At 44.1% G+C, this 144,179-nt stretch overlaps 2 protein-coding genes, 2 non-coding genes and 1 pseudogene across 4 annotated transcripts; 1 reads left to right on the top strand and 4 right to left on the bottom strand.

Annotated features, from left to right (window-relative positions):
• Window positions 1-56,330: 56,330 nt before the first annotated feature.
• Window positions 56,331-84,667, bottom strand: COPS7B (COP9 signalosome subunit 7B). Its single transcript, XM_027516291.1, has 9 exons — window positions 84,530-84,667; window positions 80,876-81,031; window positions 79,703-79,967; window positions 77,826-78,003; window positions 73,936-74,011; window positions 70,342-70,430; window positions 68,209-68,411; window positions 65,038-65,143; window positions 56,331-58,071 (listed from the first exon to the last, which is right to left on the bottom strand). Exons 4-9 carry the CDS (start codon window positions 77,985-77,987, stop codon window positions 57,913-57,915), a joined length of 795 nt encoding a protein of 264 aa, XP_027372092.1. The 5' UTR covers window positions 77,988-78,003; window positions 79,703-79,967; window positions 80,876-81,031; window positions 84,530-84,667; the 3' UTR covers window positions 56,331-57,912.
• A 383-nt stretch (window positions 84,668-85,050) lies between these two features.
• On the top strand, window positions 85,051-140,181 carry PDE6D (phosphodiesterase 6D). Its single transcript, XM_027516277.1, has 5 exons — window positions 85,051-85,290; window positions 135,600-135,688; window positions 136,220-136,345; window positions 137,293-137,398; window positions 139,579-140,181. Exons 1-5 carry the CDS (start codon window positions 85,241-85,243, stop codon window positions 139,658-139,660), a joined length of 453 nt encoding a protein of 150 aa, XP_027372078.1. The 5' UTR covers window positions 85,051-85,240; the 3' UTR covers window positions 139,661-140,181.
• On the bottom strand, window positions 93,143-93,213 carry TRNAR-CCU. The gene has a single exon. It is a non-coding gene; the product is annotated as a tRNA-Arg (tRNA).
• On the bottom strand, window positions 108,487-108,559 carry TRNAK-UUU. The gene has a single exon. It is a non-coding gene; the product is annotated as a tRNA-Lys (tRNA).
• Window positions 111,326-112,668, bottom strand: LOC113876724 (annotated as a pseudogene).
• Window positions 140,182-144,179: the final 3,998 nt, after the last annotated feature.

Here is a 144,179-nt window from a genome sequence, read left to right as displayed (position 1 = left end):
TGGACAGCTGAGAAGTCAGATGTGGTGAATTAAATTAAAATTAAATTTAGCTAACAGAGGGCCCTCTAATTCTACTCCATCTTCTCTCTGTTATCAGAGGAAACAAATGACTGAAATTTTCCTTTCTGCTTTGGAGACTCAGAAGGCTCCTGTGTAACTTGCGGAGTGGGTCCGGTTACCTTACGAATCTCAGTTCAGGGAATTATGGGGTGGGTGGCTTTCTCCAGGCTTGGCGGGGTAAGGCCAAGGATCTCAGAAAGAACACATTCTGTGGTTGGTTTCCTATTTGCATCGTGTGATGTGCTTTTGTGTGTGTGTGTGTGTGATGTGCTTTTTGAGGGGGATGTGGGTTTTCTTTTCACCTGAAGCTGTTCACAATTTTGGCTCATACGCCCCATGGAGCCTTGCATGAGAAATTATGAATATTTAGAACCTCTTCTCCTGAAGCCATCAGGAAATTTAAATCATTTCAAGCTAATCTTACTCTATCCTTGATATGTGCCTCTCCTGGACAGCTCCCCCGTCTGCCTTCTGTCCCTAGTTTGGTGAAAACAAGGACAAATAGAGCCTCTTGGGCTGGTTCTACCAGGCGGGCATGACTCCTCTCAGAGGGATCCAGAGTGGTTGTGGCCCCAAGATCATGGGGTCAGCGGGCCTGTCCAAGTGTCTCCAGAGGAAAATTGGCTGGGGATGGGGGTAGCAAAGTGGCCAGTGGAGCCAGGATCCTCTGTCCCTGGAATTCTCCAGGCAAAAAGATTGGAGTGGGTTGCCAGTCCCTTCTCCAGGAAATCTTCCTGACCCAGGGATCGAACTCAGGTATCCCGCATTGCAGGCAGATTCTTTACTGTCTGAGCCACCCAAGAAGCCCCATGCTGCTGCTACTGAGGGTAGGGAAGTGACCTGTGGCACCTGGCTTTTCTGCGGACATCGGAGCCCCTGACCTCTCTTCCCTGAGCCGTGGGTTCTCAGGTGGGCGGACGGCCAACACAGTGACCTCACCTAGGTAAGGAAACAGCTCTGAAGTCATGTTCCAGCTGGGGACACAAGGGACCTTCTTCCCACCCCTTGATTTCCACCACTGTCGGGGGCCCTTCTTTGAGCCGAGTTCACTAGGAGCTGTCTCTCTTACTCGGTCTCACCGAGCTTCCGTAGCTCAGAACTCAGATGCCAGGTCAATGAGGGTGAGGGGCTGCTGTACCCAGGGCTCGCCAGTGCTTCAGTTTGCTGGGCTGCCTACCGACCCCTTGCCAGAGGATGCTTAGGGGTGCTGCCAGAGTAGGAGGAGCAGGAAGGCGGCGGGTCCACTGTGGGCTTCACTGGTAGGGAAGCGGGCATATCTTCCAAAGCCCAGATACAAGGAATGGAGAATTCTGGGATTCAAGGAGCTGCCACCGAAAGAAAAAAAATTTTCTCCGTGGACGGTATCCGGACACCCAGGATCCTGGGGCCCAAGCACCACAGAGTCTCCTCCTAAGTAGCTCTCATCCCTGAATCAGCTGCAAACAACATGTATGATGGATTTCTCCTGGTGGCTCAGACTGCAAAGAATCTGCCTGCAATGCAGAAGACCTGGGTTCTATTCCTGGGTTGGGAAGATCCCCTGGAGGAGGGAATGGCAGTATTCTGGTGGCTAAACCCACCAGAAGCCAGCCAGCAGGGGAGCCTGGGTCCTGCAGCCTGCAGGGTGGGTAGGATGGGAGGCAGACAGAATCACAAAGCACCAGAGGGATGTTGCTTGAGCCAGGGGTCCTGCATACACCTCCTTCCTGCAAGAATGAGTCCTGCAGGAGGTGTGGGGGTGATGTCACCTCCCCAGAGGCCACTGATTGTCTTGATTGTAGGAGACAGAGGATTGGGTCCAAAGTATGGGCACGGGGACCTTCCTGTGGGCTTAGCTAATCCAGTGGCTTAGATTCCGCACTCCCAATGCAGGGGGCCTGGGTTCAATCCCTGGTCGGGAAACTCGATCCCGCTTGACACAATTAAAGATCCTGCTTGCCTCAATGAAGATCAAAGATCCCACGGGCCACAGCTAAGACCTGGCACAGCCAAGCAAACAAATAAAAATATTTTAAAAAACTATAAAACGAAGTGTGGGTGCTGTGTGACCGGCAGTTTCCGTTCTAGGAATGGTCCCACATTCATGTCTTTACTGAACTTGTCTGGAGGCTCACTGGGGCTCCCGCCACACCATCTACACCCTTCACGGCCCTCCTGCCCCCTGAAGACTGATAATGGTGTTAGAAAAATTCACGTGATTTTTTTCTGTTTATCATTGTTTTTTCTTTTATTATTAATATTATCATTTATAATTGATTTACAAGGCGTTACAACATGCGAGTGAAAGTGTTAGTTGCTCGGTCATGTCTGACTCTTTGCCACCCCATGGCAAGAATACTGGAGTGGGTAGCCATACCCTTCTCCAGGGGAATCTTCCCAACTCAGGGATCAAACCTGGGTCTCCTACATTTCAGGCAGATTCTTTACTGTCTGAGTCATCACAGAAGCCCTGTACAACATAGCGTTTCAGTATTTTTATATATTACAAAATGATCACCACAATAAGTCTAGTTACGATCCGTCACTGTACAAAAGGATTACAATATCATTGACCATATTCCCTATGCTGTACGTCATATCCCTGTGAATTATTTATTCCATAACTGGAAGTTTGTACCTCCTTATCGCCCTCTCCTGTTTCATTCAGCACCCCTCACATCCTTCACTCAGCGCCCCTCAACCCCCGCCAACCAGGCTGTTCTCCATATCTATGAGTCTGTTTCTGTTTTGTTATATTTGTTTTATTTTTTTAGATTCCACATATAAGTGAAATGATACGGTGTTTATTTGTCCTTATATTTTAATAGTCATATAGGTGTTATTTATTCAGTACGTTAAGGTTCAATTTTAGTATTTATATTAGATAGGAAATGTGAGGTCTTGCTGTGGTAACAAACACAAAATTGCAGTGGGTTAAAATATTTATTTCCTGCTTGCACTGTCTGTCGTGGGGCTGGGCAACCCTCCAGGGCAGCTCCTTACCATTCAATGGCTCAGTGTGGCACCTCCAAACCAAGGAATTTTTCCTCAGTTGATGGGACATAGAAGAGAGCCTGCTGGGAGTTCAAGGAACCGAAGGCTTCTACCCAGGATGTGAGACTTACAGTCACATTTAACTGGCCAAAACAAGTCACGTGGCCCGTAACTTACTTTTCGGAGCTGAGGAAGCACAGTTCTCCCTTGTGCCCAGAATTGGAGGAGACCTGGACTTCAGGGAACAGGAGCGAGTGCCTGCACCCACATGTAGGCACCACTTAAATCCTTCCTTCGATGTGAGCTGTCCACTTCCTAGCAGATTCTACGTTATCTGGTGTGAATGTAACAGCCCTACTTAATTTTTATTTGTGCTTGATATCTTTGCCCAAGCTTTGATTCTTTCCCTTTCTGGTATTTTTTTTAAATTTAGGTGTGTTTATAATGTATTAGATTAAAAATATGTAATTCGAGACATTTTGCCTTTTAATAAGGAAACTAGATTGTTCACAGTTATTGTCATTATTGCTTATGCTTGGCCCAACTTTTTCATCTGAATTTTGACTTTGTGTTTTTAAGGTTCTTTAAAGTTTTTTGATCCTTTTAATTTAATTTTTTTTTCTTTTGTAGACTCTGGTGCTTACTTTTATCTTCTGCAATGATTTGGAAAGTAGATATCCTGTTTTTAATTCTGTTAGCAGTTCCATTTAGTTTTTCATGAAAATTATTAAACACACATTTATATTATTATCAAAATCAAAATCACAAACAAACACTGAGCTCCTTCACATGAGGGACAAGAATTCAGCCCATTTGCTCCTTCCCCTGCCTCCTCTGCCATCTCTGGGTCTCTATTAACATAATCTGAGGACAAGCTCCCTCACTGGATGTTACAGCTACCAAACACCCTCTCTCCAAAACACCTTCAGCTTTCTTTTTGTTCCCCCAGGTTCATCAAAGATTCTGATTTTTCCACCCAAACCCACTTCTCCAGACAGGGCCCCATTGCACACATCTTAGTCTGGGCTAGCTTCTCGCTCCACGGCCTGTTCTCCATGGCAGCCGGGCCCATCCCACGAGTGTGAGGTTTGAATTTCAGGTTCAGTATATGTATGGGGTGTTGTGAGCATGTGTGTGTGTGTGTGGGTGTGTGTGGGTGTGTGTGTGTGTGTGTGTGTGTGTGAGAGGTTTGATTTTCAGGTTCAGTATATAGGGTGAGTGTGTGTGTGTGAGAGAGAGAGAGAAAGGTTTGAATTTCAGGTTCAGTGTATGGGGTGTGTGTGTGTGTGTTGGAGGTTTGAATTTCAGGTTCAGTGTATGGGGTGTGAGAGTGTGTGTGTGTGTGAGTGTGTGTGTGTTGGAGGTTTGAATTTCAGGTTCAGTGTATGGGGTGTGAGTGTGTGTGTGTGTGTGTGTGTGTTGGAGGTTTGAATTTCAGGTTCAGTGTATGGGGTGTGTGTGTGTGTGTGTGTGTGTGTGTCAGAGGTTTGAATTTCAGGTTCAGTGTATGGAGTGTGAGAGTGTACATGTGTGTGCGTCTCAGGGCAGTACAAGTGCTGTGCGTTACACTGGGCAGCACAGGTGTGCTTCCCCACTAGAGTCAGCCAAACCTTTCATTTCTCCAGTGGCTGTTCAGACACAAGCTCTGCACTGCATTCCTGAGAGAAATTCACAGCTGCAGCGTGTCCTCCTCTGGCCCAAGAGTAGTGGGTCCGGAGCTGGAGAATGGACAGACCAGTCATCTCTGGGGCTGTCCGGCTCTCCAAGGCATCTCTTCTACCCGGGCTGGGGTAGGGGACCCCAGGTGGGCTTTGAGACCCAAGAAGCACTGCGGGGCTCCCTCTCCTGGCTTAGGGCTCAGGTCACTTGGGGGGTCTGTGGACACCAGGGCTGGTGTGAATTGTGAATGTGAGCAAAGAGAGGCAGGCAAGCTGTAGTGCCGCCAGGGCTCAGGCAGCTCGGAGAAGGACTGGGAGCCTTTGGACGGCCGTCTGCAGAAAGGCTGCCAAATCCACTCGAATCTACCTCTTTTTCATCACTGAACATACCCCATCAGTAAAAGGTTGAGTATAATTATTTATTTGAACATTAAGTGCAAGCATGTGCATGCTCAGTCACGTCTGACTCTTTGCAAACCTATGGACTGTAGCCCTCCAGGCTCCTCTGTGCGTGGGATTGTCCCAGCAAGAATACTGGAGTGGGTTGCCATTTCCTCCCCTAGGGGATCTTTCTGACCCAAGGCTCCAACCTGCATCCTGCATTGCAGGCAGATTCTTTACCACTGAGGGCTCAAATAAATACAAGCACTTCTGTGTTAATAAAAGTATGATAGTATTGTGTGTATACACACATACTTTCTTCCCAGGCCATGGGATGCACTCACACTCCTTTTGCAGAGCACTGACCCAAAGAACCTTCAGCAACTTTGCATCCATGGCCTGCTGGGGGGAAGGTGTCCCTCTCCTGTGTGATCCATGACCCATGAGCGGGGAGGAAGCAGGGCCCAAACTCAAAGAAACCTTTTAGATAATTTCTGAGACTAGAAATGGGATAACATCTGGTAGGATGTCTGCCAGTGATGACAGCTATTACCTCTAGGTGAGGGATTTCAGGTGGCTGCTTTTATTTCTTGTACTTTTTGGTTGTACTTGTTTGCAATTAAGATATATATATGTGTGTGTATGTGTGTGTGTGTGTATACATACACATATATATGTTATTTGTATGAACATGTATATAGGGGCTTCCTCGGTGGCTCAGTGGTAAAGAATCCGCCTGCAATGTAGGAGATGCGGGTTCAATTCCTGGGTCAAGAAAACTCCCTAGGGGAGGAAATAACAACCTACTCCAGTATTCTTCCCAGGATAATCCCATGGACAGAGGAATCTGGCGGGCTACAGTCCATAGGATCAAAAAGAGTCAGACACTACTGAGCACACACACAGACACAAGCATATAGACACACACAGGTGTTCACAGCCGCATTATTCATAATAACAACAACAAAAAAAATCTCAAATGAATTTCTTCAGTTTGTTCTGATATACTACTAGTGTTTTAAAAGCTTGTGAAAAATTTAATACTAAGAAATGAATCAAATTTAGCTCTAATACCAAGCTTAGCATCTTATCCACATATATGAATAATTACTATAATAAATACTATAATATATAATTATAGTATTAATATTAAATAATTAATAGTCTAGCTTCATAATGTTAATTTATAGTAAGAAAGCCATTATTATATTTTAAGTTTGCCATTTAGTAAAAACTATTTTGATTAATAGATCTTGGAACCACTCTATGAGTAAAAGGAAATGTTTTGATCTATCTAACATTTAATTATCAGAGTAATAAATAAATTAATAATTAAAAAAATTTTTAAAGTCCATCACAACCCAAATGTCCATCAATTAGTGGATAGATAAGTAAAATGTGGTCTAGCCACATGTGTGCGCTTGAGTGCTGAGTTGCTTCAATGCTGTCTGACTCTATGCAACCCTACAGACGGTATTCCGCCAGGCTCCTCTGTCCATTGGATTCCCCAAGAAAGAATACTGGAGTTGCCATTTCCTACTCCAGGGAATCTTCCCGACCCAGGTATCGAACCCATGTCTCTTACGTGTCCTGCATTGGCAGGTGGGTTCTTTACCACTAGCACCGCCTGGGAAGCCCCTGGTCTATTCCCACAGCAGGATGTTATTTGGAAATAAAACGAAATGGAGTTCTTATTCGTGCCACAACATAGATGAACCTTAGAAACATCATGTGAAAGAAGTCAGACACAAAGATCACGTATTGAATGGTTCCATATACACAAAAGGTCCAGAACAGGTGAATCTCTAGAAGCAGAAAGTACTGGGCTGGCCAAAAAGTTCGTTTGGGTCTTTCTACACCGTCTTATGGGAAAACCTAAAAGAACTTCTTGGCCAATCCAGTACAAGACGAGGTGCAGGCACACTCTACCACACGAGCGCCCAGGCTTCCCAAACTGCACACGAAAGCCAGGTCTCATCAACCTGAATTACCGCAGCCTGTAGGATTGTGCCTCCCCTCACAGTCACCCCAGTAATTTCAGGGAAATCTCCAAACACTTTCGTTCCCCATCCTCCAGATGGACCATCGATGGCTCACAGCCCTCAAAGGGGACACTGGCCACCTCACACTGTCGAAGCCCCCACCCCCAGGAATGCCACCTTTCTGGACACGGAAACTGCCCCCTGAGGCCACTCTGAGGCTTGCTGGGCGTTCCTGTTTGGAGCTGGGGTGTGGGAAGCTCTGATCCCTAAGCGGTGCTGCTGGGTCGGATCTCATGAACCCCTCCTTCAGCTGCCCCTACCAGCCGCTCTGGTCTTTGGGTCTTGAAGTCAATCCATAGGGGGAGGGGCAGGGGCGGAGGGTGGCCGGTGACCCCAGGTTCTCGCCTCTCTTCTCATCACACTGTTGTGTTCGTCCTTTGCTTTGTCCTTACAGGCCATCCAACACCTCCTAGCACTAATCCCCTCCCAGACTTCTTTCTCCTTCAGCCAAGCGGTAAAGGTCTTTGTGCCTATTGACACCGACTAACAGGTAGTCAGATGGCATCATTAGCTCCCAGTGAGAACAATCCCATTTGGGCAGAACCAAGATGCTCCCCCAGAGTGGCTGCAAGTTCTTCAAGGGCAAGGTTGAGGTCTTCTCATCCTGATGTTCCCAGCATCCAGCCCAGTGACTGGCACATCACAGGCGCTCACTGAAAGTTTGTGGCAACAAAGAGCAGGCTCAAGATTCCAGCGCTGATCCCTGCTGACGGGAAAATGAGTGACTCTCATGGGTGAAACCCCTGGGGTCTCACAGAAGGGTCAGGGAGCTGTGAGCAGATCACACTCTTATTTCCAGTAAGCGAAGCCAAAGTGGCTGGCCTGGGGATGTGAGCATCTGTCCCTTGAGATGGTCCCAGAATCAGAGTGCTCAGGACAGGTCGCATCCAAGTCACGTGGTAAAGGAGAGAGGCCTCTAGGAAAAGCCCCATTCAGAACTGGGCTTACTCCCTGCACATCGCCGCTCAAGAGCAACAGAAATGGCTGCTCAGTCTCCGTCCTTGCCACCACCAAAGTTTCAAGACTGCCTTTATGACCCCTGTTGTCGTTGTTCAGTCGCTCAGTCGTGTCCGGCTGTTTGTGACCCCATGGACTGCAGCACGCCAGGCTTCCCTGTCCTTCACTATTTCCCAGGGTTTGCTCAAACTCATGTCCATTGAGTCAGTGGTGTTATCTAACCATGTCATCCTGTCATCCCCTTCTCCTCCTGCCCTCAACCTTTCCCAGCATCAGGGTCTTTCCAGTGAGTCAGTTCTTCAGATCAGATGGCCAAAGTATTGGAGCTCCAGCTTCAGCATCAGTCCTTCCAGTGAATATTCAGGGCTAATTTGTGCAAAGCCCATTTTCCCTGGCTCATGGTTTCCATCTGTCTTCTGACAATGTTCCCAATCTGCTAAGTCTCTCTGATCCTTTGGACTTATGAATAACAACTTAGGAGACGTGTGGTCAAACAAATATCTTTGCCTGTTTGAGTCTCAGTTTCTTATTCTGTAAAACTGAGATAAGACCTAATTCAGAGCTCTGTGAGAGAGCTAGATGTCCGAATAATGTCTCAGCTATTGGCATGTGTATGAGTCTTAGTCATTCAGTTGTGTCTGACTCTTTGAGACCTCAGGGACTGGAGCACACCAGGCTCCCCTGTCCTGCACTATCTCCTGGACTTTGCTCAGATTCATGTCCATTGAGTCAATGGTGTTATCTAACCAGCTCATCCTCTGTCACTCCCCTCCTCCTCCTGATCTCAGTCTTTCCCAGCATTTGGTCTTTTCCAATGAGTTGGCTCTTTGAATCAGGTGGCCAAAATATAGGAGCTTCAGCCTTAGCATCAGTCCTTCCAATGAATACTCAGGGCTGATATTCTCTTGATAGATTCGCTTATTAATATTATTCAGGTCTTTGCTCAGATGCCAACGTCTTAGCCAGACCGTCCCAACTGTCTTATCTGTAATCTCCTGAACCATCTTATTTGAAATATCTTCCCATCTTACCACCCACACAGTGGTTATGCCCTCACCCTGCTTTATTTTTCTTCTGACACTATATTCTGTAAGTTCCAGATGAGTTCCAGAAAAACATCTATTTCTGCTTTATTGACTATGCTAAAGCCTTTGACTGTGTGGATCACAACAAACTGTGGAAAATTCTGAAAGAGATGGGAATACCAGACCACCTGACCTGCCTCTTGAGAAATCTGTATACAGGTCAGGAAGCAACAGTTAGAACTGACATGGAACAACAGACTGGTTCCAAACAGGAAAAGGAGTACGTCAAGGCTGTATATTGTCACCCTGCTTATTTAACTTATATGCAGAGTACATCATGAGAAACGCTGGGCTGGATGAATCACAAGCTGGAATCAAGATTGCCGGGAGAAATATCAACAACCTCAGATATGCAGATGACACCACCCTTATGGCAGAAAGTGAAGAGGAACTAAAAAGCCTCTTGATGAAGGTGAAAGAGGAGAGTGAAAAAGTTGGCTTAAAGCTCAACATTCAGAAAACGAAGATCATGGCATCCAGTCCCATCACTTCATGGCAAATAGATGGGGAAACAGTGGAAACAGTGGCATACTTTATTTTGGGGGGCTCCAAAATCACTGCAGATGGTAATTGCAGCCATGAAATTAAAAGATGATTACTCCTTGGAAGAAAAGTCATGACCAAACTAGACAGCATATTAAAAAGCAGAGACAGTACTTTGTCAACAAAAGTCCATCTAGTCAAGGCTATGGTTTTTCCAGTAATCATGTATGGATGTGAGAGTTGGAATATAAAGAAAGCTGAGCACTGAAGAATTGATGCTTTTGAACTGTGGTATTAGAGAAGACTCTTGAGAGTCTCTTGGACAGCAAGGAGATCCAACCAGTCCATCCTAAAGGAAATCATTCCTGAATATTCACTGGAAGGACTGATGTTGAAGCTGAAACTCCAATACTTTGGTCACCTGATGCAAAGAGCTGACTCATTGGAAAAGACCATGATGCTGGGAAAGATTGATGGCAGAAGAAGAAGGGAACGACAGAGGATGAGATGGTTGGATGGCATCATTGACTCAATGGACAGGAGTTTGAATAAACTCCAGGAGTTGGTGATGGACAGGGAGGCCAGGTGTTCTGCAGTCCATGGGGTCACAAACAGACAGACACGACTGAGAGACTGAACTGATTGATGATATTCTGTGCTTATTTATTGCTTGCCTTTCGCACTAAAATGTAAATTTTGTAGGGGCAGGATTTGTGTTTACACTGAAAGCCTAGCATCTAGAATATGATAAGTACTCAATAAATATTTGTCAAATGAGTACTTGACAGCTGAGTCCTAGATAAACATTCAGTTACAAGTAGGTTTAAAAAAATATGCAATTTGGGACTTCTTTGGTGGGCTAGTGATTAAGACTCCACGCTTCCACTACAGAGAACATGGGTTCAATCCCTGGTTGAGGAACTAAGATCCTGAATGCCATAAATAAATTAAAAAAATTTTTTTGAATACATAAAATTTATCCAGTTCTGAAAATCTAGACTTCTCTTTTACGTTTGTATCTTGTTCAAAACCCTGCAAAGCCCTGTGACCAGGAAGAGCACCTGGGTACCCGAGGGAGGTGTCTAGGGGCTTTGCAAACTACACAGAGAGACTGCTGAGGTCTGAATTGTTCTCAGAAAAAGGACGTCGGCAAACATATGAGGCAGAGAGCCAAACGCTCCTGCGAGGTGTCACCAAGTTGGACCCACCAAGTCACTGCTGGACCCTGTCCTTCTATTGGGACTTGCAAGAAGGGATTCCCTGCCCAGGGCCCACTGATCTGAGTTCTGAAGTGCACTTGGAGGCCCTCAGGTGCCTTGAAAGTGAAAGTCACTCAGTTGTATCTGACTCTTTGCAACCCCGTGGACTATAGAGTCCATGGAATTCTCCAGGCCAGAATACTGGAGTGGGTGGCCGCTCCTTTCTCCAAGGGATCTTCCCAACCCAGGAATCGAACTGGAGTCTCCTGCATTGCAGGCAGATTCTTTACCAACTGAGCTACCAGGGAAGCCCTGATATCACGGAAGACCTATCAGGTGATTTAATAGCCACCAAACACTGTGTTTGAAGGAAGATGGAGAGAGGGAAATAATTGGGTCCATCCTAAAGAAAATCAGTCCTGAATATTCATTGGAAGGACTGATACTGAAGCTGAAACTCCAATACTTTGGCCACCTGATCTGAAGAACTGACTCACTGGAAAGACCCTGATGCTGGGAAAGGTTGAAGGCAGGAGGAGAAGGGGACAACGGAGGATGAGATGGTTGGATGGCATCACCGACTCAATGGACATGAGTTTGAGTAAACTCCAGGAAGGTAATGGACAGGGAGGCCTGGCGTTCTGCAGTCCACAGGGTCCCAAAGAGTCGGACATGACTGAGCAACTGAACTGAACTGAACTGTAAGTTTCACTTTTAAAAAAATCCATGGGGGCAGTGACTACATTTTTCAAAGTGTATTGAATTTAATTCATTGTACACTTCCAGTGGGTACACTCACCATATGTAAATTACACCTCAGTGCAATTGATTGGAAAATAACAACAAGGGAAAAAAGAGGCAACCAGAGGGAGGAAGGGACACTGATGAGAGCCAGGCTCTCGGCCCAGGGTGCACTCCCCCAGCCATGGTTATAGAAAGTCAGGAAATGCAGAGAAACAAAAAGGAAGAGCTGTCTCCTGCTTTTTATAGAATACAAACATTTCTTAAGCGATCATCTTTTTTTTTTAACATAGTGAAAACTTTTATATTTGGAATTAGCCACTTGGACTCAGCTTAGGTGATCCCAATTTTGTTGGTAATATCCAAAGCATCATGCTGCTGCTGCTGCTAAGTGACTTCAGTCGTGTCCGACTCTGTGTGACCCCATAGATGGAAACCCACCAGGCTCCCCCGTCCCTGGGATTCTCCAGGCAAGAACACTGGAGTGGGTTGCCATTTCCTTCTCCAATTCATGAAAGTGAAAAGTGAAAGGGAAGTCGCTCAGTCGTGTCCGACTCCTATCGACCCCATGGACTACAGCCTACCAGGCTCCTCCATGCATGGGATTTTCCAGGCAAGAGTACTGGAGTGAAGTGCCGTTGCCTTCTCCCCAAAGCATCATAGTCGGGAGCCAATCGAACATATGCCTTCTTCTCTCCATCAGGCCTGATCAGAGTACTGACCTTAGCCACAACAATGTCATAGAGCTTCTTCACAGCCTGTTTCATCTGGTGCTTGTTGGCCCTGACATCCACAGTGAGTACCAGTGTGTTGTCTTCTATTCTTTTCACGGCTGACTTGATGGTGATGATGGCATAGTGGTCAAGTTTGTTTCTCCTAGGGGTGCTCTTCCAAGGATATTTGGGCTGCCTCCTGAGTTGCAGTGTTTTGGGCCACCGGCAGGTTGGTGACGTCTGGATCTTATTTTTTGTGTGAGGCTGTGGACACTGCTTCCTTGGCCTTCAAAGCCTTTGCTTTGGCTTCGACTTTAGGAGGGGCAGGGGCTTCCTTCTTCGCCTTCGGCGCCATCTTCATGAAAAGCTTAAGTGATCGTCTTTACTACTGACCCATAATGCTTCTGCATTTCTTGATGCTCCAAACAAAACGAGTGCTGTCAAGTATGTTCTACCACTGCCGAAACACTGGGTCCACGGTCGAGCAAGGACCAGAATGACAGCTCAGTTTGGCCCAAACACGGTGGCATTTAAAGTTTGTCGATAATTACCGAAATGTCATCAGGCAATCTTTATTCCAATTTTTAAAAAGGAAGAAAGTGTTGCAAGGTCTCTGTTGCAGGTCCTTAGAGAATGAAAAAGTTGGCAAGGCAGGGGAAAATCACAGCCTGCTGGTGCCCTCTGGTGGTAACGTAGAAGGGCTGCGTTGGGATCACAAAGGTGCCAACCAACGGTTTCCCAACTGTTGTTGTTCAGTGCGGCTAAGTCGTGTCGGACTCTTTGCCACCCCATGGACTGCAGCACGCCCAGCGCCCCTGTCTTTCACTATCTCCTGGAGTTTTCTCAAACCCATGGTTCCCCAATTGGAGTTCATCAAATCTATTCAAGCAGAGCTGGCTGGGCCCCACCCCGGTTTCTATTTTGGAAGGCGAGGCCTGAGACTCAGCATTTCTGACAAGTCCCCAGCTGACACTGCCACTGCTGCTGCCGTTCCTGAGGCCACACTTTGAGAACCACTGGTGTAGGTTTATCCATCCCAGCACCTTGTTTGTGTCATACTAAACTGCGTGCTAAGAAACGGGGCTTCACTGGTGGCTCAGTGGTAAAGAAGTTGTTTGCAATGCTGGAGACGCAGGTTCCATCCCTGGGTTGGGAAGATCCCCTGGAGAAGGATATGGCAACCCACTCCAGTATTCTTGCCTGGAGAATCCCATGGACAGAGGAGCCTGGAGGGCTACAGTCCATGGTGTCACAGAAGAGTCGGACACGATTTAGTGACTAAAGAACGCTAGGAAATTCATTAAAACAGCAGTTTTCAACATGTCAGTAGTAGTTTATGGGTGACGCTTTTGTTGATTTTTCTAAATTTTGTACCATGGCCATGACTCTAAAAAAAAAATTTTAGCAAAACCAAGAAGACCCGAAGTCCATTACTCTTGTTGAAGAATTGTTACGATAGTGCCCTCCCAAGAGATGAGCACAGACTACTTTTGTGAAGATGGACTGGGCACTTCAGTCTGGCCCTTCTTGGCCACTCTAAGCCTTCTGTCTAAGGCGCTGTGCTTGCAAAGGCCCAACGGGTAGATGAGGGCTGTACCCCAATGCTGTGGGGCTGACACCCCAAATGAGGGCTGGGCCCCCGGAGGAGCCACCTCTTCCTCTGAGCCATCTCTCACCTTCTTCCAGGACTCCAGATGCCTTTCCTCCCACCACCCCCAGTCCCCGTCCCACTTGTTTGCTGATGTCAGGCTTGAGCTACACTTAGCCCTACCATGAGCACTGATGTTCCCACACCTTCCCCCTCCCAGGTCTACCATCACAGAGGGTCTGGGGGCTTGGGCAGGGGTCACTCTGGAAAGAAAAGTCCAAGAGTTGGACCCCAACTGGCCTAGCAGGGGTCAAATACCTACCTGGGGCCAATTAACTGTAGCCAGAGTTCAGAGGTCTCATGAGAGCCACCTCTGCCCATGAGGACAATTTGGCTTGGGACAAGATTCACCCTCCTGAGGAACAGGGCAGACAAAGCAAAGGTCCCAGCAGCTTGGTGGGGGCATACACTATTCCCCAGGCTCCCAGGGGTTGGAGTTCAAGTCCAGTGCCAAGGCAGCGCCCCTGCCAAGACATAAGCTCCCTCCCTCCGTGGCTGCTCTCCTCCCAGCTGGGCTCTGCACAAGGCTGTGCTGCCCCTTTCTGAAGCAGGTGGGTGCTCAAGAATGTAGTGCCTCCAGGGGGCTCTATGCCACCTCATCAGAGTGGAGTGGCCCCTCCATCTGTGGTGCCAGAGCAAGTGAACGATCCCCCAGGAGTACAGAGCTCTTGGAGGGCCTCAGGTCCTTCTTCACCAGGAGCCATCCCAGAATTAAAGATCTTTTTGTAACAGTTTTATTGAGCTATCGTACAATTTGCCTTTTAAAGTGTACAATTCATCATAGAATGTTAAAGGTTACCTTACCACCTCTGGACACAGCCTCCACCTTTTGTTTGTTTTTTGGCCACACCGCATTGCACGTGGGATCTTAGTTCCGGGACCAGGGATCGAACCCATGCCCCCTGCAGCAGAAGTTCAGAGTCTTAACCATTGGACCACCTAGGAAGTCCCTGGCATGCACCTTTTAACCTCCGAAATATCCATCATTAACAAACTCCAAGTATATCGCCAGAGGCTTACATAAAATATTTTCATAACTATAGCTGGTTTTTAAATTAACAGTTGATACCAAACAGCTCATCCTTGTCCAGTCGTGCTTCCTGATTCAGAGGTTCAATGTCAGGTGAAAGGAAGTAAACTTGTTCTCAGTTTAACAGCTGGCAGCAGAGACCCCATGGGAGAGGCGCTGTCTTTGTAGAGAAAAACACCTTGATATTTTGAGAGAAAGGTGAGATTTCAGAACATAGAAGGTGACAGGCGTCTGGGAGGCTGAGCTGCCTGAGTTGTTCCGTTTGTGGTGGTTGGGGGCGGGGGAGGGGCGTGATGAGGAAGGACACTGATGCAAAACCTTTGAAGATGTTTTGCTGAGACATAAATCCACCTCCCATGGCTCAGCTTTTGAGGGGACGAGGGATGAAGGCCTGAGCCCCAGCCATGAACTTTGCTTGCAATGCAGGGTCACTTCACAGTGACCTGGGGAAAGCAGGCCCCACCGGGCGCTGCAGGAATCTAGCGCAGTCTCTTGGGAGAGTGCTCAACATGTGTGGTGGGCCCCAGGCTGAGCTTCTGTCAAATCCAAGGCGCAAAGGACACCGCCAGCTGACACGCACACCAGCCGAGCTCACAGGCACACAGTTGGGAAAGGACCGCAATATTCTAGATGCATCATACGCTCTTTAGCTTTCTTGAGCCAATGTGTCCATGTCAAAATAGTCAGTGTTTTGAATCACCAAGTAACCAGTGTCCTCCTGGCTCCCTTCTGTGTTTCTGTCCCATGGACAGATGTCCGGGTACCTGCACCCCTAACATTTGTTCCCCTCCATGTGGCCCCTGAGACTGTCAAGCTCTGGGGTGTGACTGGGGTTGACCACCACTGCTCCAGGAGCCTGCAGGGCATCATGTCTTTCAGCAACGACCAGGTGTACAGAGGCTCGGGCTGCCGGTGGCACTGGGCACATAGGGGTCTGGAGCTTTGGCTGGCATCACCTCCAGCCAGCAGAGCACCACCAGGTGGACCTCAGTCTGGGGCACATACCTGACCACACCCCCAGGACGAGCTGGTTCAGGATGCCCAGAGTTTTTCCAAAGCCAGTTTCCCAGAAGCCCTACAACTAAGGTCCTCTGTCTCTCAGGGATTCTCCAAGAGGTTAGTCAGAGTTTTTTCTTTTAAACCTTTGAAACAAGAGGGTCTGGTTACCTCCCCTTTGCACAGGCCATTGTTATGTTCCTTCTCTAGGACTGGAGTCATCTTGCCTGACCCCTCTTCTCCTGCAAACTCAGTATAGGGACCCACGTGTCCTTTCCTGCTCTAATGGGGGTGAGGACTGCCCTCGAATCCAAGGAGGCTTTCTGATACCTTCTCAAGGAGAAGAGGAACAAAATGCAAACATAACCCCTAACAAGGAACACTGAACATAACAAAAATGGTGAACATTTTTGTATACTTTACACTACAATTCATGTTTATTAAATTATCTGCTTTTTATACTACTTAGATTATTTAAGACATTGCAGTCATCATGTGTTTTATAAACTAACACAAACATTGCTTTGTAATATGTGAAAAGTAAATGTAGAACCTCAGCTCCACGCAGGCAGGGATTTTTGCCTATCTTGTTCATCTCTGCTTCCCCAAGTGTCCGGAAAAGAGCCCTGTCACAGAGCAGGTGTGCAATATGTATTCGCTGAAGGAGGGGATTATCCAATTAATCAATTTCACAAATTTAAAATACCTTTGGCACTATAACTCATAGCTTCTTTGCCATACTACAGAAGTAATACAAGACGGTCATCCTCACATTCTTCTTAAGATGTTTAATCTGCCCGTTGTGTCTTACAGTAAATGGATGCAATGTTTTATTAAGAAACAAGATTGGAGCTTCCCTAGTGGTTCAGGGGTAAAGAATCTGCCTTCCAATGCAGGAGACAAGGGTTCGATCCCTGATCTGGCAAGATCCCACATGCCAAGGAACAACTAAGCCTGAACACTACAACTATTGAACCTGTGCTCTAGAGCCAGAGAGCCACAACTACCGAGCCCACGTGATGCAACTATGGAAACCCGTGCACCTAGAGCCTGTGCTCTGCAACCAGAGAAGCCAGAGCAATACGAAGCCCAGGCACTACCACTAGAGAAAGCCCACGCAGCAGCAAAGACCAGCACAGCCATAAATAAATAAATAAAGTTATTTTTAAAAAGAAACAAGCTTGGAAATTCTTACGGCATCAAATTTATTTTCCTTGAAATGAGAGCATCGTATATTAGCATTAATAATTCTGAAACGTATGAACTGATGGAAATTCACTGAAGAAAGATTTAGCCAGCTTGGCTCTGAGAAACTGAAAGTGAAAGTCGCTCAGTCATGTCTGACTCTTTGTGACCCCATGGACTGTACAGTCCATGGAATTTTCCAGGCCAGAATACTGGAGTGAGTAGCCTTTCCTGTCTCCAGGAGACCTTCCCAACACAGGGATCAAACCCAGGTCTCCCACATTGCAGGCAGATTCTTTACCACCTGAGCCACAAGGGAAGCCCAAGAATACTGGAGTGGATAGCCTATCCCTTCTCCAACCCAGGAATTGAACTGGAGTCTCCAGCATTTCAGGAGGATTCTTTACCAACTAAGATATCCAGGAAGAAGCCATGATCTAATAAACATTCAGAGAACTACAAATGAACCCCTGACTACTTACTATCTCTGTGACATCAGGAAAGTAACTTCACTTAACCTAGGGCTCTTTATTTGTAAAATAACATCAGACCTCACCTTCCTACTGTATGGAGCTGCTAAAGATCAAGTAGGGTCACACACAAGGGCATTTCATAAAATACCACTCAAAACTAAGGCTTCTGAAGAATATGTATGGATGTCTCAATCTGCATACCAAAAATGGATGTCTTTTATTTTTCTAAGATTTTTTTGATATGGGCCATTTTAAAAGTCTTTATTGAATTTGTTACAATATTGATTCTGCTTTATGCTTTGGTTTTTTGGTCATGAAGCCTGTGGGATCCTAGCTCCCCAGTCAGGGATGGAACCCACACCCCCTGCACTGGAAGGCGAAGTCCTGACCACTGGATCGGCGGTGAAATCTTTGAAACATTTCTGAAGTCAATCAGATAGTTAAAAAATAATAATTAGGTACTAAACAACTGCTATCATTTGTGTTTCTTTGAACCTCACTGCTTGTTTATTGGCCACTTGGATTTCTTCCTCAGTGAAGGACTTGTTCTTATCCTTTGCCTATTTTCCTCTTGGGTGCTGCTGCTGCTGCTGCTAAGTCACTTCAGTCGTATCCGACTCTGTGCGACTCCATAGATGGCAGCCCACCAGGCTCCCCTGTCCCTGGGATTCTGCAGGCAAGAACACTGGAGTGGGTTGCCATTTCCTTCTCCAATGCGTGAAAGTGAAAAGTGAAAGTGAAGTCGCTCAGTCGTTTCCGATTCTTCAAGACCTCATGGATGGCAGCCTACCAGGCTCCTCCACCCATGGGATTTTCCAGGCAAGAGTACTGGAGTAGGGTGCCATTGCCTTCTCCGTTCCTCTTGGGTATTTGCCTCCTAATTGATTTCAGTAGCTCTTAAGCTGTTTAGCATATTTACTCCTTATCTGTCATATATGTAGCAATTACATTCCCCAGATGATTTAATTTGCCAGATAAATCTTACAATGAATCTTTATCAGTCTTACATATATATTTATAGGCTTTAGATCAATGCTTAAAGAAATGTCTCCAACTTCAAGGCTATAAAGTATTTTACTTATATTTTTTTTCTTTGACAGATTTGTTTTTATTTAAATATTTAATCCATCTGTCATTTATTTCAGCATAAGATGAACAGTGCATGCATGCTAAGTGGCTTCAGTCATGTCCGACTCTGCAGCTCTCAACTCTGACTCTTTGAGACCCTGTGGACTGCAGCCTGCCAGGCTCCTCTGTCCATGGGACTCTCCAGGCAAGGATACTGGAGTGGGTTGCCATTCCCTCCTCCAGGGGATCTTCCCGACCCAGAGATCGAACCTGCATCTCTTACATCTCCTGCTTTGGCAGGCAGGTTCTTAACCACTAGAGCCACCTGGAAAGCCTGAGAAGAAAAGTGAAGTGAAGTGAAGTCACTCAGTCGTGTCCGGACCAGGCTCCTCCCTCCATGGGATTCTCCAGGTAAGAATACTGGAGTGGGTTGCCATTTCCTTCTCCAGGGGATCTTCCCAACCCAGGGATCAAACCCAGGTCTCCCGCATTGCAGGCAGATGCTTTAATCTCTGAGCCACCTGGAAAGCCCAAGAGGAAAGGAGGGAATCTAATCTCATTTCCCCCAGTGATGAGCCAAGGCCATTTACTGACTCACCTATACTTTCCAGACTAATCTGAATTGCCATCTTTTTATCTGCTGAATTCCCACTGTAACTTAGAGTCAGATCTGGATTCTCTTCTATTCTGTGGATCAATCTGTTTATTCCTATGCTAACCTGACACTGTTTTGATTTCTATTCAGTTCAGTTCAGTTGCCCAGTCTTGTCTGACTCTTTGCAACCCCATGGACTACAGCACTCCAGGCCTCCCTGTCCATCACGAACTCCTGGAGTTTACTCAAACTCATGTCCATTGAGTCGGTGATGCCATCCAACCATCTCATCCTCTGTCATCCCCTTTTGTTCCTGCCTTCAATCTTTCCCAGCATCAAGGTCTTTTCAAATGAGTCAGTTCTTTGATTTCTATAGGTTCAATAAATTTTTATATCTGATAGTGTATGAATCTCACAGACATCAATCACACTGAGGGAAAGAAACTAGATGCAAAAGAGAACATTCCGTAAGTTCCTAGTCAGATGATATTCCAGAGCAGGTGAAACTAAACTCACCTATAATGTCAGATCAGTGGTCACCTGAGTCAAGTTTAGTGTTGGGACCAGGGGGGATTGGACGAAGGTTAACCTAAAGGGGCACACGGGAGCCTTCTGGGGAAATGGAAATGTTCTATATTTTGACTGGGTTGGTGTATACATTTGTCAAAACTCATTCAATTGTACACTTAAAATGTGTTCATTATAGCGTATGTAAATTATCTCAATTAAAAATACATGACAAGGTAAGCCTTCTTATTTCATTGCTGTTTCCAAAAAAATGCTTTTCTATTCTCAGTCCTGAATATTCATTGGAGGGACTGATGCTGAAGCTGAAACTCTAATACTTTGGTCACCTGATTTGAAGAACTGACTGGAAAAGACCCTGGAACTCATTGGAAAAGACCCTGATGCTGGGAAACATTGAAGGCGGGAGGAAAAGGGGACCACAGAGGATGAGATGGTTTGATGGCATCACCGACTCAATGGACATGAGTTTGAGTAAATTCCGGGAGTTGGTGATGGACAGGGAGGCCTGGAGTGCTGCAGTCCATGGGGTTGCAAAGAGTCGGACATGACTGAGCGACTGAACTGAACTGATAATTATTATTCTTCCAGATGAATTTTACAATACCTATATAAAGTTAAATTTTTCTCATGGCTCTTCATAGGAATTGTGTTAAATGTGTTTATTCATTTGGGGTAGAACTAACATCCACAAAGACTTTCCATCCTGAAAGAGAATACATCTCTTCATTTATTCAATTCTTCTTTGGTAACTTTCTGCCATCTTGGTAAAAGTTTGTTTTTTCAGGTTTTGGTATCAAAGCTGCCTCAGGGACTGGGTCTCCACATTCATTTCTAATTCTGAGGACTTTTCCTCTGTAAGACTGGCCAGCAAATTTCATCATTTGTTGATATTTTCAAAAAATGATTCTCTTTTCCCCTTTATTTTGTATTGACATCATTCTCAAACTAAAGTCTATTGTGAAAAAAAAACCAAAACTGATCTGTTGGAACTGGCTCATTTTTTAAAATCATTTCACACTATTTTAACTTTTATAACTCTACAAAGTATTTTAGTGTCTCTTACCCAGATATTTGGTAAATCCGTTGAGCATTTTAAAACTCCTCTTTTCTAACTGCCCTGCTCCCTCCAGGCATCTGGTAGAAGGTCAGGAGAGAATGACCTCATTTCGGAAAGGCTTCTCCACGTGCCATTCAGCTTGTTGGCAGCTGTTGCTGTGTAGACATGTGGGCCCCCAGACTGTCAGGCCTGAAACACATGTGCACATTAATAAATCCGCTCTACCACACGCTGAGGAGTCCTGAAGAGGAGCCTGGACTCGGACCAACGCAGCCAAGAACACTGTCCCATCTTCCATTTTAATGCCTGCTAAAGGAGGCACAATTTAAGTATATTGTTTAAAAAGACCTTCCACTGGTTAAATTTTGGTTCCTGCAATAAAACTCTCTTCAGGCACATTCTCCAGCTTTGGGCCCTGGAGGGCTGAAGGTTCTCTAGACTGCACTGCAGACAGGGGTCTCAAGGGGTCAGGTTTCCCGGTGGTGGTTTCAACTCTCTGAGTCAGGGCATCAGGAGCTGCCCTGACCTCCAGAGGACTTCCTCTGTGATCCGAGTGATCCACCTCTAGAGTACTCTGGCCAGTTAGGAAAAAGTTTACTCAGTAAAATATTTCCAGTGAAACAGTGGGCTGTTTTCCTTTGCCATGATCAGGCAGGTCCTCCCTCCCACTCTGCTCTGAATGCACTGAAGTCCTGATGCTCACCTGCCAGGAAGAGAAGGGCCTTCGTGAGCTCTAAGTCACCTCCCAGTGTCAAGGTTGGGCTTCCCCGGGTCCCCACCAGCAGGCTCTCCAGGTTCAGGTGGCAGGAAAGGCCTGGCATCCAGGTTCAGCCTGGTCAAAGCCCCCAGCGGCTTTGTCTTGTTCGCCACTTTGAGGGCTTTTCCCCTGAGCTTCCAACATCCTCTCCTCCATTCAAGGAGTCACCTGGGTCCTGCTAACATGAGGATGGACCAGGACACAGAGTGGCAGAGGGGTGACGCAAGGCAGCCAGGACTATGCAACAGGGGAATCTGGGTGAGAGGCAGGCAGGGCTGTGCCAGACCCTGCTTCTAACACAGAAGGATGGAGGGGCCAGGGCAGGGCACTGGGGTGAGAGAGAGTGTGAGAATTCGACTGCATGGCTGAGTGACCTGCTGTCTGACAACCTGTGTTCAGGGGAAGGAGGGATGAATGGGACTGGGTTGGTTGTCTTCATGAGGTCTGGGGCTGAATTAGGTGGAGTAGAGAGGCTGGGCTTGGGGAGGAATGTTCAGGTGGCTTAGGTATTGGCAGAGAAAAGAAGAGATCAGATTGAAAAATTGGTTGCATTTCAGGTGAGAGGAGCCTTCGCCAAGGACAGTGGATTTCACTCCACAGACCCTGGCAACGCCTGCAGCCAGAACTCTGCTATTGACACTACTCAACCTTTGAGGTTGAGAACATTGTTATCAGACAGGTTCCTGCTGAGTCCTGCTGGTAACAAACATACTCAAAAATCTCAGTGACTGAGAGCGGCAGCCATCGAGTTCACATTCACAGGTCTGCAGGTTGGCTGTAGCAGCTCTACCTCAGGCTCTTGATGGTGTTTAGTTCTCCATGTCTCACATTCTGGGACCAGTGGCCACCTGGAGTTTGTTCTTTCCATGATAAACATCAGAAAGTGCAAGAGGGGTGGGTGGCAACACAGATGCTCTTTGAACTGACCTCTGCCCATATTTTAATGCTCAAAGAAAATCACATGGCCAAACCCAAGAGCCACAGAGCAGAGAATCACACTGTGCCTACTCTAGTGGGGATGACTCAGCAGCCCCCCAAAAAGGGCGTGGGTCAGAGACTGGAAACAAAGGTTTGTTTACTGCCATCACCAACCTACCTTCTTCAACTTTACCTCCTGGTTCATGAGTGGCTGTGTAGTATAACAGAGTGCTGGGAGAGGTCTGGGGTCCTGGATTCTAACCCCAGCTTGCAAGTCATTTCATCAACAACCTCCATTCTCCTCCTCCACATACGATGGTTGTTTGGGTGGGTTCCCAAGATCTCCTCCAGCTCTGGCCATCATGAACCTTCAGTACTCAGAGAATTCCATCTGCTACCAGCCTGATGGCTTCAGGAGGCATAGAGACCAGAGGCAGGAGACCTGTGAGACGAATGTGCAGGAATGCAGTCAGGGAATGGAAAGAGGGGAGTGGATTTGCAAAGTGTCAGGAAGGAAGAATAAAGCTGGGTGTTAAGGAGATTCTTATACTTAGCCCTGTTTTATAGATGAGAAAAGCAAAGCATCACTAGGCTGAGGAGAATTTGAATGGGGATTCAAACCCAGATAGTCTTGGTTGAAATCACTTAATATTTCCATGAATATCATTTAATGTTTCTTCAGAGGTTGCCACAGGAACTCAGGACAAATACTCAAGAGGTCTGAATCAAGGGAAACAGGGACTATTTTGCAGGTGCCTGGAACAGGAAATAACCATGAGACCAAAGGAGACAGAGATTGGGAGAATGCAGTTTTTAAAATTCAGAAAATAAAAGGATGGAAAGCTTAAAAAAAAAAAAAAAAAAAAACCTTTGAGGATTTCTCTGAAGTGTTGAACTGTGGAGAGTTGAAAGAGCTGCTAATATCATTTCATTCCCACTTCAACTCCTACCTGGTGAGGGACTCTCGCTTCCTGTGGGTTCCCGAGCTGGTTTGTATTCTGCTCCTGACTCGTCTCTCACGCTGACAGACCCGTGTGTGGAGCCAGGTGTGGAGCTGAGCACAGCTGGCTCTAATTTGAGGGGCCTTCCACCATCTTAAGATGACTTCACCCCATTCCCTTAACTTTTCAATATGCAATTCACATCACTTTTCTAAAATTCAGGTAACAATTTATTGGCCTTTTTTTTTTTTTTTTTTTACTATTCTGCAGTGTGAGGTTTTTTGGTTTGTTTAATAACTGCCCTTGATAGGAGGGTTGTCAATGTATCTATTGGGTTGACCAAAACGTTCGTTCAGGTATGGAAAAACTCAAATGAACATTTTGGCCAACCCAATACTAAAGGAGAGAATCAAAAAAATACCACTTTCTTATTTCTACCTTTCTGGCTATTCTTCCTGTATCTCCCATATCTACGTCTGAAAGCCCAATGTAGACCAAGGGACTGAGTGGCTTTGGCATGAGCACGCTCAGATTTGCAGCTTGCCTCTAGCACTTGTAACTGTATGCGTAGGGGCTGTACTACAGTCAGTCCTGGGAGCAGCAGGGAACCCTGTTCTAAAGGGAACACACTCTACCCCTGGGTCCTTTCTGAAAGAAGCGGTTCCTAGTAAGGGAGCCCACGGGCAGTGTTACACTGACCACAGCCGATTGGCCAGAGTGGGCGTCTGACCCTTGAGTGCCTGGCATGAAAGGAGAACCAATCAGACTTCATTTCAGAAATCTTAACTGCGAAAAACAAGGAGCAAGTCATTCAGTTGGTCAAGGGGTGGGCTGGGGACCAGGCACCGGTGAGCAGCCAGAAAGCCTGGCCAGCTGCAACTCTTTTTAAAAAAAAAAAAACCTTTTATTTTGTACTAAGGTATAGCTGATTAACAATGTTGTGATATTTCAGGTGAACAGCAAAGGGACTCAGCCATATGTACACATGTATCCATTCTCCCCCAAACTCACCTCCCATCCAGGCTGCCACATGACACTGAGCAGAGTGCCCTGTGCTCTACAGTAGGTCCTTGTTGGTTATCCATTTTAAATATGGCAGTGTGTACATGACCTTCCCAAAGTCCCTAAGCATCCAATCCCCTGTGGTTCCCCCCAGCAACCGTAAGCTCTTTCCTGAAGTCTGTGAGTCTGTTTCCGTTTTGTAAGTAAGTTCATTTCTGTCATTTCTTTTTAGATTCCACCTATAAGGGATGCCATGATAGTTCTCCTTCTCCGTCTGACTTACTTCACTCAGCGTGACACTCTCAGGTCCATCCACGTTGTGAAGCTCCTCTTTGGAACAGATGACAGGATATCTGGTCCTGGAGTTGCCCTAAATCTACAACTGCTCATCTTCAAGCAGGGGTAGCCCAGGGTCCCTGTGCTTGGAGTGTGACAGGACACTTCTCTGTCCTGTTATATAAAGAAACCACCTTTTCCTGGGGTGGAGGAGGAGGTGATGGACACAACCTGCTTGTGGGGGAGGTAAAAAAAAAAAAAGTGGGAAGGGTAATGCCTCTGGCACTTCTTCGGTGCTTCCAAAATGTGGGCTAGGGGAGCTCTCTGTTTAGCAGAGAATATTATTGGGTTTGGGGTGCCCAGGGAGGCCCAGGACCCAGTGTGGGGGGAGTTAAACTGCTCAGCATAATGAGAAGGATCGAGTTTTAAGGGAGCAAAGTGGAATCCACTTAGGTTGGGGGCACCTCTCTGGCACTCTGGAGGCTACAGGCAGTTAAGAGGGATTCAGGGAAATTCCTTGTGATGGAGACAGAAAGCCTTCTTAAGACTATAAAAATATTCACAGTGAAGCAGTTTATGCCTTTCCACATCCAACACCTTCAGTAAAATAGTACAAAATGGCCATTTAAAAGATACTGCAGAAGACAGTACCTAGGAATTTCCAGATCGATCAAGGAGCACCCGCAGCCAACGGCAGCCAGAGTAAGCCTCTTGCTCCTGGAGCCAAGAGTCTGCAGCAGAACCTTGCCCACCACGGGCTGCATGGACCCAGGAAACAGTGTCCACTGAGTGCCCAACACAGCACCTGGCCCAGAGCAGGAGCCCAGCGCACATACCACACAGAGGTCAACCAGGACCATCTCCAGAGTATCCACTGGGAGGAACATGCAATGATCTTACTGAGATAAGCAAGAGCCTTGTTGACCTAGGGACTGAGAGGGCAGGTGCATTTGTCAGGAGAAAATTTAATGCCCCTAACGCATCTTCCTCAGATGTTAGATGCCTCAAAGGGACCACTGTGCCTCCTGAAACACCAATGTGCTCTGGATTTTGCATGGCCCATTTCCCCAGACCCCGTGGTAGTTACCTGGTGTCTCGCTGTTCCTCACTGTGCACACGGTTCGCTGAACCCGGGGTAGGCAAGGCGCAAGCGGGGAAGCTGGAAGAAAGTGCCATAGGAACTGCAGTCACGTTTATTCTCTGCAGGCTGGCACAGCAGCTGTAGCATTAGACATGCTGTATTCTCACCTCTCGTGGTTGATACAGCTGAAACAGCCACAAGGGCTTCTCAGGTGGTGTTCATATAGATCAAAAGTGGCCGGTGGTCAAGCAGGTCCATCATGACATGCATGTGCAGTAGTATAAGTGACCTCAGCTGTTACATGCCCTTGTATTTACAAAATGCAGGGCAAGAGAGCCTGACCACCGCCATCTTGGCTAATTTGCTCTTACCCCTTCAGGGTCTCTCGCCTCACAACCTACGCACAGTCCGTCTTTTGCAATATTCTCTTGGTGAGTAACACCGACCTTTGAACCCCCCTTCTGCAACAGCAGTAGATGCTACAACAACAAACAGTCACACCCCCAACACATAGCAAAACTCAATGCCAGGTATCACCTGGAACTCCTGTTGCAGTCCTTGCCCTCATGGGGCTAGAACAGCCCCACTGGGACTGGAGTCCCTTTATCTTCCATGGGCAAGGCCAGTCCACCATGTGTCCTTGTGAGATTGCAGGAAAGCCCCCACAAGGGCAACCCCGCCTTTCGTTTCTTTTCCCCCCAAGGACTGAAAAACCCCCCACAGGCAGGAGGCCCACCCCTCCAAGGAGGGGATTTTTGTGGTGTTCACAGCCCACCACGTGATTCCAAATGCTTTCACACTGTCCGAAATCTGCAAGAGAAATAGATGTTAGTAACACACCACACACAACCTTTACAGCACACTGTCTACTAAATCTACATCATCTGGCCACGAGAGCCAGCAATGTAGGCTCTAGGGCCAGGAAACTGCTTCAGCTTGCTGAAAGCACGGCCACGTTCAGCACCGGCGTCAACCAGGGCTGTTACTCTCTGTACATCAGCCGGTGACCAGTGAATTGCAAGTTCTACATGGGGCCTCCAGTCCCTGGCCTGGGCTCTTTGGGTGGGCACCATGGTCTGAGCCCTATTCAAAGCAGAAAAGGATATCTAAAGGAACATCCTTGGGAGCCACGTGATCTTCTAACTGAACCGCCTGTATCTCTTGCTGTGGCTGCTTCCCAAACTTGGTAAACTGCTGCTCCGGCCTCAGTTGCCTCCATAGCTCCAGGAGCAGAGCGTTGGGCTGTCTATCAGTTTTATTCCTGTCAACTCCCGCTGTCAGAAAATCTGTCCACATTTGCGATACCCGGATTGGGCCTTTACCAGCTCGGCCCTCTTCGGAGTGTATCTCACTCCTTATCCCCTTTGCCTGCTGCCGTCCCTCGACCTCTCCCCAAGCTTGCCACTATCGAGGTAGCAGTTAGGGAACCAAAAAGAGGTGGACAGGGCATCGTTCAAAATGACATCTCGTGTGATGTCTGTAAAACACCCGCCATCTGCTGGAGGCTCCTCCTCCTGCCCAGCCAGTGTAGAAGCTGAGAGGGTGGACCTCCAGCCAGCTCCAAGCATTGCAATAGTTTCCCCCATCGTCGTCCACCACCCTGAAGTCCAGGTCCTCACTGTATATTTTGAACTTCATTTGCCGTCCTGAGTGATGTTTCTGTCTGCAGACCCAGTGGACTCCTCTGGGCTCTGCAGGGATGGGCTCGGCAGGCCCTGATCCAGCTCTAAACTCTCCCCTGTGGTTTCCCTTCCCTTTTTCCTTTCTTCTCTCTCTCCAGTGGGATTGGTCCTTGCTCCTTGTCGGCCTTCCTGGACTTCCTCGTGGCTGCAGAGTCGGGCACTGGCCTCCTCAGTGCCCAAGGCCTCCCAGGGCTTCCATGCCTTCTTGGCCCCATCCTGCTGCAGAACAGGCCTCGCTAACCAGTGGGGACCCGCAGTCTCAAAACGTTCCATAATGTTTATCATCACTGTCCCTTACCGCCTCACTCTCAGAGACGCTGGGCTCTTCAGGGCCACAGGGTTCTTGCTCTAATGTCAGCGTACATTGCTCTAGTTCTTCCAAGCGTCTCTGCACATCACATGCCTGCATGGTTTCACACAGGACACTGTCCATATTTGCTTTCAGAGAAGTCTGGAAAATCTGCACCACAGTGTCAGCAGCAGTCCATGCCACTTTGTCTGGCAAATGGGAACTCACTGCCCGTAACACCTTTTCAATGTTCTCCAGTGACCCGTCCACTACCTCCCAGTCTTCCACTGGGCCCATGCCGAGAGGGCCACAGCCACTGGTACCACATGCCATGTGGTGGCCCTTGGCTTCCTCCATCCATTGGCGCCTCAGGCTTCTCCACCTGCTGGGAATCCTGCCGACCTATGCCAACTGTCTTGCTGTTCCTCACTGTGCACACCATTCACTGAACCGAGGGCAGACAGGGAATGAGCAGGGAAGTTGGAAGAAAACTCGAGGAGCCATAGGAACTGCAGACATGTTTATTCTCTCCTGGCTGGTGTGGCAGCCTTAGCAGCAGACATGCTGTATTCTCTCCTCTCGTGCATAACCCAGTGGACACAGCTGTAACGCAGCCACAAGGGCTTCTCAGGTGATGCTTATATAGAACACAGTGGCCCATGGTCAAGCAGGTCCACCATGATGCATGCACAGTAATATAAGTGATCTCAGCTGTTACATAATCTTGTATTTACAAAACGTGGGGCAAGAGAACCTGACCACCGTCATCTTAGCTAATTTACTCTTTCCCTACATCTGTATTCTGGGGGAATAACCCCCATCTACTCCCAAGAATGCTCCCCTTTGCAAAGTTCCCCACAGGCATGCTCTAGGAACCCCTGGAGGTTACATAGGAGCTCCTGGGGTGTGTGACAGCCACCCCATCTGTTCTAGGCAGGCACAGATGTCTCCCTTCGGCACAGCCTGCAATACTCTGGATGCCTCAAAGGGCCAGAGCTGCATCAGTGTCCCCTGGGCAGATGGCACTCAAAGGGCTATGAGGCATACCCAGAACAACGGTTCAGATGTGAGTCTTAAAGAATGTGTCATTCTAGGGACTTCCCTAATAGTCCAGAGGTAAAGACTTTGCCTCTAATGAAGGGGGTGTGGGTTCAATCCCTTGTCAAGGAACAAAGATCCCACAAGCCACATGGTGAGGTCAAAACAAAAAGAAGAATGTCATTCTGCTCCTTGACCCAAGCTATCAGAACCACCAACTGAAAAGGCGCTCAAGCCAGCTTCAACACCACAAGCGAGTTGGCTCCAGGGTCACGGTCATCAGCTCGTTCCTCTACAGAGCAATGGCTCACTTATTCATCCAACATACCTGTTCCAAGGGCTCCGCCAGGTTTACACTGAACCTGGCATTTCCAGTCCAGATTCTGTGAGGGGTGTTCTGGATGTCTTGTGATAATCAGTGTGCCATCTGGGGCACAAACTGTGATCTGTTCACCAAACAGTGTTCCCTTCCTCCTAGGCATCTCTCGTTGTCTCTGCCCAGTCTCCTCGTGGTGAGGTGCGGCCCTGCAGCTGAGTTCCAGTCTGTAGGTTGTGGGCAGAAATGACATGTCTTGCTCCCAGGCCTGGCCTGTGGAAAGCTTCCATGTATGGGTCTTCATACTCCTCACCCTCGGGACAAGCATGATGACCCCAGAAGCGACATGCTGCAGAGATCAGAATCCTGGGTGCAGGCATCAGTGCTTGGAAGAGAGCCAGCGAGCCAAGCACAATACCCACCTGGATTTCCTAGATGTTTCAGCCCTAGGTATTTTGATGTCTGTTTGTTATAGCCACTAGCATTATTTTAAAGTAAAAGCTGGAAGGAAAGCCAGCTGGAAGATATATTTGACCATTAGAGAAAATGTGGTTCTATTCTAAACTTTGAAACTTAGATGTGTTTGTGATAAACATCTGCTTCCTTCCTAAAAGCTGCTCAAACTAATTCGATTTTGCAAAATACTGAAAATTAGTCTATGGTGCTAAGTGTATGGGCTTCCCTCATGGCTCAGACAGTAAAGAATCCACCTGCAAGGTGGGAGACCTGGGTTTGATCCCTGGGTTGGGAAGATCCCCTGGAGGAGGGCCCACTCTAGTATTCTTGCCTGGAGAATCCCCATGGACAGAGGAGCCTGGAGGGCTACAATGCGTGGGATCACACAGAGTCAGACACGACTGAAGCAACTAAGTGTGCCGAGAGGAACAGTGGGACTTCACTCCACCAGCTTAGCATACAAAAAGGAGTCACATCTCTCTGAATTTCCAATCTCATGTCTACAGGCTTCTATTAGCAGGAAACTCAGTGCTTCCACCTGAGGCCTCTCTAACATGCCCCAGATGAGGGCAGCCAGATGCTGTCTTTGCCACCGATGCTATCACCCAGCATCACTGCTGAAAACTGGTCCCAAAGTCTGCAGGATGCTGAGGGCCACTGCAGTGATGCCGCTGTAGGTTCTGACCCAAGGGTACCCCTCTTTGGGGCTCCAAAGCCTCAGTTTCCTTAGGCCATCTTCACAAACCTCCACACCAGCAGGGTGGCTGGACTTCCGGGCTCAGCCCACACTGTGCCAGGAACTGCATAGCCCTGTCAGTCAAGCAACTTTGGCCAGAGTCCGTTACATGACTCTATAGGCCTCCCTAACTTCAAAATCTCAGGGAGAAGGGGCTGAGGTCTCAGGACGCCCTTGGTTTGCTTGTGCCAGATCCCTGCACACAGGGGAAGCCAGCACCTGCTAAGCATGTTCTGCACTGACCCCCACCTGGAAAATGAGAGATCACTCTCCTTCCGTCATAAAACAAAGGGGCCACCCAGTGACTCTCCACAGACCCAGCTCCAAGATGTCCTTCTGTCTTGGCTTCGTAAAAAAAAAAAAAAACAGCTGGCAGCTTTTTCTTCTCTATTAAAAAAAAAAAATTCTGCATATTACACTGAGCCGAGGGAATGGATGATGAGCCCCTGGGAAGAGATTAATTTCCATTTTGCTACAAAAACATGCAAGCAGGTTGCTGAGAATCTGATCCCCTCATTTTGTTTGTAAAACATGTTTTGTATTAGTTCCTTCCTTTTTCCAGAGTATATTAATTTGCATTTGCTCCTATTTAGAGTTTGGCTAATGACTTGTTAATTTTTTTTAAGGCTGACTGTAAGGGGAATGGCCCCTTCAGATAAACATAACGTTAAATCCTCAAAAGAACCAGTCCCCAAAGAACCTGTGAGCCCAGCATAACCAGTCTCCCCTCTCTGAGCCCACACTGGCTGACCTGTGCCCCAACTATACCCAGCACAGGGTATCTGACCCCCACCTGCTCTGGTTGGGGAGCAGGCAAAACCTTTTCTCCATCAGGGTGAAATTTTTTGGACTGTTACTAAAACCAAGGAGACAGAGGGAAAGGAAGACACAACAAGCAGCGTGAGGCTAGAGGGGCTTACCCAGGGCACACACCCTGCTCACCGCAAGCTCTGCACCTCGCTCTCCCTGCATACTGGGTCCACCGGGTGCTGTCCTGTGAGCATTCTCTAACCCACCCCACGAACTTCCAGGCTGGCTGGGGCAAGAACTCCAGTCAAGAGTTCATGGCCAGTGGGTGGCCACAAGGTCAACAGAACCCCCTAGCTCAAGCCCACCTGCCTCCCCGCCGCTCCCCACCAACCCCCGGCATCTGAGTAGAAGGAAGAGCCAGGTTGCCGGGTGGGACCCAAGTCTCTTCCTCCATCCTATCCCTCTTTGCCCCACTCGGCTGAAGGGCCATTTCTTCCCATGTGCTATTGATTAAATTTATCAATTCTCTCTCTTCTTCCCCCATTTTGCCTAAATTTATTACTTCCTTTTTCTCGTTTCTCTTGGTTTCTAACTTAAAGGGAACAAAGTTCATCAGGTATCGACTTGATTTATTGTTTCGCTCTTTTTTTTTCCCTCCCTAATATAAGCCCTGGGAACAATAAATCTCCCCTAAGTACTGCATTGGCAGTTTCCCAGAAATCGAGATATGTCACTTGCATGCTTTTATTCTTTAAATATTCTGTGGAGTCCTAAATGTCTTCCCTAATGAAAGGTTTATTTAAGAAAGGATCTGCTCTGCCAAACGCAATAAAAAACAGCTGAAAAAGAGGTTCAACTAGAGGAAGGGAAGGAAGGAGATAAAATTGTCATTTGTTGATAATGTGATTTTATTCCTAAGATAATCAAATGAAAAATTCTTAGGATTGATAAAACTTTAGTTAAAGTGAATGGATACAAAGTAAACATTCACAAATCAATTCCTTTCCTCCATACGAACAATTAGAAAATAAGAGTTGGGTGGAAGGGGGGCAGATACCGCCATAATAGCAACTGTGAGAGTAAAGTACCCTGAAAATGACTTTAACAGTAAATATGCAGGAACTATATGAAAACTGAGAGTCATAAAAGAAGACAAGGAAATATAGAGACTTGTGGTAAGACTCAACATTGTAACGATGTCATTTTTTTTTTTTCTAATTGATGTATATATTTAAACAATGTCCATCACAATCTCAGTGGAAGTTTTTGGGAACCATGCCCAAAAAATTCTGAAGCTCATCTGGAAAAATAAAGAGACAAGAGACTTACCTTTCCCTACCTCTCCTCCTGGGCTGCGTGAGGGGGCCTAATGGCAGGAGTGGGAGGGACAAATGGGGACAGAGGTCTAGCTGTCACTTGAGGTCTAGCTGTGCCTGAGCTTTCAAAGGAGACTTTGGGTTTTTCCCACTGAGGAGGGTGTGAGTTTATTTTAGTTGTTCAGCAAATATTCACTGAGCTTCAGGTATGACTGTAGGAACCAGGGATGGAGTGCTGAACAAGACAAAACCCTGCCCTGAGGAGTTGATGTTAGCTGGGGAGGCTGACCACAGACCAGGAACTTGTGTTAGCACATCAAGGTGCTGTAAGGACCTGAGTCAGAGCCAGTGGACAGGAAGGCACCCATGGGGGGTGGGATCATTGCTGCACGGTCATGCAGGGTGAGGGCATCGCCAGAACTGGACCCGTGAGAGCAAGGGGCAGGACCTGGGCAGGGGAGGGCTGGGTTGGCCATCCCCTCCCTCCTGCTTCACTCCCTTTTCACAGAAGCCTCGCTGCCTTGGAAGGTGTAGCCATGCCCAGTTAGAGAGACACCGGACCTGAGACAGCCAGGCAGTTTCTCTCAGGGAATTTTAAATCAGACACATTGACTGAACAGAATCCTTGAGTAAAGGGGCGCTGAGCAGTGGGGGGTGGGGAGTGAGGGGCAGTGGACAGGCTGGACCACCTGCCAGCTGAGGAGTGGGAGCTGAAGGCAGCTGAAGCTGTTTAAGGGAATGCAGGGACTTGGCTGTCCCCAGAAGAGAGAGACAGAGAAAAACACAGAGGGACAGAGAGAGAGGGGGACAGAGAAAGAGAGAGATGCAGATGGAGACAGAGGGACAAAAGAGAGACAGAAACAAGGAAACAGGGAAACCACCCATGACCTTCCAGGGCCCCCTGACTCTCAGTTTTGTGGGTCTCTCAATTCTTTTTTATCAATTGGTCCCCAAGTGATCACTTCACCAAACTTAGCATGTACATTGATTTTCAAAGCACTGTTTTAGGGAATATGCTTTTTAAATGTTTAATATTCTTTTTTAATATCTTACCATCATTTTAAGAAATGTTCAAATTGTTGAAAACTATCCCAAATTAACCTTTTGACTTCACTCTTTATATTAAGATACTCCAAATTTAAAACAATTCATATAGAAATTTTCAGTTTACACTGATTTCTCTTGAATTCTCTTGAGTTATCTTCTGTTTTGTCAATATTTAGCACTGTTAGAATTCTCATACCAATTTTTCTGAGTGACCAATCTTATAAGTTTAGCTGATGTACGGATGTACAGACTTGTGGCTTCTCACTGTGTATAAAGCTGACAATTTGTATTTCATGGAACATTTTACAAGATGCAAAAGCAGTTTTGATTTTGTTTTCTATGGTATTCTAAGGAATGTTCAGTGTGCCTCTACCTCAGAGCAACAGAGAGGAGAGAAAATAGAAAGGAGATCTGGGAGGCTGGGGCAGAGGGAGGGAGGAGAATTTGTAAGCAAGGGGGAAAGGGGTGGTGGATCTTAGGTGCACATGAAGGCTGTCAAGAGCAGCTGGGGGGTTAGGGCAGACACACAAGGAAAGTGGAGCAGACTGCAGGAAGCCCCAGAGGAAGGATGAGAGCCTGTCCCGAGCCCCTGGCCACCTTGCAACAAACCCCATGTGAGTCTCTTCCTTGCAGCTGGAAAAACCAAAGTAAAGTACAAGTAGATGAAATATTTACCTAACCCCATGCATATGTATAATGAGGCTGTTTCTGCTTTTTTCTATTATAATAACGTTATACTAGATATAGTTGGACATTGAGCTTTCACCATGTATAGAATTATTGTCTTAGGATTGAATGCCTGGAAATTAGTGGGTCAGAAAGTTAAAACACCAATGTTCATGCCAAAGGACTTCCCCACTTGAGGAAAGAAGGTTTTACCAGTTGATACCAGCAGTGTCTAACAGAGCCTATTGGCCTGTACCCTCTATGCCCAGTATGTGCTCCTTAAAATAGCCTACGGTTTCATGATCTACAGCTGCAAGGGGCTTCCCAGGTGGCGTTAATGGTAAAGAACTCACCTGCAATCCCTGGGTTGGGAAGATCCCCTGGAGAAGGAAATGGCCACCCACTCCAGTATTCTTACCCGAAAAATCCCATGGACAGAGGAGCCTGGGGGGGTAAGTCCATGGGGTCCCAAAGGGACAAACACAACTGAGCGACTAACACACACAGCTGCGAACCACGAAAGGGTAACTTCGGTTTTGCTTCTGAAACATAAATCAAGCCCGACTGCCAGCTCCTCATCTCTCCTGTCACACAAATCAGATTCTGAAGGAGTGAAGCAGTGGTGTCTTCTGGCTGTGTTACTGCATTCGAGGTGCCTCTCCTTCATGTTGAGTCCTGCCCCAAGGCCGCAGGTGCGAGGCCTTGCACCAAGGCCACAGAGGCAGAGCCCAGAATCAAGGACACCTCCAAAGCTGACTGAGCCCCTTTGCCAAAACCTCACTAACCATCACTAACAAGCTTCCTGATTCCCCATTTGGCAAAGATGCCCACTCCAGTAAACACCCTATAGCACCCCAACCAATCACCTAACGCCAACCTCCAGCAGAAATTTTCTTTGTTTTGAGGCTATAAAAATTGACTACTAACCCACAAAAACGGTCAACTTTCCCTGGTTTGTCAGGAGGTTGGCCCACTGTGTTCACAATGCCCACATTATCTCTGCTCTTTGTTCTTAATAAACTCCCTCCATTCTGAAATGCTCTGTGTCTGGAAATTCTTTTTCAACCCGTGCTTGGGCTGCCTCAACACTTCACATCCAATCTGCAAATGCTGAACCTGGAGCTCTGCATTCCCCAAACAAAGGCAGTGACTTTCATCACTGCGCACTGTTAACATTCTCGATAAGCTGACTGACCTGCAGAGGGAGTCCTGTCATGGAGGGAAAAGAAGTGGTGGAAAAAGTCCTTGGTAGAGCTCCAAAAGCAGAAAGTCTGGCAGGAACAACAACAAAATCTCATGCTCGCTTATTCTGAGAGTGAACAGAGTGGAGGGAGGACCTTCAAGTCAGCTGCCCTCACTGTTCTCTCTCCTGCAGGAAAAAGGGCTGATGACGGCAGAATGGTCAAGAGAGGGGCAAGGAGGGGGCCTCCACGTGGACCCTGATGTCTCAGTACAAGTGACTGTCCTCAGCAAACAATGGACAAGTTCAGAAATCATGCTACATCTCAATTTAAAACCTCACATTGGTTTCTGCTTTGAAATGCTCTTCATTTAGTGATCAGATGTGTGTGTGCTAAGTCACGTCAGTCATGTCCAACTCTGCAATCCCATGGACTGTAGCCCACCAGGCTCCTCTGTCCATGGGGATTCTCCAGGCAAGAATACTGGAGTGGGTCACCATGCCCTTCTCCAACTCAGGGGATCTTCCCAACCCAGGGGTTTAAGCTGCATGTCCTGCAGCTCCTGCATTGTAGGTGGATTCTTTACTGCTGAGCTACTGGGGAAGCCCTAGTGATCTCATATGAAGAGGCAGATTCTTACAGAAAAAAAATTTTTGTCTGGGTGTGTGTTAAGTCATTTCAGTCATGTCTGACTCTTTGCAGCCCTATGGACTGTAGCCCACCAGGTTCCTCTGTCCACAGGATTCTCCAGGAAGAACACTTGAGTAGGTTGCCATGCCCTCCTCCAGGGGATCTTCCCAACCCAGGGATCAAACCCTTGTCTCTTATGTCTTCTGCATTGGCAGGCAGGGTTTTTACCACTAGCACCACCTGGGAAGCCTTTTGTGTGGGAAAAGTATTAAAATGGTAGGTTTTTAATGGTTTATAGGAGAACTGCTGCCTCAAAATCCTGGATTTCACACCTACTGCCCCCTCTCAACAGATGAAGAAAATGCCCAGGGAACAGCTTTGGACTTTGTACTGGTCCAAAGGGAGAAACCAGTGTCAGCGCCTGTGTGGAAACTCCCAGCACCCTCCAGTTCCAAGCTAGTCCCTGTTGGAATCCTCGGGCTGGGGGCCATGGACTTTGTTCCTGGATCTGACTGGGCTGCCCACACACTGACAGCTACCTATTTGGATTTCCTTAGGCACCTATCCAGGAGACTCCAAGTGACTAGCAGGAGGACTCTCAGAAGCCAAGGACCTCAAAGAGGGGGTGACAGATTCTCTCGACTGGGCCCAGACCTAAGCTCCCAGATTTCACCAGGGTTCCCAGACCACTGCAGAGGCTTCACCCACCCAACCCAGACTCCCTACCCCAAAGGTTCTGCCTCCCCTGGTCTCACCTGCCTTCTGAGTCCCGGGGGAAAAGTCAGGAACAGTAGGTGGGGAGACAAGAGCTCTGGAGGCCAGGGGATTATCACCTTCCCCTAGAGAAGGATAACACCCAGAGCCAGAGCCAGGACTTCATTCCTGGAACCTGGAAAGCTCGGGACAAGTCTCACTCTCCAAAAGGAAGCAGTAGATCGTGTATTCATGCATTCATCAAGCACCTACTGTGTGCCATGTACTCTGCTGGGTGCTTCTGTAAGGTTAGATACAAATCTAATTTAAAATTAATTTTGATTTCCCTTGGTGCCAGTTGTGTCTGACTCTTTTTTGGACCCCATGGACTGCAGCCCACCAGGCTCTTTTGTCCATGGGATTCTCCAGGCCAGAATACCGGAGTGGGTAGCCATCCCTTTCTCCAGGGGATCTTCCCAACCCAGGAATCAAACTCAGGTCTCCTGCATTGCAGGCAGATTCTTTACCATCTGAGCCACCAGGAAAGGGAAATGTCCCTCCTCTTTAGCATCCCCTTTAGAAATGTGAAATTGGAATGCTTTCTATGTCTCTGAGATGTATGTAAATCTTTTTAAAAGCCAAATGAGTCTGTTGTTTTGCAGCCGCTGGAATGCCTTTCTTGGGGGTCTTGAAGCCATCTCTGAAATGTGACCATCAATAAAGGGGACCCCCTTCTGTTTGTCTCTATGGGAGTTTTAGCCTAGGTGCTTGACTCCAGATGCAACTTCCTGCTGATTGAGAAGATCTGAGCTGTTTTGCATGGAGAACAAACATATAGATACTAAGGGGAGAAGTGGGGGTGGGGTGGATTGGGATTGTCAATTATACACTACTATGTATAAAATAAATAACTAATAAGAACCAACTGTATCAGTTCAGTTCAGTTCAGTTGCTCAGTCGTGTCCGACTCTTTGCGACCCCATGAACTGCAGCACACCAGGCCTCCCTGTCCATCACCAACTCCTGGAATTCACTCAAACTCACGTCCATCGAGTCGGTGATGGCATCCAGCCACCTCATCCTCTGTCGTCCCCTTCTCCTCTTGCCCCCAATCCTTCCCAGCATCAGAGTCTTTTCCAATGAGTCAACTCTTCGCATGAGGTGGCCAAAGTACTGGAGTTTCAGCTTTAGCATCATTTCTTCCAAAGAAACCCCAGGGCTGATCTCCTTTAGAATGGACTGGTTGGATCTCCTTGCAGTCCAAGGGACTCTCAAGAGTCTTCTCCAACACCACAGTTCAAAAGCATCAATTCTTCGGCGCTCAGCCTTCTTCACCAACTGTATAGCACAGGGAATTCTAATTAGTGCTTTGTGTTGACCTAAATGGGAAGGAAATCCACAAAAGAGGGGATATATGTGTATGTATAGCTGATTCACTTTGCTGTACAGCAGAAACTAACACAACATTGGAAAGAAACTATACTCCCATTTAAAAAAAATAAGAAGAAGAAAGAAAGTAAAGGATCTGAGCTGTTTTACCTTTCCTTCAGATAAAGACCGTTAACATGTATGGGCTGGCTCTGCCTGGCTATATGAAAGGCTGAGATTTCTTTCTGTCTTTCCAATCTCTTTGGTGGATACCTGTAATGTTCATGCAGTCTTGTTCAGTGTTTATTCAATAGTAAAACTGTTTTCTTTCTCTTCCACCTTTGTGGAGAGTTTTTCTGAGTTGGCAGGTATCTTAGTCCATTTGGGCTATGATAACAAAATAACATAAATTTATAACATTTATCACAATTCTGGAGGAAAAATAGTTCAGAGTTCAGCATGGTCAGGTTCTAGTGAGAACCATTTTCCAGGTGGCAGACAGACGATCTCTGTGTCCCCACTGGTGGAAGGGATGAGCTAGTTAGACACCACCCTTGTGTGGGGTCTCACAAGGGCACTTACTCCAATCCTGAGGGCTCCACCTTCATGACCTAATCACTTCCCAAAGGCCTCACGTCCTATTACTATTACCTGGGGGTTAGGTTTCAATGTAGACATGAGTTTGAGCAAACTCCAGGAGACCGTGAAGGATAGAGAAGCCTGGTGTGCCATAGTCCATGGGGTCACAAAGAGTCAGACACAACTTAGCAACTGAACAACAACCATAGGTTTCAACATATGAATTTTTTTTTTCTTTTTGGAAGGGACACAGACATTAAAACCATATAGCAGAAGGAGCATTTATTTTTAGTTACTTTCCTAACAATTGGGATATAGCAGTGAACAAGGCAAAAATGGTCCTTGCTTTTAGGAGTCTCCAATCTATTGGTTTGAGGCAAGATACAGATGGCACCCCACTCCAGTACTCTTGCCTGGAAAATCCCATGGACGGAGGAGCCTGGTAGGCTGCAGTCCATGGAGTCGCTAAGAGTCAGACACGACTAAGCGACTTCACTTTTACTTTTCACTTTCCTGCACTGGAGAAGGAAATGGCAACCCACTCCAGTGTTCTTGCCTGGAGAATCCCAGGGATGGAGGAGCCTGGTGGGCTGCCGTCTATGGGGTCACACAGAGTCGGACACGACTGAAGTGACTTAGCAGCAGTAGCACAGAAACCTTTAAACACTGAGGGAGTAAAGACAAAGGGTTAGGAACAACCCTGAACAATAGGAGAGTCCCTCTTCTCAGGACCATCCAGGCCCCTTTTCCTGGGGGAGGACAGGGAGGCCTGTTACCCCCAGTTTCTCCTGGGTTATTAGCACATCAGCACTGGAAGTGTTACCCAGAATACAACTAGAACGAAGACCAAAAGAACCTGATCGACTGTCAAGTTAAACTCTGCTGACAGAAGGAATATACTGTACTCAGATGCAAAGAAAGAAATCACAAAGGAAAACATGAACAGATGTGATTATATAGGAATTTATAACTTCTGTATTTTTCCTCTTTTACCTTACCATAATCATAAGGCTTATCCAAGTACAGAAAATATTTACAACAAAATTATATAAAGAGTTCATAAAGACTGATAAAAACACTAAGCCCTTAAAAACAGATGGGCAAGGGGTGAAAACTGGTCCTTCTCAAAAAAGAAAGCACAGCATAGGAAATACATTCCAGCTGGAAATAAAAACATCCACAACTTAAACCAGCAACAAGAGATCATTTCTCACGTCTTGTAAATAGAGCACCTGGTGGCTCAGTAGTGAAGAATCTGCCTGCCGATGCAGGAGATACGGATTCAGTCCCTGATCCGGGAAGATCCTGCGTGCCACGGAACAACTAAGCCTGAGCAACACAACTCCTGAGCCTGGGCTCTGCCATGAGACGCCCGCGCAGCACAACTAGAGAGAAGCCCCCGCTCGCCGCAACTAGAGAAGAGCCCTGCAGCAGCGAAGACCCAGCACAGCCAAAACATTTAAAAATTAACTAATTCAGTTTTTTAAAAAAGAATTACAAACGGAGCACCCACTAAGGGCAGGGCTAGAGGTAACCCAAAGAGGAACGGAGTCCAGTGAGCCTCAGGGAGCCTCGCACCCACAGGTGGGTGAAGAAGGGATCAGGTAAGTGCTTTAAGAGAGGCCCCATGATGAGGTACAGAAGGAGAGAGGCGCTGGGTGGAGGCTACGTTTGGGGAGAAGTTTTCAGGGAGGACTTAGCCTTGAAGGAAGGTGATTCGTGGACAGGGACAACTAGCAGCAGGAGGGAGAACTAGATGACAGAAGAATATTCATGTGGGCTCAAGTGTTGTGAGAGAGAAAGCAGGAGAGAGAGGGGTGGCCATCCTGCAGCACATATATTCACACAGGGGGTGGGGCAGAGCATATGGGAGAGGGCGTCAAACTCACACCCAGGCTCCAGTTCCCTAAGAAACAATCCTGCCCTGTCCTGCAAAGGCACCTATGGGCCTCATACCAGCCACATGCCCACTGCCCCGAAGTAAGTCCCACCCTACCAAGGCCTCTACCTCGGGGGTCTGAGCACCAGGCCTCAGGGGACAGCTGATAAGAATCATGGTTTTGGAAGCGTATCATTTATAAAGGAATTTCGCTACGATGGGAGCTCATTCTTGGTGAAAGTTCGGCTGGTTTGTTTAACTCTCTTGTGTGTGTCGAAGGACCATACATCTTCAAAGAGCTATAAAAAGAAAGCTTCCGAGCCAGATAATAAACTTCCATTGTGCCATTTACTGACAAAGATAAGGAAGTTTTTCAATGACAGTGTTAAAGTATAAGTGGGGTGTTAAATGCCCATATAAATTATGGCTGAGGCCAGGTTAATTTTTTTCTAGGGTTACATATGGATGAGAAAAAGAGTGTTCGCATTTTTATGAGGTCACAGAATGTCAGAGCTGACTAATGTCTCTGGTGAACTATATCATGGATAGAATTTAATCTCCCAGATGCTTCTGAGAGGAAAGCCCAGATAGGGGGACAGCCACCTAGAGTCTGCCATTCTTGTGTTAGAGTACTTACTTTCCAATGTGGAGGCCCACGGACTCACTCTTCGTGGCAGAAAAGCACTGATGACCACCCTCCTGTTCCTTTGGGACGCTGGACCAAACAACAAGACGTGCATGTGCCTGTCACCATACCCACTGTCTTCATGGTTTGGAAGTCACATTTCAGGCCCCATACCCAGAGGCCCTGCAATACTGCCTGATTAGTTATGGATGAGTGCTTGACAGCACTCCTCGGGGCTTACAATAAGGCTTTTCCCACCTCCCCAGTAATGTAGAAGACAGAGGGGAAAGACTGTCCTCTAAGTGGTATCAAAAACAGCCTGGAAAGAACACTCAACCAGGAGTCCGCCTGATCCATCTTTGATCACCGCCTTTCAATTGAAAGAAGGGCTAACATTCATGTACAGGTTTCTGTGCAGACGTGTATTTTCAGTTTTCTTGGGTATATACCTAAGAGTGGAATTGCCATATCAAATGAGAGCTCTGGGTTAAACTTTTTGAGTGTTGCCATATTGTCCAGAGTGGTTGCACCATTTCACATCACCACCAGCAGTGTATGAAGCCTCCCATATCTTCACATTCTCACCAACACTTGGCATTAACTGCCTTTTTGATGATAGCTTATTCTAGTAAGTGTGGCATGCATGCTAAGTCGCTTCAGTTGTGTCCAACTCTTCGTGATGCCATGGACTGTAGCCCACAAGGCTCTTCTGTTCATGGCATTTTCTGGACAAGAATACTGGGGTGGGTTGCCATGCCCTCCTCCAAGTAAGTGTAGAGTGGTATCTATTTGTGGTCTTCATTTGCATTTCCCCAATAAAATATGTCGGGCACCTTTTCATGTGCTTATTGGCCATTCGTAGATCTTCTTTGAAGAAATGTCTATTCAGATCCTTTGCCCATTTTTCAATTAGTGAGTGGTTTTTTTTTTTTTCCTGACACAAACACACGGTATCTTTTCCAATCTCACTTTTCCAACTTTCCAACACCAACTGAAGGGAGTCCTACAATTTAACCCTACACTGACACTACCTGGAGTGAGCATCAGATTCCACAGGTTTAAGAACTCAGTCCTCTAAGACTGGCCCATTTCAGATACCAGCCACAAGGATCAAGTTCCCAGGTTACCTGTAATTCTGTCCAACTTGGCTTACAGTCAGAGGCTCCCACCTGCCCCAGGTTCAACAGTTTGCTAGAACAACTCACAGAACTCGGGAGAATGCCAGCGAATCCTGAGCACAGGGGCCTCTGTCCCTGTAGAGTCCCTGTGTACACCCTTCTGGCATATGGATATGTTCACCTACAAATCCGCTCTCCTAACAGCATCATTTAGGTGTTCTTATGAGAACTTAATGTGCCCATTGGTGGCTTTTTTTTTTTTAACACTTTCATTTTTTATTTTTGGGTCTCTTTTGCTGCTCACAGGGTACTCTCTAGTTGCAGTGTGTGAGCTTGTCACTGCAGCAGCTTCTCTTGTTGAGGAGCAGGGGCTCTAGACACTTAGGCTTCAGTAGTTGTAGCTCTCGGGCCCAGTAGTTGTGGCACACTGGCTTAGTTGCTCCATGGCATGTGGGATCTTCCTGGACTAGGGATTGAACCTGTGTCTCCTGCATTGGCAGGCAGATTCTTAACCACAGGGCCACTACAGAAGTCTCGACCATTGGTGATTAACTCTATCTCCAGCTCTTTCCTCCATGAAGGTTGGGGTATGGAGCTGAAAGTTCCAAGCTTACAATTGAGGCTTGGTCTTTCTGGGAACCAGTTCCCATCCTGAGCTACCTAGGGGTACACCCAAAATCACCTCAGTAGTAACAAAAGATGTTCCTATTACCCTTATCACTTGGGAAATTTCAAAGGTTTTAGGAGCTCTGTGCCAGGAACTAGGACCTAGACCGCAGTTGCACTGTCTTTTAATTATTGAGCTATAAAAGTACTTTATATAGTCCCCTAGCAGATATATGGAGAAGGCAATGGCACCCCACTCCAGTACTCTTGCCTGGAAAATCCCATGGACGGAGGAGCCTGGTGGGCTACAGTCCATGGAGTCGCTAAGAGTTGGACACGACTGAGCGACTTCACTTTCACTTTTCACTTTCATGCATTGGAGAAGGAAATGGCAACCCACTCCCATATTCTTGCCTGGAGAATCCCAGGGACGGGGGAGCCTAGTGGGCTGCCGTCTATGGGGTTGCACAGAGTCAGACACGACTGAAGCGACTTAGCAGCAGCAGCGGATACGTAATTTGTAAATTTTTTCTCTCATTCAGTGGGTTGTCTTTTAATTTTCTTGTTGGTGTCTTTTGAAGCACAAAAGCTTTTGCAGAAGTCCGATTTACCTTTTTTTTTTCTTGGTTTCTCATGCTTTTGGTGTCATATCTAAGAAGCCATTACCAATAAAGGTGATGAAATTTTATTCCTATGGATTTTTTCCTAAGAATTTTATAGTTTTAGCTCATATTTAAGCCCATGATTCATTTGGGGCTAATTTTGTATCTGGTGTGCTGAGGGTTTACAACTTCAACTTTTTTTTACTTCAATTTCCAGTTGTCCCAGCACCACTAGTTAAAGACACTGACTTGTCTTGGCAACCTTGTAAAAAATCAATTGACTGAAAATATGAGGTTTATCTGTGGACTTTAAATTCTCTTCCATTGATCTACATGTCTATTCTTAAGCCATTACCGCACCGTCTTAATCATTGTTCTTTTTATTAAATTTTGAAATCGATAAATCCCCCAACTTTCTTCTTTTTGAAGATTGTTTTGATGTTCTTGAGTTTTCATATGGATTTTAAGATAAGTTTGTCAGTCCCTGCAAAGAAGCCAGCTGGGATTATGACAGTATTGCATTGACTCTTTCATTGACTAGAGGGCTACTCCATTTCTTCAAAGGAATTCTTGCCCACAATAGTAGAGGTAATGGTCATCTGAATTAAATTCACCCATTCAGGTCCATTTTAGTTCACTGCTTTCTAAAATGTCGATGTTCACTCTTGCCATCTCCTGTTTGACCACTTCCAATTTACCATGATTCATGGACCTAACATGAATCTTTACAGCATCGGACTTTACTTCCATCACCAGTCACGTCCACAACTGGGCATTGTTTTCACTTTGACTCAGCCCCTTTGTTCCTTCTGGAGCTATTTCTCTGCTCTTCTCCAGTAGCATATTGGGCTCCTCCTGACCTGGGGAGTTCATCTTTCACTGTCATATCTTAGTAAATTTTAGTAAATTTACTGGATAGTAAAGGGGAAAAATCCTTTAGACAACTATGGAGAAAGGAATAAGTGACTTATGAGAAAATGAAAATTAGATTATCATCAGACTTTTCAACAACACTGCTTTGCACCAGAAGAAAAGGGTGTGACCTATCTAAGGGGGTGAAAGAGTAAGCCAAGGAAAACTGACTTTATATCCAGGAAAACTATCAAGTATAAAAGGTACAAACTGTTATCAGCATACAAGAACTCAGGGAACATTGTTCCTAAGAACCCTTCCTGAAGAATTTACTGGAAAACAAGCCTCAGGCTGCCAAAATTACTAGACACATCAGCATAAGAAAGCATAAAAACTAGTAGAGACCATTAAATACATTACTTGGAGTACCAAAACAATATGAGAAGTAAAAGGAAGAGAGTATAAATGTGGACTCTAAAAAACAAAACAAATAAGACAAAACAAAAACAGATTCTTGGACACAGAGAACAGGTGGTTGCCAGAAGAGAGGTGGGGGGAAAATAGACAACAGGGAATAAGAGATACAAACCTCCAATTAAACAATAAGTAAGTCAGTAAGTCACGGGGACGTAGTACACAGCATAAGGAATATGGTCAGTAATACTGTAATAACTGTATGGGGACAGATGGTTATCAGATTTACTGTGGTGATCATTTCAAAATGTATGCAAATGTCAAATCGTTATGTACACCTGACCTAACGTAATATTGTACGTCAGCTATGCATGCATGTCTGCTAAGTTGCTTCAGTCATGTCTAACTCTTTGTGACCTCATGGACTATAGCTCCGGAGAAGGCCCTGGCACCCCACTCCAGTACTCTTGCCTAGAAAATCCCATGGACGGAGGAGCCTGGTGGGCTACAGTCCATGGAGTCCCTAAGAGTTGGACACGACTGAGCGACTTCACTTTCACTTTTCACTTTCATGCATTGGAGAAGGAAATGGCAACCCACTCCAGTGTTCTTGCCTGGAGAATCCCAGGGACGGCAGAGCCTAGTAGGCTGCTGTCTATGGGGTCGCACAGAGTCGGACGCTACTGAAGTGACTTAGCAGTAGCAGCAGCAGGACTATAGCTCACTAGGCTCCTCTGTCCATGGGATTCTCCAAGCATGAATACTGGAGTGGGTCGCCATGCCCTCCTCCAGGGGATCTTCCCGACCCAGGGATCGAACCCTTGTCTCTTATGTCTCCTGCATTGGCAGGTGGGTTCTTTACCTACCTGTGTCACCTGGGAACCCCATACGCCAACTATGTTTCAATAAAAAACATAAGCTAAAAATAAGAGAATATGGTATAAGAGGCTATAGGCTCAATTGATGTAGATATTCAATAACTATAATGGGGGTGAGAACTTTAAAACTATTTTCACTTGTCATTCTGGTGGTGGTAGCATTAGTATTCCCTGTTGTGTGTGTAATGTTGCCTGAAACAAATGAGTAATTACGGGATATTTTAAATGTTATCCCCTGTGTCCTAAAACTAGGATTCTCAGTATGGAAGAAAAGAGATACAGCAGTAATTTTTTTTAAAGATTAAATATAAAATCTGTAGTCCTGAAACTTAATTGAAAATAACAGCACGACCTTATAAGGTATTTGATCTATCATTCTATCTGTATCTATTAGCTCTAACCACTGAAACGACCTAGGAACCATGACCCGCTGAGTACCACTGAGAATACCCAGAGTCCACACTGTGGTCAGGAAACATCATTTCCCACTAAAAGTCAGGGCTGTGTGGAGAAGTGACTGATTGCTGGTCTGAGGAAAAAATGTACAAAAGCAGCCTGGAGCATCTTGACATAAACGACAGCACACAAGCCACCACAGATAAGCCACATGCAGACTGGAGCAGTGCCAAAAGAAAACAGGAGGGCCTTTCTCTGTCTGTCCAGTGATTACAACTTCACCTTCTAATGCAGGGGGTATGGGCTTGACCCCTGGTTGGGGAGCTAAGATCCCACATGCCTCGTGGCCAAAAATCCAAAACATAAAACAGAAGCAATATTATAACAAATTCAATAAAGGTTTTTAAAATGGTCCACATAAAAAAAAAAAAAACAAAAAAACAAGCACCCACCAAGAATCTGCCTGACAAAAAAGAGACGTGGTTCAATCCCTGAGTTGAGAAGATCCTTTGGAGGAGGGCATGGCAACCCATTCCAGTATTCATGCACGGAGAATCCCAGGGACAGAGGAGCTTGGCAGGTGACAATCCACAGGGTCGCAAAGAATCGAACATGACTGATTTGACAACAACAAAAACTCACCAAATTTATTTAAATCCATGAGTTCATGGTGATATTGAAAAAATGAAATGGTCTCCACCAGATGATAATAAGGAACCAGTTTATTATTTTGCAAACTGGCAAATACAGGAAAAGAAGGGAGCATTTATCCTGCCTCTCTTCTGTGAGCTATACCACTGGGTAACCTCATGATAGACGAAAGAAAGCATCTGTTTATGAAGAATTCCAGCAAATAAATGAAAAAGAAATGATGGAATTAGAATAGCATCATCATTTTGCAGGGGTGGCAGCTGTAGTGCTTTTCATTACCTTATGTAAAACACGGGAACAGTCTCATCAACGTTGCCATCATCTGTTGAACTCAAGTATATTTTTCTCAAAGCCTATTTACTTACAAATTGTGTGCAATGACAAAATTAATAAGCAATAAAATGTGAACCACAGCACAGTGAAAAGAATGTGTCACCATGTTGGCCCCCCAGTGAAGTAATGGATCCAGGGCCTGAGCCTCCACGGCTAAGAACATCCAGCAGAGAGGCAGCTGGTGCAGGAACCCATAGAGCCTTGTCAAAAGGACAGAAGCTGGGTCTGGTGGAGCCTCTAGATCCAGCTGACTGTCCCAAGAGTGGGCAGCCAGCAAAATCCAGACTGTGGGAAAAACTGCAGTCAGATGGCCTGGTTTCCTCAAGCAGTAAAATGAAAGGAAAAGAAAGCAATGAAGGAAGAACTTGTGCATTATAAGAGGTAAAACGTTGGTTTTTTTAAAGGGGGCAAGACTGAACCATAGTTGAAAGATGCACACTTGGATGATGCAACTGTCAAGAAACAGGAGGAAGTGACTGCAATAAAAGTCAAATGGGGATGGTGGAGGAGTAGGTGGACGTGGAGTACGTCTCTCTCCATGGATACATCAGGAATACACCTTCAGACACGGAAGAGCTTGCAGAACACCAGGGGAGAGCAGACAGGAGTACCTGACCACGGGGGAAAAGCCAGGTGGTGGTTCCTCCGGCTGTGGCAGAGAGGGTCTACCACTGGAACAGGCAACATGGAGGAGCTGCTGGGGTGGCTGCAATGTTCCATCTCTTGGGTTACAAGAGCACTGCGGGTATTTGCCCTATTAAACTTTATTAAACTCTATGTTTATCTCATAGCTTTTTCTGTATTTTATTTCACAAAAAGATGTTCAAAATAAGGACTGTTTACAAATTAATGCGTATCTATAAAAATAAGTCACAAACTAGAATGGTATGAACAGCATGCCTGGAGAAATGCCGACCTTCTCCATAAACCTGAGTGACTCGGACCCTAGAAGCCACCTTGCCCACCTTCCCGTAGCCTTGGGAATGCATGGACTTCATGGAGGGGCAGAGCAGAAAACTGATGTCTACATTGGACAGCAGGAAGGTACAAAGGGCAGCCAGTGGGCATGGTGCGCTGTTGGGGAGTCCTACCTAAATACATCCCAAGCCCAACATATACAGTTGAAACCCAGGATCCTGCTTCAAACACAGCATCTCCTCTGCTGTTCCCTGGGCCCCTGAAGACCTACAGCAGGCCAGCGGGAGTGGCTAGAAATGCCATGACCAGGTTAACATCCTAAGGCGAGGGGAGATGGGCAGTAACACTGTTTTAGACACATAAACCCTGACTGTGGTAGAGACCTCCTGGGGCACCTGTCCAACACTCACTCCCCGGAAGCAAGAACTGACCCCTATCCCAGGAGACATGTCTGTACCACATGGTCCGGTCCTCCCGGTCACAGCTGATTTGATCAGGGAGGGACAGACTCCATGCCAAAGATGGGGGACACCTATGGTTTACTGCCAGCATCTATTCCCACTCTCTAGTAATATCACCCAAATTTATTTTCAGACACTTTCCCTGTCCCATGTGGTCAGGGTGGAATAAACCAACCTTCCGTCTGAGATTAGAGTAAACCAATAAATTATCCCAATCACCAGGTGTTCATGGAGGGGTTAGGAGTCCAGGCAAGAGCCAACTAGTGTAGCTCATTCTCCTGGTCCTGTGATTGGTTGAGGTGTGGGCACTGGATCCAAGCTAGTCCAATCAGAATGAATCCTACAACTTCTATAGGAATGATGAGACTCACCCCCCGAAACCCCACCCCACCAACCCCGCTTCCTCTGTGGTATGGGATGATGATGAAAAGTCTGGAATCATCACAGCCACAGCCACTGCTGGGACCTTGAGGGAGGATGTCTGAGAATAAAACCAGAACTGAGACATGCACAGAGAGGGGTCACTGCAGAAAAAAGGAGTGAGCTCTGGCATGACCTCCTGAACCACTGGCACCAGTTAGGTCATTCCTCTGGATTTCATTACATGAACCAATATTCCTCCCCCTTTCTTTTTTCTTTTCTTTTTAAATTGAGCCAGTTTACATGAGGTTTTCTGTACGTTATAATTAGATGTTATGGTTAGGAATGTTAAGGCTTCAAGTACAGAAAGCTCTACTAAAGCCCAAAAGATGGAGATCCAGAGCTTCTCACACAGCCCAGAAATGTCACGTGCACGCACGCACGCGCACACACACACACACACACACGTGCATGAATCGGAATAAGGCCTGAATTGAACCAAAGTCAATTTCCTGGTTAAAGTTACATGAGATGTTATCATTGGGGATAAGTGGGTGAAAGGTACACAGAGCCTCTCTACTGTTTTTGCAACTGTGTCTGAATCTAAAATTATTTAAAATTTAAATGTTTTTTACCAGGGCTTCCCTGGTGGTTCAGACAGTAAAGAACCCGCCTGTGGTGCAGGAGACTCGGGTTCCATCCCTGGGTCAGGAATATCCCCTGGAGAGGGAATGGCTACCCACTCCAATATTTTTGGCTGGAGAATTCCATGGACAGAGGAGCCTGATGGGCTACAGTCCATGGGGTCAGAGAGAGTCCAACACAACTAAGCAACAAGCACATAAATGTAAGTACATAGACAATTCTGCATATGATTTCAGGGGTTTTGCATCTCCCTGAGGCTCATCCAGCTTCCTCCAGGGAGAGGCAAAGAAGTACCCACCGGCTGGCCCCCTTCTAGGACCCGCCCCCCCCATGCCTACGTGACCACCCAGGCCCTGCCTATCAAGCCGCTTCAATTTCTCACTGAGACAGAGGAGGAGCCAGCTCAGACAGAGAGGATGGTATATATGAAGCTTATTCAGCTATCTTTCTGGAGGGTGGGTGTACATTTTTATTCACACACATATCCCATTATTCTGGCGATAACCTGAGTCTCCCATCAGATACTCTGGGACCTACCGGTTTATCCTCTTCTTGTTCCTAGCCCACCTATAGACTTTCAGACAAATAATTCAACTTGGAGAGGAAATTAACCACATTATTTGTTCTAAGTTTCCCTAGTCCACTGATGCCAAGGCCCCAGGGGCTAGGCTGTGTTTTTGTCCAAAATATACTATTAAGCTTCAGGTTCCAGCACCATCCCCTTGGTATCCTGATGCACTGCTGTCCTCTGCTGGTGACTTCTAGGTATTACTTAGAAATTCTTGGTCTTCCTGGTGGTTCAGAGGGTAAAGAAATCTGCCTGCAATGCAGAAAACCTGGATTCGATCCCTGGGTCAGGAAAATTCCCTGGAGAAAGGGATGGCAACCTGCTCTAGTATTCTTGCCTGGAGAATTCCATGGACAGATGAGCCTGGTGGGCTACAGTCTGTGGGGTTGCAGAGCTGGACACAACTGAGACTAACACTTTCATTTTCTTTTCATGATCCTGACCCCACTGGAATGCAAACATCTACAACCAAAATATGAAAGTCAGTTAACCAGCACTAACACCTGTGTTCATAGCAATCTGGCTTTGCTTCCTGTAATTCTCATGACTCTTTACAGAGGAAGGAAGAAGCCAGAGGGGCCAGCCACACTGCCTGCTGCAGAGTTTCTTCCCCAACCAGCAGGCCATATTGCCTCTCCATGGCCCTGTCCCACTCAAGACCTCAGGTGTTCGAGAAGCTTATGAGGTGAGTGAAGGTGCTCTTCCCGCCAGAACCATCAGCACCCGCCAGAACACTCCGATTCACAACTCCTTCTCAATGGCCAGCAGCACAGAAAGACCAGTGGTTTAGTGGGAAAATCCTGGCATATTTACTGAAATGACAATGTGGTCCCTGGACTTAATATATATGGTTCCTTATCATGTTAAGGAAGCATCCTTCTCTTAGATTCCTAAAAGGTTGTTTAGGATTGTATATCTAATTTTATAAAATTCTTTTCATCTACATTCATAAATGAAATGAGACCAAGAAAAATAAAAGCTATCTTAGATTTGGGTTAATAGGACTAACCTAGAAACTTTTGTTTTCAGTTCCTTTTTTTTAAACAAAAACCTGTTCAGCCTATAATGATGAAGGGCATCACTGAATCATTTAATAACAGGAATTCACCCAGTAAATAATATGAACCCAGAGCCTTGTGAAGCCTTGTTAGGGGCTTCCCTGACAGCTCAGTTGGTAAAGAATCCACCTGCAATGCAGGAGACCTCAGTTCAATTCCTGGGTCAGGAAGATCCACTGGAGAAGGGATAGTCTACCCACTCCAGTATTCTTGGGCTTCCCTGGTGGCTCAGCTGGTAAAGAATCCACCTGCAATGTGGGAGACCTGGGTCTGATCCCTGGGTTGGGAGATCCTCTGGAGAAGGGAAAGGCTACCCACTCCACTATTCTGGCCTGGAGAATTCCTAAATCCATGGGGTCACAAAGAGTCAGATACAACAGAGAAACTCACTTTCAGAGCCTTGTTAAAGATACATCTTCAGTAGCATTTAAGTTTCATTTCTTGGTTTTTAGCCAGTTCTAGCATTTTATTTCTTGAATTATGGTCACTCAATTTTCCAGAAAATTCTCTTTATCACTGAGTTTCAAATAGATTGATGTAACATCTTAGTTTTAAAATACTGTTCTCTTTATTCATTTATTGCCTTTTATTAATTAGATTTGCCAGGTATATATCTTTTTCATTATTTAGAAAGCCCTCTTAAACTAACTTTTGATCTGGCCAGTTAATTTATTTTTGCATTTATCTTTATAGTTTCCTTCCATATACTTTTCTTAATTTCATATTTTTTAACTTTTCTTTGGCTGCCTTCCTACTATTAACACATAGTGGATATCCACAGAGTACACTGAATGAATGAATTTTCAAAGAGGCAGAAAAATGGGAAAAAGATGGGTTCAAAAAACAATAAAAATAGAATAGTGAGGATGTGGTATATCAGATGTGAGGTAGGGAGGAATTAAGGATGAACCCCCAAGTTCTGGCTCAGGTAGCTGTGTTATGGGACTGAATTACGTTCTCCCCAAATTTATATATATTAAAGTTTTAACCCCAATATGACTGTACTAGTCCTTTAAAATAATTAAGGTTAAATGAAGTCATAAAGGTGGAGCCCTAATCTAATATGACTGATGTCTTTATGAGAAGAGGAAGAGACACCGGGGATGCATAGGCTCAGAAGAAAAGCAGTGTGAGGACACAGGGGAAGGTGGCTGTCTGCACATCATGGAGAGAAGCCTCAGGAGACACCAAACCTGCCAACACCTTGATTCCCTCCAGAACTGTGAGGGAATAAATTTCTGTTGTTTAAGCCAGCTAGTCTGTGCGCTTCATTATGACAGCCCTATAAAACAATACATTTGATGAACTGTGGGCATCATTTACTGTCTATGAGAGTAGACCTGGGAAGAAAACCACCAGCAGATGGCTGGCAATAGGAGCCATGTGGCCAAGGATTTAGGTGTGGATGAGGGAGAAAGTAGAAACAAAGTGTACACAACTCTCAAGAAACTTACTTGTTAAAGAGAAAGAGCAGTGGTGGTCAGAAAGAGACATCAGGCTCAGAGAGGGTCTCCATCACATACAGCCACTAGGAGAGGCCAAAGACACAAGTGAAAACTCTTGGGAGAAGAGGTGAGGCGGATCCCTACCACACAGGTGGACAAAGTACACTCCTGTGGAAGGAGGCTGCGTGTAAAGGGTAGATGTAGGCGATTCTGTAGATGAAAGACAAGAAACTGGGCATTTCCCCATCTGGTGAGATTTTCACTATTCTACTCTGAAGTAGAATAGTCTTCTGCTCAAAGTGAGGGGTAAGATGGAGTAAATGACTTTAAAAGAACAGTGAATCAACACAGTACTGTAAAGCAATTATCCTTCAATTAAAAAAAAAAATGAAACTTAGCTCTAGGGAATGAGTGAGAGCTGACAAGAGGCGTGTGATGGGATGGCCCCACAGCTCTGAGGAGCCTGTTTAGAGACAAGAGGCACCACCCCACAGCTGTGTGCCTTCTCCAGTGCCTGTATGAGATACTGTATGAGGCCCCATTCTCCTTAGATTCCATGGGTGCTCTGTTGTAACATTTCTTCAGGGATAGCACTTCCTTTAGAATCCACCAAAGCATCTTCTATGGTTCCACTGTGACTTCTTTTACTTGTATACATTCTCCACAGCTCATATGATCCACGCCCATGGTGACACTTCATTTCCTGTGACTCAAAAATTTGGAAAGGTAACCAACTGGATGAGACCTTAATAGGGTTTTGCTAGGAAAAAACAATGTAAGACAGGAACAAGTGACCCCAAAATTTGGGCTGCCTCTGAACTTTGCTCTCCCAGTTAACTTCATTGTGGGTTTCATCCTTAACCAAAGGAGAAAGTTCTCAACCCTAACAGATCAACCAGTCTGTTGTTCCATGTCATTCTAACTGTTGCTTCCTGACCTGCATACAGATTTCTCAAGAGGCAGGTCAAGTGATCTGGTATTCCCATCTTTAACAATTTTCCAGTTTGCTGTGATCCATACAGACTGGCTCCAAATATGGAGAGGAGTCCATCAAGGCTGTATATTGTCATCCTGCTTATTTAACTTATATGCAGAGTACATCATGAGAAACGCTGGGCTGGATGAAGCACAAGCTGGAATCAAGATTGCCAGGAGAAATATCAATAACCTCAGATATGCAGATGACACCACCCTTATGGCAGAAAGTGAAGAACTAAAGAACCTCTTGATGAAAGTGAGAGAGTGAAAAAGCTGGCTTAAAACTCAACATTCAGAAAACTAAGATCATGGCATCCAGTCCCATCACTTCATGGCAAATAGATGGGGAAACAGTGGCTGACTTTACTTTTGGGGGCTCCAAAATCACTGCAGATGGTAACTGAGGCCATGAAATTAAAAGACACTTGCTCCTTGGAAGAAAAGTTATGACCAACCTAGACAACATATTAAAAAGCAGAGACATTACTTTGCCAACAAAGGTCTGTCTAGTCAAGGCTATGGTTTTTCCAGTGGTCATGTATGGATGTGAGAGTTGGACTATAAGAAAGCTGAATGCTGAAGAAATCAATGTTTTTGAACTGTGGTGTTGGAAAAGACTCTTGAGAGTCCCTTGGACAGCAAGGAATCCAACCAGTCCATCCTAAAGGAAATCAGTCCTGAATACTCATTGGAAGGACTGATGCTGAAGCTGAAACTCCAATACTTTGGCCACCTGATGTGAACACACACTGGAAGACCCTGATGTTAGGGAAGATTGAAGGTGGGAAGAGAAGGGGACGACAGAGAATGAGATGGTTGGATGGCATTACAGAATCGATGGACATGAGTTTGAGCAAGTGCTGGGAGTTGGTGATGGACAGGGAGGCCTGGCGTACTGTAGTCCATAGGGTCGCAGAGTCGGACACAACTGAGCAACTGAACAGAACTGAATAGATCAACACTCCCTTCTTGTAATGACCATGTATTGTACCCACTTTTACAGTCCTAAGGTCATTATAAATAATCTAAATTCATTTTTTGGCTGCACGGGTGTTCCCGGCTATGCACAGGCTTTCTCCAGTTGCAGTGAGCAGGGGCTACTCTTTTCGGTGTGCGGGCTTCTTGCTGCAGTGGCTTCTCTTGTGGAGTGCAGGCTCTAGGTATGCGTGCTTCAGTAGTCGCAGCAAGAGGGCTCAGCAGTTGAGGCTCGCAGGCCCTAGAACACGGGCTCAGTTGTAGCACACAGACTTAGCTGCCTTGCAGCTTATGGAATCCTCCTGGAGCATGGATTAAACCAGTGTCCCCTGCACTGGCAGGCAGATTTTCAACCACTGGACCACCAGGGAAGTTCCAGACATAAGTTTAAAGGATCTACTTAATTCCCTATAGGTAATGTAAAGGAGACGTAAAATGAAATTTATAATAAAAAATTTACCTTAATCTGTAAATCTCAAGCATAACTATAAGAATAAAGACTTAGTGAAGCAGTCAGATGCTCATGGCTGTATACAGATCCCCAGGAAGACAGGATCACAGAATGAAAAGGGTATAATACACTTGGAAGCCAAACACATGAGTACTGAGACACTCCATCAGGTCCAGTAAAAATGAACCAACTGCTGCACTTCAAACAAATGTTTGGAGACTCAAGCTGTTAATGACTAAGTACAAAAACTTAAATGTGGTTTGGTTTCAGGCACCCCAGCACATGAGATACAGAAAACCGCCTTTATGTGAAACATCACAGGTTGTCATATCAGCTTCTTTGATGACCACCCTTTCCCATTACTCTCAAGTTTGGGGACGGAAATACTATCAGTGGTGGCCATCTGGATCTGGGGGACTTTGACCGCCTCCCTCATGTTATCAACATAATGCCTCTCATCCAGAAAGTAAAGACGACCAACGAGGCCTCTAGGAAGCGGATGGCTTAGGGGTCAAAGACGGGCGGGCGCTACTACCAAGCTAACTGCTTCATACTGCAGTGTCTCCTTCCCGAACTCAGAGGGTTCCCTGCTGCTGTGGACACCTCTTCTGAACATTCATTGTTTTGATATGGAAAATACTCAAGCAGATTTCAGACCCAAGCCTGGCTGACATAGCAGGCCAGGTGGGAAACTGCAGAGCTCGGAGGGCAGGCCTCCTAGAGTCCAGCAGAGCCAAGAACTTCCAGCTGTCCCCACGATGCCAGGTGCCCCACCCCACCTTCTGCTTCCTTACAAAGTGGCTGCGTGGGTCTGGGAAACAGGCTGTGATGCATTGGGTGTCAGTTAAGAGCAAGAGGGGCCCTCAGAGGAATAAGCAAGCAGAAGGGTACTGAGGGTGAGTTTGGGGACTACCTAGAGAAGACAGCTGGGCACTCAAGTCCAGAGATCCAGGAGTCTTCATTTCACCCCTGAACACCAGGGGACTCTGAATTTCTGAGCTTCCATTTTCTCACATGTAAAGTGAGGATGGCTCTAGCAATACTTACCTTACCAATCTCAGGAGACTGTTCAGTGGAGGGATTCGATGACTTACTGTAGATGAAGCCATTCTGTAGAGCACCTTGGGAGTGTTGTTCTTATGACTGTCACTACTATTCGTAAGAACAGCAGACCCGTGGAGAAGGTGAACCTCGAGCCCCTGAGGGCCTGGGGCAGTCAAACAACAAGCGGGTGCACACTTCCTACAGATGAGTCACGTTTCCTAACCTGCTCCCTGGCAGGAAACATAAGGATCGATGACCACTTGCAAGAGCAAGTGACTGTTTTGGATCTAGAAGGAATAGGTGGAAAAACCTATAAGGCTGGGAGGTGTTTTTGAGAAATACTATGTTTCCAAAAATATCCCCAAAATGTGTTCCACTAAAAATTACCAAAAAGGACTGGATGCTGAGATGAGTGTGGGAACCGACTTCCTCCCCCATGCCTTCTCTGAGATCTTAACAATGAACTTCCAGTGAGGATATGGGATGCAGGATGTGCCAGATTTATTTAACCACAGAACCTCCTTTCCACAGAGCATCTACCAAAGGGTTTCATGAAACATACTTTGGGAATTAAACCCTCCAGCTGGGCATGTAATATGGGGACATGGATTATAAGAAAGGAAACAAGAACACTTTGTTAACATTCAGTCAATGGTAGGCAGCTGCTGGACATTTTGGAAAAAGGAGAAATCTGTTTTTTACCATGGCACTGACACAGTATCACCTGTTCCCTGAACCCCCTAATTCCAGCCCCTCGAGATCCACCAGCTATGCAACCCCACATTTTACAGTCACATACATTAAATCTATGTTTATTTTTTGTTCTAAAATGTGCTTTTTCTCTCTTTAATATCAGCCCAGGACCTCCACCTCCCCTTAAAAAAAAAGCCAACAAACACCACCACACGCACACATACACACACACCACCCTCCAACCAGGTGAAAATCCCCGGCGATTAGTCTATAACAAATATTGACACGAGGGGGAAAAAAAGCATGTTGAAATGTATTAGAATCAGAACCTGTACAAAAAAAAAAAAAATTAAAATATAACCTGAAACTGTTCAAGTTCAGAAAGGCTACTAGTCAAGTCCTTTTCTCTTGCCAGGAGAATGCCATCATCAGAGGGCTCTGGGTCACCAGCCAGGGAGGGTGGGAAGAAAGAAACAGAAGCAGCAACAAATCCTTCACCAGAGGGACCACGACACACCATCCCCACCACAGATGCAGCCGGGAGGAATTAAAGACCTCGGGAGAGCGAATGTTGGCAGACAGCCTCTGTGGGCAGCCGGGGCCTTCACACCAAAGGCCAGTCTGAGTAGTCAAAAGGCAGCAGGGAGCGAAGCCAGCAGAGAACACCAAGCCAGAAGAGACTTCTGCCACCCAGCAGACCCATGGCAACCCAGCACTGGTGCTCAGATACCAGGGGTAAAGACAGCCCAGTGCTCCCAGCTAATGAGAGATTGGAGCTGGGCATTAAGAGGCTGAAAACCCGCAGGTTTAGTAAACACAGCCCAGCGTCGGCATCCCTCCATGGCCTGATTGGAGCTGCCAACAAGGAGTAAGGCAGGAGAGGGAAAAAGAAGCATTTTGATACCTGGCTACTAGAGAGCGCCCACACCTCTGTGGGTACTGTGTACAAGGGGCTGGAGAAGGAAGGCGCCCCCCTCACTCAGAGAGCACCCATCCCTGTGGGCCGGTTAAAGCTGCTTCTGGCTTATGAACAGCCTGACAAAATGACACGAAGCAAAAGGAAAACTGGGAGACAAGCCCTTAGACAGGAACGAGAACCTCCTGGAGGGAAGCTGGGCAGTGTCGGCCCTGTTGGGATGGCATCCGTGGAGCCCCTGAGTCTGAAGGGAGCAACTGGGGACAGGGGCGGTGGGCTGGTGGGGAGGGACTTAACGGTTCTTCTGGAACAGTACCAACGAGGGGGGAGGCGCTGGTGAGGGCACGGGCAGGTCTGGAACTCACGGAAGGTGGAGAGGGGAGGAAGAAGGCCCTCGGTGTCCCCTCCCCACCTGACCCAGGCCTGGTGAGTGCCAGCTGCCCCAGCCTGCCCTAGTGGCGGCTGGAGACCAGACCTTTCACTTTGGACATCTTCTTAGTGGGCTGCCTCTGCTCGGCGTGAGGGGGACACTCTCGTTCGGCCAACTGCTGTTCCATCTCCTGAGCCGAGGAGGACGCGGTAGCTTTGAGGGTCTTCTTAATGTTGGTAACCTGGAGGGAGACAGAGAATTGGCGTGCTCAGCCCGTACGTGCCAGAAACTCACAAGTTGCTCCTGCAACAACGGGGGCCACTCAGCGAAGAAACCAGAGCCCTCTGCAAGAAGACCTGAGATTATCTTCAGAAACCCACGCGAGGGGAAACCCTCAAGCAGGGGCTACTCAGAGAAGATTATGTGGAAGTGAGTGGAGCAGAAAAGCGGAACTAATGACGCTTTCTTGGTTGAAAATGGGAAACAAGCCAAGTGGTAGTGGACCATTTGGCAAAAAGGTACAACAGAGCAGGTGAGAGAAAGCACTGACTAAAATGGCCACAGAAAAAGAAAGGGGGACACGAGATGCTATACTCAGCTGACCGCTTTCAGGTATGAAACCGCAGACTACTTTCACAAGAACTTTGGAATACAATTGCATGAGCCTTTATTTCGGCTTCCCTGGTGGCTCTGATGGTAAAGAATCAGCCTGCAATGCAGGAGACCTGGGTTCAATTCCTGGGTTGGGAAGATCCCCTGGAGAAGGGAATGGCAACCCACTCCAGTATTCTTGCCTGGAGAATTCCATGGACACAGGAGCCTGGTGCGCTGCATTCCGTGGGGTCCAAAGAACACGACTGAGCAACTAATATTTTCTTCCTTGAATAAGCAACTAGAAGGTAAACTTCAGCCAACTAAGTGACCAATGGCAAAAAAGGTAGTCAAAGAAAAATGAAATCACAGTACTGTTTTCAGCAGACCTTTCTTAACGGATATTTAAGCACCTCCTCCTGAACATATCCTATACAGTAACATGGGTGTACTGTTCTATGAATGTTCTGCTAAGTCGCTTCAGTCGTGTCCAACTCTGTGCGACCCCGTAGACGGCAGCCCACCAGGCTCCCCGGTCCCTGGGATTCCCCAGGCAAGAACACTGGAGTGGGTTGCCATTTCCTTCTCCAATGAATGTTCTACCATTTCTTAATTAGTTCCTAGCTTGCTTTCCACTTATGTATGGTGCTTCAATGAACAGCCTTGGCATACTTTTGTGAACACCTGTGGAGCTTTCCAGATCAAAGGGTTTACACATTTTACTTTAGTAACTACTGCTATACTGCCTTCTGAAACATGACTGTACCAACTTGTCCTACAAACTATGAGCTCCTATGCCCATATTATACACATTTCCCAACGCCAGTTCTAAAGGATCATTCATACCTTTGACCTTCAGCTAGCTGAGAATAATAATAAAGGGAAGAAAAACAGAAGAGGAAATATCAACTTTTTCCCCCAATCATTAGAAGGAAGAAAGAGGAGAAAGCTGGTGCAGAGAAAGGTGTATGCCTGTTAGTAAGAGTAAGCAGCTTCCCCTGTTTGGTGGCTTCTGTGTTCTCTAGGAAGAAGCCCTGGTTTCTTATAGAACAAGAAGGGAGCTATTACTGTCAACACTTCTCAACAGGCAGAGTATCAGGAGCTTGAGTAAGAGACAGTCCAAATGCAGAAAGGAAAGCAACATAAAAATTAGGTTCCTGGAGGAGAGCTGTCATCTGTGGAATGGGCCTAGACTAGACTGCAGGTCATTTTGTTTTTTGTTGTTCTAAGATGTAGGAACAGCCACGCCTCAACACTGCTGTCCCCTCAGTCATCTCAATGGCATTTCTAAGAGGAGCATCAACAGAGGACTGTGGACGGGGACAGTGGACACAGAGGGCCACCGAATCCAAGGCTGGGTGCATCCGGTGTCAGCCAGGCCCAGACATGCCATCTCAGGACCCCGGGCACCCCACGTTCCCGGGCTCACTGCTGCTCTGTTATCTCCTGTTCAGGAGAGGTGAGGTAGTGAGCAAAGAATGTGAAGCAAGTGGACAGCCTGCCACTCTTTCTCTTACTTCAAGGCGTATTTGATGGCCGTGGAGGAGAGATTAAGAAATGTGACTTCTCAGTTATCACTGCTTTATAAAACAACACTCCAAGTGCCTATTTACCTCTTCAGTTTCTTATAGAAACTTATCTCCCAATAAGCTGATATTCTGGGTGCTCAGTGACACTGGCATGCCACATGAAGAAATGAGACCTACCTCAAGGACAAATCTGGCTTGTTCTCCATTTCTGACATGCCACTCAAGACCTTGTACCATCCTTCCCTTCGCAACACATGCCCCCCATTCGAGCCACACCAAGTCCCCAGCCACACACACAGGAGCAGTCATTTCCCTCTACCTGGCTACCTGTCCTGCACACCCTGTCATTCCAGCCTGGGCAAGCCTCCTCCTTCACTAGCCCCCTCCAACCCCACCTCTTCCACAAACCCACCCTGACCACTCGCCCACGCTGACCTGTCTCCCCTCAATTACACTGCCTGGCAGCGCCGCTCACTGTCAGATGGCGGCCTCCTACATGCTATGTCTCCTCTGTTTCAGGGGTTCACATCTAGCTTCCTACAGTGAGACTACACGCTGACAAAGCTGAGCCCTCCACAGTCGGGTAAACAAACCTAGGTGAAAAGAGGGCTTCCTGAAGAAATGAGGCCCTTTATCCTCACAAGGCCTCAGCTGGATGGGGTGGGGGTGGGAGTGGGTCATAACATGGCTCACAGTGGGTCGTTATGCATATACCATGCTCAATCAGTTTGACTGTTGGCATTTAAAACACACGGAACTTACAAAGGAGACTGCTGAGCCAGTTACAGACTCTCAGAGTTGAAGGGAGAGTCAACCAGCTTTCTGTAATAACTCCCCAGGTCTAACCATAGACACCTCCTTTTAGAACCCAAGACTGGCCACTCAGGCAGGTCCGTCAATTAAGCCTGTCTCAGCTCCATGGAACAATCCTGAGAAGTCTAACTCTGCCTTCACAGAGCCACTCTTGAAACAATGATTGCTATCCCACAGGCTGGACCTCTTTGGCCTCAATGCCGTGCTGCCTTCTAATTTTCTTCCTTGAGCAGTCTGGCTTGCAGGCCAGAACCATCCCATTACCCCAGATGACCTAGAGTTTGTCAGGTCCCTCAGATTATGAGCGCCGGATTCTCACATGGGACTGCATGTGCTGACACAATCACAGCCTAGCTCTACTAGAGACTTTAGATACTCAGGTGAAAGGGGAATCGAGACAGCTCAGGGCAGGAAGACACCTTTGAGCTGTGGGGCCGAGCAAAGGCAGACAACATGAGTAGAGCGCATAGTGGGGAAAGGGCCACACAGAAAAAGGAGACCAGGGAGACGGCAAGAAGCCTCTCAGGAGGCACGGGAAGTACACGCTAACAGCCAATGCGCTCTAGGTCTGTCACTAACTCAGCTTCTGGAGGATTTTCCATATTGAAAGAAAAGAGTGTACTTTGTCCAGTTATGCTGTATTACCTACCTGACTGGAAAATGGCTTATCTTGTAAACGCAGCAAGAGCTATATATTGACGTTCCACAGAACATCAGACTTATAAGCACATTCAAATATGAAGAAGAATACATTCCAAAATCAAATATAAGTGATGAGGTACTTTGTGGAGGTGACCAATACCTCCCTCCAGAGCATTTGCTCGGGGATGACAAACAGTTCGTGACATCACTGCTTTATCTCCTGCAGGTATGCTAGCATTGTGACTAATTAGTTTGTGTTATTTCTGTGAAAGACTAAAATGAGAGAATATTCTTAGGCAGTTTGCATGGGGCTGACTTCACTAAGAGGGAAAGCTCTTAAAGCTAATAGCCACCAGAAGTTTGCTGTTATAAGATTTGAGGGAAAAAAAAACATGGAAGTTTTCCCCTCTGAGAACACCAATCTAACTTAAAAATAAATAAAGATCAACTTAGTTGAGAAGATGACTAAAAAAGTTAAGAGTAACAGAAGCATAAATACAAGCAGAATAGAACAAAATTACAACTTGGTGGTAGATCTGTTTTCAAGTCAACAAATACTTAGTGAGCTACATGTAGCAGCCAGGTCATGCATTTAGAAAAACTGACAAGGCTCTGGGCTTTGACCACGCTCCTACTCTTCTCAGAGGTTTCTGCTCTAGATTTCCTAGAAGAGTATCAAATTAGTGAAAAGTGAAAGTGTTAGTTGCTCAGTCATGTCCAACTCTTTGCGACCCCATGGACTGTGGCCCGCCAGGCTCCTCTGTCCATGGGATATTTCCCAGGCAAGAATCCTGGAGAGGGCTTCCATGCCCTTTTCCACGGTATCCTCTCGGCCCAGGGATCAAATCCAGGTCTCCTGCATTACAAGCAGATTCTTCACTGTCTGAGCCACCAGGAAAGACCAAATTAGAAGGCTGCCTTAATTGGTAGTGGAGGTGACCTTGGTTATTGTTGTCGATGTTCAATTGCTAAGTTGTGTCCAATTCTTTGTGACCCCATGGACTACAGCACGCCAGGCTTCCCTGTCCTCTGCTGCTGCTGCTGCTAAGTCGCTTCAGTCGTGTCTGACTCTGTGCGACCCCATAGACGGCAGCCCACCAGGCTCCGCTGTCCCTGGGATTCTCCAGGCAAGAACACTGGAGTGGGTTGCCTTTTCCTTCTCCAATGCGTGAAAGGTGAAAGGGAAGTCGCTCAGTTGTGTCCAACTCTTAGCGACCCCATGGACTGCAGCCCACCAGGCTCCTCCGTCCATGGGATTTTCCAGGCAAGAGTCCTCTGCTGCTACTGTTAAGTCACTTCAGTCGTGTCCGACTCTGTGCGACCCCATAGACGGCAGCCCACCAGGCTCCACTGTCCCTGGGATTCTCCAGGCAAGAATCCAGGCAAGTGGGTTGCCATTTCCTTCTCCAAAAAGTCCTCTAGTTGGCTCAAATTTCTTTCTCTTGCACTTAAGCAAGCCCTTACTGCCACCTGGTGGCAGCATCAGGCCCTACCAGCTGGAGCAGCTGTGTTTTCCAGTAGCGGACTGCTGACAGCCAAGTCCACACGTGCTGGCTCTCTCGTTTAATAACCGTACTTTAAGGAGTCCACACTGTTGTCTAAGTACTGGTCGGGCTTCCACATTAGGCAATCAGTGTCTTCTTTCATGAGATGCCATTTATTATGGAAATAAACTGGAGCCATTCAAAGTTCTACAACTAGTATCATTCATTTTGGCAAACCACCACAATCAAGCCCACCACCTGACACACAATTAGCAGCAGTCCAATCACCCTGGTTCGATTCTTGAGTTGGGAAGATCTGCTGGAGAAGGGATAGGCTACCCACTCCAGTATTCTTGGGCTTCCCTTGTGGCTCAGCTGGTAAAGAATCGCCTGCAAGGAGGGAGGGGGGTTCAGGATGGGGAACACGTGTATACCTGTGGCGGATTCATATTGATGTATGGCAAAACCAATACAATATTGTAAAGTAATTAACCTCCAATTAAAATAAATAAATTTATATTAAAAAAAAAAACAAAGAAAGAATCACCTGCAATGCAGGAGACCTGGATTCAATCCCTGGGTTGGGAAGATCCCCTGGAGAAGGGAAAGGCTATCCACTCCAGAATTCTGGCCTGGAGAATTCCATGGCCTGTATCACAGGGTCACAAAGAGTCGGACACGATTCAGTGACTTTCACTTCACTGCACTCCAACCACACTGGGGCAGCCGGCAGCTATCAGGCTCCTCCTGGGCGACCAACCAGGTTAAAGAGCGTTTCAGGTGATCCCAGGTCAAGTGAGCATTTTGCCTCTAAATCTCCTATTTCCGGGGTCTGATTTACAGGGAACAGTCAGTGAAGAGGAGAGAGACTAGCCTTTCCTACTTCGCTCAGACATCAATCCCAGGTCAAAGAAGAAACTACAATCTTCAACAGGGGATCACAGAGCTCACTAGAGGAGCAGCAGGCTTACTTTCCTAATTGTTTCTGTCTTTGACTAATGCTAAATTGAATATAGATCACACTTCTCCTGCAAGAAGTAGGGTTAAAAATTTACAACAGGTGGAACATTCCCAAAGTAGGTGTGCCTGTGTAGTATACATGGGTGTTTGTGCACATAAATTCTCTCTGGTTTGTGAAAAGCAGACTTCAGCAGTTCACTGAAACAGGGTGTGCCTGAAATATACAACAATCATGTGAGGCAGGGGGCAAAGAGCTGATCTTACAAAGATCAGGTTTTAATTTAAATAAGACACAGGTTTTATTTTTAAGAAATACATACAACAGAGTAGGGGAAATCTTCAAATTTCACAAATCCCCCTTTGAAAGGCATGACCACCTATTTCTTATGTTCCTTACCTCTAACTCTGGGTTCCAGTCTGCCATACTCTAGGACACCTGACTTTTAAAATTCATTAAATATCATTAATGCCTCAAGCTCCATCATACCAGAACAGAACTTTCAGTGCTAAAATTCTGATCTTCAGGGCTCCAAACAAATTGGGAGATGACTCACACGGGTGTCCAGGCTACAGTCTCACAAATGCCCATTCACTCCAGGGCTGGAGCCTGCATCTCCCCAGAGGCTAAAAGTGTCCTGAATAACCAGGTGTCTAATACCACAATCACAAATTTTACCTTCACTTGTGTTTCATTCATCGAATCTTTTCCCTTTCTTCCTTGTTCAGGATAAAACATATGATGCATTTTCAAAGGTTATGACAAACACGCACAGATTAGAGAAGAATAAAACGAACATAGTGTACCCACCACACAGCCGAGGAGCAGAGCAGCATTAGGCCTGGATGCCAGGTGCCTCAGCCCAGCCTCACCCCGCCATCTACCCAGCCTAGTAACCATCAACCTTCCATCCACCCTGAAGGCCATCCCCAAACTCGTTTCTTGTGCTCTGCAGCTGCAAAGTGTGTGTGAGCTGAGCAATTACAACATGCTGGTCTCCAAGCCCACTCACCCTCTGGCGACCGGGAATCAGAAAGGAGACGGAGAGCACCAAGCCCAGGGATGGGTCACACTGTCCTCTACCTGAGCACCTTGCCCAGGGCCCGCTCGTGAGCGCTTCATCTACGCCAAGATTCACGAGAAAAGGAACAGGGATACCTGGGAGTGGGGACAGACACCCCCTGCCTTACCTCGGCCTCTACTTGCTGCTGAGTTCGGCTGTGGTTCTCCTTGTACTGGTTGGCTCTCAGAACTTGCTGCTCGATGCCCAGCAGGACAGCCTCACAGCCATCACACCTACACAGGAGAGAACCAGCCCTGAGCTGCAGAGAAGCCTGGGAGTCCACCAGTCTCCCAAATCTCCCTCCCCAACTCCATAGACGCTTGCTGGAACATTCCGTCTGCAGGGGCTCTTGCCCCTTCAATCCTGCCACAGGACACGTTGTTACTAAATACATAAGACAAGGCATATGGAAACAAACACAGAGGATATGGAGCAGTTTCCTAAGAGTTTATTTTTGACCATGGCATGCAGAATGCAAGATCTTAGTTCCCCAACCAGGGATCAAACCCTCGCCCCCAGCAGTGGGAGCACGGAGTCTTAACCACAGGACCACCAAGGAAGTCCCTGGGGTGGTTTCTTAGAATACAGCTTCAATTTCCAACCTACGTGTCCCACAGACCATGCAATTAAAGGAATTAGGAGAGACTGCACAGGTGGCAATGATTGATCAGTTTTCTCATCAGAAAAAATTATTTTCTAAAAGCATTCTATTTTGAAGATTGCCCTTTTTCTTAGAAGTGTGTTATTTCCTGGTTGCCACCCACCTCCTCATTATTTCATTTTCCACACTTTTTATTTTGAAAATTTTAAAATGTAAAAAAAAACAGTTGGGAGAAGGAAATGGCAACCCACTCGAGTATTCTTGCCTGGAGAATCCCATAGACAGAGGAGCCTGGCAGGCTACAGTCCATGGGGTCGCAAGAGTCGGAAACGACTTAGTGCACTGTCTCACCCCAGAGATCCTGCCACATATACCACAAAAACCAAACACCCACAGTGACCTTGGCCCCACTGCTCCAATCACTCCCAGGTGGGAATCCAGGCACATGTCCACAGAGGTCACAGACAACACACATATGGTTCTGTTATGTCCCATATATTATCCTTTCATGTCCGAAGGAAGACATTTTCTCTTAGAGATTTTCATTTAGTGTTATCTTTAAAAAATCTTGTGTTAAACTTGCCTCCATCTTTTCCTTGGGTAAGGACAACCCAGAAATGGCCCTTTTGTGTCTGTGATGTTGCCATTCACAACTTTCTTGACAGGCCTAGTACAATCTTGAGAACAGGGCTGCTGTATGCTGAATGTCAGACGGTAGCTCTTAGCTTTGCCTATCTTAGGGAGTTATGCTGTGCATTTTTATTGGTGTACCATGTTTGATTTGTCCCTAGTACCTTTGAAGTTTTTCTGAGAAATGAAATAATGCAACCTAAACTTATTAAAATACATTTTAAGCCTTAAAAAAAAAAACAGTTGAAGCTGTAGTACAGTAAATACCCACCTCCCCTCCATTTCAGAGTCAGCAGTTGTGAACATCCTGCCATACCTGTGGAACCACTCTACGTACCAGCTTTGTTTCAAATCTGATTCCAATGCCTAAAAACAAGGGGTAAGAATTCGTAGACACCCTGGGATGGGAGCTAGGAGAGCCCTGAGTGCAAATATGTTGACGCCAGATGTTGGAGGTGAAAACTGTGTCGGTCATCTCAAAGACAGAAACAGACAGCCAACTTCAGCAGGACTAGATACCGAAAGCTTCTCTTCCAGACCATGTTCGTGTTAGGGGTACATTATAAGTTTCTTTCCCATCTATTCTGACTTAACAGTTTTACAATCTTTTGAAAGCTCCTGTATGTGTCACATGTTGTAAAGGGAAGATGTATGGAGTCACACCTAGGACGGAACCCTGGGTGAAGTGTGGGCAGCAACAGCCTGGGGGTCTGACAGGAGCTGCAGCGAGGGAAGCCTCTAGAAGGTCAAAGCCGGGCTGTACCTCCCTGATATGCACCTCCTGCGGCTAAGCCGGAGAGTCAGTCTGTTTAAAGACAGTTTTCACCCCCACCCCCACCCCTTGCCCAAAGTCTACCTGCCCTGTTTCATGATCTCAAAAATGACATGAGCCCACCTGCAACTGTACTCTTCTCACCTCCAACTATACTCTCATCCTGGCCCTCCTTCACAACTCGGTTTTTAATAACTATAACAAATTCTTATAGAATGTGCAACAGCTTTCACAAGCATCCAATTCCATTAAAATAGTTTATGTGCAAATGTCCCACTCCTTTTTATATACCAGAATACGGTTATCAAATATTCTATACCTGGGTCTATATCCCAATTTAGAATAACCCATTCCTTGTCTTCAATATCCCTCATGGGGTTTTACAACAATGGCACCCCACTCCAGTACTCTTGCCTGGAAAATCCCATGGACGGAGGAGCCTGGTAGGCTGCAATCCATGGCGTCGCTGAGTCGGACACGACTGAGCGACTTCATTTCACTTTTCACTTTCATGCATTGGAGAAGGCAATGGCAACCCACTCCAGTGTTCTTGCCTGGAGAATCCCAGGGACGGGGGAGCCTAGTGGGCTGCCGTCTGTGGGGTCACACAGAGTCGGACACGACTGAAGCAACTTAGCAGCAGTAGCAGCCCAATGTTACTGATGCTGAATATGGTTCTCTTATCCACAAAATCTTACTGACACAAATTCCCCAGCTTGGTTGAAGGCTGAGGGTGAGTCTGTGAAGCAATAGGATCAGTTTCAGGCTTAAAAGACTCCACCTACCAACCCTGGGCATTTCACAGCCTGCTGCTAAATAGCCCCCAGTTGCACAGGACAAGAACAATTTTACAACTATGACATTAGGCAGCCTGAAGTGATTCTTGCTGTCACACAGATATAGTCACAAATGCAGCTCACACCCTGCTTGCTATCCCAAGATCCCAGCACCCAGGCAGCCCCCGCTGATACCTGAAGACCACATTTCCCCAAATAGAAGCCCAAAGGCCAGGCTAGATATCCCCTTCCTAAAGGCGGGCGGCAGGGGGCAGTTGGCTTCCCTGGTGGCTCAGTGGTCAAGAATCCGCCTGCAGTGCAGGAGATGTGGGTTTGAGCCCTGGGTCAGGAAAATCCCCTGGAGAAGGAAATGGCAACCCACTCTAGGATTCTCATCTGGGAAATCCCATGGACAGAGGAGCCTGGCAGGCTACAGCCCTTGGGGTCACGAAAGAGTCAGACACAACCTAGCGACTAAACAACAACAAAGGTGGGGGCGCCCCCTTCTTGGAGCCTCACCATTCATGCAAGGTCTTGACAATATTATTGATATCTTTCTTTCGGATGTCACGGCCAATGCAGAAATCCACTTCCAGCAGCTGGTTTCGCTGGTCCAGCTTGCCCTGGATGATGTCAGTGTAGACTGCCTCAATGATGAGGTCCTCCAGTTCCCGGAGGTTCCGCATCTCCAGGTCCTTCAGCAGCACGGAGTAAGGGATACACTGTGCAGAAGGTATGCATCATACTTACAAAACCACTGGTAAACATTCAAGAAAATTCAAGTTATTACCCAGATAGCCAACGTCTGCCTCAGGGCTTTGGGAAGTGCGGTCCAGTGGTAATTATTAACATTTACAGTGCGGTGAGATCTGGGCTTCCCCAGTGGCTCAGCTGGTAAAGAATGTGCCTGCAATGCAGGAGGTCTGGGTTCCAATCCTGGGTTGGGAAGATCCCCTAAAGAGGGGAAAGGCTACCCACTCCAGTAATTCTGGTCTAGAGAATTCCATGGACTGTAGAGTCCATGGGATCACAAAGAGTTGGACACGACTGAGTGACTTTCACTCATGGCAACAAGAGATGGATAAAAGAGCTGTGAGACCGGTGGGATCCAAACCAGACCCACAGTATCTAGGAATGCATTCTCCTCCATCCTCTGCCTAGTGGACGTTGCTCACCTTTCAGCTGAGAAGAGAGAAATACTCAGTATCTGGCACTGTGCTGCCTTCTGGAAGCTTGCAGAATTTGTGTAACATGCTAGGTCATCAAAAAACTCCAAACAATCTCAGACACCAGAGAGACAAACTGGCTGCTTGCCCAGCAGAGCAAAAATTTTAAAAACTTACAGGCTAACACACCCACCTACAGGTGGCCACTGGGTACTGCCGGCTCAGGGGTCATCCTGAAATTTACATTTGCTTTCTTAGTCTCTTACCCAACAAAGTCAACTCCCCAGTAGTAGTCCTGTAATGGGCTGTACCAAAATTCTGCATGACTCCAAGGAAAATGGATATTTAAATACCCAGTTTTCTGCAACTCCTCTGACACATCACTATTTGCTTGAAAATTAACAGAGCAATCAAATCTGCGAAACAGACAGGAGGAAGATGTATGCAGAGAATATGACAAACCTACCTGAGGGGTGTTCTATGACTAAAGGTCTGAAATCCAGAGTTGGTACATGGGCTTACAATGAGAGGTTGCAAACATGAGGTAAAGAGTCACTACTACTCTTTGCTATACTTGAGAAGTCCATGACCAGGACAAAAGGAAAAAAAAAGTTCAGGTCCTCATTTCCTAACAAATTAGGCCTCCCACCTGTAATGCCCAGCTGAGAATCAGAAATCTGTGATTAGACCAGATAAAATAATATTAATAAGTGAAAACAACAATCCAAGAACAAATATACATCTTTCTGGCTCAATCACAGAAGGAAAATGCAAAAAGCAAACTTTTTCAAAGGCACATCTTCATGAAAACTTAAGACATTTAGGTTAGGATTGAGCAGAGAGCCAAAACCCAACTATAAATTGACTGAACCTGGATCTTCTTTGTTAATGGCTATGAGCAGATGGTTGCATGTCACCTAAACTGAGTGGGGCAAAGACCTCAGAGACACAGTGGTGTGGTATTTTACAGGAGGTTAGGGTCAGAAGTTAGCATATAAGGCAAAAAATTCCAATCAGTATATTCAACCTTGAAAATCCCCAGAGGAAGGCAGCCTATTAAAAAATCGACCTCTCAGTAAGTCCAACACACAGGTTATTCCTCCAGCACAGAACAGTTCACTGCGTATTGAGTAACAGCTGAAGTGGTTAACTTGCCTTCAGATGCCTTGCTGTTTGAAAAATCTGCATCTTAAAACAGCAGTCTCCTTTAAGCACGGCAAATGCTTGAGCACGTGGGGTACCACGGCATGCCAGAGCTGAGACCTGCTGATTCACATCACTCCTGGGCATACTTTTCCTAAATGGAATCGTGAGTAATTATCTACACTATTTTAACTGCTATCTTATTCTCTTTTGTCCTTTGCCAGACAAATTTTATGCATTTATGATGCAACTCTACCGTGTGCAGCTGGGAGTTTCCACACTGATGCCAACGAGACACCTGCCTCGAGGTGAGGAAGAAGACAGGAAAGGGCTGGGGCCATACCTTCATCCTCGACGCCAAGCTCACGATGGTAAGGTGTTTCAGCTTGTTCTGCTGAGCTGTGCTCAGTTCTGGCAGGCTCTCCTTGTTGGCTGCTCAGTCCCACCCACCACAAAAATCAAGACACAAAACAAAATTAGGATTTCTTCACGGAATAAGCACACAAACTCCCCACATCAAACCTACTACTGAATCACTGTCATGCCTCTGCACTTACTCATGAGGCAAATGTTCCATAAGCGCCTCCTGTCTTCACTCAAAGACCATGTGCTTCCAAAGAAGAAAAAAACTGAATCTCTACACCTAAGAAGCTGGGTCTCCTAAGAAGCCAGGCATGACTGCACAAAATGATATGAAAATTATCTTAATGAAATACTATTTTCAATGTCTTCCCAGCGTACCTGTTATGTACAATGCACTATCTTAAGTGATTCAAGGGGAATAAGATGGGCCTTATCAGGGCTGCTGCACTCCACAACTCCAGAAGCACCAACCACCACCCACAGTTGGGCAATTCAATGGCCTTGGACTTGTCCTCAGTTGTCATCTGACATTTCAACAGCTACAAATGCAGGAGAACTACCAGAAGAAAGGTACAAGTTACCAGAAAACGACAAGAGGGTGAGAAGAAGAAAGGGAAAAAGAGAGCGCACAAGTCAGTGCAATCACACTGGGGAGATAGGAGAGAAAAAGAAAAAAAGGTGGAGCTTTGGATGACTGTGGAAGGACGGGCACAATGTGAGCAATGGCAATAATGAAAACAACTGCGATGGCAGCAACCAAGGGAACAGACGGCAAGTTGTACTTAGTGCAAGTGCACACACAGATCCACACGTACACACACACAACCAGGGAGTCCTCACAACCACCCCACAAATCAGATTCCAAATGTCTTCGGTTCCTTACTCATAATTCTAGATTCCAACTGGTGAATCCAAACTGCCTTTTTTTCCCCTTGAGCACCCTGCTGAAATTCACGTGATGGCAATTCCTGACCTAAACTGAGTTAGGCTTTTTAATCCCATTTGTTGTGAACAGTCATTTGTTTTGCTGCAAAACTTGAATGCATTTGACTACTGGTTTTGCCCACATCTCTCAAGGGTGTTACATAAAAAAGTATATGCATCATACAACTTTTTAAAATCATATAACCTTTTTAGAATCCCTAAAATTCTAAATGATGAAACATCCAGCCCAAGAAGTGCAAATAAAGGATTGTGGACCTTTTTATTACTCCCCTCTGACAGATGAGGGGACTGAGGTACTGAAGATCACTTATTTTGCCAAAGGACACACAACTGGTGGAAGTGGAGACAGAGTATAAAAGCCAAGAATCCTGGTTCCAGAGTCTGTAAAATGCTGCTCTCTAGTGAGGACAGAAACAAAGGATTCACTCACTGGAACAAAGTGAAGGTCAGAAAAAACTAGCAAGTGGCAAACTGTCCAGTGTGATGGCAGCAAAGAGTTAAGTAGAAGTGACCAGGGAGAAAGAAAGTGAGAGAAAAAGCAGTCAGGGATACCACAGTGAAGACCTTGAGTCATACCACTGAAATAAACTGCCAGGTCTATGTCATACCACTAAAATAAACTAGGAAAGCCAGACAAAAACGCCTTGAGTGGAATATGAGTTAGTGTATGGACATGCATGTACCTCATTCCTGACAGTTACAATGACAATGCTGTACAATAATTTACAATGACTCAAATGATCTAGAAAAGAGAACTAGGTAAGTAGATTATGGAGTATTAGATTATAGAATATTAAAAATGACTATAAAGACGTATAGTAAAGTAATACTCAAAATTCTCCAAGCCAGGCTTCAGCAATATGTGAACCGTGAACTTCCTGATGTTCAAGCTGGTTTTAGAAAAGGCAGAGGAACCAGAGATCAAATTGCCAACATCCACTGGATCATGGAAAAAGCAAGAGAGTTCCATAAAAACATCTATTTCTGCTGTGTGGATCACAATAAACTGTGGAAAATTCTTAAAGAGATGGGAATACCAGACCACCTGACCTGCCTCTTGAGAAATCTGTATGCAGGTCAGGAATTAACAGTTAGAATTGGACATGGAACAATCAGGAAGCAACAGTTAGAAATGGACATGGAACAACAGACTGGTTCCAAATAGGAAAAGGAGTTCGTCAAGGCTGTATATTGTCACCCTGTTTATTTAACTTATATGCAGAGTACATCATGAGAAACGCTGGACTGGAAGAAACACAAGCTGGAATCAAGATTGCCGGGAGAAATATCAATAACCTCAGATATGCAGATGACACCATCCTTATGGCAGAAAGTGAAGAGGAACTCAAAAGCCTCTTGATGAAAGTGAAAGTGGAGACTTAAAAAGTTGGCTTAAAGCTCAACATTCAGAAAACGAAGATCATGGCATCCAGTCCCACCACTTCATGGGAAAAAGATGGGGAAACAGTGGAAACAGTGTCAGACTTTATTTTTCTGGGCTTCAAAATCACTACAGGTGGTGACTGCAGCCATGAAATTAAAAGACACTTACTCCTTGGGAGGAAAGTTATGACCAACCTAGATAGCATATTGAAAAGCAGAGACATTACTTTGCCAACAAAGGACCATCTAGTCAAGGCTATGGTTTTTCCTGTGGTCATGTATGGATGTGAGAGTTGGACTGTGAAGAAGGCTGAGCCCCGAAGAATTGATGCTTTGGAATTGTGGTGTTGGAGAAGAATCTTGAGAGTCCCTTGGACTGCAAGGAGATCCAACCAGTCCATTCTGAAGATCAGCCCTGGGATTTCTTTGGAAGGAATGATGCTAAAGCTGGAACTCCAGTACTTTGACCACCTCATGTGAAGAGTTGACTCATTGGAAAAGACTCTGATGCTGGGAGGGATTGGGGGCAGGAGGAGAAGGGGACGACAGAGGATGAGATGGCTGGATGGCATCACTGACTCGACGGACGTGAGTCTGAGTGCACTCCGGGAGTTGGTGATGGACAGGGAAGCCTGGCGTGCTGCGATTCATGGGGTCGCAAAGAGTCGGACACGACTGAGCGACTGATCTGATCTGATAAAGGCGTAAAACATGGATAAACGCCTATGAAATAAGTGAATAAAGCCAGATATAAAATTGTACACGTAATCTAATTACACCTACAGAAATCATAAGCACAAGGGAGAAAAAGTCCAGGACCATAAAATGAACAGTGGTTATGGGTGGTACAACTACAAGTGACTTTTTTCCCTATTTTCCAAACCTTCTTCAATATGGTGATGGTATTTAGATAATATTTAACACTTAAAGACTTTCCAAATGGTATTCTGACATTTCACAACACTCCAAGTGCTCTACCAATACCAGTCCTCAAGAACCTCATCTGAAAAAAAACAAGGGCTGTATTTATGTATGAGCATAAACACAGCCCCCTTTAACCCACTGGGAAATAAAAGGAGGGAACCAAGGTCATCATGGGATGTCACCTACAGAGCACAGTGAGATGAGAAACAGCCAGGTAAGTGCCCACCCCATTATACCCCAGACCTCAGTGAGCCTCGGGAAGACAACACATCCAGGCAGAGTAACATAGTGGAGAGAAGACTGGAGGATGTTACCAACTCACCTATGTAATCGGGGTATGTTCCATAGGCAAACAGATTCAGCAACTGCAAGTAAGCAGCGTTGGCTCCTTCTGCAAGCTGAGGAGGGAAAAAAGAAAACCGTTCACAGAGTGAGCTGTCTACCCATCACTGTAGCATTTGAGCAGAGGGCAGGTGATCACAGGCCTCAGTTCTGTACTGTGTTATTGCTTGGTCCCTGAGATCCCTCCCAACTCTGATTCTTTGGGAAAAAATAAATAAGGTTATTAAGGGCCCATATTTAAATTCTCTCTCTCAGGAATACACACTTTACACTCTACCCAGCTTGCCCAAGGAACTACTTTTGTCACATAGATGCGCACACATGCACACAAAGCAATAAGCACTGGGAGCAAGTGGAATTTTCTCAGCGTTCCCCACCATTGAAACAAGGACTGGAGCATCTTTGTCAACACCCCAGCTTGATGGATACAGGGTAAGTCACCCTTAATCCAAACTGAAAAAAGTACAGGGGTGGCTCCAAGTTTCAAGGCCTACAAGTGGACTATGAATGCCAGAGATTAGCAAAGCCTAAGATTCGACAGCACAGCCCAGCTGGGACAGGAAACCAGGCTATCCGCCAGCCCCAAACAAAACTGTTCATTAAAATTACCTGCTCCTCGCTAATTGGAGAAGGCAATGGCACCCCACTCCAGTACTCTTGCCTGGAAAATCCCATGGATGGAGGAGGCTGGTAGGCTGCAATCCATGGGGTCGCTAAGAGTCGGATACGACTGAGAGACTTCACTTTCACTTTTCACTTTCATGTATTAGAGAAGGAAATGGCAACCCACTCCAGTGTTCTTGCCTGGAGAATCCCAGGGACGGGGGAGCCTGGTGGGCTGCCGTCTATGGGGTCGCACAGAGTTGGACACGACTGAAGCGTCCAGCAGCAGCAGCTCCTCGCTAATACTAACTGCGGAAGAAAAAGGAAAGAGGTCCTGCTCTGCTCTGCTCTGCTGCCAGTCACCATAACTGTGTGCTTTCCCTACTCGCAAATATGACCTGTTACTCTCCCAATTTACCAAACTCAGGAAAGTCTAAACAGGAACCAATTGGCATTCTGTGGACACCGATAATAATACCACTCAACTTTAAAAGGTTCCGAAAACTACATCTATAATTTCTGACCACTGGAAGGCAACTAGCTTATTCCCAGCTCATAAATGGAAAGAACATCAACTGTGGGAAGATAAAGGTGTTCTGCTGAGCATGCCAATGAGAACTCTGACATCCTAATACCCTGGCCTACTTTCTCAGATTATCAAGAATCTCCTGAGGTCCTGAATCAGAAGTGGATGAGACCATCAAATCTAGCCCCTACTTTTCAGATAGACAATTTCAAAACCAGCCATAAAAGACTATTTTCTCTAGGACAGACACTCCAAAATTTCTCCCACTGGCCCAAATCAGTAACATCTTTCTGACTTTAATTTTCATCCATCTCCTCTTACCCAAACTTCCATAAAAAACAACTACTTGTTTATATTCATTCAGGCTTTTCACAAACCTGGCCATCTCTTCTTTTGAAAGATGATGACCTATCAAACCACAAAAAGACATGGTGGAAATTTAAATGCAATATTACTAAGTGAAAGAAGCCAATCTGAAAAGGCTACATATGTATGTTTCCAACTATATGACATTCTGAGAAAAGTAAAAACATCAGTGGTTGTCAGGGATTACAGGGGAGGAAGAGAATCTTGTGGGCAGTGAAACGCTCTCCCTGATACTGTAATGGTAGATACATGTCATCAAACACTTCTCTAAATCCACGGCTTTCCAGGTAGTGCCATGGTAAAGAATCCACCTGCCAATGGAGGGGACACAAGAGACATGGGTTCAATCCCTAGGTCAGGAAGATCCCCTGGAGGAGGGCATGACAACCCACTCCAGTATTCTTGCCTGGGAAATCCCATGGACAGAGAAGCCTGATGGGCTATAGTCCATGGGGTCTCAAAGAGTCAGACATGCCTGAGCACACACACACACACACACACACACACACACACACACACACAACCCATGGACTGCACAACACCAAGTGTGAACCCTAACAGAAACTCTGGTCTCTGGGTGATGATCATGCATCAGTGACATTCCACACTGGTGGGGGACATTGGTAACGGGGCAGGCCATGCATGCATGAGAGCAAGGGATATGTTAGAACTCTCTGCACCTCCCTCTCAATTTTGCTGTAAATCTAAAACTGATCTAAAACAATTAAGTCTTTAAAAAAAAAAAAGAACTTAAATTTTCTTAAATTTTCCTCACAGGATTCCTTTTCTATCTCTGGTAATTAAATTTTTACTGAAAGTCTATGGTGTGTCAGGGTACATAAGAAGCTCTAAGAAAACAACAGTGGGCAGAACAGACCTTACCCTCACAGAGCTTACAGTCCAGCAAGCCAGTCTGATATTAAATAAAAATTTACAATTAAAAAAAAAGTGGGTCTTTCTGTTTTCAACTGTTGCAGGGACAGGAACTGATGCCACACCCATACATCTGCACGGGATGATCCAGCGGAACTGCTCGAGCTTCTTAATCAAGAGGAATGAGCACATGTACAACCCAAGTCCAGTAACCTGAAGACCCAACTCCTTTTGCTACAACGGGCTGACTAACAGCAGGGCTATAAGCATGAAGCCAGCAGCCAACGGCAAAGGCATGTGTCCTACTGTCATGAACTGAAGAACTGGCCAGCAAAAGTCAGTCACCCCACTTATGTGGACCACCATCGACAAGAAAGCCCGGGCAACTCTAAGTAGCATCATGCACCTGATCCTCAAGAACAAGGACCACCCAGACCTGTACATGGCAGCCTTCAGCAGAGCAGGAGTGACACTGGGCAACCAGGAAAGAGCTCTGACAGTGTAGAGGAAGCCAGCCTTCCACTCCAAGAGCTCCGGGTGTAATAAAGTATGTAATACAATAAAGTATGTAATAAAGATGTCACCAGACTTTTAAATCAATCAACATAAAAGCATTAATCAATAAATATGAAAATATCCTAGGTGGAAAACAGAGGTGGAAAAGTATGGGATCCTTTACAGCTCTGTTCCACCTGGTTATTCACATTTTTAAGATACAACAACCAAAGGTGATACCCAAGGTTTTAATAACCTACCAAACAAACAAGCAAACAAAGCAAAAAGGACTACTTCCCAGCTTTTCATGTCATATTGTTTTTACACATCTTTAGCACTCAACTGCCTTTTTCACAGAAATAAAATATTCTTTATCCATGCCCATCTCATGCTCAATAACAAATACTTCCTGCTACGTATGTGCCTGACCAATCTTCAATGTCCATATTTACACCGGAGGCTTTTTGTCCCTAAGAATGACTGGAACTACCAGTAACATCATTCATGCTGATACTATACTTTTCTAATTTATCAGGTTCAACTGGATTTTTCCCCTATCTTTCAAATTACTACCACTTCCCTGGTGACTCAGACAGTAAAGAATCTGTCTGCAGTGCAGGAGACCCGGGTTCGATCCCTGGGTCAGGAAGACAGGAAGATCCCTTGGCAAAGGGAATGGCAACCCACTCTAGTATTCTTGCCTGGAGAATTCCATGGACAGAGGAGCCTAGCAGGCTACAGTCCACAGGGTCACAAAAAGTCAGATACGACTGAGCAACTAACACTACTACTAATCTCAATTTACTCCAAATTCAGATGAAAATACTGACCAGAAGGAGCCCAGAATTTCATCCCCACTCACTTCCCCTGCCTTACCAATTTCCATCCCTTGCTCAAAAATAGCACCTCACAGGTCCACAATGCTTCAGCACCAATAATCCCTGGAAGCCTGGAGAATCTCAGGAAGGTTTAAAACAAAGAAGATATTGTCTGAAAACTGCCCTTACCTCCTGCACGTTGGCCAGCTCCAGCAGTTCTCCGAAGACATATACTCCAGGAGCCTCCAAAACTTGGCTTATGAGAGCAGTGAGAGCTGAACCACTGGTACCTTTGGCTAGTAAGATAAACTGTTCCAGGAGGTTACTTGAGGGCTTCTGTTCACCTGCCATTCTCTGGCCTTGAGATCTGTCCAAAAGAAAAGCGTTTCAGTCATTTTTCCTCCTCCTTTGCAAAATCTATGCTTATTTCATGCTGGATCAGACATCAGAATAGTCTTGCAGTATTCAAAAAGAAAAAACAGGTCCTGAGTCCAGATCTCACTTTGTGACATGGTAGGGTCTAACCTGGAGTTACAGGGATTTGGTCCTTATTCTGAGGTTTGAAACATTTAATAAAAGCCACTTTATTCCATCTGACCCTTCCCCAAAGGCAGCACCTTCGAAGCCCTTAAACCTAACCAAGACCTGAAGAAACACACAGGAGTATCTCAGTAGCTGTCTTATATTCACCTCATTTTTAGACTCTGGTTAAGAAGCAGAGAATCTTGTCAAAACACAGAGGCATCAGTTGTAAGCAAAAGCAATCAGTTATAGCTTCCATTGTATCATTAGAATCCCACCTACAACCAGATACAGATAAGGAAAAATAAAAGGCAGACAAGAAAGACGATGCATTTAATCAACAAAATCACTGACTGAATAGAAAAGGGGAGAGGAGGATCATCTTGAAAGATAAAGAGCAACATATTCAAACTAAGAAAATACACACACACATGCTCTTTAAGTCCATGTGGAAAATCCCTTTATTTGGCCTCCTACCGGTATGTGACATTTCACAAAATACGACTTCAGAATTTGTAGAAAACCTCCAGAAAACAATAAAAAGATTTGAGGAAACAATGAAGATACAGTATAGCCATCCTGAAGACATTAGGACAGGAGGGTTCCTCGATTGTAAAATCTACTGACTACAAGCTGAGTGTATGTGAACATACACACATTGTATATCTACTCTACAGGAATCCTACATAAGAAAAGATCACTTCTCTAAGAATGATATATCCTGGGCAGTGTGACAAAATGAAGGAGTAGTAGAGGGAAGAAGAGAACAAACCGAAAAAGGATAGCTTGGTGCAAGAGAAACTAAGTTTTCCTTTGCAGGCAGGCACCAAGAGCTGCAGTCCTTTCACAGTATTACAGGAACAAGTATGTCGTTTCACCAGGGTTACTTAAGAAGGTCTTGTTGGAAACAGAAAAAAATGAAGTGCTAAATAAAAGGAATAAAGGTTGCTAAGGGAAGGGGAAACTGGAGGGAGAAGAGGAGAGGGTATGAGGGAGATGTCGGGGGAAGGTGATGTGTTCGGAGAGGAAAAAACAAAAACCTCCCTTCCAAGTGGAGATGTGTGAGGACACTAAATGATAGGGCATGGAGAAGGGGTAAAAACATGGACACAACTTCGGTCCCTCAAAAAAAATCTCGGCCTGAAAAGCAAACCCCGTGGGGGCAAAGAGATAATAAGGAGGTGCTGATAACCGCTTTCCTCTGGAGTGGGAGGGCCCAAGGAGGCGGCTAGGAACTCAGGGGAGAATTCCCGTCCTGCGGGGGGCGCTATTTTCATGGACCGCAGAGGGGCAAAGTCGCAGCCTTTGCGGGTGGGGAAGCGAGAGCAAGCACGGTGCGGACGCTGAGGGTCGCGGGCTGGGGTGGGCTTTAGGGCGGGCGGCGTGTACCGCGCAGGGCCGCGGGTGCAGGGTGAGGAGCGGAGGGGCGCGCTCCGGGGCGGGGGCGGGGCGGTGTAGCCGCGGGCTTTTCCCACGGCTGGCGCTAGGCCTGACCGCCCAGCTGCGACTGGCGCGCCGGGCCCCACCCTCTCGCCGGCCCCTACCTGTCCTCGGCCGCCTCTCTGTCCTCTCGGTCGCTGGCTTGGCCTCCCGGCGCCTGCCTGTAGGTTGTCAAGCGTCCATGATCGGCCCGGCGTCCGACGCTTTTCTGCCTCCGCCGACCCGTTGCCCTTGCGGCTCCCCCGGAAGCCTCCCGCCGCTACACTCGAGTTCCGCCCACACTCGGTTCCTCTGTCGCGTTCGCAGCCTCGGAGCTCCAGTGAGGCCTCCACCAGAGAAAGGGGGTCCGAGCCGGCTGGGGTGGGGGTCCTGAGGAGAGGAATGCAGCCTAGACAGGACTGGGGGCCCAAACCATTGCCATCAGCAGCTTTGAGCCCTAAATCCATTCTCCCTGCAGAACTGTGGCTACCCATGGGGTACAGAGCATCTTTGCGCCGAATGCTGTACACCGTCTGGTTGAATTCTTAAAACAACTCCAGGCCTGTAACATTATTCCCATTTTTTCAGATCCAAAGGCCAGTGTGTCGAAGTCTGCTTTGAAACCCAGGCTCTCTGAAGCCAAAGACCATGTTCTTCATCTCTATTCAGAAAATGTTTAAAAATAAGTAAAAGATGGGTTGAACCAACCATGATTCTGTGACCAAAATGATATTTGTGGTGTTGCATCTGGTATTTACCAACGCCCCTGGAAGATAGCTAGGAATGCCACGCAACTGAACACCTAAGGTGGCTCCTTTAACGTGTGCACCAGACTAAGGTCTTGAAAATGAGAAGGGGAAAACAAAACAAAACCCTATTTACCTTTCGTGAATTCAAGTGCAGAAATCAGACAGCGGCAAAGGTGTGGAGCACCAACACATTCATTTTGAAAATTTCTTTAGTGCCTATTATATTCTAGAAGGTTCTATGAAGATAAAGTTCTTGCCCTCAAAAAGCTTCAATTTGTTAAGTGCTATGAGAGAGAGAGATGACACCACTTTGGAAGCACAGAAGAGAATGCACTGGGGAAGAGAAAGTGGGCATCTTATGGGCAAGAGCTGAGAAGAAAAAAGGTCTGCACTATGTAGCGTATACTGATGCAAAAAAGAAACCCAGAGTGACTGGAGCCCAGGGTGAGAGATGGGGGCTGCAGAGCCAGCATCAGGTCATCTTGTGTTCTTGGAAACCACATGCAAGGCACTATACCCATAAAAACCTAAATACAGCAAAGTTCCTACCTGGGAGAGTTCATGGTTCTGGGGGAGACAGGCCTGTCTGGCCAGGACAGATGGTGCCACAGGTATCCCAGAAGTACAGCCAAGGCTCTCCTGACTGTGCCCTGGGGAGAGGTGATTCAAGGCAGCCTTCTAGAGGAAATGAGGCTTGAGTTGAGCCTGGAAGAATGAGCAAGCAAATCAGAAAGAGGACAAGCCATGTAAAAGAGTTTTTCTTTTATCTTAGAGGCACTGGGGAGCTACTAAAGGTTTTTAAGCTGTGGAGAGGTCTGAATAATTGCCATTTTGGACACTAGCTGCTATAGGAATGGACTGGATATGGAGAAAACTAGAGGCTGGGAAACCCTTGAGGTGACTGATGGATTCCGGTTAAGAGATTGTGAGATCTTGAACAAAGGTGGCAGCAGTTGGGCTTGAAATAGAAAGGTCCTTGTTGGAGACGTTTAGACCATAGAATCTATCCTGGCAACCAGTTGAATGCAGGGATAGAGATGGAAGATATCACCCAGGATTCTGGCTGGGGAGGCCAGAGCTGTCTGGAGGTGGTGGTAAGTGAACAGGGCTGAGGAGGAAAAGGGACAAATTTGGTGTTGGAAAGAGGACTAATAAGTCTTGTTTAAGTTCATAAATATTCTGGCTGTGCCTCTGCTTCCTCCAGAATAATGTTCATATTTGAAGGCTCAGGATGCCTCCCCCACCCCACCCAGCTTTGTCTCACTGCCCTCCCGTCATCAGAGCTCAAACTCCATGCCGTCCCAACACAACAGGACTCAGATCTTGCCTCTGACACCAGGGCCTAGGCTCAGACTTGCTCTCTCTTCCTTTGTGCAGTGCTCTTCCCTCATATTTGTCTGCTAAAATTCCACCAACTATGTAGGCAAAGAGTTAAACAATTAAAAAAGTACTAATCATGAAAAGGGAACACTGAACTATGACCCTTCATTAAAATTAAGAATTGCCCTTTCTCAAAAGACACCAGTACAAGACTAAAGGGACAGGACACAGACTTGGAAAAGATATTTGTAAAGTGTGTATCAGACAAGGAACTCTGTATCTAGACCATATAAAGAACTATAAATCAACAAGAAGATAATCAGCCCAATTAAAAAAGTGGACAAAAGACTTGAACAAACACTTCACAAAAGAGGATAGCAAACAGTCAACAAGCATATGACAAGGATTCAACACCAAAGACAATGTAAACAAAAACATAATGGGATACCACTTTTAGTCAAAATGGCTAGGATTTTTAAAAACTGACACCACTCTCTATTGCCAAGGATAAGAGTCAGCCAGAACTCTCTTATGTTGCTGTTTAAGGTGAAAATTGGTACAAATATTTTGGAAAACTGGCAATATCTACTATTGCTGATCACACACCCTCCAGACAAGCCAGAAACTTCTCTCCTAGAAATAAGTGCACGAGTCCACAAAAAGAACCGTTTAAGAATGTTCACTGCAGCTCTGTTAATAAAAGCCAAAAATTGGTAAACGAAAACCTAAATGTCCATGAACAGTAGAGAAGATAAACAGTGCTACATACCTACAATGGAATACTACTTAGCAATTAAAAAGTAAAAATAAAAAACTTAGCTACTGCCACATACAGCATAGATGAATCTCACAAAAATACTGAACAAGAAAAGCCAGACTTATACTGTACATAGTGTATGATTACATAGGAATTCAAGGGACTTCCCTGGTAGTCCAGTGGTTAAGAATCCACCCTCCAATGCAGAAGACATAAGTTCAGTCCTTGGTCTGGGAACTAAGATCCCACAAGCCGTGGAGAAATAGGGCCCGTGCACCACAACTACTGAGCCTGCCAGCCCTAGAGCCCATGCTCTGCAACAAGAGAAACCACCACGATAAGAAGCCAGGGCTCTGCAACCAGCCAGTAGCCCCCACTCGCCTAAACTAGAGAAAGCCAGTGTGCAGCAACACAGAACCAGATCAGCCAAAAATAAAGAAATAATACATAAATAAATTAAATTCAAGGACAGGCAAAACTGTTCTATGGTAATAGAAGTCAGAAGAGTGATTATCAGGACGGAAGGATGACTGGGAAGGGGCAAAGGGGTGCTGCAAACATTTTCTATCTGGATTTAGGGGTTCATGACACAAGTGTATACGTAGGCAAAAATTGTGCCCTTGCTGTATGTGTTATATTTCATTAACAAAAACAATTTACAGATAAAGATTTTAACGTAGACCCCTGCCACCTCCTCCATCAAGTTTTGCCAACTGAATGTATCTTTCCATGGGGGCCTCTGTAGCATTCTAATGTCCTTTCTTTTGTACCATGCCTACCATTTCATCTTGAATTCCAGTGGAATCTCTTTATTTCCCTAACTACATGGTTATCTTCCTGGTGGTAGTGACCATGTCTTTCACCTTCTACCAACAAAGTCTGGCAAGTAACAGAAACTGAAAAAGGTGTTTGTTGAATTACATGGAAGGAAAAATCAGGTGGGTGCCCAGAGGGGCAAAAGAAGTAAAGGAAGAGGAAGGAAGGCCTAGAAAAAGAGTATAAGATCGCTAAAGAAACTTTAGCTTAAACTACAGTATTTATCTAGTTTCTGAAATCATATTAAAGCTTTACTGTCTGAGCTACCAGGGAAGCCCTTGAACACAGAACAAATCAAAACACCAAGTCTTACCTAGACTGAGGATAAACAAACACTGCACTCCTTCACTTGTAGGAAAGTCACCAAATAAATGTTCACCTAATATCCACTGAAGAAAAACGCACAACCTAAAACTTGCAAGTTATGTTTTATACAGGGACCTTACTGAGGACTATAGCCCAGGAGACAGCCTCATATAGCCCTGAGGAACTGCTCCAAATATGTAAGGGAGGAGCCAGGATATATAGCAGTTTTTGCTGAAAGAGAGCTTGTAGTTGAACATCAAAAGATTACTGCCAATTAACAAGAAACAGAGAACTCAAATGGATGATTTCTGTGGTTTTCTATGCATGGGAAGATGCAACTGTCTGGGCTCATTGACATCATTCCTTAGATATGTATCTTAATTATCTAGGGCAAGTTCCTATTTTTCTCCATCCTGAATCCTCCTCTGGGCCCATCTTCAGCGGTGGCTTCAGTGGCTGACGGCTTGACAGTGGGCAACGTTTGTTGTTGTTTACTGAAATGTCAGGCAACATTTTTTTGTCCACAGTATCCTCTGGGTGTTTCAACCTTGATAGGAAAACTTCACCAAGGAGAGGAAGATCGCATAGCCATGTTGCTAAAAATAATCACTACCCTAGTGTACTGCAAAAAGCCCAGACTGCAGGAGTCTTAGAGCTGAATTCTAACTCTGCCCCAACTTTCTGTGACCCCGACAATCTCTCTGCCTCTCTGGGCCTCAGTTTCTTCATACGTAAAATAATAGAGGTTGGATTAGCAAATCCTCTGAATTCTGACTGTATTGATAGTCTGAGTACACAACCTTTACATCTCTTGGTCCACCGCAGGAGCACACCAGAAATCCCTGCGAAATACCTAACCGGCTCCCCAGGCCAACAAACAAGTACGACTTGAAGGAGTCATTCTATTACATTCTCTTTCATGATTTAATCAGTGTTTGTGTTTGTTGTTTCAGCCTTACCATGATGTGCAGGAGATTTCTGGGTTCCATGTAAATAGAAGTTACCTGTCTGTGGGCTGTCATCTTTTGAGGCTGAAGAGGATCTTCCCGCCTGGTTTCAACCCCTGGGATTCAGAAACCACCAAGCCTACAAGCAGATTTATGGATTTGCGCACACTTTGCGGCACACTGGAATCGAAGTTAGAGGAACTGAGTGCGGAGAATGCTGGGATTTGTAGTCCCTGGGCTTTCTGTTGCGTGCTGGGATCTGTGGTCTCCCCGGGCGCCCCCTGGAATGCTGGGAAGTGTAGTCTCTACCACATCGCACAGGGCAACCTGCTGTCATCTCAAAGCCCTGCTGTACCCAGCCGCAGGAGAGCCTCTGCAAATCTGAAGCAAACTCTCCTCTGGGACAAACTCTAGGCAACCACGCCGAATGAAAATTTTGTCCTACGGGACTTCCCCGTGAGGGCCCTTCCCATTGACGCTCTTCGTCCCCCTGCGAAGCCGCTGGGTGTTTCTATTGGTCGATCAAGATGCCAATCGCCGAGGCGGGCTTTCTATTGGCTTCAGGGCGGGCGCTCAGAGGCTAGAGGGAAGGAGAAGGGATAAGGAGCGGGAGCTGAGGGGAGGGAGAGGCTGGTTTGGGTCTGGCCGCTGCCGCTGTTCGCCCGAGGTCTTCAGGCCGGGCTGCGGCTCCGTCCTCAGTTCCTGGGCACCGTCTGCGAGGCTCCGCCAGGCCAGCGTGAGAGAGCCACAGGCGGCGGCCGCCGCATCATGTCAGCCAAGGACGAGCGTGCCAGGGAGATCCTGAGGGGCTTCAAACTGTATCCGCCCGGGAGCGGGGCGGGGCCGGGAGGGCTCGGGAGGCGGCCGCTCGCTGAGGAGAAGGACCGGGGGCGGGGGCCGCGCCAGGTGGGCATCCGGGGAGAGGGTGGCGGGAAAGGAGGACAGGAACGGCGTCCGGGGGCCCCCGGCTGGACCCGGCGCGGGAGGCGGGGAAAGGGGCGTCCGGAGGAAAGGAGGGGACGTTGATGGGAGCCCTGTGGGTAGAGGCAGAGGAGCCGCCGAATGGGACTGGGAGAGACTCCAGGCGTCGGAAACCGGAGTCTGGGAGGCGCGCTTGGGTCCGAGAAGGGAGGCAGGGAAGGGGCTGCGGCCCGTAGGGGAGGGCCGAGGGACCTCGGTGTGCTGGCCTCGAAGCCCAGCAGCCTCTGGCGGGAAGCCCACCGGGCAGCAGGGGGAAAGTGACTTGGAGCGAGTGACCTTGTGTGGGACAAATACAGATGCTGGTGTTGAACTCTCTCAATGCGAGTGGGGTTCTCGCATCCCACTCCGCACCCCTCAACCCCACCCCACCCTCTACTCCCCTTCTTGTTTCCACAACTTCTCTTCCTCACTTGTGGCTCCTTCCAGGGCTGGAGCGGAGGAAGGTTAGGAGTGAGAAATCCGAGATGGACCTCACCTTAACTCTTGGCCCTTGGAGGCGTTGGACGGTCGCTGCTTCTCCCTCAGCTCCTCAGTTGTCTTTCCAGCGAAATGAGGACCCTAGATGTGTGTGTGAGATGCCTTGAGGCGTTTTGGTTTTGCACTGGGACTCCTGGCGAAGGTGTGTCTGCTCGCACGAGTTTGTGTGATTAAGGCGTAGACACACTGGAACTGTCCAGCAATTATTTGATTACGTTGGGGACACGGTAGGGTTTAGTAGGGTGTAGAAATCATTGTCTCGGGCCTGTTGTGATGCTGCGGATACTACCTTCTCCCCTTACCCTAGTGAAACTGTGTTTGAATGCAGTGTTCATCTGTGACCATTTGATGCAGATGGAAAAAGTGCAACCTTGTCCGTTCCAATCTCACATTTTCCTGCTGACCTTAATCTCTTCTTACATCCTATGTTTACAATATGGAACATTCTTCAGTTCGTCTCTTAATGAACTTTAAGAACAGTTCGTCTCTTAAGTCATTCCTGTAGGGCTCCTCCCCTGGAGATTTACTCAAGCAGTGTTCTCTGAGCTGACTGTGTATTTCCACAGTGTCCATTTCACCCCTGCAAATTTTCATTGCCTTGTCATAATCAGAAACCAAGTTGGTAGTTTTAGAACCCAACAGCAAAAAAGTTTAACAGGAAGTTTTGAAGGTGCAAATTAAGTTTTTCAAAGGGGAACTGACCTGCTATGCTTTTTTTTAAGGGAAGGCAGTATCACCTAAGCTTACTGCCATTTATGATAAACTTTCAGTACTTTTATGCAGTGAAGTTTCCTAACAGCCTCTTTTATATATTAATAGCTTCATGTACCTTCCCCTGTTTCTCTTGCTAATAGTGCCTATAGATAGGAATGGCTGAAGTGTTACAAAAGCTGGCACGGATTTTATTTTTCCCTTAAGTAATTTATATTGTTACTTTACATTTATGCTGTAAACGGTAAACTGAAGACTATGAAGAATTGAGAGATTTCAGAAGCCATGTTTTTATCTGATTGGAGTTAACATGTTGCTGAAAATAAGAAAGGGTCTTTTTAATGGCTTTGAACAAACCAAAAAGGGAAAGTTTGAGCTTCTCACCTTCAGCCTTGGTTCTTGAATGTTGTTCAAGAGAAACTTTGGCTCTTGAGAAAGAGGCAAAGGACAAATATGGAAAAGAATATAAAGTAGAACGAAACAGGCTTTCAGGGAAAATTTGACCAGGGCTGATTAAATCACATGGGGAGCAGCCACTGAGAAAAGTTAGCGTGGAGACAGCAGAATATCATCCTCTGGTAGCTTTTATTCATATCCGAGAATTAAGAGAGAAAAGGAAAGAGTTCTAGGATTTCTTACTACCTTCAGGGAAAAATAAAATTAATGTTTTAATAAGAAACTACCTGTTATCCACCTTTTATTGGATAAATTGTTCTGAGTATCTTTTTTTGTAAGAAGAGTCATTTCTACAAAAAGAAATCACCATTTTATTCTCCTGCCAACAATATTGATAGTACTCATTTTCCACATTGACTGTGTTGGTCAAGATTTCTTTTTGTCAGTTTGAACAGTAGATGACATCTTGCGTTAACTTGTGTTTCCCTGATACTGCTATCTCTGGAGAGGTAACAGCATAGTGGTTAAGAGATATACTGGCTTGAGAGCTTTACTGTCTGCAATGGAATTCCAGCTCAGGTTGTGTGTCCCTGAGGAGCTTCTTTTAACTGCTGCTACAATTTCCTCAGCAGTTAAAAAAGGATAAAAATAGTATCTTATCTCCTAGAGTTATTGTGAGCATTAAATGAGTTGATACCTAAAGCATTTAGCCAAGCACTTGATGCCTATAAGCACATTGTATTAGCTATTACCGTTGTCATTGTTATTATTATTATAAGTCACAAAATCTTCTGTTTGGCCATTTCTTTTTCTTCTATGGATTGTTTGTTGATTTTGTTTTTGCCCATTTTACTATGGAATTGCGTATTTTTCTTGTTGCTTTGTAGGTGTTCTTTATTGTAATATCAATCCTTTGTGTACATTACATACTGCCAATGTTTTCTCTCGACATTTTACTTTTTTTTTGTTGAACAGAAGTTTAATACTATAAATTCATCAATATTTTTCATGTGACTTTTGAATTTTGTGTCTTGTTTAAGAAGACCTTCCTTATCTTACTGTTAATAAATATCCTCCTATGTTTTTTCTCTTTTCAATGTTTAGCTCTTTAATCCACCTGAAATGTATTTATACATATGGTATGGGGTGGAAATCTAACTTCCTCTGCTATTTGGATAGACCGTTGTCCACTACCATTTACTAAGTAGTTAGGCAATCCTTTCCCCACTGTTTTGAAAGCTATCTTTGTCGTGTACTGCTGCTGCTGTTGTGTTCTAAGTCTCCATAAGACCTGGGTGTATTTTTTGAATATTTCTGTTTCACTGATCCATTTAGCTCTTCCGATTCCTTTCCTGTATGCATTGGTTTAATATAGTTTTATAGCGTGATTTAGTATAGTTTACAGTAGGATTGGTATGTCACAGAGTTATGTGTTTGTTTTAAGTCATATAAGTTCCTTATAAATATTCATGTACTGTTTATACAAACAGAACTTTGCCCATGTGCTCATAATAGGTATTCAATAAGCATGAATAACATACTTCATAAATCAGGCATAGTCTTTGTGTCTGAGAGAATCCAACATGAACTTTATATTTGTCATAAGTTTTTTCAAAAATGAAATATTAAAAAAATTTTTTTGGCTGCTCAGGCTTGCGGAATCTCAGTTCCTGAGCCAGGGATCGAACCCATATACCCTGCAGTAGAAGCTCAGAGCCCTTAACCAGTGGACCACCAGGGAATTCCCAAGATTTCTTTTTCACATCACTTCCACACCACCTGCTTTTAGCTCATACACGTTAGAAACTGAAGTTGTGAATGAAATATGACTTGGGGAACAAATGTGATTCTCCTGCAAGGTTTTGATTGTGAGTATTTAAGTAGCTAATATGGAGATTTTGTTTGTGAATTCTGCATTCCGTATTTTATTCATTCAATAAATGTCTGTTGGGCAATTTCTGAACAGGGCACTGTGCACTTAAAGGACATAAAAATGTATGAGTCACAAACCCTTCAGAAGTCTAACCATTTTTGTGTCTGTTTAGAAGGGATATCTTATAAAGCAATGCATTTTTTAAAATAGTATTTAATTTTTCTTTTACAGACTCCAGCTACCTAGATATGACCTTTGTTAATATTTTAATATAGTCTTCTAGTGTAGCTAATGTTTATTGTATTTCCTCTTATTAAATGGAATCATAAGTATTATTTTTAAACTTTTTAAACTGAATAAATTTATCGTGTTCATAATTTTTGAAGATAGGTATTAATACTTTGAATTGCAGCCAGTGACATAGATTTGTCACAGAAAGCCTTATACTAGTTTTGTAGTGTAGGCTGTAATGCACTGTTCTGCCTATCAGATTATTTTTTCCTCAACATAAATCTATAATTTTATTAAGTTAATATCAAGAAACTGACACACTGCCAGAAGAAAGAATTATGCTTTTATGATCTCATTATTTTTAATCTGTCTGGAATTTGTTTTGGTATAAGGTATGAAGCAGTGATTTAATTTTATAAAGATTGCTGCTGCTGCTGCTGCTGCTGCTGCTAAGTCGCTTCAGTCGTGTCTGACTCTGTGCGACCCCATAGACGGCAGCCCACCAGGCTCCCCCGTCCCTGGGATTCTCCAGGCAAGAACACTGGAGTGGGTTGCCATTGCCTTCTCCAATGCATGAAAGTGAAAAGTGAAAGTGAAGTCTCTCAGTTGTGTCCGACTCCTAGCGACCCCATGGACTGTAGCCCACCAGGCTCCTCCATCCATGGGATTTTCCAGGCAAGAGTACTGGAATGGGGTGCCATTGCCTTCTCCGTATAAAGATTGCTAATTGTCTTTATTTCTTCATTTCCTTATACTCCAAATATTAATATAATATCCAGAATATAAGTGACTGCCTACAAATCAATAAGATAAATACTTAATTCAAAATGGGCAAAGGATATGAAAAACAGTTCACAGAAGAAAAATGCAAATGACCAATGAATAGATTCAGAGATGTACAACCTTCTTAAAACAACAAGGGACTTGCCTGGGGTTCCAGTGGCTGAGACTTCTGTTCCCAGTATAGGGAGTATTCCTCGATCTCTGGTTGAGGAACTAAGATCCCACATGCCTCGTGGTGTGACCAAAAAAAAAAAATTTTCCTAATTAGTTGACAAAAACTTAAAAGATTGATAATAGTCAGTGTTGGCAACTATTGGGGGAAAGGGGTGCTTTGTTTGCTCTGTGTGCGTGTGTGTCTGTGTAAGACCTTATGGAAAGTGATTGGTATCTATCAAAAGTGTATATGTAGCTGCAGCAAAGCACAGAGCAGTCTTTGGAGCATGGACTATAGATTCAGATTTTATTGCCTCTACCAGTGTGACCATGGGCAGAGCCCTCAACTCTGAACCTCAGTATCCATTTCATTTCTTTAGAGGGTTGTTAAGAGGATTAGATGAGACTTCATATAAAGTGATTAGTACAGTGCCTGGCTCATAGTAAGTAATAAATGTTAAGTGCTATATTATTTGCTTTATTAATACTTATTATTATTAACAGTAATAGTAATGTTAATATTACTGTAAGTGAAAAAAGTGAAAGTGTTAGTCGCTCAATCATGTTCAGCTCTTTGTGACCCCAGGAACTGTAGCTCCTCCGTCTGTGGAATTTTCCAGGCAAGAATACTGCAGTGGATAGGCATTCCCTTCTCCAGGGGATCTTTCCAACCCAGGAATCAAACCCAGGTCTCCTCCATTGCAGGCGTATTCTTTGCCATCTGAGCCACCAGGGAAAGCCACTTATTTTTCTGAGGTATAACCAATGACTTCATGCTATCATTCTTTCTCACTGAACAGCTATAATATTTGTTTTGCTTCTTTGAAGAAATGGTTCAGTTAAGTAGCATCAATGTATACCTAGGATTTATCTTGTTTTCTAGCAACTAATCACATTCCAATTTATGGCAGTAAGTAGAAAAAGAACTAGTTTGACTCAGAGGTTTCTGAAAGCAACTTTCACTTATGTTGTTGCATTTCCTCTCTATAGTTTGCTCCTGGATCCCCCACCTTCTCTTTCTCAGAGCACTTTGATCTTTGACTTTACTTCCAGTCAAAAATAATTGGTTTTGCATCATCTATTCACTTAGATTTCCTTGTTAAGAGTAGTAGACTGTTGAACTTTTCTTGAATGTCAGTATTGCCTAAGAGATACCTTGACCAAGTGTTAAAAGTGAGTCCGGAGTTTATAATTCCTAAAATATACCAAGGGAACACTTCAGGCAAAGATGGGCTCGATAAAGGACAGAAATGGTATGGACCTAACAGAAGCAGAAGATATTAAGAAGAGGTGGCAAGAATACACAGAAGAACTGTACAAAAAAAGATCTTCATGACCCAGATAATCACGATGGTGTAATCACTCATCTAGAGCCAGACATCCTAGAATGTGAAGTCAAGTGGGCCTTAGAAAGCATCACTACAAACAAAGCTAGTGGAGGTGATGGAATTCCAGTGGAGCTATTTCAAATCCTGAAAGATGATGCTGTGAAAGTGCTGCATTCAATATGCCAACAAATTTGGAAAACTCAGCCGTGGCCACAGGACTGGAAAAGGTCAGTTTTCATTCCAATCCAAAGAAAGGCAATGCCAAAGAATGCTCAAACTACCGTACAATTGCACTCATCTCACATGCTAGTAAAGTAATGCTCAAAATTCTCCAAGCCAGGCTTCAGCAATACATGAACCGTGAACTTCCTGATGTTCAAGCTGGTTTTAGAAAAGGCAGAGGAACCAGAGATCAAATTGCCAACATCCGCTGGATCATGGAAAAAGCAAGAGAGTTCCAGAAAAACATCTATTTCTGCTTTATTGACTATGCCAAAGCCTTTGACTGTGTGGATCACAATCAACTGTGGAAAATTGTGAAAGAGATGGGAATACCAGGCCACCTGACCTGCCTCTTGAGAAACCTGTATGCAGGCCAGGAAGCAATAGTTAGAACTGGACATGGAACAACAGACTGGTTCCAAATAGGAAAAGGAGTACATCAAGGCTGTATATTGTCACCCTGCTTATTTAACTTATACGCAGAGTACATCATGAGAAATGCTGGGCTGGAAGAAACAGAAGCTGGAATCAAGATTACCAGGAGAAATATCAATAACCTCAGATATGCAGATGACACCACCCTTATGGCAGAAAGTGAAGAGGAACTCAAAAGCCTCTTGATGAAAATGAAAGTGGAGAGTGAAAAAGTTGGCTTAAAGCTCAACGTTCAGAAAACGAAGATCATGGCATCTGGTCCCATCACTTCATGGGAAATAGATGGGGAAACAGTGGAAACAGTGGCAGACTTTATTTTGGGGGGCTCCAAAATCACTACAGGTGGTGACTGCAGCCATGAGATTAAAAGACGCTTACTCCTTGGAAGGAAAGTTATGACCAACCTAGATAGCATATTGAAAAGCAGAGACATTACTTTGCCAACAAAGGACCATCTAGTCAAGGCTATGGTTTTTCCTGTGGTCATGTATGGATGTGAGAGTTGGACTGTGAAGAAGGCTGAGCCCGAAGAATTGATGCTTTGGAACTGTGGTGTTGGAGAAGAATCTTGAGAGTCCCTTGGACTGCAAGGAGATCCAACCAGTCCATTCTGAAGGAGATCAGCCCTGGGATTTCTTTAGAAGGAATGATGCTAAAGCTGAAACTCCAGTACTTTGGCCACCTTGTGCAAAGAGTTGACTCATTGGAAAAGTCTCTGATGCTGGGAGGGATTGGGGGCAGGAGGAGAAGGGGACGACAGGGGATGAGATGGCTGGATGGCATCACTGACTCGATGGACGTGAGTCCGAGTGAACTCTGGGAGTTGGTGATGGACAGGGAAGCCTGGCGTGCTGCGATTCATGGGGTCGCAAAGAGTCGGACACGACTGAGCGACTGAACTGAACTGGAAATATAGTTTTAATCTTATAAACCCCAAATTTGGGGAAAGTAAAACACACCACCCATACAGCCTGTGAACACACAGACTTTTTAAAAATATTGATTGATTTTATGTATCTGGCTGCTCAAAGTCTCAGTTGCAGCTTGCAGAATCTTTTTTATTTGGCATGTGGAATCTAGTTCCCTGACCAGGGATCGAACCTGGGCCCTGTCTTAGGAGCACAGAGTCTTAGCCACTGGACCACCAGGGAAGTCCCCAAACAGATTGTTTTGATCATAGATCATAGACTTCATGGAGATTGTGATTGGTAGTTTGTTCTCCAGAACCTTCTTGCGTGGGCTTGGAGAAGTTATTGCTATCCTGAATTGATTAAATGATGATAACATCCTATTGTTTTTGTTATTTAGGATTTTTAAACAGGAATTGCTGCTTTTGCATTTGGGGGAGGAATTTAGAACTTAAATTCTTCAGACCTTCTAAATTTCTTTCCAGGATTATATTTATAGTGAAATATAGTATTGACTCAGAGAAGGCAATGGCACCCCACTCCAGTATTCTTGCCTGGAAAATCCCATGGATGGAGGAGCCTGGAAGGCTGCAGTCCATGGGGTCGCTGAGGGTCGGACACGACTGAGCAACTTCACTTTCACTTTTCACTTTCATGCATTGGAGAAGGAAATGGCAACCCACTCCAGTGTTCTTGCCTGGAGAATCCCAGAGAAGGGGGAGCCTGGTGGGCTGCCTTCTTTGGGGTCACACAGAGTCGGACACGACTGAAGTGACTTAGCAGCAGCAGCATAGTATTGACTTCTGGAAAAATGGAACAGAATATGGTAAAACTGCCATGGAAAATTCCAGTTGTATCATCATTGTATTTGATAGAAGACTAGCAGTGGTGCTGAGGTTTGCCAGCTCTAGGTTCTTATTAGGCTTGACCTCACTTTTGCCTCACAGGCATCACTTGTCAGGACTCTGCGTCCCCAGATCACCATGTTAGAGGAGGACTTGACTTCTAAAAGTATGGACCTGTCCCTATTCCTGAGCTTTGGCATCAGAGGGAGATGCTATAAAAGGCAAGGCCATCTTGTCTAATAAAATCTGACTGTTCCAACCATTGCTTGAATGCATAAAACTCAAATTATCAAGATTTTAGGAGCAACATTCTTCTTTTGCTTTTCACCTGCTGATAATTTTGAAGTTGAGAGGAAAAGCAAATATATTTTCTTAAGTCAGATATCCATAAAGATCTCAATGGATTGGACTAAAGAAGCACACTGTTTATAGAGGAATTTGCTTAGACTGCAGTGAGGATGTGGGGACACAGCGAAGTGGAGCTGGTCCAGAGGAAAGACACTTGAAAAATGTCAGCACAATAATTGGAGAACTGAGGAAGATTAACCTGAAGATTAATTGGGCAAAGGATATGAGTGTTGTAAAGTTTTAAAAAACTGTTCTAAAGAGTTAAAATTGAATGTATTCTTTGTGGCTCTCAGAGGACACAAGGTTAGCAGTTATAAGGGACAGAGGTTAGCCCAGTTGTTTTTTGTCTTGGAGGATTTTGCGGGGTGGGCCTCTGTGCAGCAGGCAGGATCTAGTTCCTTGACCAGGAATCAAACCCGTACCCCCTACAGTAGAAGCAGAGTCTTAACCACAGGACCACCAGGGAAGTCCCAGCCCAGTTTTAATAATTAGAGTTACCTGAAGAGAAAAATTTTTTCCAGAAAATATTTTAAGCAGCAGATGGATGCTTATCCATCAACAGTATTGCAGAAGGGAATTATATATGCATCAGACAAGATATTAGAGTAGATGGTTTCCAAAAGGTCTCAAATCCTTTCAACACTGCAGTTCTTTGATTTGGTGACAAACTTTCTTAGTTAACAAGGACTCTTCAGCAGCTTATTTCTATTGAGATATGTACTATACCTAAAATAGGCAAAACACTTTTTTGTCATTTGACATAATGAAAGCATGATGTCGTTTCCTTTTTGTTTTTCAGACAACTCTTTAGGAACTCAGTATTGTTAATGTGTTTTGTTTAGTGTATTGTAGATCCACTGATTCAAAGTTATGGAGAGCAATTTTTGCCTCTGAATTTGGACTAAACATAAGTAGCTCTAATATAAAAAACACTTTATATATAGCCACAAGAAGAAAGAGGATAGTCTAATAATATCTCACATTCTTGTAGTCTTTTTCAGTTTTTCAAAGCCCTTTGATGTATTATTACATTATTATTATATACAACTCTATACAATATTAACCTCACTTTATTGACAAGAAAAGTAAGGATTGACAAGGTTGTCACTAAGATAAAGGCAGAATCTTAACTTAAACCTTGGCTTGTCTTTCTACAAACTACTATTTTCTATAGCATATCATGATGCCTCTCTGGAGAATTTATTTTTGTTGCTATATTATCGGATGGCATCACTGACTTGATGGACGTGAGTCTGAGTGAACTCCGGGAGTTGGTGAGGGACAGCAAGGCCTGGCGCGCTGTGATTCATGGGGTCGCAAAGAGTCAGAAACGACTGAGCGACTGATCTGATCTGATCTGATCGGTTTTCAGTTTGAAATTTTTCCTCAAAAAAAGAAAAGAAAATTTTCCCCAGTCACAGATTTATTTTTCAGTTGGAAATTATTCTCTTCTGTTGTGATCCTACCCCCTATATTCTTTGTTTTTCCTCAATTCTCAGATACAGAGGGCTAAGGGAGAATTTCCTAACAATTAGAGTTAGCTGGGGGGGAAAAAAGATGTTTTTCAGAAAAAGACATTTCCCCCACAGACTGGGGGCCTTGAACAACAGAAGTTTATTTCTCACAGTTCTAGAGGCTTGGAAGTCCAAGATCAAGATAGTGACTGATTTGGTCCCTAGCTTCCAGCTGGCCACCTTCTCCCTGAGTCCTCACGTGGTGGAGAGAGAGGAGATGGGCAAATCGTAGGAGAGTCATGACTCTACCATGTGTGGCACCACTGCCTGGCCGACAGTTCTACTTGGAAAGGATGATTCGTAGACAGGTCACTGCCAAATAAACTTTTTTAAGTGACTAAATCTGAGAATCTAGCCTGATCACTTAACTTCACAGAATAGAAATTAAGAGATTTAAATTAAATGTCTTTTGCTTTTGAGCCACTTTCTGTGAGAAGGATAAAGGCAGAGGAACTCTGGCCTTAGGGCTCCTGCTTACTGGTGGTTCATTCAGACATTTGTTGGCAGGGTCTGTAAGTGCCAGGTAATTTACTAAACCCAAGAGATGTAGAATAATAAGCCAGTTTGTGTATCCAAAGAGCTTTTATGAGGGAGGGAGAGACCGAGTCGGAGATGATAACAAGCAGAATACAATGCAATAAGTGCCTAATAGTTTGAAGTACTGAGGAACCTCAGAATACTGTGGAACCTGAGGCTGGAGGCGTTCTAGAAGACTTCAGAATTGTCATTTGAATCAGGTCTTGGATGATGAGTAGGTGTTGAGCAGTTTAATTTTAAAGATACAAGACAGTAACAGAGGAGGAAAGTGATGGCATGGAAAATGAGGAAAGAGAGGATTTCAGAGGGGAGTTGGGGTCAAAAATGAGAAAGAGGGCTTCCCTGGTGGCACAGTGATCCCTGGTCTGAGAAGATTCCACATGCCACGGACCAACTGAGCCAGTGCAACACAACTACTGAGTCCATGCTCTAGAGCCCAGGAGCCGCAAGTACTGAAGCCCGTGAGCTCTAGAGCCCACATGCCACAGCTACTGAGCCCAGGTGCTGCAACTACTGAGCCCTCCTGCCTAGAGCCCAAACCCCCACAGTGCCCTGAACAGATTAAACAGGGTGGCATAACTACTTCTTTAAACCTCATTCTCTTGTGGAACCTGCAAAATTTGCAAGCTGCAGTAAAATCCTTTATTAAAATGCTGAATTAAAAAAGAGAAGCCACCACAATAAGCTTACACACTGCTACGAAAAGTAGCTCCTGCTCACTGCAACTTCAGAAAGCCCACTCACAACAACAAAGACCTTGCACAGCCATAAATAAATAAATTAAAAAAGAATGAGAAAGGATGAGGATCAAAAACAAGTCCTTGAGATTGCTGGAAATTTCATTCACTCATTGCATATTTGAGACTCTACTGAAAGTTCCATGATCCTTTCTTGGTGATCTTTTTGAGAATAGTAGCTATTTGGGGAAACAAATTAACTACCAAGATTTAAAAAGTGGATAATAGGTGAGGAAATAAATTCAGCAAGAATAGATTACTTTTCCAAGAAATCTGGTGACTTGAGAAAGCAGAGATTAGGGAAGTAGCTTGAGTAGGCAGAGAGATTTTATTAAATAGTGGAAGTCACTTATTAAAGCTTATCCAACTTTATGCAAGTTGCTTAACACTTATAAGACAAGGATAATGCTTGTTCCATCTGCCTCATAGAGATACGAAATTTGAGTGGAATAATATTTGTCACCTCACTTTAAAAACGGTAGCTCTATAGATGCATTGTGCTTACTATTACACTGTTAAATTATTTATCTTTGCTTTAAATTTCAGGATTGCTTTCTATTTTTCAAATTTTAGGTTCCATGTTTCAGGGTGTTGATAAAACCAGAGCCTTAGTGATCCTTTTTTTTTAACTCCAGATTAGACATCTGAAGCCTTTTTCACAATTCTGGAGGATAATTATGGCTGCTGGAGTGATGAAATAAGCCCCCTCCTTGGCACGTATGTCCCATTTGAAAGCCAAAATCATCTTTGGTTTTCCTTTTTTTTTTTTTTTTTTAAGGGTTATAACTTGAGGAAGTTGATTTTTCAATATGGTAGCATTTTTAAAGCTAGGTAAAATTTGGGATCTCTAAATGTGGATTTCAATAGGATTTAAGGTAATATTCCTGTTCCTCTGAATAATGTGTAAGAAACAGCTGCTGATCCTTTTGGGAAAGTACCCTGTGTTGTCTCTTCCTCCATCAGGAGGTTTTGGGAAGCAGGTAAAAATGCGAAGTGAGTCTCTATGAATCTCTTTGGTTGTGTCTCTTCTAGCTTGTTTCTGAGCAGTTTCAGACACATAACCACACATATATCAGTAGAAGAATACACCTACTAGAAAAAGAAAGGTTTGTTTCATTGTTGTCTTTGCTAGTGAGAAGGCTGTGTTATGTTTCAAATACTGATCTTTTTCTCATTATAAATTACTTGCCTCCACTCTTTTCCCAGGCCAGTTTGAATTTTGATTACGCACTTTCCAAGCATAGTACCTCTGCCAGGCCAGAGTATTATTTCACTGGGATATCACCACTGATCACAGTGTGCATATTATGTTTCAAGGATACTGATAGCAAGTTTCTCAGGGATCCATTTATATTTTCTCACCTTGTCCCCATGCATAAGAGAAATACCACATGGAAAAATCACTGGGAACTTATTAGGCAAAGAAAAATGTTGTTGTTCAGTCGCCAAGTCATGTCCAACTCTTTGCAACTCCATGGACTGCAGGAAACCAGGCTTCCCTGTCCCTCACCATCTCTTGGAGTTTAAATGTCCATCAATTAGAACTGGTTCTTTAAACATACTAAAAAATAGGACACACTCTATAACCAATGCTAGGGCAGAAGGAGCCTAGAAGGAGGGTTTTGGTATTTAAAATTAATGAAAGGCAGGGGGAGTTCTCTGGTGGTTCAGTGGCTAAGACTCCATGCTCCCAAAGCAGGGGGCCCTGTTTCCATTCCTGGTAAGGGAATTAGATCCCATATGCTACAACTAAAAGAGCCTACATGCCACAACTAAGACCCAGTGCAGCCAAATAAATAATTTTTTAAAGGATTGCTGAATGAATACCTTATTTAAAAAAAAAAAAAAGAATGATAATGGGAATAAGAGAAGGAAGTGAATTCATAAAGTGAACTAGGAAGAGAGGGTTCTAGAGGGGAGAGATCATAAAGGCAGAGTGTTAAAGTACAGAGAATGAGAACAAAAAGAAAAAGCTACAACCAAAAATGAGGAAAGCAGAGCAAAGAAAGGCACTCCTATGATGAAAATGCTCAGAATACCACTAAATAGAAACTCCCTTTGTTTACTGCTGGTCATTGCAGCTGCTTCCACCCCAGAGGAATGAGAAGGGGGAGGTTTTTCCTCATGCCTGTGACCTTGGTGTTGAAGCTTTGCCTCCTATTGCTCAGGTCAGCCATAGTAGACATTAGCATATGTCATTTGTGCTTAGTCAGCCGTTTTGCCTGACAATTCAACTTACCTTGAAATTCCTCCAGACTATGGGTAATGAGCCGCATTCCCATGTATAATTTACTCTGCCAAGTGATGAATTCAACTTAATACAGAATGGGCTTTTCATTCTAATGTGTTTTCATGTACAGTTTGGCTTAGTGAAGAAACTGTTCTCCCTAAGGAGAATGGGGTTTTGGGGTCTGTCTGTTGCCTTTTGTTTTTTGCTGAGCTCCATCTCTAAGCTGGCCTTTCCATAGCCTATTGAACCCTGAGTGAGCAGCTCTACTTGTTTGGCTTCTAGGCACTTTTCAGCAAGCCTTGCTTTCTGATTGCTCAGCCTGAACAAGAATCTAATCAACCCCTCTAACTTGCTCTCTGATGTTCAGTGTGGTTCAACACGTATTTGAAAGGCAATTATGTGCTGAGCACAGAGAAGAGAAGGGTAAATAATACAGTGCCAATGGAATTTGACTCACAGACTTATATTCATGGTACATTCTGATAAGTAATGTGATCCAAGTTTAAACAAGTGTCCAAGTGCGCTGAAGAGGGATAAAAGCTTTCCCTCAGGGTGTGTCAGGGACCACGGTCAGAGAGGTTGACAGCAACACTTGAGTCCTTAAGAAGAGTACTGGATGGGGGGATACATACTCTAGGTGGAGTGGAGCAGTAGTCTGCTAAACACTCAAGCAGAAGAAAATAATGTCTTTGGGAAGTATAGCAATTAGGGGTAGCTGGAGGGTAGGCTGTGCCTAGGAACTAAGGTAGGAGGTTACTGGAGAGTGGAAAGGATGGCTGAGACTAGACTCTGTCTCCCTCCCTCCAGTAAGCCTTGACTGACCCTCTTAGCTTCACTCCAGGCTTTCAGCAGTTCATCATACCTACTACCCTCCTGGCTGCCTGTTGGTTTCCTGTTCTGTGTTAAATTGTCCTTTCTACTTGACCTGCCTTCTTATCTCACCCTTCTCCATTGTTCTTTTAGCCTATTATTAACTTATAACCTTTAAAATGAGGGTCAGTATTCCCCAAACCTATTTACAAAGGTTGAACTTTATATCAAGTTCCTTAGAAATGTGTGTGTCTGAGGATGGAAAGATTTTTTTTTTAACGCTCACATGGGATTAATTATGCCCATGTCAAGCAAGAGCCAAGGTCTTATCTTTCTATCCTCTCAAACAGGGGTCCCCAACCTCTGGATCTAATGCCCGATGATCTGGGGTGGAGATGATGTAATAATAATAGAAATCAAATGCACAGTAAATGTAATGCGCTGAAATCATCCTGAAATCATCCCTTACCCCAATCCAGGGAAAAATTATCTTCCACAAATCCAGTCCCTGGTGCCAGAAAGGTTAGGGACTGCAGCTTTAGATCAATGCTACTTAAACTATTACTGGTAACAAGCCAGATTTTTACTTCTAATCCTTTATAGACTAGTGTTTTCATAAAATAAATAAAAATGAGTTATTAGAAAGATGACATACAAAATGTCAAAAATTTTATTATTAGAATCAACATTCAAATTACTCTGCCAAATTCCTGTTAAACTTTTTAGACCCTTGTCGTAGACAGGTAACCAATGCATTCACAAACCAGCACCAGTCTGTGGACCACTTTTTGAGTAACATGGCTGTAGAATCCCCAGTACAATTTGTGCCTGATACACAGTCGAACTTCAGTGCATATTTAAAGAGTAAGTATGTGAATGAGATGGTTAGCAAGATTATAGTAGTAGAAAAGGGAAAATGAACAATGGCAGCTCTCTTTGGAGAGTTGAAGGGAAATAGTTTAGTGAGAAAGAGTACCGTAGCAGTGTTACCCTCCATGTAAAACAAGCTTTCTGTCATCACTTTCTGAACATTGTTCCTTTGGCTCTCTAGGCAAATACTAGTAAATCACCTGTGTGAATTTATGAGAAATACTAGTTTTGATCTTGACAAAAATATAAAAGTTACTGTGAATGTCTATAGAGAACTGTCAACCTGCTTATCTGAACTAATTTTCAGGAGCAAAGCTACAGTTGGCAAGGATTGATTCAGATAGTAACCCTGCTCTTTCAGTCACAGTATCCTCCATGTCATAATATGGACCATACTGCCAAATGCTTTCCCTGCCTGAGATTTTGTTTCCTTTTGCATCTTTTCGAAGATTAGCTGAGTAAGGTAAGAAGTCTTTATATTAAAAACTTTATAATAAACAAGCTTTCTGTGTCAGGTAAGATAACTTCAGATTGCTTATTACACTACAGATTTTCAGTTCCTTAAAGCAAGTTGTAAGGTCTTGAATTCCTTTCAGTAAGAAATTCCTGCTATTGTTCAGAGGATAAAAAAGCAGGAGGTGTACTCTGATATTTGAACTCACAGCTGCATTTCAAGGAGATCATTAATCTAAGATATTTAATTAACTGAATGCAGCTTATAACAGGGGACTTCTGCTGTCATAAGTAGATTCTTGTTTCCATTGTGGATCAGTAAAACCAGCCCTCCGTATTCATGGGTTCCACATCCAGGGATTCAACCAACTACATTATCAGAAATATTTAGGGGACTTCCCTGGTGGCGCAGTGGTTAGGACTCCACCCTTCCAGGGAGGGGGCATGGGTATGATCCCTGGTTGGGGAACTAGAATCCTACATGCCCAGTGGTGTAGTTAAATTTTAAAAAATATATATATTCAAGAAAAAAAAATTCCAGAAATTTTCCAAAAAGCAAAACTTGAATTTGCCGTGCCAGCAACTATTTACATAGCATTTACATTGTATTATATATTATAAATATTCTAGAGATTATTTAAAGTATAGGGAGAATGTACCTAAGTTGTATGCAAATACTATACCATTTTATAAAGAAAGGACTTGGGCATCCACAGATTATGATGCGAGGGGGTCCTACAACCAGTCCCCCACAGATACCTGAGGGTACAGCTGTACAGCATCAATAACTCAATCCATAGTCCTTACTCTCTACTAACCATATCCCAAGAGAACATTGTTAGGTGGAGCAAAAGGACCATTTTTGTGAAATGTTTGAGGTCTGCCTGCCTTTATCATCCTCTCATCAGTTTCCTCAGCTCTTCTAGCACTGGAAGCCTATCCTCATAAAGATACCCAGGATCTTGCAGCTGCCTGAAGTCACTTCTTTTCAAGAACACGTAGTACGGACAGGCCTCACCTGAATGAGAGCTGTGTTGACTACCTGAGTACCTTTCTCATGAGTTCCTAAGAAAGGTGTTTAACTTCTGAGATCAGTACTGTTTCCTGTGAGTGTCATTATCAAGTGAGATAAGATTGAAAAACAGAAAAGAGAGGGGCTCTTAGGACAGTGCTTAACTGGTATATTGAATGTAGGTACTCAGATAGTAGTTCTTTCCCCTGCCTCTTTCTTTGAAAGACCAGCTTTAAGCAATTAATGTAGCCAAACGTCAAATAAGGCTGGAAATACTATTTGCCTTTTCCCTGGTAAGTTTGCAGTTATCAAGTTGAATAAGACTGCTAGGAAACTGGCTTCTCAGGTGGCTTAGTGGTAAAGAATTCACCTGCTAAGACAGGAGACGTGGGTTCCATCCCTGGGTGGGGAAGACCCTCTAGAGAAGGAAATGGCAACCCACTCCAGTATTCTTGCCTGGAAAATTTCCACGGACAGAGGAGCCAGGCGGGCTACAGCCGAGAGGTCCCAAAGAGTTGAACGTGACTGAACACGAATGCATGCTAGAAAGCTAGCTCTGAGAAATGCAAAAAAGTTAGGACTTTCTTTATCTGTCTGCACTGGTAATGAATCATTGATTAAGAATTATTGATCTTCATCACCACTGTTTAGCTAATACCTTCAGTGGGGTTTCCCTTAGCCTTTGGAGATTTTTACAGAAACTCAGTAGAAAGTCAAGAACCTCAATCTGAGACAGATTTCTTTTTTCCTAGTCCTAACTGGACTAGATTATCCAGCAACCCCCCTTACCATTTGAATGTGGAGGAGACCAACCCCTCAACTAGTACTAGATCTCTTATCTGGACATTGTTGTGGCTTTCTTGATTTTATAGAGTTAGAGTGGTTCAGTAATTTCTGGAAAGCTTGCCTAAGCTAAAAGAAATTATGTCTATAGTCACATAGTATGTCCTCTTTGTAAATATGTCTTTTGCTCATCAAGAATATATAAAAGATCAAGAATCAGGGACCCCAAAGGTAAATGAGTTCTGACCCATGGAATACACCAGCAGCATAATCTGAGCTGACATGCCACAACACCATACAGCATCCTGTATTCTACAGTGTTTGAAGTACCTTTCCAGCCTCGTGTCCCAGAAGAACTGCTTATCCTGTACCACAAACTTAGACATCATAACTTACCTTCTGTCCCCCAGCCTTGAGTATAGTTTCTCCCTGGTACAGACTTAGCACACAGGAGGGCTGTTTATGTCATATAAATGTTAAGAGAATAGATATTGAAATCAGGCACTCAAAAACCAGCATTATGACATACTGGCTTCATGACCTTTGAGCATGGTACTTGCCATCCCTAAACCAGATTTCTTATCCATACAAGGACTGTAATAATCATGCCTATTTCATAGGGTTGTGCGGATTAACTTAGATGTGGATAAAGCACTTAGCCAACATCTGGCACTCAACACATGTTAACCATCACCATCACACAGTAAGTAAGTGCTGAATATACAGATCAGTGGAACCGTTATGGTTGGGTATGATTCTGCCAAAGATTCTTACATCCAAGAGATGTGTAACATGAATCATATGACATCAGAATTCTCTTCATTACTTGGTAAAGTCTTCCCCTTTAGTTTCTTCCTCTTTAGTTTATTTGAACAGAGCTTTACTCAGACATGGCCGAGCTGATAAGCAATATCTGATAAAGTGTACCAGCTGATTCAAATAATTTTCCAGATAATTTTATGCAAAAGTTTTCCTATTTTATTGTTTTTAAAAGTTATTTTGAAGGACAGTCTGGTGATTTATGAAAACTTATGTTTTCTATTTATGAATACTTACATTGTTTGTCATTCTACAAAATAGGCTAAACTTCTAATTTTCAGGAGGAAAAAAAACCTTTTTTGTTCCATCTCCATTGAAATTTAGAAATCTGAAGTAGAGTGTTGCTAAGAAGCTTCATGCATGCTGAGTCACTTCATTCGTGTCCGACTCTTTGCAACCCCATGGACTGTAGCCCACCAGGCTCCTCTGTCCATGGGATTCACCAGGCAAGAATACTGGGGTGGGTTGCCATTTCCTACTCCAGAGGATCTTCCCAACCTAAGGATCAAACCCCCTTCTCTTATATCTCCTGCATTGGCAGGCAGATTCTTTACCACTAATGCCACCTGGGAAGCCCCAAGAAGCTTCGTAAGACCCCATGTTTGAGCATCTCAGTGTTCTTTCTGCACACAGTGAGAAGCGTTTGGGCAAATAGTCCACTGTTTGTTGTTGGTTCCTTAAGTGCTGCCAGGAGAGACTTATACTCCTGGGGTCTCTTCTTAGGTCCCAGGAGTGGGTTGATAGAGGATGGTTAGTAATCTGCACCAACTTCAGTTTATTAGCTGTACTGCTTCCCAAACATGTTTTTGGCAGTGAAATATTCTACAAATCTCCTTGTAGTGTTTCTCCATCCATTTCCAGCACAGCAGCCAAAGATTTTATTTTTCCCATAACAATTCTTTAGAAAGTTGTTTTTTTTTTCTTACACTGCCCATCTTTCTTTGTCTTCATTATCTCTTGTCCTTCTTTGTGCACACAAACTATATAAGCTCTAGCGACTGTTTTCCCCTGAAAAATGTAGTTATTCCAAACTTTCACTTCCCTAAAATCTTATTTTTTAGAAACATCTTTTAACTCCCCGTATCAGTTCTTTGTCCATCGTAGTAGACTGCCCTCCCTGCCTGGTGGCATAGAGCATGGGCTTCAGTGGCTGTAAGTGTTTCTTTCCATTTAAGAGTTTTCCTTCCCAGAACCCTGTAGCTACTCAGACCTCGGCCTTTGAGCCAATGCTGAATCTCAAGTCCTACCCCAGCCCTACTGAGCCAGAATTTAGATTTTGACAAGATTTCCACATGATCTATATATATGCACATGAAAGTTTAAGAAAGCACTGCTGTAAATCACGTTTTGCTCAAAACAGGGAAAGCTGTCAAGTGGTGGTTCTCAACCCTGGTATTCAGTGGAATCACCTGGGGAACTCTGAAAAATACTAATGCCTAGGTCCCATCTCCTGAGATTCTGATTTAATTGGTCTGTGGGAGTGGTCCAGACATTGGGAATTTTCAGTATTCCCCTAGGCGATTCTAATATGCAACCAAGGTTGAAAACCACTCATGTGCATGAATCTTATAATTTACCCTGCTGCTAGTGCTGCTAAGTCGACTCAGTCGTGTCCGACTCTGTGCGACCCCAGAGATGGCAGCCCACCAGGCTCTCCCGTCCCTGGGATTCTCCAGGCAAGAACACTGGAGTGGGTTGCCATTGCCTTCTCCAATGCATGAAAGCGAAAAGTGAAAGTGAAGTCGCTCAGTCGTGTCCGACTCTTAGCGACCCCATGGACTGCAGCCTACCAGGCTCCTCCATCCATGGGATTTTCCAGGAAAGGGTACTGGAGTGGAGTGCCATTGCCTTCTCTGAATTTACCCTATTTTCCTAGAATATCATTATATGTTAATCTGTGCAAGACTAATGACTAAGAAAAAGATTAAGTTTTTCACAATTACATTTATTGGGAGGACATATATATATAGACAGAAAAAAATGGAAATACTGACACAAATATTAAGTGGTAATCTTTGGTTTATAGGAATACAACTATTGTTTTTTGTCCTCTATTTTCCAAATTTTCTATAATAGCCATGAATCCTTTTGGTAAAAAATCCTCACATATATATATACTTTTTAATAAATGTGATCACATTATATGTGTTTTGTAAACTTCTTAATTTTAAAATTTTATCTTTTTTCACACACAAATAAATAACATTTCCTCATACCATTAAATATCATTTAAATAGGCATAATTGTTTAAAGTGAATCTTGACCCAGGATGACTGTATTTTTACTTAAAAGATACGTTTATATACTGACTAGAATCTTTGAGAGACTAACTCCTGGAGAAACCTATAGTGTTTGGAAGCTTTCCTTGTCCACAGAAGAAACTGTGTTTAAATGGAGACGTCAGAACTGCAGTGAGGTCAGGTCAGACCTTCCCAGAGGCTTTTGCAGCTGTCATCAATTGAATACCAGCATTTTTTGAGCACTTAACACAGAAAACTTGACTTTACCATCCCAGAAGATGCTGCCCCCTAGGGAATCCTTAATGCTATTTGGCTTGCAGCCTACATGTCCTGTTGAAGGACATTATACTTCTGAATTTTCTCTGCAAATCCTTTTTGGTTTAGTTGGAATTGTGCTTCAATACAACAAATGCCTCTCACAGTTTGAGTCTCCTCTACATTACTGTGTACATTATGGTATGTAAAGCTAGAATATCCTTTGAGCAAAATCTTGAAAACATCAACGGTGTATTATAGTGGGCCAGGCTGTGTTGTAATTAAAGAAATTCAAGTACCTCCTTTTTCCCAAACTTGGGAATAAATACCAGTCCTCCCCCAACTTCAAAAGAAAAAATAAGTGATTTGCCTATTCTTCTTGACTGTTCTATTCTTGACCCAGTCCAGTTGCACTATATGGGAAAGGAATAATTTTGCTGATAGTGTCTTTACAGTTGGAAGAAAGGAGATACATTCTATAGTTGGGGAACCTTTTAAAAGATGTACAGTAGCTTTGTGGGAGAAAAATTCTTATTTTTTTACTCCATTTAACCTTTTCTCTACCAGAATCTATATATAAAAGTTTCAAAAATGTACAGTCTTTCATTTCAGAGAAATAGGCTTAATGTTTTATTTGCATATTTGTGGTTCTAACTGAGCTTTTAAACTTAGCTTTTCTTCTGAAGAGAAAAATTTCACAACACTTCACAACCTAAAGACTTCAGGAGTTATACCTACTAAGATCATGAGGGAATTTATGTTCCTTTGAGTAGTATTTGATCTGAGTTTGTGTCTTAACCTGAGACAGTAGTGCTATCAACCTGGGCTATCTTGCCTAGTTATGCAAATCAGGAAGAGAGGAGACACCTGGGTATGGCACAGTATCGAAAGATGATACAGGTTAGTGAGTGGCTATTCAGCTTTAGAGGCATGTTTTAGTCACTGATACTTATCTTATCTCACAAGACCTGATCATAAGCAAGCCAAAGATGGTACTTTGTACAAGTCTTCATTATAGATAGTCATTCTCACATTGCATTGTAATTATTCTTTTACCTAATAGTTTTCCCTACCTGGAGGAGCACTCCAGAGAACATGCACACAGTCATGTCTTATTAGTCACAGTGTGTGCTAGCCTAACACTCATAAATGTTCAGTAAAGTTAGACAAATGAAATGTCCAATTCAGCCATGTTGTAATACAGAACCCTTTGGCCATATTCAAATGTAGATTCAATTGATTTCTTTCTTTTTTCCCAACAATTATAGGTTGATCATTACTTAACACCAGTGTTTAACAACTGTACAGTAGATGATCGTTCTGGAGTTCTGGACATTCTGGAAGGAAAATAAAGGGGAAATGATTTAGGAAAACTTCTATCTAAAATTATATCAAAATTTGGGGATTAGCTTTTCAGACCATATTTATATTCAGACTGGTATTGTGTTTTGGAGGACATGCATGTACTATACTATCTGTCATTGCTGCTGCTGCTGCTGCTAAGTCGTTTCAGTCATGTCCGACTCTGTGCAGCCCCATAGACGGCAGCCCACCAGGCTCCCGAGTCCCTGGGATTCTCCAGGCAAGAATACTGGAGTGGGTTGCCATTTCCTCCTCCAATGCATGAAAGTGAAAAGTGAAAGTGAAGTTGCTCAGTTGTGTCCGACTCGTAGCGACCCCATGGACTGCAGCCTTCCAGGCTCCTCCATCCATGGGATTTTCCAGGCAAGAGTACTGGAGTGGGGTGCCATTGCCTTCTCCGTATCTGTCATTATAGTGCCTTAATTCTTAAATAAGATATGAAAACACAAGGAAAGATTATTTCCTGATATTAGTATATTAAGTAAATTAAATGGTTGAGACACACATTTGACTTTTGGATGCATCGCAAAGTTATTGCCCAAAAGCATTACTTTGACTTCTTAACCATTAGTCAAAAGCATTATTTTGACTTCTTAGCCATTAGTCAAACTCTGTAGTAGTCAGCTTGGAATTTGTACATTTCTGAGTAATTGTTTTTGAGGGGTTTTTTTGACTGCACTACACAGCCTATGGGATCTTAGTTTCCCAACCAGGGATTGAACCTAGGGCCACAGCAGTAAAAGTGCCGAGTCCTGACCACTGGACCACAAGGGAACTCCCCGTGTAATTGTTTTTTTGATTTTTAAAAAATGAAATATAGGATTGAAATTAGTATAGAATATATATTATACTGTATATTAAACTATGTTTCAATATGGACGAAACTGCTATTTAAAATTAGTTCCGAACACTTTTCGTAAGAGAAAATTCAACAAGAAAAAATTGTATTTACTAAAAGAATATTGTATACAAAAGAGCAGTTTCTTTATAAACTTAGAAAGTGGCCTGGGTTCTAATCTGTCTATACCTTTCACTAGATGTGAGGCTTTAAATGTCTGTTACTATTTCTGAGGCTGTTTCTTCATCTTTAAAATGGGGGTGATACTTGCTTTGAGAGGATCAGCTGAGATAAAATGTGTAAAAGTGATTTATAAACTTTAAGATTCTATGCAAATGAATGATGGATTTCATTGATTGCCTTAGTAAATCTGATAGCCTAATTCTGTATCTTTTTTTTATTAGAACAATGATTTAGAAAATATTAGGGTGGAAGGTGTGTTTGGCATGAGAAATAACTACTACTAAGCTCTTCCTATATCTAAAGAGTCCATGTGCAGACCAGACCTTTTTTGTCATTTATTAATATCAATAAAACTGCAACCAAAAAAACAAGGGGGAACAGTTTGTGGTAGACTCTCCCTCTTGTGTTTTCTAAATTTTTTCTAGTTTTACTGAGATAGAATTGACATATAATGTGTTTTTTAAATTGAAATATAGTTGATTTGCAAAGTTGTGTTAATTTCAGGTGTATAGCAAAGTTGTGCAGAGATCAGTTCAGTTCAGTCGCTCAGTCGTGTCCGACTCTTTGCGAGAGATATTCAGAGATGGATATTCTTTTTTAGATTCTTCTTCATTATAGGTTATTACCAGATATTGAATATAGTTCCCTGTACTATACAGTAGGTCTTTATCTTTTTATATATGAAATAAAGTGTTAGTCGCTTAGTTGTGTCCTACTCTTTTCGACCCCATGGACTTTAGCCTGCCAGGCTCCTCTGTCCATATGATTTCCAAGCAAGAATACTGGGGTGGGTTGCCATGCCCTCCTCCAGGGTATCTTCCCGCCAGGGATCAAACCGGAGTCTCCTGCATTGCAGGCAGATTCTTTACCATCTGAGCCACGAGGGAAGCCCAGGGATTAACATACACACACTACAATATAATGTGGCTCAGACAGCTGCAGTCCCTGGGGTCTCAGAGTCAGACTCAACTGAGCCACTAACACTTTCACTTTTCATGTTATCCCAAACTTCCAGTTTATCCCTCCCGACCACAGTGTGTTTTTTAAAAATTTGTTTTTCAGAATAGATCCAGACTAAGGATGTTTTTAATTTCCAGTCCTACAGCTTTCCTTTTCACATACTTACCAAGTGTTTTTCTGATTCTTTTGTGGATTTTTGTTTTTGAAATATTTCCTGACCTTTTCATTAATGTTGAAGCCTTTTTCTTGATATCCCTGTAATTCTTTTTATTTATTTTTTTTAGTGTGGTGATTTTTTTTTAATATAAATTTATTTACCTGTAATTCTTTTTAAAATACACATTTAACAGCTTCATTGAGATATAGTTCACCCATTTATAATGTACAGTTCAGTGGGTTTTATTCTATTCACAATGTTATGTAGCCATCATCAGTCACTTTGGGAACATTTCATCACCTTTTTAAAAGAAACCCTGTTTCCTCTAGCAGTCATTCTTCATTTCCTCTACCCTCCCATCCCAGCTGTAGGAAACCACTAATCTACCTTCTGCCTCTATAGATTTCACTATTCTGGATATTTCATATAAATGGAATCAAGGAATTTGGGGGCTTTTGTGACTGATTTCTTTCACTTAATGTTTTCAAGGTTCATAGTGTCTAATTCCATTTCAATTCCAGATAATAGTTCATAGTGTGGATGTACCACATTTTATTTATCCATTCATCAGTTGAACATTTGGGTTGTCTTCACTTTTTTTTTTTTTAGTTATTAAGACTAATATTGCTATCAACATTCATGTACAAGTTTTTGTGTGAACATGTGTTCTCATTTCTCTTGGACATATACCTAGGAGCAGAATAGCTGGGCTATAAGGTAACTCTGTTTAACCTTCTGAGTAACTGCCAGACTCTTTGAAAAGTTGCTCCATTTTACATTTCCACCAGCAGTGTATGAGGGTTCTAGTTTCTCTACATGGTTTTGAACACATGTCTTCCTACGAATACTCCTCCTAGAGGATGTAAAGTAATATCTCAGTGTGGTTTTAATCTGCATTTCCCTGGTGACTAATGATGTTGAGTATCTTTTCATATGCTTTTGACCATTTCTGTATCTTCTTTGGAGAAATGTCTATTCAGATTCTAGACCATTTTTTATTTATTTTTTTGTTGCACATCACTCCTTTATTTTATACTGATCTGGAAAAAAGACATTTTTAGTACAGTTATGCTCAAATGAATACTGGGCCCAAGTGCTGGGCCAAGCAACTGGAACATGATTCAGAAGTCAGGTACAGTGAGAGACACACTTGGACATGATCAAGAGGCATTCCGCTGCCACAAAACAGTAAGGCAGGGGAGGGATTCTAAAACACAGCAGGATGAACTCCTACACCTTAGACGTCAGGAGCTTATCCCATGATAGTGTAAGGAATGACTTATTTGCTGATGACCACATGTGGGAATATTTCAACCTCCACTAAAAACCCCAGAAGGGTTTTGTTTTGTTTGTTTTTTTGTATTTATATATATATATATATATATATATATATATGTTTTTTTTTTTTTTAAGTAAATGCAACACAAAAACATTCAGGATTGATCCAGCCTTTTAGAGTCAGGGAGGAATATTTGATTGAGTCACCATGCAGGTTACATTCATCTTCCGCTGGAATGATTAGAGCCCCGAGTCACCTAACAACAGTGCCCGGCTGGCCTCTGGGGACACGAACAGGCTCTTACTTCTCATTGGTCACACCTCAGCATGGTTTTCTCCCTGTTCCCTACTCAAGCAGCTCCTTAGTAATAAACCACCATCAAACCTCCCAGTGATGACCTCTCAACACTTGAATAAGTCTTCCCTCAGCTTGGACTGAGGACCATGCCCCAGACGTGCCATTCTGACTAGACTGTATGAAGGGAGTGGGTGCAAGAGATAAAATGGCTAATGTGGAATTGGGAGCCGCTGGTCCCCACCTGCAGGTACAACTTACGATGCCTACAGATGTCATCAGTGGGACATGTGCCAGGGAGAGGTGCAGAGGAATAGGGTAGGCCAGGGCAGGGGAGGAAGGTAATCCTTGGGAAAGTAATCTGCTGCTTGCCCTCACTTCTTGGCCTTGCCCTGGGCAGCCACAGCCTCCATGGCTTTACGCACAGTCTCCTCATCCCCCAGGAACTGCATGGGCTTGATGGGCTTCAAGTTCTTGTCCAATTCATAGACCATGGGAATGGCAGTTGGCAGGTTCAGCTCCATGATAGCCTCTTCAGAGAGACCCTCCAGATGCTTGACGATGCCCCTAAGGCTGTTGCCATGGGCTGCAATTAGTACCCGTTTCCCCTCCTTGATCTGGGGGACAATTTCTTCATTCCAAAAGGGCAGAGCTCTGGCAATTGTGTCCTTCAGACTCTCACAGGAGGGCAGCTGGTCTTCAGTGATGTCTGCATACCTGTGATCCTTACTGATGTTGCTGTAGAAGGGATGGTCAGGCTCCATGGAGGTGGCCGGACATGATAGGAGCACCTCCAGAGCTTTACCTGGGCCTCACCATGCTTGGCAGCAGTTTCTGCCTTATTGAGGCCAGTCAGACCCCAGTAGTGTCGCTCATTAAGGCGCCAAGTCCTCACCACTGGCAGCCACATTTGGTCAGTGGCATCCAGCACTGTCCAGAGGGTCCAGATTGCTCTCTTCTGCACTGAGGTGAAGCAGATGTCAAACTCATAGCCAGCATCTCTCAGCGCCTGCCCGCCTCGCTTCACCTCCTCGTGCCTGGCTGGGCTCAGGTCGTGTCGTACCAGCCGCTGAAACAGTTTTCCAGGTTCCATGTGCTCTCACCGTGCCGGATCAGCACCAGCTTGTAGGCAGCCATGGCTGCGGTTCGGGATGCGGCCTGACCATTTTTTAATTGGGTTATTTGTCTGATTGAGTTGTAAGAATTTTTTATATATTCTGGATACAGTTTGCTCCTCAGATCCGTGATCTGCAAATATTTTCTCCCACTATGTGAGTTGTTTTTCCATTTTCTTAATGGTGTCCTTTGGAGCATAAGAGTTTTTAACTTTGATGAAATCCAGTTTATTTCTTTTTTTTCTTTTGTCATCATGTTTTTCTAGTCTGTCATATCTAAGAAGGGTTTTAACTAACCCAAGGTCACAAAGAGTTATTCCTGTATTGCTCCTAAGAGTTTTGTAATTTTAGCTCTTACATGTGGAGCTATGATCCACTTTAAGTTAATTTTTATGTATGATGTGAATGTTGGGGGTCCAGCTTTATCTTTTTGCATGTAGATAGCCCATTGTCCCTGCACCATCTGTTGAAAAAACTATTCTTTCTCCCATTGAATTGTCTTGGCAGCCTTGTCAGACATCAAGTGACCATAAATGTGAGGTTTATTTATGGACTCTCAGTTCTTCCATTGATCTATATGTCTGTCCTTATGCCAGTACCACACCATCTGATTACTGTAGCTTTATAGCAAGTTTTGAAATCAGAAAGTGTGATTTGGCCAACTTTGTTTCTCTCTCAAGGCTGTTTGAATTCTCTGAGTCTCTTGATTTCCATATGAATTTTAGGATCATTTTGTCAATTTCAGCCCAAAAAAAGCCAGCTGGGATTTTATTAAGTTGAATTTGTAAAGCAGTTTGGGAAATATCATTATCTTAATCCCTCCAGTCCTCATAATTCTCTTCTGACATGTAGGAGAGAAGCATTGTAAAGAAAAAAGTTCTTTGCCCTCTTTCCACAAGTAAAGACCCTCTGTTGATAAGTGGGTAAATGAAGGGAGAGACCTTAAAACTCCTGTTGGTCATCCACCAATCTCAGTCTCCCAACTCAGGAAGTTACTGACACAGCCTTAGAGAATCCATGCCCAGGGTGTCTGTCCAGAGGCTGGCAGTGGGCAGCTCCCCTACTGATAGGAATGTATATCTATTCCTTCTGACCTCTAAAGTACCCTTGATAGTTAAGAGACAGTAGAGCGGGGGAGACATGTTTATTTCTTAAGTAGATGAACTTGTTTTATGGCTGTTGGTTTCTTTTGTTTGCTTGTTTTAAAGAAGTTCTTTCACCTTTATCAGGCAAAACAGTTTGAGAGTTAGCAAGATAAAATTTGCAGGTTTCACTCAGAGGCAGTGCTTTCTCATGGTCTGGAAACTGTAGGCTCCTGAAGAGGCCTAATGTGTGATGATTCTACTGGCAATCAGTTTGTAAACATAATTACCATGTCAGTTAATACAGTGGTTCATTTTTATGTTCGTTCAGTTCTTACCAAACAAATCTAGTTGTATGTACTGGCACTCTCATGTAATAGATCAGAATAAATAATACACAGTTGTGGGGTCTGTCCTTCTTTTGTCCTTTAGGGTTTTGTCTTTCTGACTCTTTAAGACTTACACTCTTTTATGTTGCCTTTGGGAAAGGTTGGCCTCTTCTGTACTCAGAAGGCTTGGTTCTTTCTATTAAGAGCCTCTCTTTCTCCTCAGAAAGACAGGGAAGACAGGGTGCTTCTTGTTGATGGAAACCTGGTTTTTGTTCTGATGACTTATGGCATGATTTCTCATGCCAGAAATGATCTTCCTCTCTTCTTATAACAAAACATGGGGCTTCTCGTGTGCTTTCTTTCTTAAAGTCAAAGGGTCAGAGCAGTCGCTGGAGGAAAGCGCAGGCTCTGGCTGTTTGGGGAGCGAAGCTGAAGCCAGATCTGGTGACAGTGCTCAGTTCTCCTTGGGAGGAATCTCCCGATGAGGGAAGATCAGACCTGACTCATTAGGACTGTCCAGCGATCATTCATGGAAATCGTAGACAGTTTTCAACCTTAAAAATAGATCAATCAAAAGAAAATCACCTGCTTCTTCCTTCCAGCTGTTTAATATTAGGTTCGGTTTTTAATATCTCCAGACTTTTTCCCATCCAGAAAGTGAAGTGATGGAAGTAACAGTACCTAACATGTCGTTTTGTGTACATAAAGCATCTAACACAGGGCTTTACGTCCAGTGTTAATGAGTATAAAAATCTAAATGTAAGAGAGAAAATAGCAGTGCACACAAGCACCAAATCATAAGAAAAACTTTATACTCAGAGAAAAGAAATGTATTTTGGACAGTAATAATGAGTACTGTCTAGTGAACTTCCGGGCATTACTACTGATCTCCTGTGCTCCAGGCACTGTGTTAGTTTTACATACATAGTTCTCATTGAATCTTCACAAGAATCATACAAATATTTATTACATTTTGGAGTTGAGGCAAACTAAGCCTTAAGGAAGCCGCTTCCCCTGTGGCTCTGACGGTAAAAAATCTGTCTGCAATGAAGGAGACCTGGGTTCAATCCCTGGGTCAGGAAGATCCTCTGGAGAAGGAAATGGCAGCCCACTCCAGTATTCTTGCCTGGAAAATCACATGGACAGAGAACACTGGTGGGCTACAGTCCATGGGGCCACAAAGAGTTGGACATGACTGAAGCAACTTAGCATGCAAACCTAAAGAAAGTGACCCCAAGGTCACAAAACTATTAAATAATGGTGCCGTGATTATCACCGGGGCTGTGAGACTCCACTCTTGTGCTTTAAGCATATTGTATACTCGTGGGAGAAGAGGGGATGAAACTGAATGTGAAAAAATGCTAGACCATGGAGAAGTAAAAAGGAAAGGGTCTTTTGAGTGTGAAATCAGACTTAGGAAAAACATAAAAAAGGCTTTGGGGGGATGGTGGCACATACAAGGACAGGTCTGTGATGGAACCAGTTTGGCTGGAGCAGGTGTTTTTGAAGGGAACCGGAGACTGCTCGTGGTGTGTCTATGCTTGACCCAGTGACAGCAGAAAGCTCTGAGAGGTTTATGAGCAGGGAGGAGACAAGATCCAAGTGATATTTTAGAAACAATAGTCTGCCAGTAGTGTGTAGATTGGATAGAGGGGAAAAAAGGTGAAACTGCATTTTAATGGAAGAAAATAGCAGAACTTGGTGACTGACTGGAAAGGAAGGTCAAGAGAGGTCAGGAAGGTCAATGCCCAAAGAAACAAAGCCCTTTGGGCAAGTTTAGTACCAAAATAATTTTGTCAAAAGTTGGAAACCTTGAGAACAGGCTATAAATGACTCCATAAACTTCCTGTACCCTCCCAAAGCGCAGGCTCCTCCAGGCACCAGTCCATTCTGGTGGTCTCACCCTCTTGCCTTTTACTCCACCCAATTCTCCCCAACACCACCCCATCAGAAAACCCTTTTCTGCTCTAAACACGGTCTCCTCCCTCCAGGAGCACTTCCTGGAGCCCTCCCCTTCCCTGAAACCTGGTCCTCCCTCAAGGAGGCACCTCTCCCTCGGGGTCCCAGGGAGGCAGCTCTTTCTCTCTCCCCTCCTGTGAGGGCCAGGCTGGGCTGGGGGAGTGTGACAGGTGAAAACTTGCATTTCCTGCATGTTTTTGCCTACTGTTCTTTTGAGCCATTTTGTCTTTTTCTCATGTAAGTGCTCCTTCTGTGGTAAAGACATTGTCCCTTTGCCTGTCATATTTTTCTAGTTTTTCATTTGACTTAACTTTGTTTATGATGATTTTGAGGTATAAAGTGTTCTATGGTTTGACTTTTGAGATACTTCTTAAATTAAGTAATAGAGATACATTCTTCTTGTAAAAACTTAAAACAGTTTGAAAAACCTAGTCTGTTTCAATCTCTGTCCCCAGAGCACTCTGTCTAGTGCTCTCCCCCTCCTGCTGAAACCACTTGGGTTTTATTCTGGAATTTGTACACACTTTATTCTTTTATGTTTTTTTTTTCTTTTGCATTTCTTTTTAGAGAGGCATTCTTTATCCTTAGGTTACATATTCATCTGTATTTTCTTTATATGTAATTATTGAGGTCAATTGCAGTGTATTATAGTAAACAATATGAGATAATTAACCATTTTTCTTCAATAATTTGGAATTTAGCATATGGTATAGAACGAAGCAGGGCTTCCCTGGTGGCTCAGACAGTAAATTTGCCTGCAATACTGGAGACCCGGGTTCGATCCTTGGGTTGAGAAGGTCTGCTGGAGAAGGAAATGGCAACCCACTCCAGTATTATTGCCTGGGAAATCCCATGGACAGAGGAACCTGGTGGACTACAGTCCATGGGGTTGCAAAGAGTCAGACACGACTGAGCATGCTCATAGAGTCTTAAATGTCTTAGAAACTAATACTAGTGTAATATACACATGGGTGTCTATTTTTTAATTTTCAAATTCCATTTTGGAATAATTTTAGGCCACAAGAAGTTGTGAAAATAGAAAGTGAGTCTTCATGTACCTTTTATCTAATGTCCCTCAATGAGAACATCTTACATAGCTATACTACATTATCAAAACCGGGAAAGGGACATTGGTACAGTACTATTAACCACTGTTTTTCCTGGGTCACATACCTTCTAGGATTACCCTGAGAGTCCACTTGGTGAATAACCATGCAAAACAGTCATGGAAGTAGCTGCTTTTCAGCTATCTTATTTACAGTCAGACTCCACAGTGTGTATTAAAAGAAATAAGAAGTGGAGTAAAGAAACCGAGGATATCAAGGAAGCTAGTGGACATTCTGGTCAAAGCCAGCTCTACACAATTTCCTTTTTTTCCTTCCTCTGACAGACTTTTCCATGTTCCCCAAGTAGCCAACCAAACATTTCATAGAATAGCAGATTTCTTGTCCTGTTTGGTAACAATACATCTTTCTTCAGCTTTACCCTGTTTCCAGGCGAGGAGCCAGGAGTCAGGTTTGTCAGGGCAGCAGAGGGAATCCATAACCTCTGCTGCTGTTACAAGTTAGAAGCAAACCCTGTTGCCCTCCCCTGTGGCTGAGACAAAGGAAAATAATGTGACAAGGGCGAATTGACAGCGGCCACCTCTGCCAGCAAACGCTAGAACAGCCGAGAATTTCAGGTTACCTTGGTTGAGTAAACTTAGGGCTGCCCCGGACGTTGTTTCTCATGCAGATAATTTGGTCTTGGCACTTGCTTGAGGTCATATTGAAAGAAAATGAAAGTATTGGTCACTTAGTCATGTATGATTCTTTGCAACCCCATGAACTATAGCCCACCAGGCTCCTCTGTCCCTGGGATTCTCCAGGCCAGAATGCTGGAGTGAGTTGCCATTCCCTTCTCCAGGAGATCTTCCCAACCCAGGGACAGAACCCAGGTCTCCCACACTGCAGGCAGAGTCTTTACCATCTGAGCCACCAGGGAAGCCAAGCATAAGCTTATTATAAGGTGCCATTGATGTGATAATGATGCACTTCAGGTTCTTAGGCTTAGGGGAAAAAAAGGAAAAAAAATGTCACTTTATGAAGACATCAAAGATATCTTTTTCTAAGAGAGAGGCCTTGTGTGGTAGGGAAAGATACATTACAGTGATGTGACAAATTAAGTTCTGGCTTTTTAGGGGGTTCAGATCTGAAATATGATTGTATCTAACTGGGGTATAATCTTCAGAAGCTGTTAACTAACATGACTGGCATTTTTTCCTATCACAATAAAGACTTACCATGGATGTGCCCTGCCTGAAGAAATCACAGTAAACAGAAATTTGCTTTTAGAGATTTGCTAGTTAATCTCAAATTAGGGCTTTAAACATTAATTTACAGAAAATTTTCTCCATTTATGAGATAACTTATTTGGTACTTTTAAAACTCCTGCAGAGCAATTTAAACCATGTAATTTACCAAAAAAACAAAACCAAAACCCAAACAAAAACCACGCTTCATTTTTACACAACTGTTCTAAACTGCTAACATTAAATTCACCTGCATAAAAAAGCAGGGGCACTCTCCCCCTCTCACTCCCTCTCTCCCATTTTTCTCTCCCCCTTCTCCCCGCTCCTTCCCTCCTTCCCCCTCTTCATATCAATCTATATCTTTGTCTCTCTTCTCTCCCTCTTTTCTCTCTCAATCTCTCTCTCCTGTTACACGAAGGAATATCACAGGATCTTAAATATGGTACCTCATTCTAGTTAAATGTGTGCATTCAAATGACCAACAGGCAGACATTTATTTTTACAAACTAGCAAATCTCTAAAAATAGTATGAAAATATAAAAAATACTCTTCTATTTATAATAATAATAGTCCATTTAAAAATGATCCCTTTGTCTTCCGTCAAATTTCAAGCTAATAAAGCTAGTGATTTTTGTTTTCTCTGGCATAGTTTAGGAATGTGCCCCTGTTTTGATTTTGGTAGCATCTGTAAGAGACTACATTTTCGAAAGTTTATAATTCTAAACTATAATTAAAATGGAAGAAAAGGATTATGTCTAGAAATTGATTAGGATTCCAAGTCCGGAGTAAACAAGAACTGTACAGTAACTTTAAGATACCTGTTAATAGTGAAGTGAAAGTCACTCAGATGGAATTCTCCAGGCCAGAATACTGGAGTGGGTAGCCTTTCCCTTCTCCAGGGTATGTTCCCAACCTAGGGATCAAACCCAGGTCTCCTGCATTGCAGGTGGATTCTTCACCAGCTGAGCCACCAGGGAAGAATATGTGTCATGAAAAAAAGTACAAAGTAGAATAAGAATAAAATACTAATTAAGAAATTAGTCCCTTTTAAAGCCTTAATTCAGGCATTATCCTAAAAGAAAAATCCTTTCTAAGAAAACATACTCTATGAAAACTAATGTTGACTGTCCTTATACAGAGTACCCTAGACTTAATAATTTGGAAGCAAAATCTTGTTCATTCTACTTAGCCCTATTACCCCACCCCACCCCCCAATTTTTTTTTTTTTTTTTTTTTTTGCTAATTACTTTTGGCACACTGGAAAGTTACTGATTGATGTGATGCAAAAGCCACGATAGCCAAAGATTTCCATTTTTTGCTATCAACTCAATGAGTGGGAATACCTCTGCCCTCAGTAAGTACATAAACCAAATTAGGGAAAATTTGTAACTAGTACACAAAACAGCTGCTAAAAGCCTGTGAATGTTCAGAATAAAAGGAATAATGAGGAGCAAGTACTAGAAAATCAGACAGAGGAAGACAAAAATAAGCATTCAGGAGAGCCATTTGGCAAGCAGAGGCTCATTTTTAAATCTTGATTCGTTCAGAGATGGTGGATTATAGTGTCTGTCTTAGCCAGGAGATACACACATGTAACGCGATTATTCTGCCCCTCTTTTTAAAGTAGCCTGCACACCACTGCCATTATGAAGCCAGTGACTCCAGAACTGACCGGGGCAGAAGCTGCTGCAAAGGTTAATCTGATCAAATTCAATAGATCCTCCTGGAATCCTCTCTATCCGCAGAAGTTACCATATATTAGAGCAGTGAGGGAGCCGGGGCCAAGTCTTCACTACTGAGAAAAGCTTCCAGAGAAAGAAATTCAGGTGACCTAGGGTATGAAAAATTAGGCCTCTTCTTTGGTGAAGAATTAGGAAGTGATTCTTATTGAAGTTATTTGTGCTTTTGTTTTTAAATAATATACAGATTAAAATGTTTTCAAATAGTATAAAAGGTTATACAGTGAAAACTAAAACTTTTGCAGTTTAAAAGCTGAACTGTGTTTTCTTTAAAAAAATCAGATGGAGGAATACATTATGTATTAAAAGAAAAGCCTCTAGAAGATCTAAATGGGAGGGATAAGACAATGACAGAAGAAATGAGGATTTCTGGCACTTTGCAGTTTTGGTCAGAGAAGGAAGAGACTTATGTAAAGGCTTCTGGATTTTTCATCATATCACACCTTTCCCAATCCTACATTATAAAAAAGATCCCCATATTTCCCTTTGTATTTTTCTCCTTCCTTCCTTTCTTTCTTTTTTAACTTTGATCTGTCTGAAGTACATTTTAATAGAAGGAGTAAAGTAGAGATTTAATTTTTTCTATATGACCACCCTTTTGTCCTAACACTATTTATTCAATAGTCCCATCTTTTTTTGCCACTGATTTTAAATGTTTCTGTTAATACATTCAGTTCAGTTCAGTCACTCAGTCATGTCCGACTCTTTGTGACCCCATGGACTGTAGCACGCCAGGCTTCCCTGTCCATCACCAACTCTTGGAGTTTGTGCAAACTCATGTCCATCAAGTCAGTGATGCCATCCAACCATTTCATCCTTTGTTGTCCCCTTCTCCTCCTGCCTTCAGTCTTTCCCAACATCAGGGTCTTTTCAAATGAGTCAGCTCTTTGTATCAGGTGGCCAAAGTATTGGAGTTTCAGCTTCAACATCAGTCCTTCCAATGAATATTCTGAACTGATTTCCTTTAGGATGGCCTGGTTGGATCTCCTTGCAGTCCAAGGGACTCTCAAGAGTCTTCTCCAACACCACAGTTTAAAAGCATCAATTCTTTGGCGCTCAGCTGTCTTTATAGTCCAACTCTCACATCCAAACATGACTAATGGAAAAACCATAGTTTTGACTAAACAAACCTTTGTTGGCAAAGTAATGTCTCTGCTTTTTAATATGCTGTCTAGGTTTATCATAGCTTTTCTTCCAAGGAGCAAGCATCTTTTAATATTATGGCCGCAGTCACCATCTGCAGTGATTTTGGAGCCCCCCATAATAAAGTCTGTCACTGTTTCCATTGTTTCCCCATCTATTTGCCATGAAGTGATGGGACCAGATGCCATGATCTTCGTTTTCTGAATGTTGAGTTTTAAGCCAACTTTTTCACTCTCTTTCACTTTTATCAAGAGGTTCTTTAGTTCTTCTTCACTTTCTGCCCTAAGTGTGGTGTCATCTGCATATCTGGGATTATTGATATTTCTCCCGCCAATCTTGATTCCAGCTTGTGCTTCATCCAGCCCAGCATTTCTCATGATGTACTCAGCATATAAGTTAAATAAACAGGGCGACAGTATATAGCCTTGACATACTCCTTTCCCAATTTGGAACCAGTCTGTTCCATGTCCAGTTCTAACTGTTGCTTCTTGACCTGCATACAGATTTCTCAGGAGGCAGGTCAGGTGGTCTGGTATTCCCATCTCTTTAAGAATTTTCCCATCTCTTTAAAAATACTCTTTAAGAATTTTAATATGTACTGAATTCCATGTGATTTTTTTCTCTTCCATTGATCTGTCTAGTCATATTCAACACTATTTTAGTTGTTATAACTTTATAAGTTTTAATATCTGTAAGGATATATTTCTTGTTACTTTTTTCTTGTTATTCTTCAGGATTTTACTGATGATTCTCGTACTTTCCATATGAATTTTAAGATCAGTTTTCGGGTTTTTAAAAAATCCTATAGTTTACATTTATCTGAATTGCATTAAATTTATGGATGAATCTATGGCATTAATTTTTTCCATCCAAAATTAGGGTATGCTTTTCCATTTATTTAATATTTCTTTTGTGTCCCTCAGTAGCATTTAGAGTTTTTTCTGATAGAGCTTGAGCCGAGCAGCCTTACTTTTATTGTTATTTACAGTAACTTTTCTTTTGATTCTTTTCAGTTTTCCAGATAAATAACCATATCACTGGCACATAATGATTATTTTATTTTCTCTTTTCCAATTTTTATATTTCCTATTTCTTTCTCTTATAATTGTGTTGTCTAGTACCTCCAGAATACAGTAAATAATAGTGGTGCTAGAAGATGTCTCTGCCCTACTTATGACTTTAAAGGGAATGTTTCTAGTGTTTACCCAGTAAGTGTGAATCATAGCTTGTTTTACATAAATATCTTTATTTCTCCTTACTCAGCTTTTTTTGGGGGAATGAGGTAAAGTAGAAAAGGATAGCTTTATTGCTTTGCCAAGCAAAGGGAGCCACAGTGGGCTGATAGCCTCAAAGTAAGTGTCCCTTACTTAACGTTTCTTTCTTTTTTTTTTTAAAGGGAAATAATCTTTAATTTGTAAATCTCTTACATGAGTCGAGAATAAAAAAGAACCAACAGTTTCTAAAAGTGAAATAGATAATATTGGAATATTTAAAGTTTACTGAGTGGAACTTTTTTTTTTAAGTGGAGTATAGTTGATTTGCTTACTGAGTGGAACTTCTTTTTTTTTTTTTTTTAAGTGGAGTATAGTTGATTTGCAATGTTGTAGTAGTTTCTGCTGTACAGCAAAGTGAATCAGTTACATATAGTCATATAGCCATTCCTTTTTATTTTTTTATTTTAGGTTTGTTTTTTTTTTTGCCACATCTCACAGCTTTTGGGATCTCGGTTCCCCAATCAGGAATTGAACCCGGGCCACAGCTGGGCAAGCCTGGAATCCTAACCACTAGGCAATGAGGAAACTCCCTCTCCACTCTTTTTTAGATTCTCTTCTCATGTAGGCCATTACAGAGTACTGAGTATAGAGTTCCCTGTGCTATACAATAGGTCCTTACTAGTTGTGTATTTTATATATAGCAGTGTGTGTGTGTCAATCTGGGTCTCCTGATTTATCCCTCCACCCCCCTCTTTTCCCCCTTGTTAACCATAAGTTTGTTTTCTGCACTTGTGACTCTGTTTTGTAAATAAGTACATTTATACTCCACATTTCTTGACTCATTCTCTCCACAAAATATTTCTTTTCATCCATTGTTAAAAACTTGTATTTGTTCTTCCGTTGCCTAATAGTCATCCTTAATTGCATCATCCAAAGACAGTAAAACTCAGGATGTGGACGAATAAGCTAAAAATAAGGGAAACCTGAATTAATGGTTGAAAGAATTAAAAGCTCTGTTCTACCTGTGAATCAGTTTCCTGAGCAATCAGCTTCACCTAGAGTAGAAGCCAGTGACTGAAACTGGAATTGCCATTGGCTTGAGCAGTTTGGTGTATCAAGTTTGTGTGTGTGCTCAGTCTTGTCTGACTCTTTGTGACCCCCATGGACTGTGGCCCCCCAGGCTCCTCTGTCCATGCAGTTTTCCGGGCAAGAATACTGGAGCAGGTTATCATTTCCTACTCCAGGGGTTCTTCCTGACCCAGAGACTGAACCCACATCTCTTGTGTCTCCTGCATTGGCATGTGGATTCTTTATCATGGTGCCTTCTGGGAAGCCCTGTATCAAGTTTATCAGTTTATAAACCATTTTTATAGGTATTTCATATAATCCTGCAGTAACCTTAAGGGTTAAAGTATTATCAGTAGTTGACAAACTAAAACTTGGGCAGGATAAATGACTTAATCTAAGATCACACAAATATTATATGGTAGAAATTGGACTCTCATCCAGGTGTTCTGCTCCAAACCAATTTTGTTTTCCTCTGTCTCAGCTTTTCCTTGTTACTGTATACTAATATACCCTGTGGTGTCTGTCTTCCCCTCTACAATCCAAATGAATCCCTGAGACTTAACAGGTGAACATCTTAAATATTTTTTTTTAAATATTTACTTACTTGTATTATTTATTTGGCTGAGCCAAGTCTTAGCTGAGGCATGCAAACTTAGTTGCAGCATGTGGGATCTAGTCCTTGACCAGGGATGGAACACAGGCCCTCTTCATTGAGACAGCTGAGTCTTAGCCACTGGACCACCAAGGAAATCCCGTCTTAAATATTTTTAAACAAATTGCTTAGTGTTGAAATATTTTCATGTAGATAGATCATTTAGGTATCAGAGCACAGTTATTTGATAATAAAACCAACTGAACTGATATAAATAAATAATTTGATTTTAAAATAAATAGGAAAAAAGACAAATCTCCATTGCAGAGTTCCAGATAATTCATCTAGTTATTCTTCCCACTGGGACATGGAGTATAACTCCCCACCCCTTAATTCATGCTGCATACAGTGACTTATTTCTAAGAGTACAATATGGAAAGAAGGGGAAATGATTGTGTACAATGGAGAAGGCTAACAAATACTACCTCAGCCAGGCAATTGAGGTCAGCATCAACAGTGATAAGTCATGTTGACATTATGTACCCTTGACATGATATGATGGAAATGGCCCTTTACTTCAGTGGTCTTCCTCCTCAAAACCCACAACTCCAGTCTAATCATAAGAAAAAACATCAGACAAACCCCAGTTGATGGACATCCAGGAAATACCTAACCAGTTCTCAACACTGTCAAGGTCACCAAAAACAAGGAAGGTCTGAGAAATTCTCACAGCCAAGAAGAGTTTCAAGGGACTTCCCTGGTGGTCCAGTGGTTAAGTCTCGGTGTTCCCAATGCAGGGGACACCAGTTCAATCCCTGGATGGGGAACTAAGATCCTGCATGCTACATAGTGGCACAACCAAAATAAATAAATAAAAGTTATTGTTTAAAAAAAAAGAACTTCAGGAGACACGACAACTAAATGTAATGTGGATTCCTGAATGGGATCCTGGGACAGAAAAAGGACATTGCATAAAAACTAAGGAAATCTGAAGACACTATGAAGTGAAGTGAAAGTCGCTCAGTCATGTCTGACTCTGCGACCCCATGGACTATACGGTCTGTGGAATTCTCCAGGCCAGAATACTGGAGTGGGTAGCCTTTCCCTTCTCCAGTGAATCTTCCCAATCCAGGGATTGAACCCAGGACTTTAATTAATGTTAATGTATCAGTGTTGGTTCATAAGTTGCAGCAAACACAAGATGTTTATATAAAGGGAAACTGGTGTTGGGTATATGAGAACTCTACTATCTTACAGCTTTTCTGTAAGTCTAAAACTAAAATTTAAAGTTTATTTTTTTTTAAAAAGGGCTAGAATAGAATAACACTTGATAAGCCAATTCCCTTCTTGGTGAATTGCTGTGAATTGAAATCTTATGTATCTTCCATCCTTAGATTGGTATCAGGGTTGCAGTTAATATCATTAGAGAATTATCTCAGTATCATTGCAGATTATCCAGCTTGAGTATGAATTATCTTTAAGGAAGTGAGTAAATTTTTTGGTTTTAAGTAAAGAAAACCCACAAAATTATCAGAATAATGCCTAAATATATGGTGACCCTGAGTATAAGGCAATTTCTTATCTTTCCAATGAAAAAATATTTTAAAAAGGGATGTGGATGAAATATTTTTGCATACATATTTAAGATCATAATTTTAATAAAATAATATTAATTTAGAACTATTATTTCCCTCCACCTGTCACTTTTTTTTTTTTTAGTTCTACCAGTTTATTGCTACCAACACATCTCCCTCCACCCTGATACACACATGGTCAATCATGTAACCCCATGGACTGCAGCCCACCAGGCTCCTCTGTCGATGGACTTTTCCAGGCAAGAATACTGGAGTGGGTCACCTGTCACTTTTTATGAAACAACATTGCCTAGATTTTTTTCACATGTGACTTTGATGTCAGTCTTCGGCACACAGTAGGTTGTCAGTAAGCTTTTATTGAATGAATGATAGTTTGAAATCAGATATATGGGGAGCCCTGCGTCAGTCTGGGAGGATCCATTGAAGGTTTTTTACCAAGAGAGCAACACACAAAGGTGGAGGGGTATTTAGCCTTTTTTTCAGGGGAGATGAAGGTACCACAAATCCTCTGCTTCTGGGAAGCCAGCTGTGGCCAGGTGTTGGCCTTGGGGCAAGAAGAAACCTTGACCCAGGAGTCAGGCAGATCTGATTTTAGAAACTGCTGGAAACTGAGTGGTCCCAGGTGTCTTTGAGGAGGTGGCACTGAAGCCAGGACCTGAGGGTGTGAAGAGTCAGGACAAAAGCAGGGAGAAGAGACTGTGTGAGCAGAACATAGCAACTGGGGGACCCTGGAAACTACACAAAGGACTTTTTTTTTTCCTAAGTGCAAAGGAAAAAATGGGGATTGACATCTGATTTACAGTTCTAAAAAACCACTTCCATCTGTGAGAATGGGTTTGAGGAGGAGGCAAGAATGGAAACAGAACTTCCCTGGTGGTCCAGTGGTTAAGAATCTGCCTGCCAGTGCAGGGGACACGGGTTCAATCCCTGATCTGGGAAGATTCCACATGTTCTGGGGCACCTAAGCCCATGTGCCACAGCTGCTGAAGCCCTTGCACCTAGAGCCTGTGCTGTGCAACAAGAGAAACCACTGCAATGAAAAGCCCGAGCACCACAATGAAGAGTAGTTCCCATTCACCGCAAGTAAAGAAAGCCCACACAAAGCAATGAAGACTCTGTGTGGCAAAAAATAAATTTATAAAAAGGAGACTGGAAGCAAGGAGGCCAGGTTGGAAATGATAAGCAATAATAGTGATAATAATAATAGCTAACACATGGCTAACTAAATGCCCAGGCACTTTTTAAGCTCTTGTATGAACCAACTCACTTAAGTGTACCTCCCAGTAAGCAACTCTTTCATTCTTGAAAATACCACAGTTGTTGTTTTTTTTTTTTAATATAGTTGCTGGACAATATTAGATAAGTTGCAGATGTATAATATATTGTAATTCACAATTTTTAAAGGTTATACTCCATTTATGAAAGTGTTAGTTGCTGACTCGTGTCCAGCTCTTTGCAACCAACCCCGTGGACGGTAGCCCACCAGGCTCCTCTGTCCATGGGATTCTCCAGGCAAGAATACTGGAGTGGTAGCCATTCCTGTCTCCAGGGGACCTTCTTGACCCAGGTCTCCTGCATTGCAGGCAGGTTCTTTACCATCTGAGCCACCAGGGAAGCTATACTCCATTTATAGTTACTATAAAATATGGCTGTATTCCCCATGTTGTTCAATATATCCTTGTAGCTTATTTTACCGCTAATAGTTTGTACTTCCTCTTCATGTACTCCTGTATTGCCCCTCAACATACCCTCTCACCACTGGTAACCACAGTTTGGATAATAAATTCCAGAAAACTATGAATCAGCCAATTCAGAGGGGCTTAATGGTTGGATTGCTGTTTCCTTCTCCACCCATCAATTTCAAACCATTCTGTGAAAGTCATTAACCAAAACGCTCTATGGTGCAATATTAAAGTAGAAAAAACTAGAACTGACCTCTCAACTTGCCGAACCTCTTCCTCTCTGTTCCCTTCTGTCCTCACCCTATCTCTTGGTTCTGAGTTTATATGGGCTTTTTTTTTCCTTCTTTAGCTCTCTCCCTCGAGTCCCTTTTCCTATTCTTGTGTGTTCTGTGTTTCTTTCCTCTTTCCCCTCTTTGCCTTCCTCATTCCCTCTCTATTACCTTGCCTTGCCTTAATGTCCCTCATTTTTCTCTCCCTTAACTGGCCAGTGAGATACTGGCATGTCCAGTGAGTCTGTTCTGTTCAGCATATTAATGTTGTTAATACAATGTATATTATATATACAGTATAATAATGAATGTTCATCTTATTCAGTAATTAATCAAAAATTAATGTTTACTATTTCCATTTAAAACTAATTAAGACCCACAAGACTCAATGTACTCTTCCAAAATGCTTCTATAGATGATTGTTATGAAGTATTTTAAGTCTTTGTATCCCAGTTCCTGAACTGACATCTCTAGGAGAAATTTACCTAGTACCCTGTTCATGTCCAGTATTCTTGCCTGGAGAATCCCATGGACAGAGGAGCCTGGCAGGCTACAGTCCACAGGATCGCAGGAGTTGGACACGACCTAGCAACTAAACCACTACCACAACCACTCATCTAACTGGTTTCTTCCAACCCCCATACGCTCCCTTCCCACTCCACTACCACCTCTGCACCTCCACTGCCTTCTGTACCTCAGGACTGTCCCCAGCTCCTACATTGGACTGCATCTAATTCATACCAGACCATGTCTGTTCTTTAAAACATCAGAGGACTTATGCAACTGTCACGTTGAACCAAACGTCTCATTCTTCCATAGTTTCTCTTAGTTTATTTCCTCTGTTAACTTTCGTAAAGCCTGATACATTACAAACTATTGCTTTTGTTCTGAAGCTTCTTTTTAAGATGCTTTTATTTTACATGTGAGAGTGCATCTCCTTTTGGGTGCCTGGTTCCAAATATAGAGGTACCAGGGACAACCCCTCTTCCCCAGCAGAGGCTTCCCTTAGTAAAGGAGCGTTCCTCTGTGCTCATCTCATATATAAATCACCAGGGAGCTTTTAAATGAGAAAAGACCTGGCTGACCCAGAAGGTGGTATTTATAAATAGTCCTCCAGCCCCCGCTCCTTAAAGCTTGTCCACCTAATCCTCTTCTCTCAAGATAGGAAGTGACTTGAACTTTGAGCCTTAAAACTCACATTCTTTTTTCTTTTAAAAATCTCGTTGGCAAAAAGCTGTTAAAAAATGTTTTCAGCCAGATGATGATCGGTCATAAGAGCTTATCTTTCATTTCCAACATTTTTAGGCAAATATGCTTCTTCTTTTGTGGACCAGCTTTTCTCATTGTTATTATTTTAAGACACTTTCCTCAATCATTTTTATTTCTTTTTACTGATAGGGTATCATGGATTTGTATTTTTATGATTTAGAAAGCTGTTCCCAAATGACTCCACAGGAGATGTGGATTCGATCCCTGGGTCAAGACAGTCCCCTGGAGGAGGAAATGGCAACCCACTCCAGTATTCTTGCCTGGGGAATCCCATGGACAGAGGAGCCTGGTGGGCTATAGTCAATGGGGTCGCAAAGAGTCAGACATGACTTAGTGTCTGACTAACAACAACAACAAAAATGACTGCATCTCTATAATGAGCTAAGAGCCTTTCTTTTCACCCCTAAAATCACAGAACTTGGAGGGTCTCTAAGTAACCTTCACCCCAGTATCTTTGAATGGAGCTCTGTTTGTATTTCTCTGATTTTGTGTTGTATGTGTGGGTGTGTGTGTATGTATGTGCTCAATTGCTTAGTCTTGTTCGACTCTTTGCGACCCCTTGGACTGTGGCCCACCAGGCTGCTCTGTCCATGGGATTCCCCAGGCAAGAATAATGGAGCGGGTTGCCATTTCCTCCTCCAGAGGATCTTCCCAACCCAGGAATCAAACCCATGTCTCCTGCATTGGCAGATGGATTCTTTACCTCTCTGCTACCTGGGAAGCTTTTTGTATTATTTATTGGGGCTAAAATGTCACAGGTTTAGGATTATGAAATGAACATATGATATAGACACTAGTAAATAATATTCCAGATTAGGGTACATACAGGAAATGCCTAATTGTTGAAGTGGCCGAAGATACTTTTTTTTTTTTTTTTTACTATATTTTCCCCAATATTAATTAAGTCCTTAATCTGATTATTTATAAAGAGAAGAGATGTTTACATTAAGGAATTAAGCTATATGTTTTTAGCAGCCTCTCTGCCTTATAAAATGGAGGAAACAAATTCACTATCTACTAACTATCAGACAGAATAATTTAAGGCTATTTTCTTTTTATCCCCTGACAGATTGAAGAGTATGTTGTGGTCCCAGGCTTTTGTTTGCTGACCTGGGTCAGGGACAGTAATGCTTTTTCTAGAAGCTACTAGGTCTGATCCATCTGTTGCTTTGTGAGGAGAACTCCTTCCCCAAGGCTTTTCTTATAGTAGTTTTGCTAGAATGTCCTACTTGCATTGTGAGCCTGGAAATTTAGAAGTAATTTTAGTTCTCTTATTTAAGAAAGGCTGGTGTCCATTGTGGCTATATTAGTACATAAGAGACTATCTGCAGGAAAAGAATGAAAAGCATGTACACTGCAGGTTGAATGAGTACTGTCTTCTGAAAACCTTGGGCTTAAATGTCTAAGGCAGTTCTGTTTAGATCTGAGTTCAGCATGGACTTGCTAGAGCAGTAGTGCCTGTTTTATTTCTCCAGTTGGGGAAGCTTTCTCTTAATACACGGAGACTCTAGAATGGGTAAGTATATGTATGTTGTTGTTCAGTCGCAGATTTGTGTCCGACTCTTTGCAACCCCCATGAACACCAGGCTTCCCTGTCCTTCACTGTCTCACAGAGTTTGCTCAAACTCATGTCCATTGAGTCGGTGATGCCATCCAACCATCTCATCCTCTGTCACCCCCTTCTCCTCCTGCCCTTATTCTTTACCAGCATCAGGGTCTTTTCCAATGAGTCGGCTCTTCGTTTCAGCATCAGTCCTTCCAGTGAATATTCATGACTGATTTCCTTTAGGATGGACAGGTTGGATCTCCTTGCTGTCCAAGGGACTCTCAAGAGTCTTCTCCAGCACCACAATTTGAAAGCATCATTTCTTTGATACTCAGCCTTCTTTATGGTCCAACTTTTACATGTGTACATGAATACTGGAAAAACCATAGCTTTGACTCTATGGACCTTTGTTGGCAAAGTGATGTCTCTGCTTTTTAATATGCTATCTAGGTTTGTCATAGCTTTCCTTCCAAGGAGCAAACATCTTTTAATTCCGTGGCTGCAGTCACCATCCACAGTGATTTTGGAGCCCAAGAAAAGAAAATCTGTCACCGTTTACACTTTTTAGGATGTGGCCTAAGCAAGTGTGGATACGTTTAACTTGCTTTTAGATTCAGTTGCTAAAATTAAAAAGTGGAATGTAGAAATATGAAAGAGGTGAGAAAACCATGTAGGTGCAACAGAGCAACTGTATCAAGAGATATAATGAGGTTGCAGGAGAATTTGTTAGGATTTCGCACACTGAGAGGAGAGGAGCACAACCAACACAACTTCAAAGCAGTGGTGGGTGCATGTCCAAGGACAGTGCCCAAGCAGGTCAAGGGCATGGGAGGTTTAGGTACCAATCACATTTGGGGCACACTACTGGATAACCCTTGGTTCTCTTTTGTGACCTTTTTTATATCGCAGCAAAACTTAGAGTCTCTCCGGAGGGTTAAATGTAGAACTAGTCCATACATAATGATGCTCATCAACTGTGTTGTTCAGAGTTCTGCACTGCAAACTACCCAACCCATGGAAAAGACTCTCAGAGGCTTTCTGCTGCTTCAGAACTGACTGGCAGTCAGAGGGACAAGGGACACACTTCAGGAAGCATCAGGTTGGCACAACCTGCTGCCCTACCCTGAGGAACTGCTGGCTTTTACTCAAATCTTTGTGTGACGACAGCTTCAGGGCCCCGGGTGTCCCAGCCTAGGTCATATGCTTGCCCCCAGCTGCACCGTGACTAGGAGAGAAGAAGCTGAATCCTAGTTGCTATAGTGCAAAGCACTCACTGCCTCCCACAGGGGAAAGGAGGCTGCAGGGTGCTGGTTGGGAAGAAGGTTTGGTTGCTAGACAGCCGGGGGTGGGGGGGGGAGACATATAAACTATCAACTGTATTTGTCTGGAGCTCAGTCTCTTTACAAATATTAACCATCTTTTTCAGGCTCAGCCATGCATGAAGAATATTAATTTTCTTTTCCTTTAATGCTTTGTTCATTGTTTGAACAATGAAAACTTGGGACTATCTTTTTTAAACTTAGTCTTTATTTTTATCAGAGTTGTATGTATACTTCACATAGAGTCATAGTTCTCCCTGGTTTCTAAAGACGAAGAGCATTTCATTGCTCACACTGCGATTTTCTACTCCCTGCTGCTGCTGCTAAGTCACTTCAGTTGTGTCCGACTCTGCGACCCCATAGACAGGAGCCCACCAGGCTTCCCCGTCCTTGGGATTGATTCTCCAGGCAAGAACTCCAGAAAACTATTTTCACTTCTTTCTAACTGATTTATTTGGTGTTTATCTTGATATTTCCAAATAGTGCACTGTGGTTATATCTTAATGTTTCCCTTTTAAACATTATTTATCGACTTTCCATGATGAAAATGAGTTTTTTTCTGTCTCAATACTTTACTCTTAGTCACACACACATTCTCTTCTTTTCCCATCCTCCCAGGATAATTGTGTTGAACCTATGATCTGTGTTTTTATCATCACTTTTTCAGCACTGCGATGAAGCTGTGTAGTATGCTGTGACTACTCTTTTCTCCAGTACTACATTTAATTTTTCCCTGATGCTAATAATTGTTTTTTTTAATTTGCTTAAATTTTCTATACTTCTCACTAATTTGACCCCCAAACCTCCCCTAATTGAATCAACCCTCTTTTCATATAAACACATCAGATATATGAATTTCATCTTTTTGTTTTTGTTGTTTTTAATTTCATCTTCTTAAACGTCTCCATGAGTGTTATGGCTTGCTCTTGTCTGGACCCTGAACCAGTCGCCCTCCAGGCCTGTTAAGGAGCTCTTGTCTTGGGGTCTCCTTCACCATCACTCTGAGGACCCCTTTGCTGTTTCTTGTTTTAGATCTCTTGCTTCCTGGATTCCATGTTATCCTCTTCCTTGGTCTTCCCTGTCATTTTGAAGGAGTGTGTTACTATTAGTTTCTTGAGAAAGTAAAGGTTTATTAGTTTTAGGAATCATTTCTTTAAGAATTTTAAAGGCACTGCTCCATTTTTTTCTGTCCTCCAGAGTCCCTGTTGAAAAGTCTTATGCATTCTGATTTTGACCTTTTCGGTAACAACTCATTTTCCTTCTGGAAGCTTGTCTTTTAACCTTGATGTTCTGCAAGTTCACAGTGATGCGATTCAGGCCCTTGCTGGACCTTTTCAATCTGGGACATTTTCTTGAATTCATTTTTTTGATGACTTCCTCTCCTTGTTTTTTTCTCTTCTTTCTCAAAGTTATATTAGCTAGATGTTGGGCCTCTTGTACTGGCGTCCAGTTTTTGTATCTTTACTCTCATTTTCTATCCTTTTGCCTTTTTTTCTTTCTAAAAGTATCTCTCAACTTTGTCTTTCATCCCAGGGGACTGGGGCAGTCCCAGGGGCAGGGTCCCAGTTCTCACAGCTTATTGTCCCTGACCTGACAATAGGAGGGAACAGCAGAGGTCATTTTGGTCTTGGAAGCTGACTTCTTTGGAATGCAGCCTTCGGTTAAGCTCTTCATGTGTTCAGCTGGATGGCTAACTTCCATCTCTGTCTATGTTGTACTCCTTCATGTTGACTCAAAGAGATGCCACCTGAGACAGTCATCTGTAAATGCTGGAGATGTGGGGTCACTGTTTCTGTGTCTCTGTCTTGGGAATGGGCTGTTTACTGTTAAAGTGATGTTTGTGAGGCCATTGCCTTGAGGCCCAGAATAACCAGGCATGTTAAAGTAGACCAGGGATGAGGTGCTTGAAGTTCAGGTTCGGGATGTTTCAGACTGAGGCACCTATGAACATTCAGTCATTTTATGTGTTCCAAATGTATTTTTATGTGTCACATGTATGTACATATATGCATGTATCTCTCAGGAAGTAGGGAACTGGAAATGAGGGTATTATATAACCTCAAAATGGTGGTAAAGAACCTACCTGCCAATGCAGGAGATGCGGGAGATGTGCTTTTGATCCCTGGGTTGGGAGGAAGGCAGGGGGAACCCACTCCAGTATTCTTGCCTGGAGAATTCCATGGACAAAGGAGGCTGTCAGGCTAAGATCCATAGGGTGGCAAAGAGTTGACCGTGACTGAAGTGACTTAGCATGCACGCAGGCTAAAAATTAAGTAAGAGACATTTGCCTACTTGCAATGAATTGTAATAGAAATGTGATCTTCCCACGTCATTGGGAAACTTGTTTTCTGCTCAGGCCCTCAGAGAATCATAGATCGTTGGGGTGAGGACTAAGTGAGTCCCCACTGGGTTTTTCTACATAGCAAACAGATGGTATGGCAAGCTTGACGCCTCTCCCCTCTTGCTGCCTAGGCTAGGCTTGTCCTGAGAACATCCCACAGCAGTTTGATATCATCCCCGTGACCTTTGGATGTCCTGTGCCCAGCTTGAGGAGGCCAAGGTCTACTCAGCAGCTCTTCCTGCTCCCGGGTTAATGGACTTGATAGATCCCTTGTCCCTGCCTTCCCACTTCTCCTGCAGGAAACAACAGCTAGGAAATTTGTAAGTGTAAAGACTGCTGAGCCCATGTGACCTCCTTAGGCTCCCTGCTGGTCTCTGCCTGCCAGCCTCCCAGATTGATATCTCAGCTTTGACTTTAATGGTCTCAATGGCACCCCACTCCAGTACTCTCACCTGGAAAATCCATGGACGGAGGAGCCTGGTGGGCTGCAGTCCATGGGGTCGATAAGAGTCGGACATGACTGAGCAATTTCACTTTCACTTTTCACGTTCATGCATTGGAGGAGGAAATGGCAGCCCACTCCAGTGTTCTTGCCTGGAGAATCTCAGGGACAGAGGAGCCTGGTAGGAGGCCGTCTATGGGGTCGTACAGAGTCGGACACGACTGAAGCAACTTAGCAGCAGCAGCAGCAGGCTAGGCGAACAGCCTAACCCAGACAGCCCATTGGCTTCCTTTGCAGCAGCTACTTAACTCGGACAGAGCCGAGGGGACTCCCTTTTGCCTGTGGCTATGATGTCCTTCACGGGCCAGGCTCCAGCAAGGAGGACAGACAAATTCCAATCTCAGACCCTGGCTTTCCTGAGATTGAGGCCCGGGGCTTACCATTTGGAATACAAAGTGAAGGGTTTTTTGTACCATTTTTTAAAAATATAAACTTGATAATTTTATTGCCAATTTAAAAATAAATGACTTTATATTGATTGTGAAGGGGTAAGAAGGCTACTTGAGGAAACTCTTTGGCAGTAGTTAGGACTCTATGCTTTCACTGCTGGGCCCAAGTTCAATCCCTAGTCAGGGAACTAAAATCCTAGAAGCTAAGTGGCACAGCCAAAAAAAAGCATTGCTTGAAAGGTCTGGATTTGTTAGTAACGCTTGTGGACAGTGATTTTCACTGTAGGGCTATCTCCATGAGTCATGTCCTGGGATTTTTCTCATACCTATTTCTTCAGGTCTTTTTATCTCAGCTGGTCAGTTTCTGTTGGAAAATTTAAAATTTTGCACTGTTCATTTTCTACCTCTTTCTTGCAATTGCTAGACGTGTACCATCTGTGAGCTCTCATGTTGCAGATAAAAATATCTTCCCTGGGTCTCTGCATCTTCCTTTAGATGTCTTCTGCACTCTCTTCCACATTTATATTTGCTTTCTTGGCACTTAGCAGTCAGGCCAGCTTGCTGAGAAGTAAACAGGAGTCAATAGGAGCACATTTAAGACACCTGGAGGACGAAGTAGGCGGCTTTAGGGTCTTCTTTTTCCTTAATATACTTGATCAGAAATTGGATGAACCTTCGGGATGCTGAGACAGGGAAGATACTTTGGCAAGGAACAGAAGACCTGTCAGTCCCTGGCGTGGAGCACGAAGGTACTTTCCACCCTTTTCTGCACAGGGCTGACGACGCAGAGCAGGCCTGGGGAGTCAGGGAGCTGAGTTGACACAGCACCACCAGTGGACAGGCCTCTACAGGCACAGCACGTCCATCCACGTGATGCTGAGATTTCTAGTGCCTTCTCCTACTTCCCAAAACCAACTCTGCTGAAATTTTAGCATTAAAACATACCCAAAGATATAAAGTAAGATCTTGATTTTTTATCATCCTGAAATAAAAGAAAAACCAAGGGGTTAAAACCGACAGGACAGACTAGAAAGAAGGCTCCCATTCAGCCTCCTTCCTGATAAGAGGGGCTGGGTAAGGCCTTTCGGTGCACTAAATCTGGTGTTCCTTGAAGATCTTTCAGTCAGATGCATTGGACCAGTTTGGGACCTCTGCCTTTAATCAAAAAGTATAACTCTGTTACCGAGGCATTCTCTGAGATTTAGCATAGATAAGATATGCTCTAAATCATCTCTAAGAAGCTCCCAGAAATGGTTTCAGTATTTCTTTTTCTTTACCAGCCCGTGTTCCCAAGAAAATCCTCAAATGCAAGGCAGTGTCTCGAGAACTGAACTTCTCTTCAGCAGAGCAAATGGAAAAATTCCGCCTGGAACAAAAAGTCTACTTCAAAGGGCAATGTCTGGAAGGTATTCTGCTGCCTACATGCCTCGTATCTGGGCTTAGGGTGACAGGGGCAGAAGTCAAGACTCAGGGAACTAAAGCCCTGCTTTGATAACATCCATTTTGCAACTCAGCTTGGATAGGGTTCCTACACCCTGGGAGATTGGGAGCTTGGGCAAAAAGCAGAAACAAAGCTGGCAACTGTGAGGGGCTCTGAGCCCAGTGAGAGGATTACCGACCCTGGAGGGCCTGGGGGTGGTGCTGGCTTTTCACTGATGTGGTCACGAGGAAGCTGCTGGTTAGGCCCTGGTACAGTGCTCTCCATACTGTCACATACAGATTCCACTGGCAAGGGCACCCTGCAGTGAGTTTTCTTCACCATGTGTAAGAGTATAAAAGTGCACTCTGTGTCTTAGATCTGAAGTAACAAGTGAAAAGGCCTGTTCTGTGCCTCTGTGTATAATTTACATCTAGCCTACTTATAAGAAAATGCTGCTGGTCCTAGTGCTTTAGATCTCAGAGCATAGGAGCAGACCTCTGGTGTGGTTCAGGGGGCTTCCATGTCCTTTCTTGTGGCCTCTGGCCTGGGAGGTTTCTGATGGCTTCATTGGTGGTTCCTGGGGTAGGAAATGGCAACCCACTCCAGTACTCTTGCCTGGAAAATCCCATGGATGGAGGAGCCTGGTAGGCTGCAGTCCATGGGGTCGCTAAGAGTCGGGCACGACTGAGCGACTTCACTTTCACTTTCATGCATTGAAGAAGGAAATAGCAACCCACTCCAGTGTTCTTGCCTGGAGAATCCCAGGGACGGTGGAGCCTGATGGGCTGCCATCTATGGAGTCGCAAAGAGTCAGATACAACTGAAGCAACTTAGCAGCAGGGGTAGGAAAAGGCTTGCTCAAAAGGATAGGGACACAGAGCCCCGAGACTCTGCCCAGGGCTCCAGCTCACCCACTTTTCCTTCTTCCTTCAGAATGGTTCTTCGAGTTTGGCTTTGTGATCCCTAACTCAACAAACACCTGGCAGTCCCTGATAGAGGCCGCGCCCGAGTCCCAGATGATGCCAGCCAGCGTGCTAACGTGAGTGATCGGGCCGCAGGGACGGTGGAGGTGTCCTGAAGCAGCAAGTCCAGGCACATGGGACGCATGGTTCCATTCAGCAGGCAGGCAACCTAGATTGAGAACAGGGGTAAGAGTATCCAGGGTATCCAAGGTTACAGCTTACTGGCTTCAGTCACGTGAAAAGACAGTATGATAGAGTGGAAAGAATTAAAAACTTCAGACTAGACCTTTAGACTAAATTCCTGATTAACCCTGACTAGTGAGGGCAATGGCACCCCACTCCAGTACTCTTGCCTGGAGAATCCCACGGACGGAGGGACCTGGTGGGCTATAGTCCATGGGGTCGCTAAGGGTCGGACACAACTGAGCGACTTCACCTTCACTTTTCACTTTCATGCATTGGAGAAGGAAATGGCAACCCACTCCAGTGTTCTTGCCTGGAGAATCCCAGGGACAGTGGGGCCTGGTGCGCTGCCGTCTATGGGGTCGCATAGAGTCGGACACGACTGAAGCAACTTAGCAGGAGAAGCAGCAGCAGCAGTGTAACCTTGGCTATGTACTTTATTTCTCTGGGCCTTACTCTTTTCTCTAAACAGAGAATTAATAATCCTGTCTCACAGAGGTAGAGTAAGGATAAAATGAGATCGTATGGAAGAAAACTAGCACATAACATAAATTAAATCTATGCTAATTTGCTCCCTTTCCTGACTATCAAACTCCTGATACTCTGTACTTCATTTGACCCTCAGCAGAATCTGGAAAAGTCCTAATTCTGTTTTAGAGGATAATGTTTGATTGTAGTTTTTCAGAGACTCACTTACCATTTTTATAAATTTGCTTCCTGCTCAAAGAATAGTTTGTCCTTTGTCCCCCAAATCAGTCAGTCACTGCCCACCTACCATTTTCTCTTGGGAAAAGATTTTAGTCTTTTAAAGGTTTTAGAAGTATTGCCTGGTAGCAAATCATGTACACAGATAGATAATTGTGTGATATTGGATCACCTCTTTAAACAGGTCCTTTATGAAAACCACATTGAATTTGTAAATAGAGGTTTTTTTATTTTATATCTTGGATAGATTTTTATTTACATAATAGTATAAACTATAAAATACTATAACTATATAATAGTATAAACTAAAATAATATAAATTTATATTTAATCAGTCAGTCAGATTTTGAGTTCCTTATTTACCCATGTTTTTATAATTAATTACCAGCAAAAATGCATCTGGTAGATATTAACTACCCTGGGAAAGTACAGTGTCATAAGTAGATGGGCATTTTTTAGATTTTGTTAACCCTTACTTGACTTCTTGGCCAGGCCTGATTTCTTTCAGGTGCTAACACCAGCAAGTCTATGATAATATATTCAGGTTATTTAAGTTGTCTTACTTTTTAGAACCCCAGAATAGCACCACTCTTGCTTTTAACTCAGTTCAAGAGGAGTTTGATTTGGAAACACTGACATACCCACCAAGAAGAATGAAATTGTACACTGCGTACAATACAGGTGTATCGTTTGGGGTTATTGAGCCGTAAGCCACAGAAACTGACTCTGGCTTATTGGACAGAGTTGAAAGGGTAGGGCTGAGACCTGAGCAGTCAGAGGATGCAGGTGGCAGGAATCATGGATTCCTCAAGGAGCAGCCATGGGAAGGATTTTGCTCAGAGGAGAGATTCTGATTGGTTCAAATTATATCCTGTGCCTGCCTTTTTGTCAGTCAAGGGAGGGGCCACTTGACTGACCATGGACTGGAGATAGGGGTTCCCCCAAGAGAAGAACAGAGTGTTGTTACCCAAAGTGAGGAGAAAGATGCAGGACAGGCCAACCCACAGCTTCCACCAGAGTGAGTTTTATAAGAAAAGATACCACCCCTGCGGTCTCAGGTTTTCATGTGAATCAGAAAGTCGTATTTATAGGCACCTCTGCATGCAGAGCACTCAGAGGGCCTTGGGTGTACTGTGGGTTAAGACATGCTCCCTCTTATAATTTCTAAACTTGAAGAAGATGAACCTCATCACATAAATTAAAAGGTCATGTGAGATGTCTAATCCCATGTGATCTTAATATCCCCAAGCCAAGGTTATATAGGTGAGTGCATGTCCACGGGCCCAGTAGACCTAGATTGAAACTACTTTGTGGAAATGAAATCTGTTGCTAACACGCTCACTCTTCTGCCCTCTCTTCTGACTTACAGTGGAAATGTTATCATAGAGACAAAGTTTTTTGATGACGATCTTCTCGTAAGCACATCCAGAGTGAGGCTTTTCTACGTTTGAGAGAAGAATGTGTGTGCATTTCAAGAATTCATTTTTTTAGGGGGATGGAGGAAACTGTTTACTTTTTTCCTCTACACCTTTGATTTTTGGCACTTTCACCCCTGATTCCTTCTACGGCAAAACCCACCTGCAGCCACCAGGGGACCAGCTCTGTGTAGGTAACCAGATGGCTTTTTTCTCTCAAGCCACCATCTTCCGTTGACCAGAGTATAAACTCCCAGTCCCAGACCAGGGCAGAGGGCATGCCTCGACTCCTTCCTGGAGTAGCCCCAGGGACAGACACACACCACGAGCTGTTCCCATCACCCTCCCTGCCTCCTCCTTGGGCCCTGCAGGCAACACATCTTCTTTTGGCCCCTGGTTTTGGAAAACTTCATGTTCCTGACCCACATTTAGTTTTTTCCTACTGTTTCTATTTCATACATTCTCATACATTTAACTTGTAAAATAGACTGATATTATTATTATTACATAATTAATTAAAACATGTTAATTAAAATATTCCTACGTCTTTAGCATGACACTTCTTTCATTTCTCCTTTTTTTGGAATGTGAACCTGGCTCCATGATGGGAAGAAAGACATTTATCAGACTGTAGGATCACAGCTCTGTTTTGCTCCAGAGAGAACTGATAGATCTTGCAGTTCCTGAGTGCTTCAGTCACTGCTTTCCAAGAACGTACAACACACTTGAGCAAGACCCATGACCTTGACATTTGTCTTTTAGATGTGGTATTTAGTGGCTCTCTTCAACATACATGTGCCCTCCATTTGTCTGTTGTTTTTAACTTTTCCCCTTCTTTTATAATGTGCATTTGTTCAAGAGGTTTCCAGAGAGGTTGGAGGTCCTAAGTTGGTCGAGTAAGGACTCTTACCTTCCTAAACGAGACACTAGAAGTTACAAAATGAAGAAAAGGTCTCCCTAAACTCACCTGGAGAACAGTGATGAGGAAGTACCTGGATGAGGAGGGATACTGGGAGACGTTGAAAACCGCAATCAGAGGGAGCCCGTGTAGGGGAGCAGAAGTTATATTTGCAGTGCTTTTAAGTATGACAATGGAAAGAAAACTAAAATGGGTTCTTCTGGAGACTTCCTTGGTGGTTCAGGGGTTAAGCATCTGCCTTGCAATGTAAGGGACTCAGGTTTGATCCCTGATTGGGAGCTAAGATTCCCACATGCTAAGCAGGGTGGCCAAAAGAGTTAAAAAAAAAAAACCACACGCACACAGAGAACAACAAGAAAGGGTTCTTTTTTATGAACTTACCTGTGAACTATCAGTAGCCTTCACTGTCCTTTATAAAATACCAGCAATGAAAAGTCTTCTGGTTCTGGGACTACCCTGGAGGCCCAGGGATTAAGACCTCATCTTCCAATGTACATGCCTTCTCACATGCCTCACTACCAAGAAAACAAACTTAAAAGAGAAGCAATATTGTAACAAATTCAATAAAGGACTTCAAAAAATGGTCCACATCCAAAAAAAAAATTTTTTAAGCAAATTTTTCTGGTTCCTAAAGTAGTAAGGTCTGAGGCCAGAGGAGGGAAAATACACTGAGTGGGCCCTCTTGGTGGAGCCCCTGCTCCTAGATCCCTGCTCTCCTTCCATCTGTTACCGCAAAGGGCCTGTTTGCATCTGTGGGTGGGAGAAGCAGAACATTTTTAGTACTGTATCTCCATCTTTCAGTGATGACTCCATTCTTAGATCTGTTATCTTCAAAACCTAATTTTTAAATACCAAAGGTTGAATTTAAAAAAAAAAGATAAAAGTGAGTCAAGCTTTTCTTTTTCTTTCCAAAAATGCCTTGTCTTTTCTCAGCATCAACCTGTCTCTTTCCTTTTTCCTGGACTGAGTCTTCTCCCCAGAATCCCCCCGGGGAAGGCTCTTGGGCCTGGACACATCCTGATGGAGAAAAGACTTCCCAAGGGGCTTCTCCACCTGCTTAGACTTCCTTCACTGCCCTGCCCCACTCACCCACCCAGCTAGCACTGCTTTGCTAGCTGCTCTGAGAAAAACAAAAAGAACCATGGCCCAGTCCTTCTTAGAAGCTTGCCATCTCTCCAAGGTACATGTGCTCAGGAAATATTGAACATGTGCAAAGAACTGATGCTTTTTTACTGTGGTGCTCGAGAAGACTCTTGAGAGTTCCTTGGAGAGCAAGGAGATCAAATGAGTCAATCCTGAAGGAAATCAAGCCTGAATACTCAATGGAAGGACTAATGCTGAAGCTGAAGCTCCAATACTTTGGCCACCTGATGAGAAGAGCGAACTCATTGGAAAAAACACTGATGCTGGGAAATATTGAAGGCAAAAGGAGAAGGGGATGACAGAGGATGAGATGGTTGGATGGCATTACCGACTCAATGGACATGGGTTTGAGCAAACTGCAGGAGATAGTAGAAGACAGGGAAGCCTGCCCTGCTGCAGTCCATGGGGTTGCAAAGAGACATGACTGAGTGACTGAACAACAGCAGCAAATCATGAAACAAACAAGGAAGAAAAGTGTGTGCTTTGGGAACAATGCCAATCAAGGAGTTCCAAGCACGGGTGGGACTTGAACTGATGGGGAGAATGGCTGAATGCTATGGTGGGAGGAAAAGGGAGGTGGTACAGGCCAGGCAGAAAGAGAGGACACGGGACCTGCAGGGACCAGGATCCTTGGTGGGTTCAGGTCAGCCCCTGTAGGGTGAGTGCTCGTCCAAATGCCTGAAAATCTGTGTGGGGTTGGGGGTGGATATATTAAAGATCACAAAATGTTATTGGAAGGAGATGCATTCAGATCAGACCTGGCACAGTGTACAGCCACTGTTTCTCTAACATTTATGGACATCTGCCCATCCCCAGGAATGATGACTTAGCGGGTATCAGGCCCAGATACCTGCCTATGGAAGCACCCCGGCTGATTCTGCTACAGGTGGTCTGTGGAACAATCTTTCAAATACAGCACTGTCCCTGTTTTTCAACAGGGATACAGATACAACACAGTATTTCCCTGACAGTGCTGGCTGGGTGGGTGAGTGGAGCAGGGCAGTGAAGGAAGTCTAAGCAGGTGGAGAAGCCTCCCCTGGGAAGTCCTTTCTCCATCAGGATGTGTCCAGGCCCGAGAGCCTTCCCTGGGTGGATGCTAGGGAGAAGACAGTCCAGGAAAAAGGAAGGAAACAGGTTGATGCTGAGAAAAGGCATTTTTGGAAAGCAAAATAAAAGCTTGACCCACTTTCACATTTTTTTTAAATCCAAAATACTGGCATTCAGTGAGTATTAGAGACATAATATGTCCACTGGTGACCATAAGATAAACTGAGATCTCCAAGCAGCATGCTTAAGGAACAAAGGCAGTCCCAGTTCTGACTTGTGCAAGTGGCCTATTCTGACCTGTGCAAGTTCTGACTTGTCCAGTTGCTTGGGGCCATCCAGAGGAACTTTGTCATCTTTAGAGGAGGACAAGAGCCCGAGGCAGCAACTTAAGAGACTCTTTCAAACACAGACTTCTATTTAGAGAGTTTTGGTTAAGGTTTCCTGTGTGATGTGAGTCAACTGTCTCGTCCACCTTCCCATCTGTGTTACTGGCCAGAGTGCTGGGTGGTTTTTGTGATGGGGCATGTGGTGAAGCCCTGAGTCTGGCCCCAGGCGGGCATGGGAGTTGGAGGACGCGCAGTCTGGCAGAGGGGATCTGGCCCATTCAGGCCACACTGTGTACCAGTTAGAGAGCACAGGTCTGCATTTCCGAATGTCGTCTCCAGTTGAGCAGTTATAAATGCCTGCCACGAGAAAAGGACAAGGTGGGCATTCAAAGGAAGAGATGACACACAGTGCAGAAAAAATCAGGAAAGCCCTCTCTTCTCTGGATCCTTCAACTCTCAGCCGACAAAACATGTTCAAGGTACCCTAAAAAAAAGATGAATTAAAAAAAAAAAAGGCTTTCCTTCAGTCCTGCATAGAGTTCAGCTCCTGCTTCATCCTTTTCTTTCTCCACAGAGTCAAGTTCCCCAGAATTATCTCCTCACACTCTTTGCACTCCTGCCTCTCATTTACTGCTTGACCCTCTGCTGTCTCACCTGGCCTGTGGCCACCTCTTCTGAGGCATCAGAGAACTCCACTGAGCCCCTGCCCCCGTCAAGCCCTTCTTGCTTTTTACCTGCTGGGGTCCTGGGAGCCCCTTTCCTGAGTGTTTGCTCCTTGTTACTTTGCAGGCTCTTCATTTTCTTCCAGCTGCCCTGTCCCTAAAATGTTGGTAAATTTGGGATTTTTTTGTTGTTGTTGTTAGTTAGTATATATTGAAAACATGTCAAATTCTTTAAGCATTATACATTCACTCCACACATATTTATTGAGCACTTTTTATGTGCCAGACACTGTTTTAAGTGATGGAGACACTTGCTGGACAAGATGAGCAAAGTCCCTACCATGAAAGCCTAATGAGAAGAGACAGAAAGCAGATAATTTCAGATGGTAATCAATTTGCTCTGAAGAAAACAGAGCAGTGCAGTGGCAGCATGTCTGAAATGAGGAGGTGAAAAAAAC

The sequence above is a fragment of the Bos indicus x Bos taurus genome, chromosome 2, assembly GCF_003369695.1.
Source record: "Bos indicus x Bos taurus breed Angus x Brahman F1 hybrid chromosome 2, Bos_hybrid_MaternalHap_v2.0, whole genome shotgun sequence".
Classification (NCBI taxonomy): domain Eukaryota; kingdom Metazoa; phylum Chordata; class Mammalia; order Artiodactyla; family Bovidae; genus Bos; species Bos indicus x Bos taurus.
This window is presented reverse-complemented; position numbering and strand designations above follow the sequence as displayed.

Coding starts and splice junctions, on each gene's coding strand:
- COPS7B (XM_027516291.1), bottom strand. CDS start 77,987: ATGGCAGGTGAACAGAAGCCCTCAAGTAACCTCCTGGAACAGTTTATC. Junction 74,012..77,825: donor AGCTGGCCAACGTGCAGGAG/GTAAGGGCAGTT, acceptor TTCCCTCCTCAG/CTTGCAGAAGGAGCCAACGC. Junction 70,431..73,935: donor AACATACCCCGATTACATAG/GTGAGTTGGTAA, acceptor GGGACTGAGCAG/CCAACAAGGAGAGCCTGCCA.
- PDE6D (XM_027516277.1), top strand. CDS start 85,241: ATGTCAGCCAAGGACGAGCGTGCCAGGGAGATCCTGAGGGGCTTCAAA. Junction 85,291..135,599: donor ATCCTGAGGGGCTTCAAACT/GTATCCGCCCGG, acceptor ATACTTGATCAG/AAATTGGATGAACCTTCGGG. Junction 137,399..139,578: donor ATGCCAGCCAGCGTGCTAAC/GTGAGTGATCGG, acceptor TCTGACTTACAG/TGGAAATGTTATCATAGAGA.